General features: G+C 44.3%; 1 pseudogene; it reads left to right on the top strand.

The window, feature by feature from the left end:
* Positions 1-141,901: 141,901 nt before the first annotated feature.
* On the top strand, positions 141,902-142,019 carry LOC126195888 (5S ribosomal RNA; annotated as a pseudogene).
* Positions 142,020-144,179: the final 2,160 nt, after the last annotated feature.

Genomic DNA, 144,179 nt, shown 5'->3' with positions numbered 1-144,179 from the left:
CGAATGCTCTCTCTCCATTTGGCTGTCACCTGCGACCACTTTCCGTCTTCCGCTTTGTACCGCCGGAAATGCATATCCTCCTATTTCCATCTACTGTAATATAAATTTTTTCCTTATTTTGTTACATGAAGGTATGACATTTCTGTGTCTTTATATATTGTTATTGTTTTACTATTTGTATATATACACTCCTGGAAATGGAAAAAAGAACACATTGACACCGGTGTGTCAGACCCACCATACTTGCTCCAGACACTGCGAGAGGGCTGTACAAGCAATGATCACACGCACGGCACAGCGGACACACCAGGAACCGCGGTGATGGCCGTCGCATGGCGCTAGCTGCGCACCATTTGTGCACCGCCGCCGTCAGTGTCAGCCAGTTTGCCGTGGCATACGGAGCTCCATCGCAGTCTTTAACACTGGTAGCATGCCGCGACAGCGTGGACGTGAACCGTATGTGCAGTTGACGGACTTTGAGCGGGGGCGTATAGTGGGCATGCGGGAGGCCGGGTGGACGTACCGCCGAATTGCTCAACACGTGGGGCGTGAGGTCTCCACAGTACATCGATGTTGTCGCCAGTGGTCGGCGGAAGGTGCACGTGCCCGTCGACCTGGGACCCGACCGCAGCGACGCGCGGATGCACGCCAAGACCGTAGGATCCTACGCAGTGCCGTAGGGGACCGCACCGCCACTTCCCAGCAAATTAGGGACACTGTTGCTCCTGGGGTATCGGCGAGGACCATTCGCAACCGTCTCCATGAAGCTGGGCTACGGTCCCGCACACCGTTAGGCCGTCTTCCGCTCACGCCCCAACTTCGTGCAGCCCGCCTCCAGTGGTGTCGCGACAGGCGTGAATGGAGGGACGAATGGAGACGTGTCGTCTTCAGCGATGAGAGTCGCTTCTGCCTTGGTGCCAATGATGGTCGATGCGTGTTTGGCGTCGTGCAGGTGAGCGCCACAATCAGGACTGCATACGACCGAGGCACACAGGGCCAACACCCGGCATCATGGTGTGGGGAGCGATCTCCTACACTGGCCGTACACCACTGGTGATCGTCGAGGGGACACTGAATACTGCACGGTACATCCAAACCGTCATCGAACCCATCGTTCTACCATTCCTAGACCGGCAAGGGAACTTGCTGTTCCAACAGGACAATGCACGTCCGCATGTATCCCGTGCCACCCAACGTGCTCTAGAAGGTGTAAGTCAACTACCCTAGCCAGCAAGATCTCCGGATCTGTCCCCCATTGAGCATGTGTGGGACTGGATGAAGCGTCGTCTCACGCGGTCTGCACGTCAGCACGAACGCTGGTCCAACTGAGGCGCCAGGTGGAAATGGCATGGCAAGCCGTTCCACAGGACTACATCCAGCATCTCTACGATCGTCTCCATGGGAGAATAGCAGCCTGTATTGCTGCGAAAGGTGGATATACACTGTACTAGTGCCAACATAGTGCATGCTCTGTTGCCTGTGTCTATGTGCCTGTGGTTCTGTCAGTGTGATCATGTGATGTATCTGACCCCAGGAATGTGTCAATAAAGTTTCCCCTTCCTGGGACAATGAATTCACGGTGTTCTTATTTCAATTTCCAGGAGTGTATATTTATGCATCTATGTCGATGTATAATTGGTTTGTTTTGGTAAATACTATTTGTATTTTTACGCTGGGTGTTGCCTAGGGAAAACTATGCTATCGAACGAATACATCGATAGGTCGTGTGGAGAACCAAAGTGTTTAGGATCTTTGGTAGTGTGAACTCGGCCACGTGGAGCGCGGGTAGAGCAGAGTCTGGCTGGAGTAGTGCGGTTGAGCAGGTGTGTTGTGTGACGCTCCCGCGAGTTGCCGCGCTTTCGGGATTTGGCAGCATGTAAATGCGCTCGACTTGATGTGTTAGTTTCTGACATGGTGTCGCGGACGGAAGGCGTTAGCTGGCACACATCAAGAGCCCGTTTCGGCTGGAGACCGTGTCGAGAAGAAGGCGCGCCAACATCCAGCTTCTGCAACAACGACGGCCGACAATGAGTGACTGTCGCCACCTACTCGATCGACGACTTCAAGCCTTCATTCAACCAACAAGGAAGACTGGAAGCACGTAAAGTTTTAGAAATGTGTGGCAGACCTCAGCTTTTAAAACCGTTCAGATCACAATATTACAGCAACGTAGAATGAACCTTTGTTGCTCATTGTCCCAATTGCATTACCAAGCAGGGTCCCTTCCTTTTCCGGAAAGAACCCGAGTGTCGTTGAAATTCATACGCCAGCATTAAAGTAATATCATTCCATTTCACTGCCTTAAGTTCAAAGTACAGTTAAAGTATTCATAGCTGGCTAAAATATTTAGATTACACAAGCACAAATTAAGAGTGCGAGTTTCGTTACTATATTTTAGCTTACCTGTGACTGCAGCTCAGCTTGGTACGTACTAAATTTTACTATTGTTTGTTGTCCAGAATCATTTATTTCTAAATTGTGTAGATTCAAGTAGCTTTTGAATGATTGTTGAGGTAGCCCAAGACTAACCATATTTTACTGAATTTCGATGTGCTTCAGAAACAAAGCTCACTATTAATTTGTCACTAAATTAACTTTCAATTTTCAGGTTTTATTAATTCTTTTGCTATATTAAGTCAGAGTATAGCGAAATTTATTACTTCTGACAAACATTCAGTTTTCACACTACACGTGTCAACCTTCAGTTGCCACGCTTCTAGTGCTAATTATATGTGCAATAACCTTTCTTCTTCAGTTACTATGGTAATTGCCCATAGGACTGGCGACCATAATTTTCCCCAAATCTCTAATATCTAATTACCGCTAGTTAATATGTTAACGTAACGGCCGCACATTTACTTTCTTTACTAACTTTACCCTTTTTCAAAATTAATTTCCACCAGTTTCATTTGCATTTTTCCTTTCATTTAAATGAAACCCTTTCCTCCCTCTTTACCGACAGATAAACGTCGGTGACGATTGCTTTTCCCAAATTCCCATTAGGTACACACGGTTTAATTTTTCACTGTCATTAACGTCGATAAGTGAGGGGTAGGTTACAACTTGATGCCAGGTCACACCTATCCACAGATATTCGCAGTCCCTTTTTCCACCGTGTCCGTGGGCGCCGTGTAGGTCTTTTTCCAAACATCTTTAGGCTCTTTCATAATTTTGGGGAGTCTCGGCCCACGCATCCTCTTAATATGCCCATATCATCTTAATCTCTTTTTTTCTATTTCTTCTCTCATACTTTCTTGTTTAAGGTCCTTTCTAATATCTACATTCCTTCCTCTGTGCATTCTTGTTTTTCCCTTAACTGCTTTGAGAAGGCCGGTCGAAGTGGCCTAGCGGTTCTAGGCGCTTCAGTCTGGAACCGCGCGTCCGCCGCGTCGCAGGTTCGAATCCTGCCTCGGGCATGGATGTGTGTGATGTCCTTAGGTAAGGTTTAGGTTGTTCTAAGTTCTAGGGGACTGCCGCGCGGGATTAGCCGAGCGGTCTGAAGCGCTACAATCATGGACAATGCGGCTTGTCTCGGCGGAGGTTCGAGTCCTCCCTCGGGCATGGGTGTGTGTGTTTGTCCTTAGCATAATTTAGGTTAAGTTGTGTGTAAGCTTAGGGACTGATGACCTTAGCAGTTAAGCCCCGTAAGATTTCACACAAATTTGAACATCATTTTTATTTTCTAGGGTACTGATGACCTCAGAAGTTAAGTCCCATAGTGCTCAGAGCCATTTGAACCATTTGCTCTGAGAAATTTCATGTCCCCTACTTGCAGTCCGCTCCAGTCCCTTTCCGTCATTGTCCATGTTTCTCATTCATAGGTAACAATAGGGAAGTAATAACTCTTATACATAAAGAGTTTTGCTTTTTCTGAATCTTCCTTATTCCAAATTAGGTGTTTTATAGTTTGGTAGAAATTGCCTCCCTTCCGTAACCTCCTACTAACATCGTTGGTTATTCTTCCATCACTAGATACTCCACTCCCTAAATTAGTGAAACTGTCTACCACTTTGTGGGGTTCACCATTCAAAGTAATAGTTCCGTTGATCCCTTTGTATCTTCCAGATTCCATTACTTCACTCATATCTTTATTTATTTTTAATCCATACCTTTTCATTATATCCTTCCACGCATCAAGTTGTAACTCTACATCTACCTCTTACCATATCATCTGTAAAAATCATCTTTTTGTCTTTTTCTTTTACTATATCTCGAACTGCCCTATTCATTCCCTCCATCACAACATAACAAAGTGCAGGCGATAGAATACTTCCTTGTTTAAGTCCTTGTCTTATATCGAAGTATTCAGAGTTCCTCAATGTGTTCTAATCCTAGAATTGTGTGTTCTGTTCATTGTCTGTATTACATTAATGTATCCATCCTTTATATCTATCTTGTTCATTTCTTCCCCGAATCTCTCCCTGTTAACTGTCATATTCCTTTTCTGTCTATGCAAACCATTATCACCCTTTTGTTATACTCCCAACTTTTTCAATCAGTTGATGGATAGAAAACATCAGGTGGATCGTGCTTCTTCCTTTCCTAAACCCATGCTGTTCTTCGCTCAGATTCTTCTCTATCTTCTCACTTATTCGATTTAGTATAATTCTATCAAAAATTTTGGCTGTATGACTCATAAGGGTTATTCCTCCGTAATTGGTACAAGGTCCTTTATTGCCTTTCTTTGAAGATGGGAACAATGCCTCCCTTTCTGCAATTGTCAGGTATTGTATTACTTCTCCACACACTCTATAGTACTCTAGACAGCCACTGCATTCCAACTGGACCGGCTGCTCTTATCATGTCCACTGATACTTCATCAGTTTCTGCGGCTTTCCCCCCATTCATTTTCTTCACAGCTATTTCCATTACTTCCCGATGCCCTAACACATGTAATATCTTCTTAACCCTTCTCTTGACAATGTTCGCCCACACCAACTTCTCGCAGAACCACCACGTTTCTGATTTATGAGGCCACGTTATTTACATTGTCCTCCAGCACATTTTAAATTCCCGCTTGGTGCATAACAACTACGCCGCCATTGCGTCTTTGTAGCGCTGTCTGGTGACACTCAGACAACTCAGACATGAGAACAGCAGGAGATGGAGAAGTTTCTAATCGGCGGCAGTTCAGTAGTATGCACCAGTAGCGGTAACAGCCACACAGAGTGTGAAAGATGGTTTAGAAATAGGGCAGGAAGAAAGCTGAAACTGTGTGATACATTACTTCCTGTATGTAAATCCGGTCGAAAAAAACGGCAACGTCAAAAAACAATTAATGTAGGGTAATGCAATTCCCGGAATACATTTGTCTGAATAACATGTTTAAGGGGGTAGGAAGTCAAACGGGCCGACTTGGAGCAGGAGAGGGACCACAGGACTTTTTAACTTCCACTGTGTATACTTTTACAAATAAATTCATAAAACTTTAACAGCATGACCAGGAAGGATTCAGGATTCATACTCATAGCAGTGGAAGCTCAAAAACGTAACAAAACACATTTTTTTCCTTGTGAAATTTCATCTTTTTTTCACTTACTACTGGCTGCATTTGTAGCTATAGGTACACTTTTCTTCCTAAGTAAGAGAGATTCTTCGATGACTTTTGCACAGCATACAAACCATAGTTACAGGTGTATGAAACTCTAGAAGTTATTTAATTTATAAGAAACTGAATGAACTGTTACATTTTAAACTTCATGTTACAAAATTCAAGTTTTATAGTTAATTATGTCAATTTTTTCCACAGTTTTATAATAGATTTGAAAAATTCTGGAGTTTCATACACCTGTAACTGTTTGTATGCTATGAAAAATTCATCGAACAATCTCTCTTACTAAGGAAGAAAAGTGTACCTATAGCAACAAACGCAGTCAGTGAAAAAAATGATGAAATTTCACATGTAAAACAAGGTATTTTGCTAAGTTTTTGAACTTCCACTGCGGTGAGTATGAGTCCTCAATCTTTCCTGGTCATGGTGACAAAGTCTTATGAATTTATTTGTAAAAGTATAAACAGTAGAAATTAAAATGTCCTGTGGTGACTCTCCTGCTCCAAGTCGGCCCGTTTGACGTCCTACCCGTCTTAAGTGATAAACATTGTAAGATCACACGTTAAAGTAAGGGCCACTGAAAATGTGGAATGCTGGTTCATTAAGAACTATCCGACAGAATGTTGAATTGCGGCATACTAGCGTACTTGTGTTTTGTTGTGTCGGTACAAGGGTGTCAGTTTGTGGGACGGTGTTCCATGCATGTTACACTTGGTCATCAATACAGGGATGGTTGTGCATGATGCTGAAGTTTTCTTCTGATGAAGTCCCGTATGTCCTCGATTGGAGAAAGATCTGGTGATGGAGCAGGCCAAGGCAACACATCGACGATCTGTAGAGCTTGTTGGGTTACAAGAGTGGTACGTGGGCGAGCGTTGTCCTGTTGGAAAACAACCCCTGGAATTGTATTTCCCCGCTGACCATGCGAACCTTCCCATGTAAAGCTGACCTCTGGTTGTGGATTGCAACGTTAATAACGGCGGCCTTTTAGTTTAGCAAGTGGAAGTTTATACATCATTACAAGGCCTTCTCGTTAGACCTTTCCGCAAAGCTGTTACTCTGTTTGTAGCTAGCACGATAGCTTTCCGTAAGTCATTGTATTGTACTCGTATTCCGCCCTTCGTCAGCAGTGACATACCCCAGGAATATAGTTTGAGGTGTTACTCTAAGGCAACAGCTTTTTATACAGTTGTCAATACATTATAAATAAATGTGTATAATTATTTAGTGGCCATTTGTAAAATTATCTTGTGATGGTTTGTTTTCGTCGTAATCTCACGTGTTAAAATATGTAAATCTTGCTTTGTTCGTTACGGTTTGTTTATTTACCTCAAGTAATTACAGGAAACATTTCATGTATTTCAAATGTTCCATTATCAGTTGACAAATTTTGCAGATCTGCGAAGAAAAGTTAGTTTTCTTTTCCATAACGACTGCTATTGAAGCAAGAGTCGAGTTACATCTTTCCTAGTGTTAACTTTGATATTTGTTCCTTACAAGACACATACTTTCTGCTTCATCTCCACGTCTATATATCACCATTATCTTCATTTCTGGTGGTCTTACAGTCCACGATTCACTTTCATAAGATGCTGTGTTGAAAACGGAAACTCAAGAAATTTATAGCTAGGGTTAAATTCGATTTTTCACATTAGTAGACTTCTTTTGGACAGTAATTATTCTTTTCCTCTGCTAGTTTACTCTTTACGGTCTCCTATATTAGTTCGTTACTGGTTACATTGCTTCTAGGCTAGCATAAATCCTTCGCTTCGTCTATTTCATTGTCTCCACTTTCATAAGCTTATTGCAAGTATTATTTCTGCTATTTTTCATTAGTTTCGTCTTTCTTCGAATTACTTTCAATCGCTATTCTGTGGCCATTGGACTGTTTATTCCATGCCGTACCCCCTGTAATTCTTCCTCACCTTAGCTGCTGATAGCAATGTCATCATTGAACTCCTTTCAGCATCTAATTTTTCTCCCACTCTACATCACATCCGGCACTGCTTTTTCATTATGTATATTGAACAGTGGGGCCGAAAGACTGAATCACTTACACACTTTACAATTCGAGCACTTCGCTAAAGAGCTTAAATTCTGATTCGTCCGCCTTAGGTCTAGTGAATCTTGCATATTACCCATCTTTCCATAAAGCATACTCTTACTTTCCGAAGACTTTCTAACACCTTGAACCACATTACGTTGTCGAAAACAGGTGCAGCAGTACTTCTTCTTGCAACAAATGTTATAAGACAAACAATCCTGTCGGAGGAACATCCACAACTGAGCATTATACCAGAAGTTCAAAATATCACTACAGTTGTGAGAGGGGCCTATAAGAGCCCGACACCCGTCGTGTCCTAAATAAAAGAACCTTACAACCATAGCAGTATTTTCGAACTCTAATATAATTTTATAAGACTGAGCACAGTCAAGTAATTGGAGTACTCGAACTAAATTTTCATTATAAAATTTACTTGTTTCGGTCTCAAATTAAAAAGGATGATCGGTTTCCTTTTCTCAAGCAATAATCTTCAGATCATTAAAATAACACATTGTAGTGAACTCACGTACTGGGTGTTAGTAACTCGGCATATGTTGTACTACAAGACACAAGTTATTCACTTTAACGATATTTTAATGATATGAAGGTAAGTGGACGAGTTATCAGATCCGGTCACCCTTTTGAAATGTGCCAACAAGACAAATGACTTTTATATTCATGTCGACTATCCTCGTGATATAGGACGTAGTTTTTGTTAAGACATGATGGGTGTCCATAGTTAAAAGTGCTGTAGAAAGAAAACCACTGCTCAGAATGAAGTCAAATTTTAACAGCATATTGTTGCTTGAGGGGGACATGCCACGAAAAAAGCGAAACTCTTACTAGTAGATATCGCTGGATGTGTTTTAAAGTAAATGGAATCAGTAACAAATGACAGATGATCGCAGTACAACGGCTGTAGTTTGAGTTGCACACTACCCTACCGGTACTTTTTAGTGTACATGACTGCACAAGTTCGGCAATCAACAGCCGTGGTTCAGTTAGGTAGGCCCATACACCAAGGCGGGGTCGTACCACATTGGATGGAGAAAAAAGGTTTTGTAACTGTCCTGAGGTCAGAAAACCACATAAAAATGAAAACTACACATCGGCATTTAATTATTCTGCGCAATGGGTGTCTTCTGTTCAGCTACATTCGTAACTGTAGCACTTAACAGCACAGCTTTTAGGTAACCATACAGCCAGAAGTCATACGGATTAAGATAAGATAATCTGAAATGTCAGGCTAAAGGGAAATAATGGATTCAGCATTCTAACATTTCTGAAATGCCTCTGCAGCAGTCGCTTCACTCGCTGTTCTATGTGCAGAGGATCGCCATCTTGCGTAAAAGTTATCTTACCTACACATAAACGCTGTTGAAGTTTTGAGTCGTAGGTGCAGCGTTTACCAGTGACGATACAGGTAAAACGACCCGCAGGACACATCTCTACGCCCCTACGACAAACGATGCCGTCACCCCAAACTACACAGTCACCTATGCAGAATCAAATGATATCGGTTAATGCGTATGCGGATTTTCCGATGCGCATCTTAAGCATTTCTCCCTATTGAGATGTCCTTGGAGATGGGAATTATCTTCGTATGTCCACACAATGTTCTATGGCCGTTCATTGCCCTCTTGCTTGTGATCAAGGTATTCCAACGCTTGTTTCGCTGGCAAGTCAGCAAGCAGCAACTCCTGAACACGGTTCATTTTGAGTCAGACGCAATGCAGGATAGTTCACAGGATTTTATGCTCCGTTCTCGCAGGCTTGTCCAACGTTCGGGCAGTCTCTCGCCCCCCATGTTTGCACGCCACCATTCCATCCCTCCTACAGTACCTCGGCCACATCATTGACGGAAGGCGGATTAATTGCTTTTCTTCTTCTGCCACTTTGCACTTTAAAAGAACTGCTCTTTCGAATTTTCTACTCTATTCTTCAGATTCTTACCAGATATCCGACCAATGCACTTTCCTTGACCTTGAGCGTTAGGAACTTCTGCAGGGCTACTGGAGAGAAGAGAACCACTTGTATGAATATCAAGAGCTCAGATGGCAACCCAGTTCTCAGCAAAGAAGGGAAGGCAGATAGGTGGAAGGAGTATATAGAGGGTTTATACAAGGGCGATGTACTTGAGGACAGTATTATGGAAATGGAAGAGGATGTAGATGAAGATGAAATGGGAGAAAAGATACTGCGTGAAGAGTTTGACAGAGCACTGAAAGACCTGAGTCGAAACAAGGCCCCGGGAGCAGACAACATTCCATTAGAACTACTGATGGTCTTGGGAGAGCCAGTCATGACAAAACTCTACCATCTGGTGAGCAAGATGTATGAGACAGGCGAAATACCCACAGACTTCAAGAAGAATATAATAATTACAATCCTAAAGAAAGCAGGTGTTGACAGATGTGAAAATTACCGAACTATCAGTTTAATAAGTCACAGCTGCAAAATACTAACGCGAATTCTTTACAGACGAATGGAAAAACTGGTAGAAGCGGACCTCGGGGAAGTTCAGTTTGGATTCCGTAGAAATGTTGGAACACGTGAGGCAATACTAAGCTTACGACTTATCTTAGAAGAAAGATTAAGAAAAGGCAAACCTATGTTTCTAGCATTTGTAGACTTAGAGAAAGCTTTTCACAACGTTAACTGGAATACCCTCTTTCAAATTCTGAAGGTGGCACGGGTAAAATACAAGGAGCGAAAGGCTATTTACAAATTGTACAGAAACCAGATGGCAGTTATAAGAGTCGAGGGGCATGAAAGTGTAGCAGTGGTTGGGAAAGGAGTGAGACAGGGTTGTAGCCTCTCTCCGATGTTATTCAATCTGTATATTGAGCAAGCAGTAAAGGACACAAAAGAAAAATTCGGAGTAGGTATTAAAATTCATGGAGAAGAAGTAAAAATTTTGAGGTTCGCCGATGACTTTGTAATCCTGTCAGAGACAGCAAAGGACTTGGAAGAGCAGTTGAACGGAATGGACAGTGTCTTGAAAGGAGGATATAAGATGAACATCAACAAAAGCAAAACGAGGATAATGGAATGTAGTCAAATTAAATCGGGTGATGCTGAGGGGATTAGATTAGGAAATGAGACACTTAAAGTAGAAAAGAAGTTTTGCTATTTAGGGAGTAAAATAACTGATGATGGTCGAAGTAGAGAGGATATAAAATGTAGACTGGCAATGGCAAGGAAATCGTTTCTGAAGAAGAGAAATTTGTTAACATTGAGTATAGATTTAAGTGTCAGGAAGTCGTTTCTGAAAGTATTTGTATGGAGTGTAGCCATGTATGGAAGTGAAACAAGGACGATAAATAGTTTGGACAAGAAGAGAATAGAAGCTTTCGAAATGTGGTGCTACAGAAGAATGCTGAAGATAAGGTGGGTAGATCACGTAACTAATGAGGAGGTGTTGAATAGGATTGGGGAGAAGAGAAGTTTGTGACACAACTTGACTAGAAGAATCGATCGGTTGGTAGGACATGTTTTGAGGCATCAAGGGATCACAAATTTGGCATTGGAGGGCATCGTGGAGGGTAAAAATCGTAGAGGGAGACCAAGAGATCAATACACTGAGCAGATTCAGAAGGATGTAGGTTGCAGTAGGTACTGGGAGATGAAGAGGCTTGCACAGGATAGAGTGGCATGGAGAGCTGCATCAAACCAGTCTCAGGACTGAAGACCACAACAACAACAACTGGTGCAGTGTCGCCGTTCTGACAAAAGAGCCCTAACAACAGCGCGCGGTCTGTCATGGAGACAGTCGTTCTTAGCTTCTCGGACACAAACTGTGGCACAGCCGTGTGCCACACATCCGTTGGCATGCATATCGAGACGCTTACAGCGCCACACATGGTTCTAATTTTAGTTACATTTTTTTGTTCCATGACAGTTCCCCCTGCGTGAAAAATTTGCTGTTGAAATTTGACATCATTTTGAGCATCGTATCTCTTTCTACAGGAAACCTCAGTCGTCGCACACGACCGCACGCCAATCCCCTGGGGCGCTTGACGCTGCTCAAACTAGCAGGTTTCGGAAAACATGAAAATAAGTGTTTAGGTTAAACCATTCTTTTCGTTCATCAGCAATTCCGGTTGCTGTTTTCTGTGCACATAAATCTCCATTTCCTCGAGTAAGTTCGGCGACCTATACAACACATTAATATTACTCTCTATGTTCCCTACCGGATGTCTTTCTCTGCCTAAATGTGTACCGAAAGCGCTCTTGTTTTCGCTATACGTATGCTCTCTAAAACGAGTCTTGAAATTCCCTCCTGTCACACCGTCATAAAACCTGTCACAGTCTTGGCAGCTGATCCTATAGACGCCAGCTTTCAAATATTTGTTGCTGTTGTTGCCAACTTTGTGGCTTAGCCTACAACCAACTATACTTTTCGTTTGAAATCCAATTTTTTGTTTTCGTTTTTCTGTACAGTTGGTACAACGCTACGACAAATGTCTCAGACGGAGCGGCGACTATAGAAAAGTTGCTGGTAGGTGTGGTTAACTATTGCAAAGAAAATACTTTCGATTTTCACTGTGGTTTACATTTCGCGGCCGATCTGTCCTTACTTTCGGAATACACCTCGTACATTTCATTATGATAAGATTTTAACGGCATATTTGAGAAAAAGCCTGAAGTTCGAGACGAATTTAGTGAAAAAAAACAAGAAAAAATAGAAAATTCCGTACGGGTCAAGCTGTTAACAACCGCAAAGTAAGAAAAATTATTTTTTCCTTGGCCTGTGTCATTAGAACGTGCATCAGCAAAGCAGACACCTCAAGTTCACCTCCTTCCCCCCACCCACCCACCCGCAGTCCTCAGGCGCTACGCGCTCTGGTTCGCCGATATCATAACTTTGTTGCCACCAGAGGTGTACAAATTCAGCTTTTGAGCTACCAAAGTTCACCTGTTAGGTAAGCAAGATGCTGCATGTTATCAGACAAATGGCCAGGCTGCATTACTTCCATCAAAGCCAAGCGACGTCCGGCCCTAGCAGGTTAAAAGAATGTTGTTTGCCCGCCAGTCTTCCATCGTTGCTACGCTACAGAGAAGGACATTCTGTACGCTTTCACTGTAGGTTACAAGTAGGATGGAAACGCTTTTTTCACCTATCGCAAGACGAGGTCCTACACACAGATACACACACACACACACACACACACACACACACACACACACACACACACATATACACTCCTGGAAATGGAAAAACGAACACATTGACACCGGTGTGTCAGACCCACCATACTTGCTCCGGACACTGCGAGAGGGCTGTACAAGCAATGATCACACGCACGGCACAGCGGACACACCAGGAACCGCGGTGTTGGCCGTCGAATGGCGCTAGCTGCGCAGCATTTGTGCACCGCCGCCGTCAGTGTCAGCCAGTTTGCCGTGGCATACGGAGCTCCATCGCAGTCTTTAACACTGGTAGCATGCCGCGACAGCGTGGACGTGAACCGTATGTGCAGTTGACGGACTTTGAGCGAGGGCGTATAGTGTGCATGCGGGAGGCCGGGTGGACGTACCGCCGAATTGCTCAACACGTGGGGCGTGAGGTCTCCACAGTACATCGATGTTGTCGCCAGTGGTCGGCGGAAGGTGCACGTGCCCGTCGACCTGGGACCGGACCGCAGCGACGCACGGATGCACGCCAAGACCGTAGGATCCTACGCAGTGCCGTAGGGGACCGCACCGCCACTTCCCAGCAAATTAGGGACACTGTTGCTCCTGGGGTATCGGCGAGGACCATTCGCAACCGTCTCCATGAAGCTGGGCTACGGTCCCGCACACCGTTAGGCCGTCTTCCGCTCACGCCCCAACATCGTGCAGCCCGCCTCCAGTGGTGTCGCGACAGGCGTGAATGGAGGGACGAATGGAGACGTGTCGTCTTCAGCGATGAGAGTCGCTTGTGCCTTGGTGCCAATGATGGTCGTATGCGTGTTTGGCGCCGTGCAGGTGAGCGCCACAATCAGGACTGCATACGACCGAGGCACACAGGGCCAACACCCGGCATCATGGTGTGGGGAGCGATCTCCTACACTGGCCGTACACCACTGGTGATCGTCGAGGGGCACTGAATAGTGCACGGTACATCCAAACCGTCATCGAACCCATCGTTCTACCATTCCTAGACCGGCAAGGGAACTTGCTGTTCCAGCAGGACAATGCACGTCCGCATGTATCCCGTGCCACCCAACGTACTCTAGAAGGTGTAAGTCAACTACCCTGGCCAGAAAGATCTCAGGATCTGTCCCCCATTGAGCATGTTTGGGACTGGATGAAGCGTCGTCTCACGCGGTCTGCACGTCCAGCACGAACGCTGGTCCAACTGAGGCGCCAGGTGGAAATGGCGTGGCAAGCCGTTCCACAGGACTACATCCAGCATCTCTACGATCGTCTCCATGGGAGAATAGCAGCCTGCATTGCTGCGAAAGGTGGATATACACTGTACTAGTGCCGACATTGTGCATGCTCTGTTGCCTGTGTCTATGTGCCTGTGGTTCTGTCAGTGTGATCATGTGTTGTATCTGACCCCAGGAATGTGTCAATAAAGTTTCCCCTTCCTGGGACAATGAATTCACGGTGTTCTTATTTCAATTTCCAGGAGTGTATATATGGTGGTCCATTGATCGTGACCGGGCCAAATATCTCACGAAATAAGCGTCAAACGATAAAGCTACAAAGAACGAAACTTGTCTAGCTTGAACGGGGAAAGCAGATGGCGCTATCGTTGGCCCGCTAGATGTCGCTGCCATAGGTCAAACGGATATCAACTGCGTTTTTTTTAAATAGGAAGCTCCATTTTTTATTACATATTCGTGTAGGACGTAAAGAAATATGGATGTTTTAGTTGGACCACTTCTTTCGCTTTGTGATAGATGGCACTGTAATCGTCACAAACACATGGCTCACAATTTTAGACGAACAGTTGGTAACAGGTAGGTCTTTTAAATTGAAACACAGAACGTAGTTGCTGTTACCGCGTGATTACCTGTAAATACCACATTAATGCCATAAGTGCTCAAAATGATGTCCGTCAACCTAAATGCATTTGGCAAATGCGTGTAACGACATTCCTCTCAACAGCGAGTAGTTCACCTTCCGTAATGTTCGCACATGCATTGACAATGCGCTGACGCATGTTGTCAGGCGTTGTCGGTGGATCACGATAGCAAATATCCTCGCAGCGCCATCTAGCGGGCCAACGATAGCGCCATCTGGTTTCCCCCTTCAAGCTAGACGAGTTTCGTTCTTTGTAGTTTTTTCGTGTGATGCTTATTTCGTGGGATATTTGACCCAGTCACTATCAATGGACCTCCCTACATAAACGAAACGTACCGTTACTGCACAGCCGAGATGCAAGCGTGAATCCCATGTTGCTCATAATCGCGATGCAACTGACGTACTACTACGCAACAAACACAGTAGTTATTGCTTTTTATACTGTTCTTATTGAGTAGACTGGAAACAATACATATGTCCAGTGTTACAACTAGGTGCAGCTGCTGCAAGCTGTCGCTTGCTTTAATCATAAATATTTGTCCGAGTAATGTACATGATTTTATACCTAAAGTTAAGCATTAGCTTCTCAATAAACTTCAAATCGTGAGCTACACCCTTAACGTTTAAATATGAAATCAGTGGATTTACTCATGGCACTTTTGTTGCCTATGTTTGCTCTCACTTTCAGAATTCAAATTAATAGTCACATTAGCTAATATAAGAATATTGAACCTTGAATCGCTGGTGTGCCCATGGTATCACCAGAATAAAATAAAAACAGTGAATAGTTGAGGGAATATGAATGAAAACAGTAGCGTATTTAAGTTCACAAAAATAATGTGAAGTTTTTATTAATTCTTTTATAACTACAAAGAGCTGATAAATCTTCCAAAAAAATGACAAACAATAATCAGAAAATGGATTATGCTTTATTGGCAAAGCATTCATTGTGTTGGAAACTATACATAGTCTCCCCTGAATTAATCCCTTTCACAGAGCAATCTGACTTCCCTTACATAAATTCACTGTGTGGCCCAGTTCTTTTCAAATGGAATTAAGTACGTCCAAGTACACCACCAACACCTTCAGTGTTTAAATATGAAATCAGTGGATTTACTCATGGCACTTTTGTTGCCTATGTTTGCTCTCACTTTCAGAATTCAAATTAATAGTCACATTAGCTAATATAAGAATATTGAACCTTGAATCGCTGGTGTGCCCATAGTATCACCAGAATAAAATAAAAACAGTGAATAGTTGAGGGAATATGAATGAAAACAGTAGCGTATTTAAGTTCACAAAAATAATGTGAAGTTTTTATTAATTCTTGTACAACTACAAAGAGCTGATAAATCTTCCAAAAAAAATTACAAACAATAATCAGAAAATGGATTATGCTTTATTGGCAAAGCATTCATTGTGTTGGAAACTATACATAGTCTCCCCTGAATTAATCCCTTTCACAGAGCAATCTGACTTCCCTTGCATAAATTCACTGTGTGGCCCAGTTCTTTTCAAATGGAATTAACTACGTCCAAGTACACCACCAACAACGGTTCACTTGTAAAAGGGAGCTGTAAATACCATTCAACAACCCCACGCCGGTGCAGCAGTATTTTCCCCTCTCACTTTGATTCAGGCGGCACCAGAAAGCGGCACGCTGTGAGTAGTAACGGTACCCTGTGGCAGGCGTAATGTTCTGACACGAACACGGAAACCTGCCAACAGCGCGGACTGACGTTCTGATTAGTAGAACGTGAGAAATTTACCTATCAGAGCTCTGAAATCCCGCCGCATTTCAGTGTGAGGTGCACACGTTCGCTGGTCTGGCCAAAGCAATTTGACTCACAGGCACAACCGCTATGCTTGCGGGAACTGTCAAACGTCAGACGACCGACTCGGAATGAAAGTTCACCCTCGTGATACACAATTTGTCAGAGATGATATGCAGTTTCACTGCCGGTAGAATTGGGAAACACCACTGGCTCCTAGCTTACCAAAAGTTGCAGATCACAAGTTTTACCCACTAGGGAAAGACTGAAGTTCTCCCGCTGGGGACGATCAGAAGACTAAGAAGGCAGAAAATCCCAACCACTTTCCACCAAGCCTCGGTACAGGAGATGAATTAGAAAATATGATACCGCCTCTATACTGAAGAAACCAACTGAACTACATTCATTGAGTCTGCTATCTTGACTGTTCTGTTGGCCTGGTAGTCAATCCAGACACACAATCACCGCGGTTCTCACGCGGGGGGTGCAAGCCTCTGCTTTGCATATCCTGAGAGGAGCCAATCATAGCCTCAAATGCTCTCTTGTCTGAAAAAAGAGACTAGGGAGGCATCGTTCCCACGGTGATCATGGCCATGTTTCAACAAATTACGTATACCTAGATGGGACCACAGTCCGTTATTTACAGAGAGGTCAAATCTTTTTAGGCCGACTATTTCCAATTTCTGAAAGCAAGCTACTAAGCTTCCGACATACACTCCTGGAAATTGAAATAAGAACACCGTGAATTCATTGTCCCAGGAAGGGGAAACTTTATTGACACATTCCTGGGGTCAGATACATCACATGATCACACTGACAGAACCACAGGCACATAGACACAGGCAACAGAGCATGCACAATGTCGGCACTAGTACAGTGTATATCCACCTTTCGCAGCAATGCAGGCTGCTATTCTCCCATGGAGACGATCGTAGAGATGCTGGACGTAGTCCTGTGGAACGGCTTGCCATGCCATTTCCACCTGGCGCCTCAGTTGGACCAGCGTTCGTGCTGGACGTGCAGACCGCGTGAGACGACGCTTCATCCAGTACCAAACATGCTCAATGGGGAACAGATCCGGAGATCTTGCTGGTCAGGGTAGTTGACTTACACCTTCTAGAGCACGTTGGGTGGCACGGGATACATGCGGACGTGCATTGTCCTGTTGGAACAGCAAGTTCCCTTGCCGGTCTAGGAATGGTAGAACGATGGGTTCGATGACGGTTTGGATGTACCGTGCACTATTCAGTGTCCCCTCGACGATCACCAGTGGTGTACGGCCAGTGTAGGAGATCGCTCCCCACACCATGATGCCGGGTGTTGGCCCTGTGTGCCTCGGTCGTATGCAGTCCTGATTGTGGCGCTCACCTGCACGGCGCCAAACACGCATACGACCATCATTGGCACCAGGGTAGAAGCGACTCTCATCGCTGAAGACGACACGTCTCCATTCGTCCCTCCATTCACGCCTGTCGCGACACCACTGGAGGCGGGCTGCACGATGTTGGGGCGTGAGCGGAAGACGGCCTAACGGTGTGCGGGACCGTAGCCCAGCTTCATGGAGACGGTTGCGAATGGTCCTCGCCGATACCCCAGGAGCAACAGTGTCCCTAATTTGCTGGGAGGTGGCGGTGCGGTCCCCTACGGCACTGCGTAGGATCCTACGGTCTTGGCGTGCATCCGTGCGTCGCTGCGGTCCGGTCCCAGGTCGACGGGCACGTGCACCTTCCGCCGACCACTGGCGACAACATCGATGTACTGTGGAGACCTCACGCCCCACGTGTTGAGCAATTCGGCGGTACGTCCACCCGGCCTCCCGCATGCCCACTATACGCCCTCGCTCAAAGTCCGTCAACTGCACATACGGTTCACGTCCACGCTGTCGCGGCATGCTACCAGTGTTAAAGACTGCGATGGAGCTCCGTATGCCACGGCAAACTGGCTGACACTGACGGCGGCGGTGCACAAATGCTGCGCAGCTAGCGCCATTCGACGGCCAACACCGCGGTTCCTGGTGTGTCCGCTGTGCCGTGCGTGTGATCATTGCTTGTACAGCCCTCTCGCAGTGTCCGGAGCAAGTATGGTGGGTCTGACACACCGGTGTCAATGTGTTCTTTTTTCCATTTCCAGGAGTGTAGTTGTGCCCGTGAAATACACACTACTCGCCATTAAAATTGCTACACCAAGAAGAAATGCAGATGATAAACGACTATTCATTGGACAAATATATAATACTTGAACTGACATGTGATTACATTTTCAGGCAATTTTGGTGCACAGATCCTGAGAAATCAGTACCCTGAACAACCCCCTTGCCCGGAATAACGGCCTTGATACGCCTGGGCACTGAGTCAAACAGAGCTTGGATGGCGTGTACAGGTACAGTTGTCCATGCAGCTTGAAAACGATACCACAGTTCATCAAGAGTAGTGACTGGCGTATTGTGACGAGCCAGTTGCTCGGCCACCATCGACCAGACGTTTTCAGTTGGTGAGAGATCTGGAGAATGTGCTTGTCAGGGCAGCAGTCGAACATTTTCTGTATCCAGAAAGGCCCGTACAGGACCCTGCAACATGCGGTCGAGCATTATCCGGCTGAAATGTAGGTTTTCACAGGGATCGAATGAAGGGTAGAGCCACGGGTCGTAACACATCTGAAATGTAGCGTCCCCTGTTCAAAGTGCCGTCAGTGCGAACAAGAGGTGATCGAGACGTGTAACCAATGGCACCCATACCATCACGCCGGGTGATACGCCAGTATGGCGATGACGAATACACGCTTCCAATGTGCGTTCACCGCGATGTCGGCAAACACGGATGCGAGCATCATGATGCTGTAAACAGAACCTGGATTCATCAGAAAAAATGACGTATTGCCATTCGTGCACCCAGGTTCGTCGCTGAGTAACCATCGCAGGCGCTCCTGCCTGTGATGCAGCGTCAAGGGTAACCGCAGCAATGGTCTCCGAGCTGATAGTCCATGCTGCTGAAAACGTCATCTAACTGTTCGTGCAGATGGTTGTCGTCTTCCAAACGTCGCCAGCTGTTGACTCATCCATGCGGATAAGATGCCTGTCATCTCGACTGCTAGTGATACGATATTCTGCTAACAGTCATTGGATCTCGACCAACGCGAGCAGGAATGTCGCTATACGATAAACCGCAATCGCGATAGGCTACAATCCGACCTTTATCAAAGTCGGAAACGTGTGGTGCGCATTTCTCCTCCCTACACGAGGCATCACAACAACGTTTCACCAGGCAACGCCGGTCAACTGCTGTTTGTGTAGGAGAAATCGGTTGGAAACTTTCCTCATGTCAGGACGTTGTGGGTGTCGCCACAGGCGCCAACCTTGTGTGAATCTTCTGAAAAGCTAATCATTTACATATCACAGCATCCTCTTCCTTTCGGTTAAATTTCGCGTCTGTAGCACGTCATCTTCGTGGTGTAGCAATTTTAATGACTAGTAGTGTATGTTCTTTGCAGCTCGCTAATAGAACCTGCAGACTTCCTGGCGTCAAGGGAGTTACAGTCTTGGCTCGAACCGCTCTGTCTGTATCTCTCCAGCTTCTAGCATCGGAATACTCGGAGTCTTATGCCCTGCCTACAGTTTGTACAAAAGCTCAGATTACAGCTCTCTCTCTAAATGGTTCCCTCCACCCACTTTCCGCCAACTCGCCACATTGCGATGCACTCTCATCTGGCACAGGTAAAATGTTTTGTGGACCGGCGCCCTCCTGTTCTGACCCTAAGTGGAAAGAGGGGAGTGCCACGGTCTGGAGTCTCGGGGTGCAGGTGCGATCCACAGAGCCCACCGCTTCCCAGAATCACTCGCACAGTCAGGTCGCTGGACTCAGCATTTATGGCCCGCAATCCATCTTTCTCCCTGCTCTCCATCGCCTCCATTACAGCCCGTCGGGTACAAGTTCTCTGCGGGCTACACTTACAATTATTTGAACGTACTGCCCACAATTTCCTTATGTAAAATAGTTATAAACCCAACATACGTAGTTTAGTACTGGGGAACACCGAGATCACGACCCAAATCGTGAATATTAAACTGACTTTCAGTGTCGTTAAAGTGAGAGAGTATTTTGTAACCCATTGCCCCGCCCCTTTCTTAGATCCTTAGTCGCACATTAATCGCATTTTCCCTGACCAGTAATAGACGGTTTTTTACTAAGGATATGTCCATTCTAACACTGTAGTAAAGATAAGAAAAGCACGAATGCGCAGACCCTTTCCTTATTTTGCTTTGTGTGTGAAAAGCTGTGGTATATCGAGAGATTGTAACAATGGGAAATTGTACTGGAATGCAGGAGGATGTGCAGCGAATTGACGCATAGTGCAGGGAATGGCAATTCAATCTCAATGTAGACAAGTGTAATATGCTGCGAATATAAAGAAAGAAAGATCCCTTATCATTTAGCTACAATATAGCAGGTCAGCCACTGGAAGCAGTTAATTCCATAAATTATCTGGGAGTACGCATTAGGAGTGATTTATAATGGAATGATCATATAAAGTTGATCGTCGGTAAAGCAGATGCCCGACTGAGATTCATTGGAAGAATCCTAAGGAAATGCAATCCGAAAACAAAGGAAGTAGGTTACAGTACGCTTCTTTGCCCTCTGCTTGAATACTGCTCAGCAGTGTGGGATCCGTACCAGATAGGATTGATAGAAGAGATAGAGAAGATCCAACGGACAGCACCGCGCTTCGTTACAGGATCATTTAGTAATCGCGAAAGCGTTACGGAGATGAGTGATGAACTCTAGTGGAAGACTCTGCAGGAGAGACGCTCAGTAGCTCGGTACGGGCTTTTGGTTAAGTCTCGAGAACATACATTCACCGAGGAGTCAAGCAGTATATTGCTCCCTCCTACGTATATCTCGCGAAGAGACCATGTGGATAAAATCAGAGAGATTGGAGCCCACACAGAAGCATACCGACAATCCTTCTTTCCAAGAACAATACCAGACTGGAAAAGAAGGGAGAACCGATAGAGGTACTCAAGGGACCCTCCGCCACACACCGTCAGGTGGCTTGCGGAGTATGGATGTAGGTGTAGATGTAGAAAAGCCATGTAATTTACAGATATAATTGTTTTATACAATATAAAACTGAAGACGCATTTGTAAATAACCCAAAGCAGCGAGTACCACTTATCAAGCGCCACATAGCGGTTTAGTCCACTTGGCTACCTGTTTGTGCTTCGGTAGTAGTTTGCATTAGTCTCGTGATTGAGAATGTGGACGAGATAGGGTGATATCTAACGAACAATTCCATATGTTTGACACAACAGAATATATCTAACGAACAATTAGATTAATTAACTTCTCATTGTTGGGATTCACATATAATTTTTCTTAAAAGACATCATCGTCGCCTTTGACTATATGAAATATTTATTGTTACGGTTGCAATTTCGGCCTTAGGGTCAGCGTTGTTAAATTCGTTGGGAATTTTACATCCTGTGAAAGCGACGGAATGTCGAAGCCCTTAAAGTGACTTTGGAAATAATATAAAATATGGTCAAGACGTCAGAAGAGTTGATAAAGTGCATGGTGAGATGGCCTTGAGGTACACATTTTCATGACGGCCTCTATAGCCCCTTTCAGGATTACCGTATTTTGTTTGCAAGTTTACAGGTGCTTAGCGTGGTCAGCCCTTGCACGATATCTGCAGGCATGCTCTTGCTTCAGTTTCAAAGCCCTCTATTGCTGTAAAAGACGTAGCAGAGGCTAGCACGAGTATATATCATGGCGAAGAAAAGGACATTTATAGACATTAAACTTCATAAGAACTCGGAACCGGAAGGAGTGCACCACAGTAGAACACCGAAGGCGGACGGCAAAGGAATTTGCCGACACGAATCGAGCTACCTCAGCGGCGGGGAAAAGCACCGGCAACACAATTAACAAGTCTTTCGTTTCGTGCTCTGCGGTATGTTCGGCAAACGCTGCTGCCTTTGCAGACGTCACGCGACGTTGCCCAAGCAAGAGTTACCGTCTGCAATGCTCTCCGTAATGGCCGGGCCTGCGGGATAATAGTTGAGCCGAGCTCCGCCTAATAGCCGCTTCTTTAATCTCCCGGCGCGCTCTCCTGGGTCATACATTAATAGCGCTTCGGTTCCGCCGGAGCCGGTGCACGTACACGCTGGACGTAATGCATAAAGTTTAGAGTTTTCATAGGGCTTTTAAAAGCAACAATGGTCTACGGTGACTCGTCTCTGCGATCAAATGCAAAGTTTACGGCGAACGTCCTACTGATATCCTGACTAGACAGGCTTTTTCTACTGTTTATAAATTCTACTATCTATAAATCCGCTTTTTTATCTTTTGTTTTATTTTATCTGACATTGAGTTACGAGTAAAAAATTTATTCTTTCGACGTAGTTTGCTTTAAAAACACCTGCCGATGATATATTATCATGACTCAGGCTATCTGTAATATCAATAACCCAATTTGGTAGTAGTTATACCACAAAATGATTTTCTCAAGTTGCAGACTGCAGCTCTTTTAACTAAACAGATGCATTCTGATTTATGTCCGCATAGGAATGCAGTACTCCATAACGGAAACAATACTTTAGTATCTAGGTCTGCGCACTGTCTTCGCCGACGTCAGTGAAGCGGCCTAAGGACTTGTAAGATTCGACCTTAAATGTCAGCAGCCACTTACATAGAACTCTGGTTTGGCCAAAATACACTCCTGGAAATTGAAATAAGAACACCGTGAATTCATTGTCCCAGGAAGGGGAAACTTTATTGACACATTCCTGGGGTCAGATACATCACATGATCACACTGACAGAACCACAGTCACATAGACACAGGCGACAGAGCATGCACAATGTCGGCACTAGTACAGTGTATATCCACCTTTCGCAGCAATGCAGGCTGCTATTCTCCCATGGAGACGATCGTAGAGATGCTGGATGTAGTCCTGTGGAACGGCTTGCCATGCCATTTCCACCGGGCGCCTCAGTTGGACCAGCGTTCGTGCTGGACGTGCAGACCGCGTGAGACGATGCTTCATCCAGTCCCAAACATGCTCAATGGGGGACAGATCCGGAGATCTTGCTGGCCAGGGTAGTTGACTTACACCTTCTAGAGCACGTTGGGTGGCACGGGATACATGCGGACGTGCATTGTCCTGTTGGAACAGCAAGTTCCCTTGCCGGTCTAGGAATGGTAGAACGATGGGTTCGATGACGGTTTGGATGTACCGTGCACTATTCAGTGTCCCCTCGACGATCACTAGTGGTGTACGGCCAGTGTAGGAGATCGCTCCCCACACCATGATGCCGGGTGTTGGCCCTGTGTGCCTCGGTCGTATGCAGTCCTGATTGTGGCGCTCACCTGCACGGCGCCAAACACGCATACGACCATCATTGGCACCAAGGCAGAAGCGACTCTCATCGCTGAAGACGACACGTCTCCATTCGTCCCTCCATTCACGCCTGTCGCGACACCACTGGAGGCGGGCTGCACGATGTTGGGGCGTGAGCGGAAGACGGCCTAACGGTGTGCGGGACCGTAGCCCAGCTTCATGGAGACGGTTGCGAATGGTCCTCGCCGATACCCCAGGAGCAACAGTGTCCCTAATTTGCTGGGAAGTGGCGGTGCGGTCCCCTACGGCACTGCGTAGGATCCTACGGTCTTGGCGTGCATCCGTGCGTCGCTGCGGTCCGGTCCCAGGTCGACGGGCACGTGCACCTTCCGCCGACCACTGGCGACAACATCGATGTACTGTGGAGACCTCACGCCCCACGTGTTGAGCAATTCGGCGGTACGTCCACCCGGCCTCCCGCATGCCCACTATACGCCCTCGCTCAAAGTCCGTCAACTGCACATACGGTTCACGTCCACGCTGTGGCGGCATGCTACCAGTGTTAAAGACTGCGATGGAGCTCCGTATGCCACGGCAAACTGGCTGACACTGACGGCGGCGGTGCACAAATGCTGCGCAGCTAGCGCCATTCGACGGCCAACACCGCGGTTCCTGGTGTGTCCGCTGTGCCGCGCGTGTGATCATTGCTTGTACAGCCCACTCGCAGTGTCCGGAGCAAGTATGGTGGGTCTGACACACCGGTGTCAATATGTTCTTTTTTCGATTTCCAGGAGTGTAGTTGTATCACCACTAGAACACTGGAGACCCTGCACAGTGGAAGAGGTAAATCACTTCCTGATGTGTCTTTTCTCCTCTGGTATAATTACATAATCCCGAATTTAATCAGAATTAGTCTCTATATGTAGATAATGCATATAATGAATATCTGAAAAAGCGCTAGTGAAACGCTTCTTCATTAAGGAATGCCGAAAATATGCAGAGACTTAAATTATGTTTGCTTCAATTACTTTGCGTTTTGCACTGCAGATAATTCTCTCACCTGAAGAATGTTCAATCATGCAGTAAGATTATCAGATTTAAATACAACGAATCAGAAAGGTAATTTCGGGATGCTAACGAAATTAGGAGACATTTGAGAATACTGGTACAAACGGCCTATTGTTCTCCTTACGTAAAGAAACCTTTCTTCTGGCCTAGTTTCCTTTAAGTAAAAAAAAGTAATATGAAGTTTATGACCCTAATGTCAATATTTAGTTTTACTTACAGTAACGTAACATGATGGTCAAATGCTTTTACCTTAATCTCCATAACTGTCTGTTCAATTACCATAATTTATGATTTATGCCCAAAATAGCCACCATCTTTCCAAGCTATGTTTATGGAAGTCTGAATTCATTTACCACTTTTTATGTTACCAACTGACGCGTTTCCCCACTCATATAGTGTGGCCCCCGCCAAAAGTCCCTCCACACTACCACTCTTTGGAGTACCCAGCTTCGTGAGGTAGACTTAGCATTCGTGCTGTGCACGTTGGTCAGTCAGCAACATGGAGCCTCAGCAGTAGCAAGAGAACAGACACTGCCCCCTGGGAGAATAAAAAGAAGAAAACTGTCACATTCGGATATTTTAACCTATCCATCTATGCCTCTCACTGCTCATTCTCATTATAATTACATGTGCTTTTCTTTTATTATTACTGTTTCTCCTACGGTGCTGTGGTACCCGGTGATGCAGTCATCTTATCAGATGTATGAGAGTAAATCGAGTTTCCACCGCACTTATATGATTTATGAGCTTCAGTATCCACCACCTGATTCTTTGTCCCACATTCAGTCTCCATCAAAGGAGGATCAATGCAGCAGCGATTTGTCGCACCAGCAGCGGAACAGAAAAGAACTCTTCTTGCAGGACTGTAAGTCGCCACTGTCATCAGCATTGGGTGGTTACAGTAGAATACACCACCTATTATACTGACATTATTCTCAGTAGTGCTGGGCGCTGATGATTGCAAAGTTGAGCACCTGACAAAAGAAACATTATCATCATCATCATCATGAGTAGTGTAAAATGCAAATGTGAATGACAGCAAGTGTGAGAGTAAGTATGTGGTTGTGGGCATTCCCATTAGTGGAGAGTTCAGCATAGTGGAAGTGTTTGCAAGACCAAAATTCGGAGATGTGAAGGTTGTGCTATCATCCCATGAACTGTGGCAGATTCGTCATATTTTTTCAAAAGGTGATCAGTGTTACTGCTCTCTCGTAAAATACAAGTTGGGAACTATAAACAAACAGTTAAAATTTAGTATGGCAGGAATAGCATAGAGAGCACTCATTGCTAAGAACCAGTGTTCAGAAACTTGATGCGTGCTATTTCTGTCAACTAATGTGTTGCAAGTAACCATCTTGGGCAGTGGGAGTATGTATAAGGTAGGAATGTATTACATGTTGTCGCAAAGCTCACTCTTGAACGCTCTTCATAAGAAGTTTTCACTGTAAATTTTGGTATCTGCTGTGATTCTGTATGCAGTATGTATGAAGCTATACCGTCACCCAATGTCACTAAAGACATTCGTGCACACATGAACATATTCATATACCCTAGAATGTTATCTGGAATAAAAGAAAAGGAAATAAGTGCTTGTTTTTCTCTCTAAATCATTCTTTTCGTCATATCAAGTAGATAAAGATGCACAACTAAGTAAGATCCGCAGTCGTTGAGGCACAGCCAGTGGGATACTTGCACCTTACAAAAAAGGTGTTTCTACTACCAACTGGCTAAGCTATAATGGCTGTGCATATTTATGCGAAATGGAACTGCCAACGTGTGATATGGTATTATGCAAATAAGCATATCAACAGAGCTATACTTCATAACATTGATATTTTCAGTTTTATTGGCTAGATAGTTTAGTAAAATATACAGAGAAGCAACTATCTTTGCAATATACCTTAGTAATAATAATAACGACTACATACTTTTTACATTAATACTATATAATAATAATGACTATAAACTTGTTAACATTAGTACTAGCAGCATGACAAGGAATAACTTTTGGAAATTTGTGGTCAGGTCTTATGCAGCCAAACTGCTGAGGTAATCGGTCCCTAAGCTTACACACTACTCAATCTAACTTAAACTAACTTACGCTAAGGACAACACACACACTAATGCCCGAGGGAAGACTCGGATGTTTTTTCTTTATTTTATCAGAATGACTTGGTACTATCGTGACACTTCAGCAGATCATAGTGAAATCATCATGTAATATATTATAAAATTGATTGTGATAAGAGAATGGTAAATAAAAGGAGATAGGAAAAAAATTCCGAGAACGTAGCCGACAAACCACCACCAAGCTCACATGATACGTATCAACAAATACTTTACATAGTTTTTGAGTAATTTTTTTAATTTTTCTATTATTTTGTGGTTTTTTATATATTTTTTATAGTTTCAAGGTGGTAATTTAAGGAGATGGGCCTTGGATAAACTAAAGCAGAGGTTGTACAGAGTTTCAGGGAGAGCATAAGGGAACAATTGACAAGGAGGGGGGAAATAAATACGGTAGAAGAAGAATGGGTAGCTTTGAGGGATGAGGTAGTGAAGGCAGCAGAGGATCAATTAGGTAAGAAGACGAGGGCTAGTAGAAATGGTTGGGTAACAGAAGAAATATTGAATTTAATTGATGAAAGGAGAAAATATAAAAATGCAGTAAATGAAGCAGGCAAAAACGAATACAAACGTCTCAAAAATGAGATGAACAGGAAGTGCAAAATGGCTAAGCGGGGATGGCTAGAGGACAAATGTAAGCATGTAGAGGCTTATCTCACTAGGGGTAAGATAGATATGGCCTACAGGAAAATTAAAGAGACCTTTGAAGAAAAGAGAACCACTTGCATTAATATCAAGAGCTCAGATGGAAACCCAGTTCTAAGCAAAGAAGGAAAAGCAGAAAAGTAGGAGTACATAGAGGGTCTATACAAAGGGTAATGTACTTGAGGACAATATTATGGAAATGGAAGAGGATGTAGATGAAGATGAATTGGGAGACATGACACTGCGTGAAGAGTTTGACAGAGCACTGAAAGACCTGAGTCGAAACAAGGCTCGGGAGTAGACTACATTCCATGAGAACTGTTGACAGCCTTGGGAGAGCCAGTCCTGACAAAACTCTACCGTCTGGTGAGCAAGATGTATGAGATAGGCGAAATACCCTCAGACTTCAAGAAGAATATAATAATTCCAATCCCAAAGAAAGCAGGTGTTGACAGATGTGAAAATTACCGACCTATCAGTTTAATATGTCACGGCTGCAAAATACTAACGCGAATTCTTTACAGGCGAATGGAAAAACTTGTAGAAGCCGACCTCGGGAAAGATCATTTTGGATTCCGTAGAAATGTTGGAACACGTGAGGCAATACTAACCTTACGACTTATCTTAGAAGAAAGATTAAGAAAAGGCAAATCTACGTTTCTAGCATTTGTAGACTTAGAGAAAGCTTTTGAAAATGTTGACTGGAATAGTCTCTTTCAAATTCTGAAGGTGGCGGGGGTAAAATATAGGGAGCGAAAAGCTGTTTACTATTTGTACAGAAACCAGATGGCAGTTATAAGAGTCGAGGGACATGAAAGGGAAGCAGTGGTTGGGAAGGGAGTGCGACAGGGTTGTAGCCTCTCCCCCATGTTATTCAATCCCTATATTGAGCAAGCAGTGAAGGAATCAAAAGAGAAATTCGGAGTAGGTTTTAAAATCCATGGAGAAGAAATAAAAACTTTGAGGTTCGCCGATGACATTGTAATTCTGTCAGAGACAGCAAAGGACTTGGAGGAGCAGTTGAAAGGAATGGACAGTGTCTTGAAAGGAGGGTATAAGATGGTCGAAGTAGAGAGGATATAAAATGTAGACTGGCAATGGCAAGGAAAGCGTTTACATGTCAGGAAGTCATTTCTCAAAGTATTTGTATGGAGTATTTGTATGGAAGTGAAAGAAAGTGAAGAAGAAAATAGAAGCTTTCGAAATGTGGTGCTACAGAAGAATGGTGAAGATTAGATGGATAGATCATGTAACTAATGAGGAAGTACTGAATAGGATTGGGGAGAATGGAAGTTTGTGGCACAACTCGATTAGAAGAAGGGATCGGTGGGTAGGACATGATCTGAGGCATCAAGGGATCACCAATTTAATATCGGAGGGCAGCGCGGAGGGTAAAAATCGTAGAGGGAGACCAAGACATGAATACACTAAGCAGATTCAGAAGGATGTAGGTTGCAGTAGGTACTGGGAGATGAAGAAGCTTGCACAGGATAGAGTAGCATGGAGGGCTGCATCAAGCCAGTCTAAGGACTGAAGACCACAATAACAACAACTAATAGAATCTAAAAGTAGGAGGAAAAACAAACCAGATTGCATTCGAAATAAAAACTGAGAATAATCCCAATTTGATTGCAAGTATTGTACAGCCTCACGTGTATCTATAATTCCTCTACACAAAATTGAAGTGAAGTGTTGCTGAGTCAAAACCCACATCAAAACGAACAAGGAAACCAGGAGAGGACAAGCTGAAACAATCAGATGGAAACATAGATAACAAAGAAATTAGCACTTATGCTCAGAAAAATTGAATTAACGAAAACCGTGCCGACGGAAAACAAGATTCAACATGTTGGCGAAAAGGTCTCGATATCGAGGCATTCCCAAGCATGTACTGCATGAAGTTCATATGATCTGATCCTTCGCCTTCTACAACATAATGAAGTGTCCCAGCAACCACATAACAGTATGGGTTTTCGACCGTGGAAGGAAAGAAGAATCTGTGCGCAATATGATGTCCGCAGTGTATGCAGTCTCAGAAGATCGAGTAAGGAACGCGAAGACCAGTTTTGCCATATGACCTCCACAAGTAACGCGTTGTCGTATCGTATCAGGCGACGTACAACTACTACATAAATCTGTGTCACTAAGCCCAGTACGGAAAGGTCGATCGTTCGTTGGATTCGATTTATTTACTACCTGAAATCACGAGGACGCTACGTGCATCGGCAAAATCGGAAGACTGATTTTGAGCCAAACTGTTGTCAAGGTTGTTTGCGGCGATTCTCTTTCAACGAAGTTCGGGCAAAGGACTCCTTCCCATCGAGTCTTTAGGAATTTCATGGTGAGGACATGGCTCCATATTATGTCAGCCCCTAAATAGCTCACCGGAAGACAGAAGTCACGAAAGTGTTTTAACTTACAATTTATGGGACCAGCATCAATAGGAGGTTCAAGACTAGCAGGACGGACACAGAGAAATACAGGGTGTTTCAAAAATGACCGGTATATTTGAAACGGCAGTAAAAACTAAACGAGCAGCGATAGAAATACACCGTTTGTTGCAATATGCTTGGGACAACAGTACATTTTCAGGCGGACAAACTTTCGAAATTACAGTAGCTACAATTTTCAACAACAGATGGCGCTGAGAGTGATGTGAAAGATATAGACGACAACACAGTCTGTGGGTGCGCCATTCTGTACGTCGTCTTTCTGCTGTAAGCGTGTGCTGTTCACAACGTGCAAGTGTGCTGTGGACAACATGGTTTATTCCTTAGAACAGAGGATTTTTCTGGTGTTGGAATTCCACCGCCTAGAACACAGTGTTGTTGCAACAAGACGAAGTTTTCAACGGAGGTTTAATGTAACCAAAGGACCGAAAAGCGATACAATAAAGGATCTGTTTGAAAAATTTCAACAGACTGGGAACGTCACGGATGAACGTGCTGGAAAGGTAGCGCGACCGCCTACGGCAACCACAGAGGGCAACGCGCAGCTAGTGCAGCAGGTGATCCGCCAGCGGCCTCGGGTTTCCGTTCGCCGTGTTGCAGCTGCGGTCCAAATGACGCCAACGTCCACGTATCGTCTCATGCGCCAGAGTTTACACCTCTATCCATACAAAATTCAAACGCGGCAACCCCTCAGCGCCGCTACCATTGCTGCACGAGAGACATTCGCTAACGATATAGTGCACAGGATTGATGACGGCGATATGCATGTGGGCAGCATTTGGTTTACTGACGAAGCTTATTTTTACCTGGACGGCTTCGTCAATAAGCAGAGCTGGCGCATATGGGGAACCGAAAAGCCCCATGTTGCAGTCCCATCGTCCCTGCATCCTCAAAAAGTACTGGTCTGGGCTGCCATTTCTTCCAAAGGAATCATTGGCCCATTTTTCAGATCCTAAACGATTACTGCATCACGCTATCTGGACATTCTTCGTGAATTTGTGGCGGTACAAACTGCCTTAGACGACACTGCGAACACCTCGTGGTTTATGCAAGATGGTGCCCGGCCACATCGCACGGCCGACGTCTTTCATTTCCTGAATCAATATTTTGATGATCGTGTGATTGCTTTGGGCTATCCGAAACATACAGGAGGCGGCGTGGATTGGCCTCCCTATTCGCCAGACATGAACCCCTGTGACTTCTTTCTGTGGGGACACTTGAAAGACCAGGTGTACCGCCAGATTCCAGAAACAATTGAACAGCTGAAGCAGTACATCTCATTTGCATGTGAAGCCATTCCGCCAGACACGTTGTCAAAGGTTTCGGGTAATTTAATTCAGAGACTACGCCATATTATTGCTACGCATGGTGGATATGTGGAAAATATCGTACTATAGAGTTTCCCAGACCGCAGCGCCATCTGTTGTTGACAATTGTAACTACTGTAATTTCAAAAGTTTGTCTGCCTGAAAATGTACTGTTGTCCCAAGCATATTGCAACAAACGGTTGTATTTCTATCGCTGCTCGTTTAGTTTGTATTGCCGTTTCAAATATACCGGTCATTTTTGAAACACCCTGTAAATGAGACGTGAATGTTTGAGTTTCCTGAGTCATCCTCAAAACAGTACGACGCACATATAGCATCGGCGTCTCCCTTCGTATATCAGTCAGGTAAAACCCCCAAAGGAACGAGTCTTCGTGATCACCTCATACCGTAAGCGAAATATATGTCTTTTCCACAAGAAACGAACAGAAATTTGTTGTAGTTTCTTCGCCATAATCGAGGAAAGCGGATAGACTTGGGCCACGTAGTAAGCTTTGGATAAGACATGTGTATCCAGTGTTCGGACTTACTGGAGCAGAGTAAGAGAACACCTTTCACACTCTAGTATCGATTCCTGAAATTTTTCCGTAACAGACTTCCAGTTGGGCGCCGCCATTTTGAGTGGACAACGATCGATGATGATACCGAGAGACGTACGCCGATCCAACGCAGCAGCCCATGGAACAGCAGCGTCATCAAAACCTAGTAATGGAAGAATCTTGCATTTACGTTCATTAAGTTTTGCACCTGAAATCCGACAAAAATCATCCATTACAGACTTCAGTCGAGGTATCTCAGCGGGATTGCGAAGTAGAACCATCACGTCACCCGCGTATCCAAGAACAGCTTTAGTCCCACCGGAAAGCGTCCAACCTGTCAGCTAGGATGCTAGCGTCCGAAGCAGGGGCTCCATAATCTCAACACGAACAGTCATTGACATCGGACTTCCTAGATGCTCTCCCCTACGGATATTTACTGTGGGCGTCAGCTGGCCGTTAACAACCACCGAAGCCGAAATACCCGTAAACAGACTTGAGTACATTCGCCGTGTGTCAACAGTGAAACCAGCTGCCTCCAGAATTTGTAACGCTACCGCCCTTAAACGGACGTGCGTTAGCTCTATAAAGCCTGTACTGTAATAAGTTCACGGGCTTCACCTTATAAACAAGGATTTTAGTACATAAGTTGACCGCGTGTACCTAATGGAAGCAAGATCGGACTTGTACTCATTCAATAACTACAGTGATTCATCAAGCATATGTAAAGTATAATTGCTCGTTCGCATGGACAAGAAGTATACACAGTAGATGCTACCTATAATTAATGATTCGGTCGCCAGCCTACTTAGGCAATGAGTGAGCTTTTCCTTGTACAAGTGGGTGCATGTACAAGCATAGTAACACGTAGTAACGATGCCTTATATGGCAAAGTTTGGACCCGGAAAAATCCACTGAACTAAAGCTTTCTCTTTTCGTACTAATTTGGACGAGCTAAATTCACACAACACCACACAGAAATGATTATTACGAACTGCATTTCGTATGTTGATCAGACTGAAATCGGGCATAGATTTTCCTAGAGTGCACAGTTTTGAAAACAGACATACAATGTCACTATTGAAATTTGGAAAACAACACTAATACACTTAGGTTCAATAAAGGACTTAAATTTACTGGTCAAATATGTATCCGCACATTTCAAGGTTTGAAAGAATGAACAAGAGAAGGGGGGGGGGGGGCTGAAACTGTTATGGTCGTTATACTGAAACTGTTAAGTACTAAAAGGCAAATTAACATTCAAATTTATCAATCAATGGATAACTACTCTTGTGTCTTACTTCTGAATAATTTAACTGTCATTAGTTCTGTCTCAAGTTAATTAAATAGCATCGCTAACTCAATTCAAAAAACTCTCTTTCAGTTTAGTCATACTTTTGTCTTTTACCAACATTTGCAATAATTCACAGAACTTTTAAATTTCTTTATAGCAAAAGTTTGGCTGCTGATAATTCTCATTTACACTAATTATAAACTTTCAGTTCAGGATATTCGGGTTGCACAATACGAGGTAAGGATCCTGTCTAGGTCAGTGATCAGGATAAGTCATGGCTAAGGCAATTCTGGTAAAAGTCACGTTATTATTGAACGGTTAGAAACATTTTCGACACTGGTCCACACAAATACACTTCTAAAGATGAAATAAATGTTTGACCTGTGCAAGTCGGTGCGGCGGTTGGCGGGCAGCGAGGTAGCGGGCAGCACGGCACACATACAAGCGCGGCTAAGGCTCACGTTACATAGGCACTTTCCATCTTCTTAGCGTCGTAATCTTTCCAATTTTGTGCCTCAGAATATAGCCATGCCAAGTAGTCGTCGGAATCGGTTCATCCGAGGCTCAATGGAATCCACTTTTCCTGGGTAGCCGCCTCGGTACAGTACGTGTTCCTCTGACCGATTCACAACTCCGACTCTTACTGATGCTCGCCTCCGACTAACTACTGAGCCCGTTGTGCCAAACCGCGCCCAGTGTGCGTTTTCCCGCGCTCGCCTGCCTCCACCTTTTCCCGCTCCCCTACAGGTAGGGTATTCACCACAGGTTTTCTACTACACATATCCTAATGCATTACCTACGTATGGACCAAGTGTTTAAATTACAATTTCCACATTTTACAATAGTTTTAACATTAAGTACACTTTCTTTTGATTATCACATCATTTGAAATCTAACATAATTAATAATATTCATTTCAAAAGTTACCCACAGTTTCTTTAACATCACGAAAAGAGCAAGAAATTAAATCAACCATTTTTCACACTAATTTAGAGAAATTCATAAAGAAAAAAATTATTATATGTACAGTTGTCGTTACAAATTCGAAGCAGAAAGTCGTGATTAACACGATCAAATGCATCCAAGCTTATAAAACCAAGGGCACAAAGGACGGAGGTTACAGCGGCAACCGAAACAACGTCACGACACTCGACTATAGGGGTCAGAATGGTACGACCATTCGAGCCGACATCCCACTATTAGCTGCCCTCGCCACAGTCTTACAATCAAAGTTTAACAGAGTAAGTGTGCGAAAGCTATCAGGGGCAGCAGGTCTAGGGCGTTTCGGGATTAAATTAGTTGTTCCCTCTTTGAACAAGGTCGGCACTACTCTACCCATTAACACTTCAATCGAAAGGGAGGTAAAGGTCGCATCCAAGCGTTGCATTTTGATCAGTTGTGATTGTCGTATCCAAGATGCTGGCAAGTGGGTCGTAAAAGGTTTCAGAGGACTCATTGATGTCGTAGATGTCTACATAGTACTGGTGTAAGATATTCGCTACATCAGCTTGCGCCATTACGATACGTCCATCATTTGTCGTGAGAGAATGAAAAGTGGTTCAAATGGCTCTGAGCACTATGGGACTCAACTGCTGAGGTTATTAGTCCCCTAGAACTTAGAACTAGTTAAACCTAACTAACCTAAGGACATCACAAACATCCATGCCCGAGGCAGGATTCGAACCTGCGACCGTAGCGGTCTTGCGGTTCCAGACTGCAGCGCCTTTAACCGCACGGCCACTTCGGCCGGCGCGAGAATGAATACAAGCGCGTCTGCGACGGGTCTGATGCTGAAGCAAATGATATAAGGACGTCTGTTCTTTCTTTCGTCACCAATGATCGCGGCTTCGATCAGATTTTCAAACTTTCCGTTTGTATTCTCTTCAAGGTCAACAACTTTGCCTTTAGACGCCTAACATTCGCAATTCGCAAAGGGGCGTGATCCGAAGCAGTTTAAAGTTCACGCAGGATGGAATAGTAATATTCGTAAGTTCTCCGAAAGTCTCGCGCTTTGGCAGCACAGAAAAGTATCAAAATTTGCCTGAGCCTCGGTTTTGCTAGCTGTGTCCACCAGTCACCGGTGGAAGAGTATTTCCCAGTGGACCGTAGAGTACGCTCCCACACGACTCGCATCACATGATCGAGAGAGGGATCGGCTAGGTGAGCAACGTTTAACATCCACGGAAGGCGAAACAATTTGACTGGTTGCCGTTCAGGATTGAGAGTTGTGCTCACAGAACAGTGATCCTTAAAGGAAGCTGGGGCGGCTTCAACATTAAGAATACTATCGCTCAGGCAGCCTGATAAGAAAAACCAATCTAATCTGCTACTACGAGGGCAGTTCAATGAGTAATGCAACACATTTTTTTTCTGAAACAGGGGTTGTTTTATTCAGCATTGAAATACACCAGGTTATTCCCCAATCTTTTAGCTACACAACACTGTTTTTCAACGTAATCTCCATTCAATGCTACGGCCTTACGCCACCTTGAAATGAGGGCCTGTATGCCTGCACGGTACCATTCCACTGGTCGATGTCGGAGCCAACGTCGTACTGCATCAATAACTTCTTCATCATCCGCTTAGTGCGTCCCACGGATTGCGTCCTTCATTGGGCCAAACATATGGAAATCCGACGGTGCGAGATCGGGGCTGTAGGGTGCATGAGGAAGAACAGTCCACTAAAGTTTGTGAGCTCCTCTCGGGTGCGAAGACTTGTGTGAGGTCTTGCGTTGTCATGAAGAAGGAGAAGTTCGTTCTGATTTTTGTGCCTACGAACACGCTGAAGTCGTTTCTTCAATTTCTGAAGAGTAGCACAATACACTTCAGAGTTGATCGTTTGACCATGGGGAAGGACATCGAACAGAATAACCCCTTCAGCGTCCCAGAATGTAACCATGACTTTACCGGTTGAGGGTATGGCTTTAAACTTTTTCTTGGTAGGGGAGTGGGTGTGGCGCCACTCCATTGATTGCCGTTTTGTTTCAGGTTCGAAGTGATGAACCCATGTTTCATCGCCTGTAACAATCTTTGAGAAGAAAGTGTCACCCTCAGCCACAAGACGAGCAAGCAATTCCGCACAGATGGTTCTCCTTTGCTCTTTATGGTGTTCGGTTAGGCAACGAGGGACCCAGCGGGAACAAACCTTTGAATATCCCAACTGGTGAACAATTGTGACAGCACTACCAACAGAGATGTCAAGTTGAGCACTGAGTTGTTTGATGGTGATCCGTCGATCATCTCGAACGAGTGTGTTCGCACGCTCCGCCATTGCAGGAGTCACAGCTGTGCACGGCCGGCACGCACGCGGGAGATCAGACAGTCTTGCTTGACCTTGCGGCGATGATGACACACGCTTTGCCCAACGACTCACCGTGCTTTTGTCCACTGCCAGATCACCGTAGACATTCTGCAAGCGCCTATGAATATCTGAGATGCCTTGGTTTTCCGCCAAAAGAAACTCGATCACTGCCCGTTGTTTGCAACGCACATCCGTTACAGACGCCATTTTAACAGCTCCGTACAGCGCTGCCATCTGTCGGAAGTCAATGAAACTATACGAGACGAAGCGGGAATGTCTGAAAATATTCCACAAGAAATTTCCGGTTTTTTCAACCAAAATTGGCCGAGAAAAAAAATGTGTTGCATTACTTATTGAACTGCCCTCGTATAAGTCGCAGTAAAGTGTGTAAATTTAACTAACGTCGGGTATTTACATATCCAGACATCTTTTAGGCGTAAGGACCAATTCACGTAATTCAAGAGAGAAATTGAAATTGGGAGATTGATCAGCAGGACGCAATACACACTTAAAACCACCACCAACAGAATACGTGGAGGACACTTACGCAACGGATAAACAAAATCCTCCTTATAAAAACGCGAACGATCCACTGCGCAGACCAGTACCAAAAGGGGCATGTAAAAGAAGCAATGTAAGATTAAAAAGTTGACAACATATGCCCCTGCCAGAACCCAACATTTCCACCTCAGCAATGGGGATACCTTCACGAAATAATTAGGCGGCCCCCGTAGAATATTTGGGTGTACATTAAAGATCGTACGAAAACCAGGTAAGGAGAAATTACTAAATAAGTCCTCCTGTAAGAAAACTGTGTCCGCAGATTGAATCATAAAGGAACTGACGCAGCGAAGCCAATCGAAATTCTAATTCCACACTATTAATATTTAAGGAAAGGAACGTGTAGGCTTGCGTCATTGATCACAGCTATACAGGGATGTACGGAAGGTATTGAGCAGAATTAGGTAGACAGCTGAGCGTCAAGGTACAGCGCGGAGTCCACAGATTAGTCAGACGTTGGGGAACCAGAACCCCCGTTATCAGAACCTTTTATCTTAGATTGCTTACGTGCCACGCTGTTTCTGTCGTGTACGTGACATGGCGGCCACTGCAGACGGTGTGGAAGGGATTATAGGCACAGCCTCCTGCCCCCAGTACAAAGTTCAGGTACTGCAGGTCCAGTCACTAAGACGAAAGCACTCTATGGAACTATCAATATAACATGTGATACTTGGTCGCTAATTTTATTCTGCTGAGGAGTTGATGTAGGCGACAAATTCGGGAAACCGTCGGCGTCTGATGACGAAGGAGCAGGAGGACATTGCGTTATGTCAGAGTTTAACGGAGGGCACAAAGACGAAGAGGGGGTGGGGGGGGACTCCGCTCCCTCTCCACACACAGCCAGTTCAGGAAGAGCCACTTCGCTAGCTAGAGGGTTACTGGAGATAATTTCTGCGCAACTCACAGTACCAGGGATGGGAGGTATCGTGGTATCGAGAGGAGCAGGTGACACAATCGATGCGGAGGAGGATGGGGCAGAAGGTACAGCCATATCCTCACCCTCACCACCTTGACTGCGACGTCGCTTCTTTGTCACTGTTACGGGTTCTATCTTGGGGTCAATAGGATTCTGAACCTGTAGAGGAGGTAAAGTCGGAAAATCACTTACACGATTATCAGAACTGACTTTTTGTTCATTATGACCAGAAGCAGAAACAGGTCCGACGTCGGGAATGGAAGGAACAAGATCAGCAACAGTCAATTTGCGACGCTGAATTACTGACGGATTTAATACAAAAACCCGCCGCGGAAAATTAATACGAACTTGTCCACTTTCATTACATAAGAAGCAGGTTCCCTCTTGACCAGTACATAACGACACGAACTCGATAACCACACACTAGTATATGTTTATGGAATATTGCGTTTAACCCGCATTTCCAAAGAACGAATTCCACTGTAACACTGTACTCTGTGTTGAGTAGACCAACGTTCACGACGGACGTTTTTCACGTTTACATAACGAATCAATATGTCTTTTAAAAAGTTGTCATCAACCTCTGGTGGGAGGTTGAACACTCGAACATTGGTATAGTCAATTTCAGCATCTGCGAGTGACACCATGCTAACAGAATTATCGCGGTGCTTGAACGGGACTTGATAACCATAAATCTTTCAAAGTGAACGGGCTCCATAAACTTCACGTAAAACACGAACTCGTCTGCGTCAAAATAAGCGGTGTGCACCTGATCAGAGTTCACATGAAAGGTATCGACAAGCCAATCGTCGATTACTAGAGACCCTGGCTGCACGTGTCGCGTTGTTTTATCGCAAGTGAAGCTCACAGTACCTTTTCGTGGAATACACGTGGAAGCCATGGTAGACATAGCGGAGCGGCCGACGCCGCTGCAGGTAAACGAACACAAACAGACGGCAAGGTGGAGCGGAGGCGCTACAATTCACTCGGCTGACAGAACAACACTGACGAGGGAAACTTCAGATAGGCGACTCTGCGGCAAGTGAAATAAACAAGAACCTTCCCACTCGGCGCTCGAAGCGGAACAAGCGCTCGGCTACCCAGCACGGTTGCATGAGAAGGATCTACACTCCTGGAAATGGAAAAAAGAACACATTGACACCGGTGTGTCAGACCCACCATACTTGCTCCGGACACTGCGAGAGGGCTGTACAAGCAATGATCACAAGCACGGCACAGCGGACACACCACGAACCGCGGTGTTGGCCGTCGAATGGCGCTAGCTGCGCAGCATTTGTGCACCGCCGCCGTCAGTGTCAGCCAGTTTGCCGTGGCATACGGAGCTCCATCGCAGTCTTTAACACTGGTAGCATGCCGCGACAGCGTGGACGTGAACCGTATGTGCAGTTGACGGACTTTGAGCGAGGGTGTATAGTGGGCATGCGGGAGGCCGGGTGGACGTACCGCCGAATTGCTCAACACGTGGGGCGTGAGGTCTCCACAGTACATCGATGTTGTCGCCAGTGGTCGGCGGAAGGTGCACGTGCCCGTCGACCTGGGACCGGACCGCAGCGACGCACGGATGCACGCCAAGACCGTAGGATCCTACGCAGTGCCGTAGGGGACCGCACCGCCACTTCCCAGCAAATGAGGGACACTGTTGCTCCTGGGGTATCGGCGAGGACCATTCGCAACCGTCTCCATGAAGCTGGGCTACGGTCCCGCACACCGTTAAGCCGTCTTCCGCTCACGCCCCAACATCGTGCAGCCCGCCTCCAGTGGTGTCGCGACAGGCGTGAATGGAGGGACGAATGGAGACGTGTCGTCTTCAGCGATGAGAGTCGCTTCTGCCTTGGTGCCAATGATGGTCGTATGCGTGTTTGGCGCCGTGCAGGTGAGCGCCACAATCAGGACTGCATACGACCGAGTCACACAGGGCCAACACCCGGCATCATGGTGTGGGGAGCGATCTCCTACACTGGCCGTACACCACTGGTGATCGTCGAGGGGACACTGAATAGTGCACGGTACATCCAAACCGTCATCGAACCCATCGTTCTACCATTCCTAGACCGGCAAGGGAACTTGCTGTTCCAACAGGACAATGCACGTCCGCATGTATCCCGTGCCACCCAACGTGCTCTAGAAGGTGTAAGTCAACTACCCTGGCCAGCAAGATCTCCGGATCTGTCCCCCATTGACCATGTTTGGGACTGGATGAAGCGACGTCTCACGCGGTCTGCACGTCCAGCACGAACGCTGGTCCAACTGAGGCGCCAGGTGGAAATGGCATGGCAAGCCGTTCCACAGGACTACATCCAGCATCTCTACGATCGTCTCCATGGGAGAATAGCAGCCTGCATTGCTGCGAAAGGTGGAGATACACTGTACTAGTGCCGACATTGTGCATGCTCTGTTGCCTGTGTCTATGTGCCTGTGGTTCTGTCAGTGTGATCATGTGATGTATCTGACCCCAGGAATGTGTCAATAAAGTTTCCCCTTCCTGGGACAATGAATTCACGGTGTTCTTATTTCAATTTCCAGGAGTGTATATAGTGTATCATTACAAAAATGTTACTGTAGTGTTCTTTGGTCGGTGTTATGGGCCCTTTTCTTAATGTTACGATTCTTCTATATCTCTCTTTCTGTAGAGTAATTTTTACATCATTTAATACAGTTCATACAATAGTAGAGATACAGTTATCACATCTTAAGAATAATAGTTCTCTAGACCGGAGACGTATGAAAAAATATGTAACACGTACTGTGATGGCTAGTAACAGGTGAAAAAAGTATACAGGATGGTCCATTGATAGTGACCGGGCCAAATATCTCAAGAAATAAGCATCACACGAAAAAACTGCAAAGAACGAAACTCGTCTAGCTTGAAGGGGGAAACCAGCTGGCGCTATCGGTGGCACACTAAATGGCGCTGCCATAGGTCAAACGGATATCAACTGCGTTTTTTTAAAAATAGGAACACCCATTTTTATTACATTTTCGTGTAGTACGTAAAGAAATATGAATGTTTTAGTTGGACCTCACTGTTCGCTTTGTTATAGATGGCTCTGTAATAGTCACAAACGTATAAGTACGTGGTATCACGTAACATTCCGCCAGTGCGGACGGTATTTGCTTCGTGATACATTACCCGTGTTACAATGGACCGTGTACCAATTACGGAAAACGTCGATATCGTGTTGACGTGTGGCTATTGTGATCAAAATGCCCAACGGGCGTGTGCTATGTATGCTGCTCGGTATCCTGGACGACATCATCCAAGTGACCGGACCGTTCGCCGGATAGTTACGTTATTTAAGGAAACAGGAAGTGTTCAACCACATGAGAAACGTCAACAACGACCTGCAACAAATTATGATGACTAAGTAGGTGTTTTAGCTGCTGTCGCGGCTAATCCGCACATCAGTAGGAGAAAAAATGCGCGAGAATCAGGAATCTCAAAAACGTCAATGTTGAGAATGCTACATCAACATCGATTGCACCCTTACCATATTTCTATGCACCAGGAATTGCATGGCGACGACTTTCAACGTCGTGTACAGTTCTGCCACTGGGCACAAGAGAAATTACGGGACGATGACAGATTTTCTGCACGCGTTCTATTTGGCGACGAAGCGTCATTCAGCAACAGAGGTAACGTAAATCTGCATAATATGCGCTATTGGGGAACGGAAAATCCACGATGGCTGCGACATGTGGAACATGAGCGACCTTGGCAGGTTACACCTGCCAGGTGAGATCCGCTCGACCAAAGCGGCCGGCTTAGCTTCTGTGATTGCCCTATTTGGAGATGTACATTCCTCTTGAACTGCGCTGAGTACCAGACTAGTCTTTACTGCTGTATCTACAACCTTGGAGATCTTCAAGAGCATCCTGTCATTCCTTAGTACCTCCGTATCCCACTTCTTTGCGTATTGATTCTTCCTGACTAATCTCTTAAACTTCAGCCTACACCTCATCACTAGTACATTGTGATCTTAGTCTATATCTGCTCCTGGGCATACCACTGACCATGATGTACTCTAACTGAAACCATTTCCAAGTATACCTCTCCTCTTGTGGGTATTGAACAGAGTATTCGATATTACTAGCTGAAATTTATTGCAGAACTCAATTAGTCTTTCTCCTCTCCTATTCCTTCTCCCAAGCTCATAGTCTCCTGTAACCTTTTCTTCTACTCCTTCCCCTACAACTGCATTCCAGTCCGCCATGATTATTAGATTTTCATCTCCCTTTGCGTACAGTATTGTCCTTTAAGTATCATTATATACTTTCTCTATCTCTTCATATTCAGCTTGTGACGCCGGCATGTATAACTGAACTATCGTTGTCTGTCATCGTTTGCTCTCGACTGCCGGTTGCTGTGGCCGAGCGGTTCTAGGCGCTTCAGTCCGGCACCATATTGCTGCTACGGTTGCAGGTTCGAATTTTGTCTCGGTCGTAGATGTGTGATGTCCTTAGGTTAGTTGGGTTTACGTAGTTCTAAGTCTAGGGGACTGATAACCTCAGATGTAAAGTCCAATAGTGCTTAGAGCCATGTGAACCATTTGCTGGCGACCCATATAGAATAACCCTATCACTGAACTTTTCACAGTAACACACTCTCTGCCTCACTTTCCTATTAATAACGAATCCTTCTCCCGTTATATCATATTCTGCTGCTGTTGATATTACCTAAACTCATGTGGGCAGAAATGCTTGTCTTCTATCCATTTCGAAAGACTGACATCTACTACATCTATACTGAGCCTTTGAATTTTCCGTTTCTGATTTTCTAGCTTCCCTAACACATAAAAGTATCTCATATTCCATGTTCCGACTCGTAGAACGTTATCCTTTCGTTGATTGTTCAATCTTCTTATCATGTAACCTCTCTCTTAGCAGTCCCCTGCCGGAGATCCGAATAGGGGACTAATCCGGAATCTTTTTTCAATGGAGAGATCATCGCAACACTTTTGCAATTACAGGCCACATATCCTGTGGATACACGTTGTGTGTCTTTAAAGCAATGGTTTCTATTGCCTTCTGCACCCTCATGACGTTGATCATGCCTGATTCTTCCGCCTTTAGGGGCAGTTTCCCACCCCAAGGACAAGGGAGCACCCCGAGCCCCTGTCCGCTGCTCCGCCCTCTTTGACAAGGCCGTTGGCAGAATGAGGGTGACTTCGTATGCCGGAAGTATTCGGCAACCAATGCTCATTATAAATAAAAATTTAATCGGTAGCGGGATTCGAACAGGGAACAGAATAAGGCTTGATCAGGAATCGAATATTCTATCCCGAGACCACGGGTCCCACTCTTACACCAAGACAAACGCCTTTAGCTATGTACACAATGCATATTTCTACCCCCAGACCACGGGTCTCACACACAAACAGAAATGCCTTGAGCCATGTACACTATGCAGATTTCTTTTGCACACAATAGATACAATTTACACCTAGTGTGCACTCAACCATGCATACAGTGTAATTACAGGCACTGCCTACAGTGTGAGAATGAAATCTCTCGATCCTGTCCTCACAAATGAACCATTTTTGATCATGACATGACGGGCTGATTGTCATTTTTGATACCGTGTACACTACATTAAAGATCAGTCATGAGAGCCATTGAGGCTGCACTATCTACACACCTTGCTCGCCTTTGGGTAGCATTTTTCTGTATAATACGTTTTAAGACTTGGTCTCATGAGGTGGCTAGACTGGTCATAAACAAGTCGGTGCACTGATTACAAGATATGAACATTTTTATCGCTAACATGAAAAATAAACAGTCCACCATTATGATGTGAAGGCTGAAAACTGAAGCCACTTCTGCTAGAAACAAAGGTTCTCACAGTAGTCTATATATGTGTCTTGATCGTTACTAGGTCGTCCAAACGGTTGGTGAGTTGTCCGGTGATGCGGCCAGTATCTTCACTGGTGATGTGGCTAGAGTCCTGGTCTCCACTGCGTCGACGTCCAATCGAAGATTGCTACTGATTGTTGGGCTGCAAGCAAGGTAGCAGCTGGCTTCGAACCAGGACCGGGAGCGTGGCTAACTGTGACCGGGCTGTGCCTTATTTAATCGGATGGATGAATTTCCGTGCAGGTCACGTGACATGCGGACGAAAGGTAGTGCACTTAGTTACAGTGCTGCAGTCGGCTGTGCGCTGTTGGCAGACGATGATGGCGCCTCTCGCGGGGCCCACTGGAGTCTCCCCTGTACAGCGAGGAACGTTTTTGTTGCAGTTGTCCTGCGAGCACACGGCGGGAAATGTTGCTGTTGTGGTCTGGCGTCTACACAGCGCTGTTTGTACGACCACATTCCGTATGTCCCTGTCCTCGGCATGGGACGCCTAGGAATTAGGCAACCCGCCAGCCGCCGATGTACTTCACGGAGGTATGGAACCAGACGGGTGGCCGGATACTACAGTACGTGTGCTCACACATTTTCTATCTAAGACAACAAACGCCACGCTCTGTGACCCATCTACCTCACCTCTCGTTAGACTGATAACCCATTTGCTACTTGGCTTTTTACTATAAGAATTTGGCTGCATATCGAGATCTGTCGAATGAGTACAAGTGGCGCCCTACCACTTCGAATTAATCACAACACTGCACTCACACCTTGCACTTGCCTTCACACAAAACTGTTTCTGTCAAGTGATGATACAGCCCGTGGCCCCTCCTACTTGCCCAGTTATGGAGTTATATCTCTGCCCAGTAAAACCTCCTGGGAAATTATTTTGTGTCAATAACAGAATAAAAAAGGGTACATGCTCCAGAATTTAAACTTTTAACTAATTTGTTCCACTTCATATCAGTTTCGTGAATTTGTTTCATTTTGGCATTCAGTAGGGAGGGCTAGGAGGTACCCGTGGTCTAGGGGTAGCGTATTTGATTCATAATCGGTCCCGGGTTCGATCCCCGCCACTGCCTAAATTTTGATAAATAATCAGCATTGGCGGCCGATGACTTCCGGCATAAGAAGTCAGCCTCATTCTGCCAACGGCCTTGTCAAAGAGGGCGGAGGAGCGGATAGAGGTTCAGGGCACTCTCTTGTCCTAGGCGTGGGAAATTGCCCCTAAAGGCGGAAGAATCAGCAATGATCAACGACATGAGGATGCAGAAGGCAATGGAAACCACTGCATTAAAGACACGTAACGTGTATCCACAGGAAATGTGGCCTGTAAGTGAAGAAGTGTCATGATGATCTCTCCATTGGCAAAAGATTCCGGAATAGTCCCCCATTCGGATCTCCGGGAGGGGACTGCCAAGGGGGAGGTTACCATGAGAAAAAGATTGAATAATCAACGAAAGGATAACGTCCTACGAGTCGGGACGTGGAATGTCAGAAGCTTGAACGTGGTAGGGAAACTAGAAAATCTGAAAAGGGAAATGCAAAGGCTCAATCTAGATATAGTAGGGGTCAGTGAAGTGAAGTGGAAGGAAGACAAGGATTTCTGGTCAGATGAGTATCGGGTAATATCAACAGCAGCAGAAAATGGTATAACAGGTGTAGGGTTCGTTATGAATAGGAAGGTAGGGCAGAGGGTGTGTTACTGTGAACAGTTCAGTGACCGGGTTGTTCTCATCAGAATCGACAGCAGACCAACACCGACAACGATAGTTCAGGTATACGTGCCGACGTCGCAAGCTGAAGATGAGCAGATAGAGAAAGTGTATGATGATATTGAAAGGGTAATGCAGTATGTAAAGGGGGACGAAAATCTAATAGTCATGGGCGACTGGAATGCAGTTGTAGGGGAAGGAGTAGAAGAAAAGGTTACAGGAGAATATGGGCTTGGGATCAGGAATGAAATAGGAGAAAGACTAATTGAGTTCTGTAACAAGTTTCAGCTAGTAATAGCGAATACCGTGTTCAAGAATCACAAGAGGAGGAGGTATACTTGGAAAAGGCCGGGAGATACGGGAAGATTTCAATTAGATTACATCATAGTCAGACATTGATTCCGAAATCAGATACTGGATTGTAAGGCGTACCCAGGAGCAGATATAGACTCAGATCACAATATAGTAGTGATGAAGAGTAGGCTGAAGTTCAAGACATTAGTGAGGAAGAATCAATACGCAAAGAAATGGGATACGGAAGTACTAAGGAATGACGAGATACGTTTGAAGTTCTCTAACGCTATAGATACAGCAATAAGGAATAGCGCAGTAGGCAGTACAGTTGAAGAGGAATGGACATCTCTAAAAAGGGCCATCACAGAAGTTGGGAAGGAAAACATAGGTACAAAGAAGGTATGTGCGTAGAAATCATAGGTAACAGAAGAAATACTTCAGTTGATTGATGAAAGGAGGAAGTACAAACATGTTCCGAGTAAATTAGGAATACAGAAATACAAGTCGCTGAGGAATGAAATAAATAGGAAGTGCAGGGAAGCTAAGAGGAAATGGCTGCAGGAAAAATGTGAAGACATCGAAAAAGATATGACTGTCGGAAGGACAGACTCTGCATACAGGAAAGTCAAAACAACCTTTGGTGACATTAAAAGCAACGGTGGTAACATTAAGAGTGCAACGGGAATTCCACTCTTAATTGCAGAGGGGAGAGCAGATAGGTGGAAAGAATACATTGAAAGTCTCTATGAGGGTGAAGAATTGTCTGATGTGATAGAAGAAGAAACAGGAGTCGATTTACAAGAGATAGGGGATCCAGTATTAGAATCGGAATTTAAAAGAGTTTTGGAGCACTTACGGTCAAATACGGCAGAAGGAATAGATAACATTCCATCAGAATTTCTAAAATCATTGGGGGAAGTGGCAACAAATCGACTATTCACGTTGGTGTGTAGAATATATGAGTCTGGCGATATACCATCTGACTTTCGTAAAAGCATCATCCACACAATTCCGAAGGCGGCAAGAGCTGACAAGTGCGAGAATTATCGCACAATCAGCTTAACAGCTCATCCATCGAAGCTGCTTACAAGAATAATATACAGAAGAATGGAAAAGAGAATTGAGAATGCGCTAGGTGACGATCAGTTTCGCTTTAGGGAAAGTAAAGGGACGAGAGAGGCATTTCTGACGTAACGGCTAATAATGTAAGGAAGGCTAAAGAAAAATCAAGACACTTTCATAGGATTTGTCGACCTGGAAAAAGCGTTCGACAATATAAAATGGTGCAAGCTGTTCGAGATTCTGAAAAAAGTAGGGGTAAGCTATAGGGAGAGACGGGTCATATATAAAATGTACAACAACCAAGAGGGAATAATAAGAGTGGACGATCAAGAAAGAAGTGCTCGTATTAAGAAGGGTGTAACACAAGGCTGTAGCCTTTTGCCCCTACTCTTCAATCTGTGCATCGAGGAAGCAATGATGGAAATAAAAGAAAGGTTCAGGAGTGGAATTAAAATACAAGGTGAAAGGATATCAATGATACGATTCGCTGATGACATTGCTATCCTGAGTGAAAGTGAAGAAGAATTAAATGATCTGCTGAACGGAATGAACAGTCTAATAAGTACACAGCATGGTTTGAGAGTAAATCGGAGAAAGACGAAGGTAATGAGAAGTAGTAGAAATGAGACAGCGATAAACTTAACATCAGGATTGATGGTCACGAAGTTATGAAGTTAAGGAATTCTGCTACCTAGGCAGCAAATTAACCAATGACGGACGGAGCAAGGAGGACATCAAAAGCAGACTCGCTATGGCAAAAAAGGCATTTCTGGCCAAGAGAAGTCTACTAATATCAAATATCGGACTTAATTTGAGGAAGAAATTTCTGAGGATGTACGTCTGGTGTACAGCATTGTACGGTAGTGAAACATGGACTGTGGGAAAACCGGAACAGAAGAGAATCGAAGCATTTGAGATGTGGTGCTATAGAAGAATGATGAATATTTGGTGGAATGATAAGGTAAGGAATGAGGAGGTTCTACGCAGAATCGGAGAGGAAAGCAATATGTGGAAAACACTGATAAGGAGAAGGGACAGGATGATAGGACATCTGCTAAGACATGAGGGGATGTCTTCCATGGTACTAGAGGGAGCTGTAGAGGGCAAAAACTGTAGAGGAAGACAGAGATTGGAATACGCCAAGCAAATAACTGAGGACGTAGGTTGAAGTGCTACTCTGAGATGAAGATGTTAGCACAGGAAAGGAATTCGTGGCGGGCCGCATCAAACCAGTCAGTAGACTGATGACAAAAAAAAAAAAAAAAAAAAAAAAAAAAAATGGGGGGACTCTTATTTGTCATTCCCTGCGTCATTTTGAATTTAATGCAATACATAGTCAGTTAAGGAAGTGGACAAATCTAAGTACAATGAAACAGGAATATTTCCGTTGCTACTTCTTCCCTGGCTTTGTGGAAGTTCCACTTCACGGCAGTAGCACATGACGTAAGTTCTGCTGGTTATATACCAGCAGAAGTAAAGATATGAGACAGGGTCTTGAATCATGAAGGATAGGAAGAGCAATAGCAAAGGCTGAAATTTCGAGTCCCAGTCAGGCGGTCAGTTTTAATCTGCCAGGATATTGAAAACCAGAGAAGATGGTTGAAATGGCTCTGAGCACTATGGGACTTAACATCTGAGGTCATCAGTCCCCTAGAACTTAGAACTACTTAAACCTAACCAACCGAAGGACATCACACACATCCATTCCCGAGGCAGGATTCGAACCTGCGACCGTAGCGGTCGCGCGGTGGCAGACTGAAGCGCCTAGAACTGCCCGGCCACACCGGCCGGCACCAGAGAAGAGTCCGTTCAAGATTTATAACTGTTCCCATTACACCTTCAGTGTTTTAGATGTTAGTTGTTGATAAACCCAACATTGGCATAATTAGCGCAAGACAGCCATGTAGAGTGGCCCACACGCCATATTCATGGGGGTCCTGTGTTGTGATGGGTGAAAACTGTGGATAGGTTGTATTAAGAGTGAAGGTGGGAAATAGGAAGAATAGGCAGAACAACAGAATGAAACGGAGAACTTTAAAACTGGAATGGAGGCGGAGATGTATGTAAGGAATAACGAACATGTTCGGACGATTGTGATCAGAAACAGTTCCATGAGGTACACCCCTTTCTAATAGGGAAGCACTTTTTTCTTTTTACCAGCTGCTAAATGGAGCACTCACATTGATAAGTGAGCGAATGCAACTGCAACGTAAGAAGAATATTTTACGCATATTGTTTTGTTTCTATCAGATTTTCAGTGATCATCAACGAAAAAATTAAAAAGGAGTTACTCTATTGTTACAAGCTTTCCGATTTCAGACTATGTGTTAGCCTTGACGAGGATTACAGAAACAAATTTGTGATAATCGCAGGTGGTTGTTTGGGCGTTGCATAGGTTGAAGTTTGACTTGTATGCAAATTATCCCAGCAGCACCACAGAATCTCTGAGTGTGAAGAAATGTTGTGAGACACAATTAAGGGTGTGGATATCATCCTCATACGCACGAACCATGCATTACTTCTTAGACCGAGCTTACTAAAATACACTCCTGGAAATGGAAAAAAGAACACATTGACACCGGTGTGTCAGACCCACCATACTTGCTCCGGACACTGCGAGAGGGCTGTACAAGCAATGACCACACGCACATCACAGTGGACACACCAGGACCCGCGGTGTTGGCCGTCGAATGGCGCTAGCTGCGCAGCATTTGTGCACCGCCGCCGTCAGTGTCAGCCAGTTTGCCGTGGCATACGGAGCTCTACCGCAGTCTTTAACACTGGTAGCATGCCGCGACAGCGTGGACATGAACCGTATGTGCAGCTGACGGACTTTGAGCGAGGGCGTATAGTGGGCATGCGGGAGGCCGGGTGGACGTACCGCCGAATTGCTCAACACGTGGGGCGTGAGGTCTCTACAGTACATCGATGTTGTCGCCAGTGGTCGGCGGAAGGTGCACGTGCCCGTCGACCTGGGACCGGACCGCAGCGACGCACGGATGCACGCCAAGACCGTAGGATCCTACGCAGTGCCGTAGGGGACCGCACCGCTACTTCCCAGCAAATTAGGGACACTGTTGCTCCTGGGGTATCGGCGAGGACCATTCGCAACCGTCTCCATGAAGCTGGGCTATGGTCCCGCACACCGTTAGGCCGTCTTCCGCTCACGCCCCAGCATCGTGCAGCCCGCCTCCAGTGGTGTCGCGACAGGCGTGAATGGAGGGACGAATGGAGACGTGTCGTCTTCAGCGATGAGAGTCGCTTCTGCCTTGGTGCCAATGATGGTCGTATGCGTGTTTGGCGCCGTGCAGGTGAGCGCCACAATCAGGACTGCATACGACCGAGGCACACAGGGCCAACACCCGGCATCATGGTGTGGGGAGCGATCTCCTACACTGGCCGTACACCACTGGTGATCGTCGAGGGGACACTGAATAGTGCACGGTACATCCAAACCGTCATCGAACCCATCGTTCTACCATTCCTAGACCGGCAAGGGAACTTGCTGTTCCAACAGGACAATGCACGTCCGCATGTGTCCCGTGCCACCCAACGTGCTCTAGAAGGTGTAAGTCAACTACCCTGGCCAGCAAGATCTCCGGATCTGTCCCCCATTGAGCATGTTTGGGACTGGATGAAGCGTCGTCTCACGCGGTCTGCACGTCCAGCACGAACGCTGGTCCAACTGAGGCGCCAGGTGGAAATGGCATGGCAAGCCGTTCCACAGGACTACATCCAGCATCTCTACGATCTTCTCCATGGGAGAATAGCAGCCTGCATTGCTGCGAAAGGTGGATATACACTGTACTAGTGCCGACATTGTGCATGCTCTGTTGCCTGTGTCTATGTGCCTGTGGTTCTGTCAGTGTGATCATGTGATGTATCTGACCCCAGGAATGTGTCAATAAAGTTTCCCCTTCCTGGGACAATGAATTCACGGTGTTCTTATTTCAATTTCCAGGAGTGCATATTCCCTGTGTTTTTAGGTATTTGACTCGTTCTGTCTAATGTAATCTCTGTGTTTGATCTGACCTAACGTTTCGTCGAGAGTGCCGGCTATTAAGAGCAGCCTGGCAGTGGTGGAGGAGATGGGGGCGGCTTAATGTTGTCACCTCTGTCACCCTAAGCTTGCATGACTCCTTGTTGGTGTTCTCTGTCTCTGTCGTCTAGAAACAAAACTCATCTCCGCCCTGTGTGTTGGTTGGTCATTTCCACTGGTAACTCTAGGAAGGACCTTATTAGGTGCTGGGGCCTGAAGGAACAAAGCTTTTTGTGTGGTTTAATCCTCTACCAACAGAAGTGTGTATTCTTATAGGATGGCTATCCAATGAGTTCCACCCAATATTACCCAAATAACAGACTCTGTACACAATTTATTAAATTGCCAATACTAAACAGTTTTAAATAACAACAAATTCATATAACTTACAAAACTTAACAAATGGTTAAAGATTGAGCTTTAAAATCAACAACGGCGGCTTGCCACCATAAAATCAAGAACCTTTCACAATAGTGCTTTTAGAGTTTATTCAACAGACAAAATCCAATAATAAGTTAAGTTGGCATTACAATTTAAAAAGATTTATACAAAAAACTTTGAGAAACGTAATGGTGCTTGGCACTATAAAATGAAAGAAACGCAACGCATAAACAATAAATATATTAACAAAATAATAATTTGATACAACCAAAGGGCGAGGGCAACGCCCATCGCAATCACAGACCAGCGAGCTCTCAACACCTCGGAGCCTTCCCACTAGAAAAGGTTCCCGAAATAAACCTCTGAGAACTCCCCGACAAGCCTCCCACAACTTCCCATCACTTACTCAACTAGGTTATGTTCTGTAACACACGACAGATAATATCAACACAAGATAAAATTCAAAAATACAGTATAACATCCAAAGAGCACATGATAACCACAGCGCCGTTAACTCGGGCGCTCTTAATAAGTGCCGGAAGCCAACACACTCAAATTTCAAACAATTGCCGGCCGTAGTGGCACAGCGGTTCTAGGCGCTAGAGTCTGGAACCGCGCGACCGCTACGGTCGCAGGTTCGAATCCTGCCTCTGGCATGGATGTTTGTGATGTCCTTAGGTTTGTTAGGTTTAAGTAGTTCTAAGTTATAGGGGACTGATGACCTCAGATGTTAAGTCCCGTAGTGCTCACAGTCATTTGAATCAAAGAATTCTCGCTTCCTAAAACGAAAAAATAAAAGCCAAGCGCACATGAATAGTCAAACCACACTCTTAGAAGTGCCTTAACGACACAAAACGCGACCATTCCACCAAGTTAATAAAGACATAGAAAAAAAAAATACAGAACATACCGATAAAAGCTGTTACTCAAAAAAATTGACTAGATCGTGTTGTTCAGGTCCCTGAAGACCACATATACCAAGAAGCAGTAATTCACTGTGTATATACTGCCCTTCTTAGGCAGACTTTACCTAACGCGTCGACTGCCAAATGTACCATAAATTGAAACCTTCCCGTCTTCTCTATGCCTCTTGTGTTATTGATAACCTCCCCTTTTACAACAAACTATGTAACCTTTTATTAGGATTTCTATCTCTTGCTCAATAATACACTCCTGGAAATGGAAAAAAGAACACATTGACACCGGTGTGTCAGACCCACCATACTTGCTCCGGACACTGCGAGAGGGCTGTACAAGCAATGATCACATGCACGGCACAGCAGACACACCAGGAACCGCGGTGTTGGCCGTCGAATGGCGCTAGCTGCGCAGCATTTGTGCACCGCCGCCGTCAGTGTCAGCCAGTTTGCCGTGGCATACGGAGCTCCATCGCAGTCTTTAACACTGGTAGCATGCCGCGACAGCGTGGACGTGAACCGTATGTGCAGTTGACGGACTTTGAGCGAGGGCGTATAGTGGGCATGCGGGAGGCCGGGTGGACGTACCGCCGAATTGCTCAACACGTGGGGCGTGAGGTCTCCACAGTACATCGATGTTGTCGCCAGTGGTCGGCGGAAGGTGCACGTGCCCGTCGACCTGGGACCGGACCGCAGCGACGCACGGATGCACGCCAAGACCGTAGGATCCTACGCAGTGCCGTAGGGGACCGCACCGCCACTTCCCAGCAAATTAGGGACACTGTTGCTCCTGGGGTATCGGCGAGGACCATTCGCAACCGTCCCCATGAAGCTGGGCTACGGTCCCGCACACCGTTAGGCCGTCTTCTGCTCACGCCCCAACATCGTGCAGCCCGCCTCCAGTGGTGTCGCGACAGGCGTGAATGGAGGGACGAATGGAGACGTGTCGTCTTCAGCGATGAGAGTCGCTTCTGCCTTAGTGCCAATGATGGTCGTATGCGTGTTTGGCGCCGTGCAGGTGAGCGCCACAATCAGGACTGCATACGACCGAGGCACACAGGGCCAACACCCGGCATCATGGTGTGGGGAGCGATCTCCTACACTGGCCGTACACCACTGGTGATCGTCGAGGGGACACTGAATAGTGCACGGTACATCCAAACCGTCATCGAACCCATCGTTCTACCATTCCTAGACCGGCAAGGGAACTTGCTGTTCCAACAGGACAATGCACGTCCGCATGCATCCCGTGCCACCCAACGTGCTCTAGAAGGTGTAAGTCAACTACCCTGGCCAGCAAGATCTCCGGATCTGTCCCCCATTGAGCATGTTTGGGACTGGATGAAGCGTCGTCTCACGCGGTCTGCACGTCCAGCACGAACGCTGGTCCAACTGAGGCGCCAGGTGGAAATGGCATGGCAAGCCGTTCCACAGGACTACATCCAGCATCTCTACGATCGTCTCCATGGGAGAATAGCAGCCTGCATTGCTGCGAAAGGTGGATATACACTGTACTAGTGCCGACATTGTGCATGCTCTGTTGCCTGTGTCTATGTGCCTGTGGTTCTGTCAGTGTGATCATGTGATGTATCTGACCCCAGGAATGTGTCAATAAAGTTTCCCCTTCCTGGGACAATGAATTCACGGTGTTCTTATTTCAATTTCCAGGAGTGTAACAAATGAAATTTTCCCTTTGAAATTTATTCTCTATGTCTATCTTCGCATACAAATTTAATTGCTGCTTATTAAAAGTGATCTTCTGATAATTTCGACGAAACATAGAATGTGTCGTCGTCGTGGCCCTCAGTCGTTATCTGCAATAACCCAAAACTGTTCCTTACCTTTTTTACTGTTACTGGATCGCCATCTGACTGCTACATCGAACTGCGACATGAATATACGTACTGTCGTTTACTATACTCTATTAACTGCTGGTGGGCTGTCATAATACGTGGCTGTATTTATTACCAAAGCTGACGTTATTCTTTAACTAATTTGACTGAAATTGCGTAATTCATAGTTAAACTTTTTCTTGACAACAATAAATTTTGAAAAGTCTTACGTTGATGGTTTTTGGGATGGATTATAATCAGTAATGCAACATTGCTGGCAAAAATTAATTATATTCTAAAAACGCTTCAAATATTTACTGTTGGTGATGAAATGATTTTACAAACGTTCAAATGGGACTTACTTTTTACAATAATCTTACAACTAGCATTGCGCAAACATACCTTCAGTAGTCTTGAGTTTCGCAAAGAAAATAATTCAATAATATTAGTTCCTCTTATGATAATAGTTACTTGATGTCTCTTTACATCCGTTCATAATCTCTTGCAAATCATAGCTGGTGGCTGGCAGGCACACTGCTCCTCTCAACCTCTCGCTTCAGACCTGCTACCAACTCGCTTCACATCTCGCTTACTACTGACTTCCTACGAACGCTAAAGTGCCGTTTCTCCTGCCAACAATGCTTTCTGCTGCAGACAATCCCTGCTACCATTACAAAATGTATCAATGCGCGGTCTTCCCCGCTCTTTTCTTATAATGTGTCCGTATGCGGTTTCTCCCGCCCTTTTTAATATTATATCAACAATACTTTGGTGCAGACATTCCCTGCTACCACAGTTATTTCCAACGGGACAAATATTAATTATTCCTACTTAATCATATTATTAAAATATAATCATCTTTCATAAATTGTGGTTTGATAATAGACAATAGAAATATACACGTCTTTCAACATGAACGCAACTCCGGGCAGGACTCCAGTTGAGCAAATAAATTAGTTCCAACAAATATCGTAACGAGCCACACACACAGCAAAAAGTTCCAACAACACCGTCCCACATCAGAAAAGTTCAGAAACCGCTGCTGGAGCTTGCAGGGGAAAATCTGAAGAGCCAACCGAGCCCACATCCTAACGTGGCAGACGACTCCGAAATTCAGCAACTAGTTGTCTCCGGGGCAGAGTATCACAGGACCCCACCGGACCTCCACATCAGACAGGCAGAAAGAACAAGTACACCGACTCCAATTAATCACCACCACATGGCCAGCACAGCGGCGAGTCGCCTCCGCCCCAGACCACTCTGTCATATTGCGAGGCCCAATAACCTTAGCGCTAGTCACCAGCAGGTCAGGCAGAGCGAACTTCACGTTCCGTGCAATACCCGGAAAAACACCTACCCTCTCGCTTTCCGCCGGCCACTGCAAACTCACGCCAGCGACGACATAGCAAATCGCCACCGGAGCGCCACCCGCACCAGGACAGCGAACTATAATCGATTACAGTGCGCGCTCTGAACAAGATCACAGGTTAGCGGCGCGCGCCATATCACCAGAATGAGACATAATTTGATGTTCCGGGCTTGAGAACAGGTATGGCGGAAACGGTGCGGGTACATTGCACTACATTGTGTTCGAGTTTCATCGAATAACTGAGCGGCGGAGGCCATTAAGTTTATGGCTGTTGGGAGGCGTGCGCGTCAAGACGTGATAGATCAACTGCGCCTCGTCCATAGACAACCAGCCGGCCGGCGGGACACGGCCATTAATCGCGGCCGGAGTGCCGGCCGTGGCAGGTGACGGTGGCGCCTTACGGCGGGGAAAGCCGGCGGCCGCAGGGCCACTCATCAATCACACACGGATTCCCTGACACGGCGACACGCACCGGCGACAAGAACCGACGCCGGTCGAGTGTGGCGGGCACAACGACGCCGCACGCCCGCGCCTCGTGTCCTGAATTAATCTGCCTTGCTCTCCCAGCATTTTCGAAGGCTCAACACGAAACTTGAATTTTGGAACCAGAAGGTAGCTTCTGGAGTACGTCAGTGGCGTGCGTCGGAGCCACTGCTGCTGCTCATGATTCCTGTGTGCTCTGCTGGATATTTTCCAAGTTTTTCGCAAATAAAGGCTGTCCCAGGAGTAAAGGTCAGTATTCACGAACAGCGGGGGTGATCATTCGAAACAAAAAGAACTGTAAACTTTTCCTCGAAAGTACATATCCTTAGAGCTATGATCAATTTTTTTTTTTTTTTTTTAGTCGAATGGCTGGTGCACCCCGTCAGGCACACCGTTCGCTGGGTGCCGGTTTTTCAAGTTGACGCCACTTGGGCGACCTGAAGTCAGTGAGGATGATAGGATGATGATGAGGACAGCACAACACCCAGTCCCTGGGCGGAGAAAATTTCCCTACCCAGCCGGGAATCGAAACCGCGCCCAGAGGTTTGACAATCCGTCACACTGACTATTCAGCTACCGGAGGCGGACAGCTCCTCATTAGTAGAAGAGACGTGCTTCACAGTAGCGAAGATGAACAAGTGCCCATACCTCTCAACGTACGCACTTTAGAACCCATGTTTATTGATTTTTTTTGCTTTGAACTATCGTTCCTGTCACATACTGAATGTTCACAGTTCCTCCTGGATACTGTGCATAATTCAGTCAATTAATTCATACAAATGTGTAGTCAGATTCTCTTATCTTAATTCACTCTTTTGTGAATGGTGTCTTTCCAGGTAGAAAATGAATAATAATTTCTATTAACATTAAATGACATGGAAATACATCTACATCTACATCCACACTCCGCTAGCCATCTGACGGTGTGTGGCGGAGGGTACTTTGAGTACCTCTATCGGTTCTCCCTTCTATTCCAGTTTCGTATTGTTCGCGGAAAGAAGCGGCGGTATGCCTCTGTGTGGGCTCTAATCTCTCATGGTGTCTTCGCGAGATATACGTAGGAGGGAGCAATATATTGCTTGACTCCACGGTGAAGGTATGTTATCGAAACTTCAACAAACGCCCGTACCGAGCTACTGAGCGTCTCTCCTGCAGAGTCTTCCACTGGAGTTTATCTATCATCTCCGTAACGCTTTCGCGAATACTACATGATCCTGTAACGAAGCGCGCTGCTCTCCGTTGGATGTTCTCTATCTCTTCTTTCAACCCTATCTGGTACGGATCCCACACTGGTGAGCAGTATTGAAGCAGTGGGTGAACAAGTGTACTGTAACCCACTTCCTTTGTTTTCGTACTGCATTTCCTTAGGATTCTTCCAATGAATCTCAGTCTGGCATCGGCTTTACCGACGATCAACGTTATGTGATCATTCTATTTGAAATCACTCCTAATGCCTACTCCCAGATAATTTATGGAATTAGCTGCTTCCAGTTGCTGACTTGCTATATTGTAGCTAAATGATAAAGGCTCTTTCTTTCTGTGTATTCACAGCACATTACACTTGTCTACATTGAGATTCAATTCCCATTCCCTGCACCATGCGTCAATTCGTTGCTGATCCTCCTGCGTTTCAGTACAATTTCCCATAGTTACAACCTCTCGATTTACAACAGCATCATCCGAAAAATGCCTCAGTGAACTTCCGATGTTATCCACAGGGTCTTTTATGTATATTGTGAATTCAGTTCAGTCAGACTAAAGAAGAGTAATTACAGCTTGTAGCTAAATAGTAAATTACTGTGACTAACAGTTCCCACAGTACACGGAATTTGAATAGCGAAATAACAATTACAATTTAGCAACCTACAACAGGATGAGAAATTGAAGAACCAGAGTGCTTAACATAAGAGCCGGGCTCCAAATAATAACTCACAGATAGAAGCTCCATTTTGAAATGGCTGCTCCGTGCGTGTTTTTAAAATATCAGTGATCAATGTAGCCCTCCATTGTATTAAACAGGGCAGAATACTTGGATAGAAACATGTGAAACGTGGAATTCTTAGTACAAGCGACCCACACATAATGAATCATAATGTGTAAAGATATAGCTGTTTGTGATAAGTAAATTTACTTCTTTCTTCTGTCAGTTCTTTAGCTTTCCTAGACGAAGCATTGATATATTTGATGGTGTAGAGTAGCTGTGTTTTGTGATAATGATAAAACGTAGCTGCCATTTATTTCTTGTTCTTTAATGGGTAAATACGATTCCTTATTATAGCTTAAATATGGGGAGGCTATAAATTCTTTAGTTTATTTTATCTGCATTTGTAATGTTAACTGTGAAGAACTACTATGTAAATCGTAGACATGAAAGCACAGAGAGCAAAATCGAAAGCACAGTCGAGCCGTGATGTAAAGTGAGGGAGAATCAGTGAGTGCGCTCACGACAATATGGCCAGACGCACGTAATTGACCTGAGATACAAAACTTACCAGACAGTTAATCGTGGAACTTAACGACTGACTAATGGGGTTACAGTCGCGGTACGTAATAAAAGTTGAAATAATCACTACCAGCTGTGTCTCAACTGGAACTAACAATGCATTTGGGAGTAGACATTATAAGTAATGCCACCACGAGGGTGTACCTGCTTTTATATGTAACCTCATCAAGAGAGCTTTTTTTTTTGTCATCAGTCTACTGACTGGTTTGATGCGGCCCGCCACGAATTCCTTTCCTGTGCTAACCTCTTCATCTCAGAGTAGCACTTGCAACCTACGTCCTCAATTATTTGCTTGACGTATTCAAATCTCTGTCTTCCTCAACAATTTTGGGCCTCTACAGCTCCCTCTAGTACCATGGAAGTCATTCCCTCATGTCTTAGCAGATGTCATATCATCCTGTCCCTTCTCCTTATCTGTGTTTTCCACATATTCCTTTCCTCTCCGATTCTGCGTAGAACCTCCTCATTCCTTACCTTATCAGTCCACCTAATTTTCAACATTCGTCTATAGCACCACATCTCAAATGCTTCGATTCTCTCCTGTTCTGGTTTTCCCACAGTCCATGTTTCACTACCACACAATGCTGTACTCCAGACGTCCATCCTCAGAAATTTCTTCCTCAAATTGAGGCCGGTATTTGATATTAGTAGACTTCTTTTGGCCAGAAATGCCTTTTTTGCCATAGCGGGTCTGCTTTTGATGTCCTCCTTGCTTCGTCCGTCATTGGTTATTTTACTGCCTAGGTAGCAGAATTTCTTAACTTCATTGACTTCGTGACCATCAATCCTGATGTTAAGTTTCTCCCTGTTCTCACTTCTACTACTTCTCATTACCTTCGTCTTTCTCCGATTTACTCTCAAACCATACTATGCACTCATTAGACTGTTCATTCCGTTCAGCAGATCATTTAATTCTTCACTTTCACTCAGGATGCAATGTCATCAGCGAATCGTATCATTGATATCGTTTCACCTTGTATTTTAATTCCACTCCTGAACCTTTCTTTTATTTCCATCATTGCTTCCTCGATGTACAGGTTGAAGAGTAGGGGCGAAAGGCTACAGCCTTGTGTTACACCCTTCTTAATACGAGCACTTCGTTCTTGATCGTCCACTCTTATTATTCCCTCTTGGTTGTTGTACATATTGTATATGACCCGCCTCTCCCTATAGCTTACCCCTACTTTTTTCCGAATCTCGAACAGCTTGCACCATTTTATATTGTCGAACGCTTTTTCCAGTTCGACAAATCCTATGAAAGTGTCTTGATTTTTCTTAAGCCTTGCTTCCATTATTAGCCGTTACGTCAGAATTGCCTCTCTCGTCCCTTTACTTTTCCTAAAGCGAAACTGATCGTCACCTAGCGCATTCTCAATTTTCTTTTCCTTTCTTCTGTACATTATTCTTGTAAGCAGCTTCGATGCATGAGCTGTTAAGCTGATTGTGCGATAATTCTCGCACTTGTCAGCTCTTGCCGTCTTCGGAATTGTGTGGATGATGCTTTTCCGAGAGTCAGATGGTATGTCGCCAGACACTAACTGCCTAACAAATGCGGACGAGAGACAGAGTAGCAAGCTGGGGACGAGAGTCGGACCCAGGCTGACCCACTGGCGAGCTCATAGTTCCCCTCGTGAACAGGCAACCTTTCCCCTTTCCCACCAGAGGGAGACACCAAAGCTGCGACTGCCACAGCGGCGCCACCGCCAGAAACGGAGAGCGACTGCTTCACACTACGCGCTGCGGCGCGCTCTTGAAAACAGCAATGTTTACCGCGGCTGAAGCATTGTATTATCGCATCTCTGATATATTTCTGAGGCTGATCTTTTTTAACCATATCGCACACTTTTTCGTAACAAATAAATATTTTACCAAAATCTACTCTGCCAGTAACGAAAGATACGTTACAATTGATCAGTGTACCGTGCTCAAAGATTTGGAGGTGACTACGGTCATGCAACATTATGAGGCTCCACACCATAATATCTGGACCACCAAACCGTCATGTTCGACAATTTTTCTGGGTACATTACATGTGCCCATCTCTCGCCATATAATGGTAGGTCCAGAATCACTGTTCAGACTGACCCTGTTCTCGCGCTAGAAGAGCACCTGATCACACTCCTCGCTGGTACAATCCCTAGTCGCTTGGAACTATCGCAGACGGTCTCACAGATGTGCGAGTGTCAACAAAACACAACGCACCGGTTTTTGGGGAGCCCCTGCAGTCGCTGTGGCGCTGTGGGGCAACAGATTTTGTGCCTCTGCGCTCTTGTTAATTGTGGATGCAGTTCCACCCACTGTATGACGTGAGTCTCTTCCTACCTGTTGTAGAATGTAGCGGCCATCTGCTGCATTAGTTACCGTCGCGGACACCTTCCTTTCCATCGGTCGGCAGTACCTGTGGGTCTGAAAGCTACCCACAATCGTGAAACAATATTGTGAGCAATACCAGACTCCTGAGCTACATTTCATTCTCCTTCCAGTTTCCTAATGGTTCTTCGCCGTGAGGAGTCACTAAATGTTGCTTTCCGGCCATTTGTAATGAAGAACACCTCCACAGTGCAAATTGCGCGCTGATTGACATACACTGCCTTTTCACGTTCATTTAAGTGCCTCGTTTTGGGACCGAAGGGGAGGGGGGACAGCCCCATTTGGCGCTATAGTCACGCCCACCTCACCTCATGCGATGTTCAATTTCCTGCGTACAAATGTTCAAATGTGTGTGAAATCTTATGGGACTTAACTGCTAAGGTCATCAGTCCCTAAGCTTACACACTACTTAACCTAAATTATCCTAAGGACAAACACACACATCCATGCCCGAGGGAGGACTCGAAGCTCCGCCGGGGCCAGCCGCGCAGTCCATGACTATAACGCCCACAGACCGCTCGGCTAATCCCGCGCGGCTTCCTGCGTACGACAGGGAGACTTCTGGCACGATGATCGCGCACTGTCATTAATTTCCATCGAGTAGCTAATGTATGACGTTACATTTTCTAGCCCGTTGTTAAGATTTTCAGCATAGTGTATAGTCCCAGGAGGTATAAAGAAATATGAAATTTAATCCTTCCGATTAAACATCCACCTAAGTGGGCGCAAATGTCACCATTTTCTCTTTGTGCATTACCATCGAATGTTATACGTGCATGATGCAGCGCTGATACATTATGCTGCTAATGTAAAAAGGTAATCAATCTCTGTGGTCCAAGATGGGAAGGTCGAGCAGGAATGTACCATGTCCTTCAAGATTACTTGGTTTTTCTGGTTGGAAGTCTGCAGCACGATTGAAGAGGTAAAAAAGCTAAATGAACATGCTTGTTAAGTTTTACAAGATTATCGGAGTGTTATTTACTACAGAGACCAGCGTTGTGTTGCCCTCGAATGTCAGTCTGACACAGCATCAACTTTAACAATTATGAGTGTATAATAGCTTTTGACATGTAGTGTGCTTTAGTAGAACTATATTTCTGTTTTGATAGGACAGTGGGGAAATTTCAATCCACTTAGACGAGGATTTAATTAGAAAGTTACTCACCTAATTCGTATTAATTTCTCAGCGAGTTCATTCAGTATCTACACAAGGAAAAGGAATGTTGTTGTTGTGGTCTTCAGTCCTGAGACTGGTTTGATGCAGCTCTCCATGCTAATCTATCCTGTGCAAGCATCTTCACCTCCCAGTACCTACTGCAACCCACATCCTTCTGAATCTGCTTAGTGTATTCATCTCTTGGTCTCCCTCTACGATTTTTACCCTCCACGCTGCCCTCCAATGCTAAATTTGTGATCCCTTGATGCCTCAGGACATGTCCTACAAACCGAGCCCTTCTTCAAGTTATACCACAAACTTCTATTCTCCCCAATCCTATTCAATGCCTCCTCATTAGTTACGTGATCTACCCACCTAATCTTCAACATTCTTCTGTAGAACCACATTTCGAAAGCTTCTATTCTCTTCTTTTCCTAACTATTTATTGTCCATGTTTCACTTCCATACATGGCTACACACCATACAAATACTTTCAGAAACGACTTCCTGAAGTCGGCCGCGGTGGTCTAGCGGTTCTGGCGCTGCAGTCCGGAACCGCGGGACTGCTACGGTCGCAGGTTCGAACCCTGCCTCGGGCATGGGTGTGTGTGATGTCCTTAGGTTAGTTAGGTTTAAGTAGTTCTAAGTTCTAGGGGACTTATGACCTACGAGTCCCATAGTGCTCAGAGCCATTTGAACCATTTGACTTCCTGAAACTTAAATCTATACCCGATGTTAACAAATTTCTCTTCTTCAGAAACGCTTTCCTCGCCATTGCCAATCTACATTTTATACCCTCTCTACTTCGACCATCATCAGTTATATGGCTCCCCAAATGGAAAAACTCCCTTACTATTTTCAGCGTCTCATTTCGTAATCTAATTCCCTCAGCATCACCCGACTTAATTCGACTACATTCCATTATCATCGTTTCACTTTTGTTCATGTTCATTTTATATCCTCCTTTCAAGACACTGCTCATTCCGTTCAACTCCTCATCCAAGTCCTTTGCTGTCTCTGACAGAATTTGAATGTCATCGGCGAACCTCCAAGTTTTTATTTCTTCTCCCTGGATTTTAATACCTACTCCAAATTTTTCTTTTGTTTCATTTACTGCTTGCTCGATATACAGATTGAATAACATCGAGGAGAGGGTAGAACACTGTATCACTCCCTTCCCAACCACTGCTTCCCTTTCATGCCCCTCGACTCTTATAACTGCCATCTGGTTTCTGTACAACTAGTAAATAGCCTTTCGCTCCCTGTATTTTACCCCTGCCACCTTTAGAATTTGAAAGAGAGTATTCCAGCCAACATTGTCAAAAGCTTTCTCTAAGTCTACAAATGCTACAAACGTAGGTTTGCCTTTCCTTGATCTTTCATCTAAGATAAGTCGTAAGGTCAGTATTGCCTCACGTGTTCCAACATTTCTACGGAATCCAAACTGATCCTTCCCGAGGACGGCTTCTACAAGTTTTTCCATTCGTCTGTAAATAATTCGCGTTAGTATTTTGCAGCTATGGCTTAATAAGATGATAGTTCGGTGATTTTCACATTTGTCAACACCTGCTTTCTTTGGGATTGGAATTATTATATTGTTCTTGAAGTCTGAGGGTATTTCGCCCCTCTCGTACATCTTGCTCATCAGATGGTAGAGTTTTGTAATGACTGGTTCTCCCAAGGCCGTCAGTAGTTCTAATGGAATGTTGTCTACTCACGGTGCCTTGTTTCGACTCAGGACTTTCAGTGCTCTGTCAAACTCTTCACGCAGTATCGCATCTCCCATTTCATCTTCATATAGATCCTCTTCCATTTCCATAATATTGTCCTCAAGTACATCGCCCTTGTATAGACCCTCTATATACTCCTTCCACCTTTCTAGTTTCCCTTCCTTGCTTAGAACTGGGTTTCAATCTGAGCTCTTGATATTCATACAAGTGGCTCTCTTTTCTCCAAAGGTCTCTTTAATATTCCTGTAGGCTGTATCTATCTTACCCCTCGTGAGATAAACCTCTACATCCTTGCATTTACCCTCTAGCCATGCTTGCTTAGCCATTTTGCGCTAACTGTCGATCTCATTTTTGAGACGTTTGTATTCCATTTTGCCTGCTTCATTTACTGCATTTTTATATTTTCTCCTTTCATCAATTAAATTCAATATTTCTTCTGTTACCCAAGGATTTCCACTAGCCCTCGCCCTTTTACCTACTTGATCCTCTGCTGCCTTCACAACTTCATCCCTCAGATCTACCCATTCGTCTTCTACTGTATTTCTTTCCCCCATTCCTGTCAATTGTTCCCTTATGCTCTCCCTGAAACTCTCTACAACCTTTGGTTTAGTCAGTTTATCCAGGTCCCATCTCCTTAAATTCCCACCTTTTTCCAATTTTTTCAGATTTAATCTACAGTTCATAACCAAGACACTGTGGTCAGAGTCCACCCCTGCCCCTGGAAATGTCCTACAATTTAAAACCTGGTTCCTAAATCTCTGTCTTACCATTATGTAATCTATCTGATACCTTTTAGTATCTCCAGGATACTTCCATGTATACAACCTTCTTTTATGATTCTTGAACCAAGTGTTAGCTATGATTAAGTTATGCTCTGTGCAAAATTCTACTAGACGGCTTTCTCTTTCATTTCTTAGCCCCAATCCATATTCGTCTACTACGTTTCCTTCTCTTCATTTTCCTACTGTTGAATTCCACTCACCCATGACTATTAAATTTTCGTCTCCCTTCACTACCTGAGTAATTTCTTTATTTATTATTAAAACTACTCCTGCATATCCCTATTTGACTTTGTATTTATAACCCTGTATTCGCCTGACCAAAAGTCTTGTTCCTCCTGCCACGGAACTTCACAAATCCCACTATATCTAACTTTAACCTATCCATTTCCCTTTTTAAATTTTCTAACCTACCTGCCCGATTAAGGGATCGGACATTCCACGCACCGATCCGTAGAATGCCTGTTTTCATTCTCCTGATGAGGTCCTCTTGAATAGTCCCCGCCCGGAAACCCGAATGGGGGACTATTTTACCTCCGGAATATTTGACCCAAGAGGACGTCATCATCATTTAACCATACAGTAAAGCTGCATGCCCTCGGGAAAAATTACGGCTGTAGTTTCCCCTTGCTTTCAGCCGTTCGCAGTACCACAACAGCAAGGACGTTTTGGTTAGGGTTACATGGCCAGATCAGTCAATCATCCAGACTGTTGCCCCTGCAACTACTGAAAATGCGGCTGCACCTCTTCAGGAACCACACGTTTGTCTGGCCTGTCAACAGATACCCCTCCGTTGTGGTTGCACCTACGGTACGGCTATCTGTATCGTTGAGGCACGCAAGCCTCCCCACCAGCGGCAAAGTCCATGGTTCATGGGTGGAGGAGGTAGAGGAAAACAAAAATAAATATCTAACAACAACAAAATATTTCTTGTAATGTGGAATTTTGGAAAACTATACATTTATGACTAAACTGGAACATTTTAGAAGTATCAAATGTGACCCTATTTACCTGGCCTGACAAGCTTTACCAATAGTAAGTAATGGTGAAAAAGGAAACATTCAGACACTAGTTTTCTCCCACATAGCGTTACAGAACAAGGGACTCTGTGGTGGTTCGCAGGAGGCGCAGAATGCGCAGCTGTCCAAATACATTTGCGGGCGAGATAAACGGGGCGCGGCCAGCGGACTTGCAGGAGCATTAAAACTGGCAGCTCGGTCTGACTGGTAGGGGATTCCCCCAGCGCTGGGCTGCACCGTGGAGCCTGGAGCTGCGCGGCGCGGCGCAGCCGGCATCGCCAATTCATGGCCGCCTCCCCAAATCGAATTCTGCCCGCCGGCCACGCCGTGGACTCCACGCCGGCGCGAATTTATTGAAGTGCGCTACACTACGCACTGGTGTCTAAGTAATTCGAAACTCACAACCAGGAGCCATCGCGTTGCGTGAACTCTGGCTCGAGGATCTCTTAGGTTAAACTGTCTTCAGAATATGATATTCATTGACAGCTACACCCCCACTCAGCTAGCCGTCTTACGACGTGTGGAACAGACCAATTGCGGTACCAATTTCTTCTGCGCAATTCCCTATTCCAATCACGAATAGTGCATAGGTACGGAAACTATCGGTAAATCTCTGCAGGAGCTACAACATCCATGATTTTCGAGATCAGTTCGGAAGGCGTGGATGGGAAGAACAAACTCGTTGCCTGACTTTTCTTGCAAGATATGCTCTTGGAATTCCAGCAGTAAATCATTCTTTGAGCCAAAATGCCTCTTTGTAACATTTGCACTGCATTTCTTTGAGCATTTTGGCAGTGCTCTTGCGCCAAGAAGATGATCTCATGAGGAAATACACTGCTCTTCGTTGTATCCTGTATTAATCCGATCTGTCAAAAATGACAGATGAATGACTAACACATAAAACTCGGTCTTAGTTTTTACGAATCACTTCTTTTGTGGTTATTTAATGTTTCCTTAAGAGTCACCCACTGAGCTCCAGCCTAGCACCTGCTCTTCGTTATTTTATGTGCCATTTCAATTTAAGCCACTCTGAATGATTACTCGTACGTATTTTACGGTAGTTACTGTTGCTAGTTATTTACTGCCAATAGTCTACTCCAACAGTAGTGGATCTCTTCACTGATTCATGCGTATAGTGTTACGTTTATTTACGGTGAGGGTCAACTCCCCGTTACCCCATAACCTCAGATGTTGCGCAGAATAGTAAAGCGTACGAAATTAGGAAGTTTTAATAAGACTCAGTAACATTAATACACATGAAATCAAATCATGCCAGAGACAGAGGCAGAGGAAGTAAGCGAGCTGGTATGTTGCAAGAGACTATTGACTCATTACGATACCATCTGCCAAGTGAGAACATGTATTCAGCAGGAAAAAAGAGACTGAGAGAGTAAACCAAAGGAAGCAAGACAAACATATCCCTTGGCGCGTAAGACTTGGTGCAAGGAAGTCTATCTCTTACACAAGAGCACGTGACAAGGAACTGACAGCAGTTAACAGCCTGTTAAATCTCCATTGGGAACGCCGTTTCTCGTAGCACGAGCTGGCTTGTGGCGCAATTTGTACAAATGCAAGGAATAGCTGCCTTTATATTACTACGGTGAATATGTATGAGTAAAATCACATTTTAATCTTAGATTAATTAAACTATGATAAAATAAACTTACATGATATGTGCTAAAAAATTAACTTCTCCAAGCGTTAAACAGCATAGCTGCATCACAACGCAGTCAAACACTTATTCAGTTACTAATTATCTCGTAGACTAGTGAGTTATTGTGGGATTAAGCTGCTGGCTCATAATCTGGGTCACGTTCTTGCATGCAACGCAAATTTTTTCTCCTCTAGCTCGCTGTTTATTTAATTTACTGCTACTCACTTGGGCACACGGCATCATGTGTTTGCTGAAGCAATAATAAAGACTAGGTATATGCTCACAAACGTCAAAAACCAACAATGAAATGGTAAAAACAATTTTATTTGTGGTTGGTGCACTTTTTACACAGGCGTGCCCAGTCGGGTGTTAAAATGGTATAGCAGAATTAGGAGCGAACATGCTGTCATTCCAAACTGAGCCTCATGTCATAGCACCATGCTTTCTCCCTGTGTATATTCCAGAGTGCTGGCTCTCGTCATAAGTTGATCATTGGGATCGATCGCATTCACAGTAATAGTACTTGATTCCGTGATTACAATACCGTAGTTAATCTATATATGATATGACCAAAACAGTCTGTGAACTAGTTGAGGATACACTCAAGATGATGGTCTTGATGAACTACTTGCTGCTCGCCACCTACCATCTAGTGAATTAGAAAATGACTGTCTTTTGACAACACCACATCACATGGTTATTACCTGCAACGAACTTAAACATGGGAAACAGCAACAGCAACACTTGGGGTCCACACAGCTGTTTAACATCCAGTGCCTCCAGGTGCTGAAGCCTCCCATGACAGTAGGGAGGAAACCAACCAACCGCACTACCACTGACACCAGGTACACAGCTGATAGCTCATCAGGCCTCATCACAGGATTCAGGGTCTTACCGACGACATCCCAGTAGCTAGCATGAATACCAGAACGTAACCACTCTGTGCTGATCGACTGCCGTGCCACCACACCGGCAACCACAGCGGCACCCAGATCGGTTTCGTATCGTCTGGGCATGCAGATGCTGAGCTCAGGTGACTTGATAGATGCCAGCTAGAAGCCAACTTGCTGCTGCATGAAGCCTCAACTGAGGTTGGTGTGGATAAAACACGATATTCAAAAATTTTCTGTAAATGAGTGAAGCCTAATAATGTTTTACCATCATCGAAGATGCTTCTTATATTCAATCCTGACTTTACACAGAGGAGTCCCTAATACGCCCACTAAACCCACTGGGCAAAAAAGGTAATTAGGATCGTGGAAAGGCCCAAACAAGGTTGGGGTCACTTTCACCTTCTAATTGTAATTTAAAACACATTTAAAACCAAAGCGGCACATAGTCTATCCTTTACCAAATGCGACTCTTTCACGACTAAAGGCTTCCAAACAAGAAATCTTAAAAATCAACAAGATAAAAATGCAGTTATGATAGCAAATAAAATACTTAAAATATATTTTTATTACAGCTAGGCTGAACGCCTCAAGGCAAAAGCGGTTAGACAAACATAAACAAGATTCAATACAAAACGGCCGAAGGCCCACAACAAACTTTTGAATATTTTAAAATAAATTAGCATAACCTTTCAAAGGCAGAAGAGCGCAATGTTTTGCTTAAAGGGTAATTTCAAGAATAAGGTTCCAAGCTGCTATGATAAAATATAAACAGACAATTAAACACCGGTGAGAAAAACAGCAAAGGCAACAGCACTCAGAAGCCTCCAGGGGGTCAGTCTGCCCTCGTCCACTTAGGCGAGACAGGTGGTGAGCCCAACTAGACTTAATCCGTCCGAAACCAAACAGGGGACAGCCACGGACTGACCAACACATCGACTTGCTTCCTATCAGTCAGTACATGAGAACTCAAAGAGAAATGTTTACAAACGTGATAATCCACAATGGAGTATGTATTATCTGTCAAAATTACACACTATGTTGGACAGCGACAACAGGTGAGGAAAGGACGCTGCCTGAAATTACGTTAATGGCCGGGGCAGGTAACAGGAACACTAATGGTCACTAGGTAAAAAATTCCGCTGGTACACTTGAATCTGAAACACGGTAATATAGTTAACTTTACCCAAAATAACACTGCCTGAATTTACGTCAGTGCCCAGGGCAGGCAACCAGAACACTAAAGGCCACAACGCAGAAAATTCCACTGGTTCACTCGAATTGTAGTCAACCAAAATAGTTAATTGCCACTCATGGCAGCTAAATTTCAGCAGTAGAAACGTTCCGTGTTGCTCACAGGAAAACCTCCCCAACAGTAAATCACCGAAACGAACCGCCACAACATGAATGGACGTGGCTTGGGTAGATGAAACTACTACTCAACTTTGACGTCCTGGGTCGGTGAGCCACGAAGCTCGTAGCGATCTTACAGCTTCACACTCTCTCCGACACTGCGCAGGACCGCCAGCGGACCCAACAAACTTCACCGCGCGGAGATAACTTCCCTGGTCCACAACAACCGACCGACTCCTCTCAGAATGCCGACAACATTTAAAACAGTCGTCAGTGGAAGTACGCCAACTACAAACACAACCTGACAACACTTGGACGAAAACACGCACGAAGACAAATCGGGAGTCGATGCACGCAGACACACAGCCGACTCATGAACGATCGCCGAGGCAAAACGCGTCGTCCAGTAGGACGACCGACCGACGATCCACCAAAACCGCGGCCCGGCTCAAGTGATGCGTGGCGACATTGGTCGGGCAAGCCATGTCGACGCAGACCTCACTGCTGCTCCACACGACTGCACAGTGCCGCATTGCAACTCCCCGCCTGGCAGGTCCGGACTGCGCTCGAGACGCGTTCCAACTGATTGGCAGACCCGAACTCCCGACCCGAACTCCCCTACGACAGACAACGACCTGGAAGTAATAGCAGTCCAGCAAAGATACTACGAGAGGGGATTTGTCGATACGCGCTGCTAACGCCGCTCACAGTCAAGAAAAGCAGCAACTCAGTACCAGTAGTAATTTAAATTAACGGAGTTAGGTGGAAGTACCTTATAAATAGGGTGAACATACATGATGGCGGGAACACTAGCCACACACAGCTCAGTTATCACTCTGCCTTTCTTTTTAACGCAGTTTTCTACACACTTCTAAGGTTGTAACCGTACTATCGACAACAGGATAGTTCATGAAACTCATTATGGAGCTACCAACAGTATCCACGAGAACATATACTACTGGCCATTAAAGTTGCTACACCAAGAAGAAATGCAGATGATAACCGGGTATTCATTGGACAAATATATTATACTACAGCTGACATGTGATTACATTTTCACGCAATTTGGGTGCATAGATCCCGAGAAATCAGTACCCACAACAACTGCCTCTGGCCGTAATAACGGCCTTCATACACCAGGACATTGAGTCAAACAGAGCTTCGATGTCGTGTACAGGTACAGCTGGCCATGCAGCTTCAATACGATACCACAGTTCATCAAGAGTAGTGACTGGCGTATTGTGACGAGCCAGTTGCTCGGCCACCATTGACCAGACGTTTTCAATTGGTGACAGATATGGAGAATTCGCTGGCCAGTGCAGCAGTCGAACATTTTCTGTACACAGAAAGGCCCGTACAGGACTTTCAACTTGCGGTCGTGCATTATCCTGCTGAAATGTAGGGTTTCGCAGGGATCGAATGAAGGGTAGAACCACGGGTCGTAACACATCCGAAATGTAACGTCCACTGTTCAAAGTGCCGTCAATGCGAAGTTGAGGTGACCGAGACGTGAAACCAATGGCACCCCATACCATCACGCCGGGTGATACGCCAGTATGGCGGTGACGAATACACTCTTCCAATGTCGCCAGACACGTATGCGACCATCATGATGCTGTACACAGAACGTGGATTCATCCGAAAAAATTACGTTTTGCCATTCGTGCACCAAGATTCGTCGTTGAGTACACCATCGCAGGCGCTCCTGTCTGTGATGCAGCGTCAAGTGTAACCGCAGCCGTGGTCTCCGAGCTGATAGTCCATGCTGCTGCAAACGTACCCGAACCGTTCGTGCAGATGGTTGTTGTCTTGCAGACGTCCCCATCTGTTGACTCTGGGATCGAGACGTGGCTGCACGAACCGTTACAGCCATGCGGTTAAGATGCCTGCCATCTCGACTACTAGTGATACGAGGCCGTTGGGATCCAGCACGGCGTTCCGTATTACCCTCCTGAACCCACCGCTTCCATATTCTGCTAACAGTCATTGGATCTCGATCAACACGAGCAGCAATGTCGCGATACGACAAACCGCAATCGCGATAGGCTGCAAGCCGGCCTTTATCAAAGTCGGAGACGTGATGGTACGCTTTTCTCCTCCCTACAGTAGGTATCACAACAACGTTTCACCAGGCAACGCCGGTCAACTGCTGTTTGTGTGTGAGAAATCGGTTGGAAACTTTCCTCATGTCAGCACGTTGTAGATGTCGCCACCGGCGCCAACCTTGTGTGAATGTTCCGAAAAGCTAAACATTTGCATCTCACAGCAACTCGTTCCTGTCGGTTAAATTTCGCGTCTGTAGCGCGTCATCTTCGTGGTGTAGCAATTTTAATGGACAGTAGTGTGTATGTATAAATAGTAGCATCCACACATCGAAGTGAGATAAAAAACACTGGACACCTCCTAATATCATGTCGGACCTTCTTTTTCCGTGCGTAGTGCAGCAGCTTGACCTGGTCAGGACTCCACGTATCTCTGGAAGTAGCCTGTGGAAACAGAGTCACACTGCCTCTATAGGCGTCTGTAATTGCGACAGTGTTGCCAGTGCTGGAGGGTACATAAGAATTAATCTCTAGGTTATGCCCCAAATCGTGTATGGGGCTGTTGTCAGGCTATCTGAGAGACCAAATAATTCGCTGTAGTTGTCAGAAAGTTCTTCGTAACAATAGCGAACAATTGCGGCCTGGTGACGTAGAGCATTACGATCCATAAGAATTCCATCGTTGTTTGGGAACATTGACCCCATGAGTGGCTGTAAATACAGGGTGATTCAAAAAGAATACCACAACTTTAGGAATTTAAAACTCTGCAACGACAAAAGGCAGAGCTAAGCACTATCTGTCGGCGAATTAAGGGAGCTATAAAGTTTCATTTAGTTGTACATTTGTTCGCTTGAGACGCTGTTGACTAGGCGTCAGCGTCAGTTGATGCTAAGATGGCGACCGCTCAACAGAAAGCTTTTTGTGTTATTGAGTACGGCAGAAGTGAATCGACGACAGTTGTTCAGCGTGCATTTCGAACGAAGTATGGTGTTAAACCTCCTGATAGGTGGTGTATTAAACGTTGGTATAAACAGTTTACAGAGAATGGGTGTTTGTGCAAAGGGAAAAGTTCTGGACGGCCGAGAACGAGTGATGAAAATGTAGCACGCATCCAGCAAGCATTTCTTCGCAGCCCAGGAAAATCGACTCGCAGAGCTAGCAGAGAGCTGCAAATTCCACATTCAACTGTATGGAGAGTGCTACGAAAAAGGTTAGTTATGAAACCTTATCCCGAGGCGATGGATCGGCCGCCAGGCAGCCCGTGACAGAGCACTTCATCACTGGCCTCCAAGAAGCCCTGATCTTACCCCCTGCGATTTTTTCTTATAGGGGTATGTTAAGGATATGGTGTTTCGGTCACCTCTCCCAGCCACCATTGATGATTTGAAACGAAAAATAACAGCAGCTATCCAAACTGTTACGCCTGATATGCTACAGAGAGTGTGGAACGAGTTGGAGTATCGGGTTGATATTGCTCGAGTGTCTGGAGGGGGCCATATTGAACATCTCTGAACTTGTTTTTGAGTGAAAAAAAAACCTTTTTAAGTACTCTTTGTAATGATGTATAACAGAGGGTTATATTATGTTTCTTTCATTAAATACACATTTTTAAAGTTGTGGTATTCTTTTTGAATCACCCTGTATTTTCCAGTAAACCGAACGTAACCGTTTCCGGTCAATGATCGATTCAGTTCAATGCAAACACAGCCTAAACCCTTAAGGAGCCATCACCAACTTGCACAGTGCATTCTTGACTGCTTGGGTCCACAGCTTCGTGGGATCTGCGCCCCACTGGAATCTTATCATCAGTTCTTACGAGCAGTAATCGTTACTCATCTCACCAGGCCACACCTATCCAGTCCTCTAAGGTACAACCGATATGTCACGAGCCCAGGAGAGACGCTGCAGGCGATGTCGTGCTGTTAGCACAGGCTCTCGCATCGGTCGTCTCCTGCTATTGGCCGTTAACGCCAAATTTCGCCACACTGTCCTATCGGATGGGATCGTCTTACGTTTTCTCTGTTATTTCACACTATACAGGGTGAGTCACCTAACATTACCGCAGGATATATTTCGTAACCTAAAGCTGACGCTTGAGTACCACTTCTCCGCTGTTCGATCGTGTGTATCGGAGAGCACCGAATTACGTAGTGATCCAAAGGGAACGGTGATGGACCTTAGGTACAGAAGAGACTGGAACAGCACATTACGTCCACATGCTAACATCTTTTTATTGGTCTTTTTCACTGACGCACATGTACAGTACCATGAGGGGTGAGGTACACGTACACACGTGGTTTCCGTTTTCAATTACGGAGTGGAATAGAGTGTGTCCCGACATGTCAGGCCAATAGATGTTCAATGTGGTGGCCATCATTTGCTGAACACAATTGCAATCTCTGGCGTATTGAATGTCGTACACGCCGCAGTACATCTGGTGTAATGTCGCCGCAGGTTGCCACAATACGTTGTTTCATATCCTCTGGGATTGTAGGCACATCACGGTACACATTCTCCTTTAACGTACCCCACAGAAAGACGTCCAGAGGTGTATGATCAGGAGAACGGGCTGGCCAATTTATGCGTCTTCCACGTCCTATGAAACGCCCGTCGAACATCCCGTCAAGGGTCAGCCTAGTGTTAATTGCGGAATGTGCAGGGGCACCATCATGCTGATACCACATACGTCGACGTTTTTCCAGTGGGACATTTTCGAGCAACGTTGGCCGATCATTCTGTAGAAACGCGATGTATGTTGCAGCTGTTTGGGCCCCTGCAATGAAGTGAGGACCAATGAGGTGGTCGCCAATGATTCCGCACCATGCATTTACAGTCCACGGTCACTGTCGCTCTACCTGTCTGAGCCAGCGAGGATTGTCCACAGACCAGTAATGCATGTTCCGTAGATTCACTGCCCCGTGGTTTGTGAAACAAGCTTCATCGGTAAACGGGTAGAACTGCAACGCATTCTCTGTTACTGGCCATTGACACTACATTGACTGAGTCCACCGGCTCTCGCAATGTCTCGTGTACTCATGTGTGGGTTCATGGCAACAGCAGCTAACACACCAACTGCACCCGCTTCTCCTGTGACGGGCCGGTTACGGACCCGTTTGCATGCTACGACCATACCTGTTGCATACAGTTGGCGGTAGATGTTTTGCAATGTGCGGCATGTTGGATGCTCTCTGTCCGGGTACCGTTCTACACTATCACAGACGTCTGGTGACATGGTGTACTTTAGTTGGTCTGCGTGCGGAGACGAATGCAGAATAACAATAGCAGCAAGCGCTACATGCGAACACTTTGACAGCTAGACCAAAACACAACAGTGCACTACAGACACACTCGTAAACACGTTCGTCATCGTAAACATGTACCTGCAGATGCTGCTCGCCGACCGTGGCCCGTGTTTGTTACAACACCCAACTCAACGTCGGTGCTTTAAAGCGTCAACTTTAGGTTACAATATCTCCGGATGTAATTAACATTTTACAATGCAACAAACGGCACTGATTACGTATTTGTTTATATGTTCAGATGTGCTAACAAAACTAACGTGGTTCCATTTAAAAAAACGTAGGTTTGTGTTAAAAAACATACTTCCGTGCATTTTTGTATGGTTTGTATTAAACAATTACACTAGCCCCTCTCCTCACGTTTGGTCTGTGGAATCGGTTTGTCACTATTTTCTGTGGTTTACGAAATATATCCAGCGGTAACGTTAGGTGACTCACCCTGTATATGTTGTCTGTTCGCACTGATAACACTGTACAAAAGCTGCTGCTGTCAGTCGTCAAGTAAAAGCCGCCGGCCACAGCGTTTTCCGTTCAAAAATGGTTCAAATGGCTCTGAGCACTATGGGACTCAACATCTGAGGTCATCAGTCCCCTAGAACTTAGAACTACATAAACCTAACCAACCTAAGGACATCACACACATCCATGCCCGAGGCAGGATTCGAACCAGCGACCGTAGTGGTCACGCGGTTCCAAACTGAAGCGCTTAGAACCGCACGGCCACACCGGCCGGCAGCTTTTTCCATGATGAGAGGTACGTCTGAAATCTGGTATTCTCGGGACATTCTTGACATTGTGGATCTCGGCATACTAAAAGTCCCTAACGATTTCCGAAACGGCATGTCCCATGCATCTAGCTCCATCTACCACTCTGTGTTAATAGTGTGCTAACTTGCGTCATGCGGCCATCATCACATTGGAAATCTTTTCACCTGAGTCACCTCAATACAAATGACAGCTCCGTAATGCTCTGCCCTTTTATATCTCGTGTAGGCGGCACTACCGCCATCTCTAAACATGCATATCGACATTCCATGACTTTTGTCACCTCAGTGTGTTACATTACCTTTTCATCGGTCGATTTTAATTTCTCAAGAACGACGTGTTGACTTCTGTCTTTCAAAGATGTCCTCTAGCTGAGGCGTAGCGAAGTATACCGATCCTGCCTTGGAGGCGGTCAAGTGGGAGATGTGTCTCACAAGGGAACCTCTCCATCGCACCCCCCCTCAGATTTAGTTATAAGTTGGCACAGTGGATAGGCCTTGAAAAACTGAACACAGATCAATCCAGAAAACAGGAAGAAGTTGTATGGAACTATGAGAAAAAATAAGCAAAATATACAAACTGAGTAGTCTGGGCTCAAGATAGCCAACATCAAGTACATTTCTAACTGTGGAGCGCCGTGGTCCCGTGGTTAGCGTGAGCAGCTACGGAACGAAAGGTCCGTGGTTCAGTCCTCCCTCGAGTGAAATGTTTTAATTTTTATTTTCAGATAATTATCAAAGTTCATGCACTCAAACATGATCAACTTCGCTCTCCAAAATTCCAGGACATGTTCAGATTTGCTTGGACACATGCAGGATTTGACGGTCTACACACGGAAAAATTTGAAAACGTTAAAAACATATGTTTTGACAGAGCACAGGGAAAACTGTGCGACTGTCAAACTGTTGTATTCATTTGTTTCAGTTTATGTGACAAACTCTTATGTTTTCATCACTTTTTTGGGAGTGGTTATCACATCCACAAGAAAACCGAAATCGGGCAAGGTAGAAGAATCCTTTTACCCATTCGCCAAGTGTACAAGTTAGATGGGTCGACAACATATTCCTGTCAGGTGACGCACATGCCGTCACCAGTGTCGTATAGAATATATCTGACGTGTTTTTCTGTGGAGGAATCCGTTGACCTATGACCTTGCGAGCAAATGTTTTTGGTGCCCATTGGAGAGGCACGTCCTTTCGTCTACTAATCGCACGGTTTTGCGGTGCGGTCGCAAAACACAGACAGTAAACTTATTACAGTGAACAGAGACGTCAGTGAACGAACGGACGGATCATACCTTTGCGAAAATAAAGATTGTAAACTTTTCACTCGTGGGAAGACTTGAACCAAGGACCTCTCATTCCGGAGCTGCTCATGCTTACCACGGGACCACGGCGCTCCTCGTCTCACATTTTCCTTAATGTTGCCTATCTTGCACATGGACTACTTACTTAGTATATTTTGCTTACTTTTTTCATAGTTCCATACAATTTCTTCCTGTTTTCTCGATTGATCTGTGTTCAGTTTTTCAAGGCCTATCCACTGTGCCAACTTATAACAAAATCTGAGGGGGGTGCGATGGGGAGGTTCCCTTGTCAGAGCTGGATAGTGACAGATGGTGACGCGAGACTGGACACGCATGTAGTTTATGTATCAGCCGATAGAGGACAGTATTGGATAGGGGACTGATTAAGTTTCGATTGTGCCCACTAGAGTGCACTAAAGTAATAGAATGTTTTTCATAAACTGTTCTAGTATTTTCATAAAGTGTTATTATGTCTTTTTGTGTATGTAAAGTGTTAAAAATGTGTTTCAGCAGTATGAATGATGCAAGAGTGTGGTTTAAGCTTAATACGAAGATAATTGTTTAACGAGTTATGTAGTAGGATTTAGTGTGGGAACATTTCGAAGAAGTATGGATATGGACAAAGGGGATTTTTGTAGAATAGATTTGTAAAGTAAGTTTATGGTAAAGGGAAAGTTAATTCAGGTATAAATAACAATAGTAAATAACTTTATGCATAAGCAAAACTTCAGCATATTTGGTAATTACGCCGGTAAAAGGTACAGTCGTTACGTTAACTATTTTGCGATTGGTTATCGAGGAAAAGCGCGGATTGACGCGGGAGAATGTTGTTTTGCTATTAGCTGTCGAGTAAACTGACCCATGGTAAATCAATGTTCTTCGCGCGGCTTTGTCTGCTGGTACAGCAATCTTAGAGTATTCTAGAGAAGGCCGGCCGGTGTGGCCGAGCGGTTCTAGGCGCTTTCGTCTGGAGCCACGCGACCGCTACTGTCGCAGTTTCCAATCCTGCCTCGAGCATGGATGTGTGTGATGTCCTTAGGTTAGTTAGGTTTAAGTAGTTCTAAGTTCTAAGGGACTGATGACCTCAGATATTGAGTCCCATAGTGCTCAGAGCCATTCGAACCATTTTTTTCTAGAGAAGAGTGGGAACCTAGCCGTGAAACAGTTCGGACGTGTGTAGTAGTAGTTCCGATGGTAACGATAAGTAGCCGGATCTAGCAGTGTTTTATACATCAAAAGTGTCGGAAAGTGACGACATAATTATTCCGATGGGTGTGCAGAAATTTCGGAATTTTTAAGTGAATTTTGAGACGAGAAAAGACATAAATTCCGCGTGGTGTATTGAGTAGGTCGGTGGCTAAAAAGTGTGACTGCATTTGGTACCGACAGACTTAATATTTGGCGAGCATTCTCAATCAAAAACAATCCGTATTTTTGTAGCTATTACGTTTTCGGGAAATGCAACACCATGAACTTGCTAACGTGAGTGAAAGGGATTGTGAGTGACTGTGTTGAGACTAGCATGGGCTTGGCATTGATACTTGTTAACATAAGTTTTAGAATATATTAATTAAGCACAAAATTTCCAATCTTTCATTTCCTGTGAAAACTTTGTCCCGAAACGTAGATAGTGACTTTAATTGCAACCTGTTTCACGTCGAAGTACAGTAGGTTTCGCTCGGCTTTCCTACTGATGATCTGCTGAGACAGTGTTTACAGGTAGGTGCAGGTTCGTCGTAAAGGGCCGGAAAGAACAGCGCCGCTCTATAGCCAATAACAAACGTTGTTCGATTCTAGGGAATCTCTTTTCTTTTCAGAAAACAACACTGAGGAACTCAGCTGCAGTCCGTTTTTGGCACCGTGTTGGCCAGCAGACATTCATTTGCATATAAGATGTCTTTTCATTAGAGTTTTGAAAACTTCGAAAAATAGTGATTTTATAACCATCAGCTTTAAACATACATCTGTAACCTATGCAGGCATGTTTGATCCATCTGATGTACTGATTTTCTTCCAGCGACGATTTTTATAAAAACCGAAACTGGTAAAGAATGAAGTTGCATGTGTACAGCTGATGACAATGAAAATTATTTTCTAATTTCTTTAGCTTTCATTTAGCTGAGTTTGGAAGATACAGAATTTCGAGTTTTGAGAGAGTAAAGGATGCTTCTCTTACACTGTGAATACCGTCTGGGCATTGGTTGATAGAGTGCATGACGCATTCTTTGCTTGTGTAAGGAAGAACTGCAACTTTCACCTGCAGTAGAATAGGGAAGCCCTGGAATAGTCAAATTCGGTTAGTCATATGGTATCTCAACCTATTTTCTCTAGAATGCAAGTCAATACGCTTCGTGCCAACTCACTTTCTTAGTTTTGATACACATTTTGTATAGAAGAACTTTCATTTAACAATTAATTTCTCATACTCATTCGGTGCTTTTCTTTCATACCGGTAATTTCGACATTCGGTTGTCGGACGTCATTCTGAATCATGTGCAATGTTTACAAACAAAAATTCCATTCGTTTCATTGAATTATCAGTATACTGGATTCCAATGACCAGGTCAGACAAATTAAGTATCACATTGGTAAATCGCCTCGCTATTCTAAACATTGACTTTCGGGTAATACGAATTTCTTAGCCTTCTGAACCCCCATCCACTCTCTCTCTCTCTTCTCCATCCATACTCCATATCATTTTTAGTGTCTTTCGTACTATCCTACCACCATCTACCTCACATTCTATGTTTCTCTAGCTATCATTATTTTATTTCAATTCTGCGTTAGTGTCACTGAATTTCTGTGTTTATGAACCACGATCAGCGAGCATCCTGTTTTGTATCTAAAACCTATAATGATCAATGTCTAGTATTTAGAAAATGGGAATCGCGAATGGCAAAAATGAACGAAAACAATGTCAGTAACTGCAATGAAAATTCAGCATTGGGAATTTAGATGATTTTAAAGTTACAGAGGACAGGGAATAGGTTTCATTTCAGTGCTGACCCTTTCTTATCAAGATATCTCGTTACTATCCTGAAATAGTTTGGGAATGCTATGGTAAACAAAAATCTAAGTGAGATCGTGTGAGTGAATGTTTAACGTAATGTGTAACAACTTTTCACAACTTCTCATATACAGCTATCTAGATTGTACGATTGGGACCGTTAGTGAGTAACGATGACTGATGGATGCTTGAATTAGAAGAGAAGAAACAATATGCGGGCAGCAATGTATGTTTGATCAACGTTCAACAGAAATTTCGCTATCAGACTATACGTGTGCTGAAGTACTCGAGCTATGTTCGCTGATTAATCAATCTCCTAGCAACGAAAATATTAGTACGAAATAATACACAGACGAATGTACTAAAATTAAAGTGAAGACAAACAATAATATGTAGTATATGAACGACGTTATTTGCATTACTGAAATGCTAGTCAGTACAAAGTAATCAGATAAATCTGAATCGTGACAGCATCTTAACGCATTCACCAGTGTTATTTCTACGAAAAGGTATAGCATTTTATGAAGTGTATAGTTTTACATTCAAAGTTAATGCTTCCTGCATGATTTCTCTGAAAGCAGCTCATGTTTTCTGCACTAATTTTTTTCTGTGTGAGTCGTAATTGGGCGCCACACCTTACTCTGATGTGATTTCACTTTGGACATTTGCCAAGTAATATCCCATGTTAAGTTGACGTGAGCTGTAATGCGTACGATTTTCAAGTAACCGTGATGAACCAGCGAAAGAAAAGGTGTGCTGCGAGGCTAAGTATATTTGCTAAGGCGTACGCACGGCTATTCTACTAGCTAATTTGCTGACATTGTGTACGTCATGTCGGCACTCATATCCGTCGAACCTGCCAAAGCATTGCATCGCGGGTGGCCTATGCCATAAACCGCAGGGGCTTCATCGGAGAACACCACTGCAATTCAGGGCGCAGGCCTCTCCTGCAGGTGGAAGTGGTATGGCTACAAGCGGTCGCCGTCAGTACACACGTCTACTCGCTTCCACAGTGTCACCTATATAATGGCGACTTAACAGTATTTAGGCCGGCGCACGTCTACAGCAAGTCAGCTCCTTAAGGACGAACTCATTGGGCTATTGCGCCGACTGCTGCCAGGGTGCATCAATCAGAAGCTGTCCTAGAGTGATCCCGTGACCTTTCGTCTTGTGTCAACCAATCTAGCTCTAATCTTCTTCTTCGCTGCGACGAGGGGCAGCTCGTTGTCTTCGAGCTACGTCGAGACATGGCATCCAGGTCTGGGTATTTCTGGCGAACACTACATTTTGTGAAACTTGACGCTCCATTCATCCTGAACCAGTATATTTGCTCCACAAATTGGGATCTAGGTTTCCGTAAATTACAGTCCACCGGACTTAGGCGTCTTTTCATTTCAAAGACAGGGATTTCTATTTGTGTTGTGTGAATACGCTCCGCAAGATGGTGGTGGTGGTGGTGATTAGTGTTTAACGTCCCGTCGACAACGAGGTCATTAGAGACGGAGCGCAAGCTCGGGTTAGGGAAGGATTGGGAAAGAAATCTGCCGTGCCCTCCAAAGGAACCATCCCGGCATTTGCCTGAAACGATTTAGGGAAATCACGGAAAGCCGAAATCAGGATGGCTGGAGACGGGATTGAACCATCGTCCTCCCGAATGCGAGTCCAGTATGCTAACCACTGCGCCAACTCGCTCGGTGCTCCGCAAGAAGGAGGACTGAAGTATTTGTTCATTTTAGTATAAATATATGCCACTGCTTGTCTAGACCTTAGTATCTCTACGTCACAAACGGCTTGCGTCACTTCAGCATCACCGAGGCGTTGATGCTCTTGGCCCATACTTTACACATATTTTGTCCTCCCTATTTCGATAGTTATTTTTGTCCCAATGCTAACGTCACGAGATTGACCCCGAATATGATGAAGGTGAGGAATTTCCAGCGCCTGTTTCGACTCCTCTTTATTCTCAATTTTATAACAGTTTTGACCAGGTAACACTAAAATGAAAATTTACAAAAAATCGCTATTTTGCCGTCGCATTTTCTATTCATTCTGCGCCTTTGCAACGCAGATAAAAAACCTCATTCAGAACAGTTACATACATTTACAATAATCTAGACTGAACAGATGCAACAGCCATAACTGTAACAACACAGATGCGTTTCAGCAACTGTAAAACGCGTAACTGAAGAATATAGGCTCCGTAAGTTTAATAGGTTTCAAATAAGAACTCTGTGATAAAATATTGGGCGTGAGAGTGTCACAGCAACTTTAGAAAAACTACGGTGGGAAATTCGTAAGCCTGCACGCTATCGTGGTTGTTGTTGCCAAACATAGATATCGTCTGTCAGGTCGCGTCATATTTCTCTGCAAATATCTTATTCATAGTCGCCGCTTCGTCCCCTCTGTTGGGATCTTCTTCAACATCTGCTTTCATCCTTCCCTAGCGGAACACTCGGTGGACATCTGTGACATCAGATAATTTTAAGGATAATCGCAGGAAAGAGGCCGAAAGAGGCTGTAAAGAAGAAATTCTAAGAGTAATACTACGCGTCGCAACAATTTAGCAGGTTTCTGAATTATAATTTTTCCACATTTGGATATTTTAATGTTTAATTTGAAAGGCTCTGCCGTATTATGACCATGGTCTAAAGTAGTTCCAGGAATAAAAATCAAACCTTTTTACCAATTTTGTTTGGTTGTTATGCCTTTTAGGCAATCAAAAAAATGGCTCTGAGCACTATGGGACTCAACTGCTGAGGTCATTAGTCCCCTAGAACTTAGAACTAGTTAAACTTAACTAACCTAAGGACATCACAAACATCCATGCCCGAGGCAGGATTCGAACCTGCGACCGTAGCGGTCTCGCGGTTCCAGACTGCAGCGCCTTTAACCGCACGGCCACTTCGGCCAGCCTTTAGGCAATCAAACGTATGATCAGAAATTTCCGAAAACATATTTAACCAGAACGCTTCTTCCTACACAAATGTCCTTCATGAGGAGGACGTTATAAATAGAGAAGTGCAGGCGATCACCTTTCCGTTGTGACATCTGCCAAGGCGAGTACACTGTAGTAGTGGACTATATATCCTCAGCAACTGGGTATTACGCTGTAAATTCTACAACGTCCTGAAAGGTGGTACACTGAAATTTTATTCTTTGCTCTTTTGGACTGTGGGGTAGAGGAGAAGAGAATAGGTAATCGACACCACTGTCTTAGCGGGAATTACTGTTACATGTCCGTTACTGTTCGTTGTTTTGGAGCGCCCTAGATGGTGTGGAAGTAGATGGTGAGAACATGTACCAGACATATCAGGCGGTGATGTGAGCCTCCACCAGTGACCTAAGATATGTAAATTACGTCGTGCGTTTACATGATATGTATGTGACACTCGGTTGTATGAAATCTGAGCAGTAAGAGAGGCGGGTGGAGTGGAAAAAATTTTGTAAACTTGTGGTAAGGTGTTATGGGAACAAATTGCTGAAGTTATCGGTCCCTAAGCTTACACACTACTTAGTCTAACTGAAACTAACTTTAAACTAAGGACAACATACACAGCCATGCCCGAGGAAGGACTCGAACCTGCGACGGAGGGAGCTGCGCGGACCGTGACAGGGCGCCTTAGACCGCGTGGCTACCCCGAACAGCGGGGGACGTGGAAACGTGACAGAATGATAAAGGGTAACTGCAGTGTTTGGATGGTTGTATTTCTCCACAAAGGCAGAGTTCATGAAGTTACACGATTTATTAGCCTATCAACACGAACTACACAAGGTTTCCACAAAAAGACCAAGAAACACCGTATAACAGTAGTGATTGTAAGAGGATCCTAAGCGACCTGGACCTGTCACGAATGTAATGCGTTTTCAGTGACAGTTGTGTTCAAACGAGAAATGAACTGATGTCGTCAGTTACAGAAGTAGACACATCAAAAAATTTTTACATCACTTCGGTTTCGAGAGTTCCGGAATCTGTACAGAAAATAGGAATAGAGATCAACATTATCTTCATTTCCACCCTTTTTGTTGCTCATGAAAACAACACAGTGCATGTTGTACACCACACAGCGAGACCTTCAGAGTTGATTGTCCAGATAGTTGTACAAACCTGCTCTAATACCCAGTACCACGTCCTCTGGCATTGATGCATGCCAGTATTATTCTTTGCATACTCTCCACAAGTTCATCAAGGCACTGTTGTTTCACGTTGTCCCACTCCTCAACAGTGATTCGGCGTAGATCCCCCACACTTGTTGGTGGGTCACGTCTTCCATAGACAGTTCTTTTCAATCTATCCCAAGCATGTTAGATGGTGTTCATGTCTGGAGAACATGCTGGCCACTCTAAGCGAGCGATGTCGTTATCCTGAAGGAAGTCATTCACAAGACGTGGACGATGTTGGCGCGAATTGTCTTCCATGAAGTTGACGGCCTCGCCAACATGCCACCAATATGGGTGCACTATCGGTCGGAGGATGGCTTTCACGTATCGCACAACCGTTATAGCGCCTTCCATGATCACGAGCGGCGAACGTCGGCCCACATAAAACCACCCCAAAACAGTAGGGAACCTCCACCTTGCTGCACTCGCTGGACTGTGTGTCCAAGACATTCAGCCTGACCGGGTTGCCTCCAAACACGACGATTGTCTGGTCGAAAGCATATGCGACACTCATCGGTGCAGATAACGTGATGCCAATTCCGTGCGATCCATTCGGCATGTTGTTGGGCCCATCTCTACAGCGTTGCATGGTGTCGTTGTTGCAAAAATGGACCTCGCCATGGACGTCGTGAGCGAAGTTGCGCATCATGCGGCCTATTGCGCTCATTTTCCGTCATAACACGACGTCTTGTGGCTGCACGAAAAGCATTATTCAACATGGTGGCGTTGCTGTTAGGGTTCCTCCTATCCATGATCCGTAGGTAACCCATGGGCGGCCTGAGCCGGGCATGTCATCGACAATACCTGTCCGTCTGTATCACCTCCATCTCCGAACAACATAGCTTTGGTTCACTCCGATGGCTCGACAGTTACCTTTTTGAGAGCCCTTCCTTGCATAAAGTGACAATGTGGACGCGATCGAACCGCGGTATTGACTGTCTAGGGGTGGTTGAACTGCAGAAAAAACGAGCCGTGTGCCTCCTTCCTGGTGAAATGACTGGAACTGATCGGCTGTCGGACCCGTCCTTCTAATAGGCGCTGCTAATGCGTGGTTGTTTACATCTTTGGGCGGGTTTAATGACATCTCTGAAAGGTCAAAGGGACTGTGGCGCACATAGTAACCATGCTTCGGTGATAGTGGGGATAAGTAAATTGGTTAATATTCAAGAAAATTGGCGACAAATAGGCGCTGTTAACAAACGTTTCGCCGAAAACGAGACCCATGTGCCAATAGAGGTAGTAAATACTGCACCAAAAATTAATAATGTAAAAAATAACATTTCAGGAACTGATTTCTCTAAGTAACATATTTAAGTGGTTAACAGTACAAGATCATAGGTTAATGTAAGCGCGAGATAAGGCATTGCAAATGGGAAATGGTGGTACATTAATAACCGGTGTGCGCTGCTGAATGTTGAATGGGAGAATGCAAACGTGCATGCATTGTGTTGTACAGGTGGTGGATGTCAGTTTGTGGGATGGAGTTTCATTCCTGTTGCACTTGGTCGGTCAATACAGGACGATTAATAGCGTTTATGGATGATTCTGGATTGTCGTCTGATGATGTCCCACATGTGCCAGATTGTAGACAATATGGAGTATTTTAAGGTAGCATGTCGACGCTCTGTGGTGCATGTTATGTTACACAGCGGCACGTGGTCGTGGAATATCCTGTTGGAAAACACCGGTGAAATGCTGCTCATGAACGGCAGCACAATAGAACTAATGACAATAATTACTTACAAACTTACATTAGGGAATGTGGCATAACCACAAGAGTGCCCCTGCTCTCATACAAAACGAACCAAAGACCATTTGGTTGCACGCTCTTAACTGGCCTCGTTCTAACCGAAACGCCGCCATCACTGTCACCGAGGCAGAACCGGCTTACATCAGAAAACAACACAAAACTCTATGATGCCGTACAATGAACTCTCGCTTGACACAAGAGAAGCCACAAATGGCAGTGGTTTGGGGTCGCGAAATGCAGGCTACAGGACGTCTGACTCGGAGCTGTCCTTGAAGTAACCGATTTGCAATAGTTCGTTGTGTTGCTGTAGTGCCAACTGCTGCTAAAACTGCTCAGCAGATTGAGTACGGTTTGCAAGAGCTATACGGTAGTGCCACTAGGCCATCTGGAGCCCGGTCGTCTTGGGACCAGACATTCTCATGACCACCGCTGCCAGCAGATTAGATTAGATTAGATTAGTTTTTCGTTCCATAGATCCGTGCTGAGGAGATCCTCGTGGATGTAGAACATGTCGATATTTTTTAAGCTGAAATAACAATACTAATAGTATGAATATATGCAATTCATCATTTGTTTCAATTAAAAAATTCGACAATGGAGTAGGAGGAGTTAGTCACTAGTAAGTCTTTCAGGCTCCTTTTAAACTGATCTCTATTTGTAACTAAATTTTTTATGTTTGCTGGCAAATTATTGAAGATGAGTGTTTTTCAACTAAAGTAAGTGCTTTTAAGTCCTTGTGCAGATCGTTTTTGTTCCTGGTATTGTACGTATGAACTGAGCTGTTTGTTGGAAAAAAAGATGTATTATTTAGGACAAATTTCATTAAGGAGTAAATATACTGAGAGGCAGTAGTTAGTATACCCAGTTCTTTGAAGAGGTTTCTACAGGATGTCCGTGAATTTACTCCACAAATAATATGTATTACACGCTTTTGGACTCTGAAAACTTTTGTTTGACTTGAAGAGTTACCCCAAAATATTATACCATGTGACATTCTGGAATGAAAGTAGGCAAAATATGCAAGCTTTTTCATTTTTATAACGCCTATATCTGCTAACACTCGAATTGCAAATACAGATTTGTTAAGGCGTTTCTGCAGTTCTGTGGTGTGCTCCTCCCAACTGTAATCCCAGGAATTTAAAACTGTCAGCCACTTCTATCTGCTCTTCTTCATACTTTATGCATATGCTGGGTGGAAACCTCTTACAGGTTCTGAATTGCATAGAGTGAGTCTTTTCGAAGTTTAATGTCAGTGAGTTGGCTTTAGACCATTTATTAATATCCATGAAAATAGCATTAGCAGATCTTTCTAGAGCTATACTCGACATACTATTTATTGCAATACTTGTGTCATCTGCAAACAAAACGAACTTGCTTCTGGCAGTGTAACTGATGAGAGATCATTAATGTATACAAGAAAAAGCAATGGCCCAAAGATAGATCCTTGTGGGACACCACATTCAATTTCTTCCCATTCTGATGAGGACTGATGACTTAATTCACTAGTCCCTTGCACTGACAGCCTTTGTTTCCTGTTAGCGAGGTATGACTTGAGCCAATTTGCAGCACTGCCCGTGACACCGTAGAATTCTAATTTATTTAAAAGGATGTTGTGGTTCACACAATAGAGTGCCTTTGAAAATCCACAGAAAATAGCTGCTGCTTGTAACTTGTTATTTAATGAATTAAGTACATTTTCACTGTAGGTGTAAATAGCCTTCTCGATATCAGAACCCTTCAGAAATCCAAACTGTGTTCTTGATACCTGTACATGTACTGTGACGTCACGCCTGCCAAGTCTTTCCGCACTATCGCAGAAAGATTATCTAGCTTCTCGTAGCATTGTTACACGACCTCTTAATCTGAAAGATAATGTCTATTCAAATTTCGTGTGAGTAGGATAAGAGAGGTATCACTAGCGACTGGCGCGAAATTTGAATAAGCACCATATTTTAGTTGTATTAACGCCCCTAGCAACTCCATTTTATGTCGCACAACTTTTTCTTAGTGTTTGTATTTCTTTCCGTCTTTGTAGTATTAACTTCCAAATTGTAGCTCAGAAACTTGTATGACGCATTATACAAATGACTTCTGCATGTCTCCACAGGCTTGGTGAATGGGGAAAGTAATTCCATCGTAGCAAAAATAGGCGCTAACCACCTTGTACAATGTTAACTCTTACCAGATTATTACTTAATAGTGTGAAACATTAATTTACATCTGGTACCTGTGAGTGAGAGGTATTAAAATCCATATTAATAGCACATTCGTAGTGAGGAAACTGCCAAAATCTACAAGACCCGTACTAAACATCTAGACGAATTTTTCCCAGTTCCAACAGCTCTGACGGATATATTTTTTTGTGGAAATAGCACCTTTTGTACATGTGATAAACTAGGCGAATACCGTAATGAGGTGAAGCAGTTAGTTCACTCTCTGTGACGGTGCAACACTTCCTTTCCCTTGTACCTCGTAATGCTCATAATAGGGACGTTATAGCTCTAGCTACAGTAAAGATACATTTAATGGAAATAAGGATGGTGGAAGTTGTACTGCTAGTCAGAAAATGAATCTGCAATTTTAGCTCAAGCACTGACGAAGAAAAGCTTACAAGCGAGTGCTAAATAGGATAAAAATTATCGGGCTTAGAGCAAGGCTACCGCTCATATAAAAGAGGCGTAGAACGTCTTTGCTTCTGACGGCAACGGCTTTTTAATCACAGAAGATAACCGGAAGCTTTTAATTACATTCTATGGGGCACTTGCACTTTGCACTTTGTATAATTATGTGTGTAAAGGTCAAGAAAACTTAATACAGCGACTCTGAAGCTTCAGGAAGAATTTCGGTATTAGCCATTGCTTGCCTAAGGACCCCCTATAGGAAGTGACTACTGAATGTGAGCGGAGCAGTTTCTGAGAGAACATTCTTAATTTCTGTGTTTGTCGTCATAATGTAACAAGACCAAAGCAAGGAAGCTATTAATACAGGTGTTTTTTTATTATTTGCAGTTTTTATTATTCATGCTCTTGCCTATTTCCTTTATTTGAAAATACGATGTCAGGTAAAATACAGTTGGAACGCAATGAACAGTTGCTGATCTTAGTCTCTGCCGGCGTATACAATGTACATACAACTTATGGGAACGCGGCCAGGTGACGTCATCGACTATTGGCGATAATTCCGACAGGAGCACACCTCGCCATTGTCAGGACAAATCTACAGCAAGTGAATTTAATATCTCAGTTTTCACTGAAACACCATACAGATAACACACATACACACACACACACACACACAACACTAGAATTGACAAGTGAGGGAACAGGGTTCCATGCAGAATTTAAACAAAAACCACCACCTTTGGTTATTTGCTAATCTAATTTCAACAGCTTCCTTCATAACACAACCCCAATAGCTAGAAGTGCATGGCAGAACACCCGCGTTGTTATATTCCGTATGATGACCGGCGGATTTGCTCGGCTGTTGTGTTTGTACCGCTTATGCTCCACAGTCCTGATAGTCTGGCCAGTATATGACACGCCACAACTGCAAGGAATACAGTAGACACACACTTCACGCAAACCGAGGTCATCCTTTTGCGGAACCTATTACGAACCCTCATCTCAGGCGATGGCCGAAAAACATCAAATTTCTGCAAAGTACAACCAATTCTGTTCGAAATGCTTCCTCCGTAAGGCGAAAAGCCGTAGACTTCGATGTCACATCGGTATTATCATTACCCAAGCCGTGCCAAATTGGTCGATAGCGCAACGCACGTCTAATCTGTCCTTCAATGAAACCGTTCTCACGACGGATAACTCAGAAATGGGCTAATTCAGCTGAAAACTCTGAGGATCCGAGATGACATGTCCCCTGTGGACCAAGATACGGAGTACACCATCACATCCGGATGGTGACAACCGTTAGCCTGCAGATACAAGTTATTGTGAGTAGGCCTGCTATAAAGAGCATGTCCCGAAGTACCATCCACCTTCCTCCAGACCAAAACATCAAGGAAGGCAAGACAGCCATCCTTATCCACCACTATCGTGAAACGAATATTCGGATGTATTGAAAAGACGTTGAATGTATTGACGTTGAAATTGTCATTGCAATGAGATCAAACAACAAAAGTATCGTCTACATATCTGAAAAAAAAATGTTTTCAAAGCCCACAACTCCATCGAAATCTTCCATAAACAAATTCTCAATAATAGGTAGCTACAGGCATCCCATCGCAACTCTGTCTACAGGTAGTTGTGGCCATTGAACAAAAAGTGAGCTGAAGCCAAAACATGTTGAAATATACTCCAGGAAATTGAAATAAGAACACCGTGAATTCATTGTCCCAGGAAGGGGAAACTTTATTGACACATTCCTGGGGTCAGATACATCACATGATCACACTGACAGAACCACAGGCACATAGACACAGGCAACAGAGCATGCACAATGTCGGCACTAGTACAGTGTATATCCACCTTTCGCAACAATGCAGGCTGCTATTCTCCCATGGAGACGATCGTAGAGATGCTGGATGTAGTCCTGTGGAACGGCTTGCCATACCATTTCCACCTGGCGCCTCAGTTGGACCAGCGTTCGTGCTGGACGTGCAGACCGCGTGAGACGACGCTTCATCCAGTCCCAAACATGCTCAATGGGGGACAGATCCGGAGATCTTGCTGGCCAGGGTAGTTGACTTACACCTTCTAGAGCACGTTGGGTGGCACGGGATACATGCGGACGTGCATTGTCCTGTTGGAACAGCAAGTTCCCTTGCCGGTCTAGGAATGGTAGAACGATGGGTTCGATGACGGTTTGGATGTACCGTGCACTATTCAGTGTCCCCTCGACGATCACCAGTGGTGTACGGCCAGTGTAGGAGATCGCTCCCCACACCATGATGCCGGGTGTTGGCCCTGTGTGCCTCGGTCGTATGCAGTCCTGATTGTGGCGCTCACCTGCACGGCGCCAAACACGCATACGACCATCATTGGCACCAAGGCAAAAGCGACTCTCATCGCTGAAGACGACACGTCTCCATTCGTCCCTCCATTCACGCCTGTCGCGACACCACTGGAGGCGGGCTGCACGATGTTGGGGCGTGAGCGGAAGACGGCCTAACGGTGTGCGGGACCGTAGCGCAGCTTCATGGAGACGGTTGCGAATGGTCCTTGCCGATACCCCAGGAGCAACAGTGTCCCTAATTTGCTGGGAAGTGGCGGTGCGGTCCCCTACGGCACTGCGTAGGATCCTACGGTCTTGGCGTGCATCCGTGCGTCGCTGCGGTCCGGTCCCAGGTCGACGGGCACGTGCACCTTCCGCCGACCACTGGCGACAACATCGATGTACTGTGGAGACCTCACGCCCCACGTGTTGAGCAATTCGGCGGTACGTCCACCCGGCCTCCCGCATGCCCACTATACGCCCTCGCTCAAAGTCCGTCAACTGCACATACGGTTCACGTCCACGCTGTCGCGGCATGCTACCAATGGTAAAGACTGCGATGGAGCTCCGTATGCCACGGCAAACTGGCTGACACTGACGGCGGCGGTGCACAAATGCTGCGCAGCTAGCGCCATTCGACGGCCAACACCGCGGTTCCTGGTGTGTCCGCTGTGCCGTGCGTGTGATCATTGCTTGTACAGCCCTCTCGCAGTGTCCGGAGCAAGTATGGTGGGTCTGACACACCGGTGTCAATGTGTTCTTTTTTTCCATTTCCAGGAGTGTAGGATCGTTAGTTCAGTGCCAAACCTAACCGCAGGCAATCGTAGCAAATCAGACAGAGGAACACGAGTGAAGAGACAGACCATGTCAGAACTTACTAGAATATCATTCCCTCTTTTTAACATAAGAAATCCCCCGAATCCTTAATGTAGCACCCACACCGACCTATTGTAGGGCTCAACAGGGTAGAAGGGTGTTTTGCTACACAGTTTGTCGGATCATCAATGTTGTTCATAATCGGACGAAGAGAAACCCCTTTCTTGTGGGCCTTATGAAGACCTTATAACCTGGGGAAACAGCACTATAAGCACTGATATTCTTGATGGTCGATTCTTCGGGAAGCTGTTAGTCTTCCTCTCGACGCATATTGTGGGGTCAGCACCGACCCTGCGATACACTGAAAGAGACAGTAAACGCTGTATCTTTTTAAAGTAATACAGCTAGTTCGAAACAACGGTAGTATTGCTCTAGTCCGCAGGTAAAGTAACAATATCCCTAAGGGTCCACGTTGGAGTCACCTCTTGCTGCATCAATAATCTCCCCATAAACCACATACTCCTTCAAGCAACTTGCTTCCATCGTTGAGCAGGACAGATGGATGTTGGAAGGTACGAGATCCAAGCTGTAGGGAGGATGAGGAAGAACAGACTAATGAAGTTTTTTGATTTCCTCTTGGGTGCAGAGACATAGTGAAGAACTTGCGTTGTCATGGAGAGCAAGTTGTTTTGCATTTTTAGCAACGACAAACTCACTGAAATAGTTTCTTCAATTTCCCGATGGTAGCACAATACGCTTGTGAGTTGATTGTTGTATCATGAAGGTGTGTAGCAAATAGAACCCCTTCAGAGTCTGTAACGTCCTTCTGATCTTCGATCTTGGCTAACACTCAGCGGTAGAGCAATGAGATACTTCTTTTTTATGTATCGGTATCGACGTTACAAACAGAACATTGAAGAACTGAACTCGCGACTTGTGCGAGATATTTACTTCACCAAATGCCGTAGTTAAATCTTTTATAATCGATGGTTTATCAGTTGCTATTTAAATATTAATGATAAGTTCAAATTGGTTCCAGCGACACCAAATTCCCATTAGAGTGGTTGAAATCTCAAATCTATAATCAGTCGTAACAGTGTTATTAATTCATAACGTGAAGGAGTGTCTATATAAGCGTCGAGCGCTGCAGTCAAATAATACCGCATCACGTTATCTCTATGGATAATATTGTAAAACTTGAATGATAAATGCGTGAATTGACACGATATGCTGGTTTCTTACACAATATTAGTCACTTCCTAACAGAGCCGTGAGGAAGAAGCTTTCCCAGGTGTTGGTTGGAATTATAAATTATATACTTCGTAATTATCGCCAAGTTCCATAGTCCATTAGTTATTACGAATGAAATTGTCTATCTGTGTTCACTACCTAAATAGAACTTCAGGTTGTCTAATTAAAAGTCACTTCTGTGTAATATATGCAAGTCCTCTACCTGAATTCTAAATAACGTTATATTTGAAGTCAAAGTATCATTTCACTGCGTCGTAGTAGATCGCAATAATCAATTCTGAAGAAACAATGTAATAGCGCCTACATATACGAGCATTCAAAACTATGACCTGCTTCGGCTCACTCTCGTAACGTAGTAATAATGGATTGGATTATTCTTAGCCATTACTCACGATCTCAAGGAGTACTCACACGGAGTATTGTTTGGGAACGTTGGTTCTACTTTGCGAATTTTAATTATAATGATTTTGCGATTTACCATGATTTTTAATTTTGAGTTTGATTTTATTGGAATCCTATCTTTCTATCGTATGTCAATAAATTACTAAGTATTAGATTTTTGATTCGATTACTGGTTAATATCCAAATAATAGTGTTAACTGGAAATTTGTTTGCTTGTTCATTTTTCATGGAATTAGGAACTAGTTTTGGGGAAATCTTTGGGAAATTTGGAGCTAATGTTTGATTTTCATTTGTCGTCCCAGGAGACCGTCGCCACGGCTACCGGCTGAGGGTGCGGCATTGAACGTTTTCTTCGGAGGAGAAGTGGCATGGCGCCACTCCATACACTGCCGTTTTGTTTCTGGTCCGAAGTGATGAACCCATGTTTCACTGCCAGTGACAATGTTCGACAAAACATTGTCACGATGAGCCTCGTAAAACGAAAGCAGTTCTACACAAATGGTCGCTCGTTGCTCTTTATGGTCTTCTCTTAGGCGGCGAGAAACCCACGGGAATACACCTTTGATTACCAAAAGCCGCTGTGGCCGAGCGGTTCTAGGCTCTTCAGTCCGGAACCGCGCTGCTGCTACGGTCGCAGGTTCGAATCCTGCCTCGGGCGTGGATGTGTGTGATGTCCTTAGGTTAGTTAGGTTTAAGTAGTTCCAAGTTCTAGGGGACTGATGACCTCAGATGTTAGTCCCGTAGTGCTTAGAGCCAGTTGAATTACCAAAACTTGTGGACGAGTGTGGCACCACCACCAACAGAGACCTCCAGTTGTGCAGCGAGTTTTGATTCTCATTCGTAGATCACCTCGAAGAGAGTGTCCACACGTTTCAACACTGCAGGAGTCCCCGCTGTGTCCCGCCTGCCACCACGAGGGAGATCGGACACGCTTGTGTGACCTGCGTTGAAGACACACGCGTTGCCGAAAAAATCAACATGATTTTGTTCACTGCCAATTCTGCGTAGCCATTCTTCTTGGACCTATGACTACCTCTGTTGATATGGTTTTCTACCAAGCGAAGCTCAATGACAAGTGTCTGCTGCGAACGCACCTCCGCTGCAGACGCCATTTTGAAGGCCACTTATAGCGCCACAACCTGTCGTAACTTTATGAAAATATAGGGGCTGAGGCGGGAATATCGCACGACATCCCACTACAAATTCTACAGTTTTTTAACTGAATCTAATCCAAAAAAATAAATGTATTGTACCATTCATTAAACGCACCTTGTCGCTTTGAAGTTTTCCGTCGGATGCATGTAATTCTCTGTGTGCCAATAGCTCTACCAAATAGTAATCGTTAAAACAGTCTTGGTAGCAATTTTAGGTATTTATTTTTCAACAACGCCTTTCGCCTTAGTATGGCATCTTCAGGTTATCTTTCCAAGATGGACGCGAGAGACACCAAGATTTGCATAACGCGTTCGCGTTCACAAGAGATAGTAACAGAATAAAATGAGGGCTCAGGAATTCTGTCACTCGCTCCTGTGAACGCGAACACGCTATGCAAATCTTGGTGTCTCTCACGTCCGTCTTGAAAAGATAACCTGAATATGCCTATCTAAGGCGAAACGCGTCGTTGAAAAATAAAAAACTAAAATTGCAACCAAAATTGTTTTTGACCAGTACTGTGAAGCACTGGTTTGCTGTATGCAACATATGGATTGGAAGAATTTCTCTACCAAATACTATACTCGATTTTAAAATACAGGGTAATGAAAAAGTCAGTATAAATTTGAAAACTTAATAAACCACGAAATAATGTAGATAGAGAGGTAAAAATTGACACACATGCTTGGAATGACATGGGGTTTTATTAGAACTAAACAAAAGCAAAGTTCACAAAATGTCCGACAGATGGCGCGTGAAAGATTTCTTGCGCGCGTGGTTTGGTGGTGATCGTGTGCTCAGCCGCCACTTTCGTGATGGTTGGCCTCCCAGGTCCCCGGACCTCAGTCCGTGCGGTTATTGGCTTTGGGGTTACCTGAAGTCGCAAGTGTATCGTGATCGACCGACATCTCTAGGAATGCTGAAAGACAACATCCGACGCCAATACCTCACCATAATTCCAGACATGCTTTACTCTGCTGTTCACAACACTAGTCCTCGACTACAGCTATTGTTGAGGAATGATGGTGGACATATTGAGCATATCCTGTAAAGGACATCATCTTTGCTTTGTCTTACTTTGTTTTGCTAATTATTGCTATTCACATCAGATAAAGCGCCATCTGTCAGACATTTTTTGAACTTTTGTATTTTTTTGGTTATAATAAAACGCCGTATCATTCCAAGCATGTGTGTCAATTTGTACCTCTCTGTCTACATTATTCAGTGATTTATTCAGTTTTCAAATTTGTACTGACTTTTTGATCACCTAGTATATTGGTTCGACTTTAGCACACCGTACAAAGAATTAAGAAATCCGAAAGAGGATGATGGAAAGCTAAGTAGTTTGTGGAAAGCACATTTGAGACTTGAATGAAAACTGATGTGGATGTTGGTTTGATAGATGTTATGAATAAACAATATGTGGTATTCTATGTAAGGAGAAAATAGTTAATGTAAGTCTATGCCACATGCCATGATACTCAGATTGTTCTGCAGCACAATCGTAACGGATAAAATGTCGTATATTTCTGCAGGACAAGACTGCATCATCGTTATTAGCAACAGTGTATCGTTTGGTGCAGAAAACTTGAATTTCCTGCATCGACAGGCGCTGCTGAATGAGCAGTCGACAGGAGTGAAAGGAGAAGGCAAGCGTTAACGGAGAGCAGAGGAACCTGACGGAAGTGTGGTGTAGGGGAAGCAGAGGCGGAGCGCAACTTTATTCTCAATCCAGAAGACTGCCTGCGCGAAGGGGATGGCTAACAGTACCAGAACAATCTGCATAACGAGATTTCTCGGATTTAAAACAGGACGGCGTCATCTGCGCGGGACAACAAGGCTATGCTGGGTGCACTACGGCAGGGAAGGGGTAGACGTCAGGGGTTATACCGTAAAACAGGAGAGGACATCGGCAGTCTGGGAGAACGGTGGGCGCTCCCCTCCATCTGGCCTTCCCTGGAGTAAAAAGAACCCGCGGGGGCAGAAGGAAGGGGCGCACATAAAGAGACTCGAATATCGCATGCCGCGCCGGTCTGTCGTAAAGAGAGCGCTTTACTCCACTCTCTTAGCAGCAGACCGGTTGCATTGTGCTCAGTAATATCCGCATTCAGTGTAATACCGCTCTCGAACATCCAACGGTGCCTGGGGTTTTTAGTTTTGGAAACAAATTAGAAAAGGTACAAGAAGCTTCTCACTTAGAGTAGCTACTATGGTAAGATAACTGATCTTCGAAAGCAGCGGTTCCTCGCCTCTCGGGGATCACGGCTGTATTTAGAAACTAACTTAACCCTGCCGCGGGAGCGTGGTGGCATACAGTGCCGCCAATTTTGTTTTCGTTCAATAATTACTTCAGCGCGCCGAGCACACAACAGTGGTGCTAGATATGCTTCGACTGTTTAGTCACGCGCCAAACTGCATTACTGCGCCCTCACTACGAGGTGCATTCAAGTTCTAAGGCCTCCGATATTTTTTCTAATTAACTACTCACCCGAAATGGATGAAACTGGCGTTAATTTTCGACGTAATCGCCCTGCAGACGAACACATTTTTCACAACGCTGATGCCATGATTCCATGGCAGCGGCGAAGGCTTCTTTAGGAGTCTGTTTTGACCACTGGAAAATCGCTGAGGCAATAGCACCACGGCTGGTGAATGTGCGGCCACGGAGAGTGTCTTTCATTGTTGGAAAAAGCCAAAAGTCACTAGGGCCAGGTCAGGTGAGTAGGGAGCATGAGGAATCACTTCAAAGTTGTTATCACGAAGAAACTGTTGCGTAACGTTAGCTCGATGTGCGGGTGCGTTGTCTTGGTGAAACAGCACACGCGCAGCCCTTCCCGGACGTTTTTGTTGCAGTGCAGGAAGGAATTTGTTCTTCAAAACATTTTCGTAGGATGCACCTGTTACCGTAGTGACCTTTAGAACGCAATGGGTAGGGATTACGCCCTCACTGTCCCAGAATTTGGGCACCATCATTTTTTCAGCACTGGCGCTGACCCGAAATTTTTTTGGTGGTGGTGAATCTGTGTGCTTCCATTGAGCTGACTGGCGCTTTGTTTCTGGATTGAAAAAGCCGACGAAAAGAAAGTCCCATTCATGCTGTCATTATGCGTCAACATAGCTTGGCAACATGCCACACGGGCAGCCATGTGGTCGTCCGTCAGCATTCGTGGCACCCACCTGGATGACACTTTTCGCATTTTCAGGTCTTCATGCAGGATTGTGTGCACAGAACCCACAGAAATGCCAACTCTGGAGGAGATCTGTTCAACAGTCATTCGGCGATCCACCAACACAATTCTCTCCACTTTCTCGATCATGTCGTCAGACCGGCTTGTGCGAGCCCGAGGTTGTTTCGGTTTGTTGTCACACGATGTTCTGCCTTCATTAAACTGTTGCACCCACGAACGCACTTTCGACACATCCATAACTCCGTCACCACATGTCTCCTTCAACTGTCGATGAATTTCAATTGGTTTCACACCACGCAAATTCAGAAAACGAATGATTGCACGCTGTTCAAGTAAGGAAAACGTTGCCATTTTAAGTATTTAAAACAGTTCTCATTCTCGCCGCTGGCGGTAAAATTCCATCTGCCGTACGGTGCTGCCATCTCTGGGACGTATTGACAATGAACGCAGCCTCATTTTAAAACAATGCGCATGTTTCTATCTCTTTCCAGTCCAGAGAAAAAAAATCGGAGGCCTTAGAACTTGAATGCACCTCGTATATCCACCGTGACAGCTGTGACTCGCCTGTGAAGTGGACGACTGCAGCGAGACGGCACTGCGTACCGCACGCGCCAAGTAATGTAAGTACATGTAGCCGTTCCACTGTCGAATTTTTTTGTGGCAAGAAGCTTTGTTTTACAACTATGTGGGCGAATGATGATTTAGTAATTAACATTGCTTTGGTATTAGAATTATTTTATTGTCTCCCAGGTCCGCACAAAGGAAAGGACTAACACCAGAAGAAATTGAGCGTCTTCTTCTGCAATCATCTGACGAAGAAGATTATGCAGATTTATCTGAAAGCGATGAGGAACCAGAAATAATTGAAACTGCAGATCATTCCAGCGAATCTGAGCAGTCATGCGTTGACGGGAACGAAGAGAAAGGAATGCCACATGATGACAGCCATTTTTATATTGGTAAGGACCAAGAAACTTTGTGGATAATCAGTTAGCACTACCAGGAAACCAAAACGTAAGAATATAATCAAAGTCCTACCTGGCCCGAAACGCAATGGTAGAGAAGGTAAAACTGAAATTGAAAGTTTTCTCAAATTGTTTGATCCTGGGATAGTTGATTATGTCGTTGCAAACACAAACAAGTATATAAATAACAAGAGATCATCTGTGAATTACTCAAGGGCTAGAGATTGCAAAACTACTTCTGCTTCTGAAATAAGGGCTCTTTTAGGAGCACTGTTTCTCGTTGCTGTACAAAAAGGAGGCGCACAAGTGTATTAGAACTGTGGGCATCAAATGGAACAGGAATGATTATTCTAAGGGCAGCATTTAGCTGCAAGCGCTTTCTGTTCTTGCTAGGGTCACTCACGTTTGACGATACTTCTACAAGGAAAGAACGACTAGCAACTGATAAACTTGCTGCCATCCGCAGTCTCCACTCAGCATTTCTGAACAACTGTAGAAATAACTACAGTCCAGGGGAGTTCACAGCCATAGACGAAATGCTTGTCCCATTTCGTGGACGTTGTGGTTTTGTTCAGTACATACCCAATAAACCCGCTAAGTATGGATTGAAGTTGTATGCACTGGGCGATAGCAAGACTGCTTATACTTTAAATTCTGAATTACAGTGCAGCAGACAGAATCCTGGACAATATGTTGCATCTAACCAGCCAATGGATACTGTGAAGAGATTGGTTGAGCCAATCAAGGGAACTCACAGGAATGTAACTACAGACAACTACAACAGTAGTTACCCTGTAGCCCAGCATCTTTTCGAAAATGGACTATAGTCCATTGGAACATTGAAAAAGAACGAGGAGGAAATTCCTCCGGAATTTTTACCCAACGGATCGCGAGAAATTAGAAATTGTCTTTTCGGATTTCAAGATGACTTCTGTCTTGTTTCGTGCCAAACAAAAAGGAACAAGGCTGTGCTTTTCTTGTCGTCAATGCATGAAACTGCTGAAATGGACACCGCTACAGGCAAGTCTGTTGTAAATTTGGACTACAATGCAACAAAAGGTGGAGTCGATACTTTGAATTATATGTGTACATCCTACTCTACACAAAGGACCACAAGAATATGGCTCTTAGCATTGTTTTTTCGTTATCTGGATATTGCTGGGATAAATTCACAGGTCTTGTTTTCTGCAAACAATGCAGAGAAAAAATTCAGAAGGAGAACCTACCTAACAAACCTGGGATTGGCTCTGATGGACTGCCATTTGAAAGAAAGGGCTCAGCTCTCTACCACGAGATATTCAATGATTTCTGTCACCTCATCAATCAATTCCCGCCAATCACAATGAGACTGTAAGAAGGTGTGGGAGGAGCCATCTTTCTGGTGGTAAAAAAATAATAATACTACCGTCACTTGCAATAGCTTGCAAGCAAAGTTGCCACGATGTCGTCACATGTAATGATTGCAGAGCTTCTCCAGAGGAAGAAAGTGTGTGATTATTGATATGTATTTACTGACTGCCTTATTCTTTATTATTACTACAAAGTTCTTATTCATATTCCACGTTTTTGTAGAACTTGCTTTAACAATGGTAAACAATCGAATTATATCTGTGGTTATAATTTATTTAGAAATTGTTATTATAGTAGCGCCTAGTAAACATCCTGGAAACGTATGTCAGAAATTCTGTAACAGTTTTAATTTTCCCATGCACCTTGGATATATGTATACGAGGTGCGGCTAGAAAAAAACCGGACTGATGCAGGAAAAAACATTTATTTACAATTATTTACAATTTCATTTTATCTCCTTCAATGTACTCTCCTCCTCGGTCTCTACACCGCTCCATACGAATTTTCCACTGTTCATAGCAATGCTGCAGATCATTTTCGGTAAGTCCATACATTACTTCCGTCGCTTTTTCTTTTACTGCTTCAACAGTCTCAAATCTAGTTCCTTTCAAAGCTGCCTTGACTTTAGGGAAAAGAAAAAAGTCACAGGGGGCCAAATCAGGTGAGTAGGGTGGATGATCTAAGATGGGAATGTTGTGTTTTGCCAAAAACGTCTTCACTGACAACGCACTGTGAGCTGGGGCATTGTCTTGGTGAAGGATCCATGACTTTTTTCTCCACAAATCGTTCCGTTTTCTCCGTACTCGTTCACGTAGGGTAGCCAGGACGCTAATGTAGTAATGTTGATTCACTGTTTGTCCCTCTGGTACCCAATCAATGTGCACAATCCCTCTGATGTCAAAAAAAAAAAAACAATCATCATTGCCTTGAATTTCGATTTTGACATTCGTGCTTTTTTTTTGTCGTGGAGAACCAGGAGTTTTCCAATCGATTGGCGTTTAGTTTCGGGATCGTAGGCAAAAAACCACGATTCATCGCAAGTAATAACATTTTGTAAGAAGGTGGGATCACTTTCAATGTTTTCCAGGATGTCAGAACAAATCATTCTTCGGCGTTCCTTCTGTTCAATTGTGAGACACTTTGGAACCATTTTTGAACACACTTTGTTCATGTTGAAACTTTCATGAAGAATCTGCCTAACACTTTCCTTGTCAACTCCTGTTAACTCAGACACTGCTCTGATTGTTAAACGGCGATCTTGTCGAACAAGTTTACCGATTTTTTCAATGTTTGCATCAGTTTTTGCTGACAATGGTCTGCCAGTGCGAGTGTCATCACTGGTGTCTTCGCGGCCATCTTTAAATCGTTTAAACCACTCAAACACTTGTGTTCGCGATAAACAATCATCGCCGTACACTTGTTGTAACATTACAAACGTTTCACTTGCTGATTTTCCTAGTTTGAAACAAAATTTGATGTTAACACGCTGTTCTTTCTGTACACTCAACATTTTCCGACGCACAGACAAAACGTCAACTACTTAAAACAGACGCCACGGGCAGACTGAGTGCAGGAGGCAGATGAAACTCGATCAGTAGGCGGGGCGAGAGTCACGTGACAGGCCACGCGACTTTCAGCCTTATCGCATTCGTTTTATTGTTTCACCAGTACTAGTCCGGTTTTTTTCTAGCCACACCTCGTACAGATCATATTATAAGTTGGTATTAAGAGTGATGTTATAAACAATAAATAATTAATTCCAGCAAAAAATTTAAAAAACTGCTTTTTTATGTATTGGAATGTGGGCGGTACTGAGTGCCACATGCACCAGCTTGCGCAACAATCTTAAGCGTGCCTGCCGCAGGGTGAAGGTGCAATCTACGATATGTTTACCGTGCTCGTGTAATGGCACACTCGACCTCTATGCACGCGTTATTAGTACTCGATTTATCTTATAACTACAGCAGCTAAACGATGTATTCGGTACAAAGCGCACCTCTACTGCATCAAGTTTTGTAATTATCCTTTATCTGCAGCCAAAGGCTCTAAAACGTTTTGACTCTGAGTGACACTTGCAAGACAGGATATGCACTGATCAGCCAGTATCACCGACCTACCATCAATATAAACTCGTCAAAGCTATAGCAGGATCACCTGGTGAGTAATCACTGGTATTCACTGACAAGCACGGTGCACATAGCGACAGTGAGCACGCTCTCCGTGTGTAGAAAGGGGAAGGCGCGCGATCTCTCGAAGTTTGACCGAGGCCAGATTGTGATGTCCCAGAGGCTCGGCCCGAGTATATCGGAAACACCACGACTTGTTGAGGGTTCGAGAGGTGCTGCGATGACTGTCTTCAACACGTGGCGAAACCACGTTGAGACCACGTGAAGATGTCGTGGGCTTGGGTGACCACCCCTCATTACAGATGTCGTACCTCGTACGCTTGGCAGACTGGTAATACAAAGCGGCGAACTGTGATGGAACTAACATCAGACTTTAGTGCTGGGCAGAGTAGAAATCTGTCTGATCTCACGGTGCACTGAACACTCCTATCGATAGGCCTGTGGGGCGGCGGGTTAGAAGGGAAATGTGATTGCTGTTTAAATGTTTGCATGTTGAATCAGTTTCTGGCTATTAGAATGTTGTTAATGCTGTCTTTCGCCGTTCTCAACACTGGCTCTCTATTTACTTTTTAGGCACCCACAAAGTGATTTAACAAAACGTGAAGCCTGTAATTAGAGTTCCTAGTGCCCACTTCATCTGAGAATCCCATTATAGCTGCAGCTTATAGCTCTGAGGAATTAGGAGATTGTCCGGGATTTATAATCAAAAACGATTTTCCAAAATAGTTGAGTATCTTCTCAAAGTCACAAATAAAAAACACAAGTATCCCTACAACCTAACTAACAGAGCAGTTCAGAGTCTAATGCGCAGATACAACTATAAATGTCCGAATTAAATGTTAAAAAGAATGCTCGCCATAATTTGATGAGAGTATTTCATCAAACGCCACGCTAAATTATTGGTAGAATGTCTGTCCCGCGACGGCACGTGAAAATACGACAATACACACACTGAGGCTAGATAATGAAAATCACTTGAAATGATTTCATGGTTACGCGCATCTCGAGTAACTGAATACGGCATCCGAGGCTGTTAGTAGCAGTGATACCGACGCGACGTGGCTCCCGACACAGATGGCGTGTTATTCAGCGTCTGGAGAGAACTGGGGCCTTTCTTCCTCGCGCAGCGTTCTTATATATAAAGCCGCGGTGCGGACGGCTAAGGGAACGCCTGATCAAATCGGCTCTCCCGACTAGCCGCTGGGCTAGTAACGCACCACTTCAAGTTACATAATAAATTCTAGCTTCTCTTGCTGATGGCCGATGAAGCTCTTAATTTAACTGTGCCTTCAGCACACAGTTAAGTATTGATAATAAATTTTTGACGTGGCTAAGTTAAATATTTTGGGCGTGAGAATTAATTTAATTACCCTGCATGCAGCAGATGAGCTCTGAACTGTCCCTTTTGAGATCCGCTATCGCCATAATGTTATAGTTATTCAAAAGAAACTTTTCACATCTTCCTAGTCATAGCGGACCTCCAACTTATTTAAATCTAAACATCCTAGCCTTAATTACTAGTCTACTTAATCTATCTTGCTTCCTTCAATTTTGAGACGAAAACCAGGAAATCATGAATTTTCACTAAAATCTTAATTTGTGAAATCCAAAGTACTGTTTTTATTAAATCATTATGAAAGATGAATCTAAATATAAATTTTGAAGTCTCTAGCTCTTTTCTGTTGCGCCAATGATTTTTACAGAAAACGTCCAAATTTCGGAAATGGCTGAAGTTATCGAACTGATATTTAACACATATTAATTTAGTATTATTCCTGACATGATAGAAAAGTTTTAGGACATTTGCTTGATTTTTAAGGTATTGCGCAGCATTTATGACGTCAGAGCTAGTTACAGCAGACTGGCTGGCACACAATTGCAAACTGATGTGAATTTACTACAGCGTGAGTAGGCTGCTTCCCTACAGGCCCTCGCAGCCGACAACCTAAGCTTGTGTCAATGTTGACACCACGACATTGTGAACAATGACTGAAATGGGCACATGCCCATCGGCACTGGACGTTTGCTCAGTGGCAGAGTGTTGCAGCGTCTGATGAAACCCACACATCTTTTTTCATTATGTGTACGGGAGGGTGCGTATTCGTCCTGTTCCAGGGGAACAACTTCTCGACCCCTGTACTGCGGGCTGGTGACAACCTGGCAGCGGCTCTATTGTTCTTCGGGGAACTTTCATGTGGGCGTTCGTGGGTCTAGTGGAGCTGTGTCGTGCACTGGTTGCGGACCATGTACACTCCCTCATGACGATCAAGTTTCCAATGACGCTGTTGTTTTCCAACAAGGCAAGGAGTGTGATGTAGTGGTTCGAGGAACATAGAGGCGAGCTCCAACCGATGTGCTGGCCCCACAACTCGTCAGATCTTAAGACGATCGAATCTTCGATGTGACTGAACGTGGCGTCAGGGCTCGCCGCCCTGCTCTCTGTAATTTAGGGGAATTAGGTGATTTGTGTGTGCATATGTGCTGTCAGGTCCCTCCACTGACCTACTAAGGCCTCTTTGCCCTGATTGATCAGTGTATGTGGAAATATATGTTGCATGCGTCCATCTGCGCTATGTATACGACATGTATATTCTAAGGCCACAGACTTTTCAAAGTACAATGCAGCGTCATTTCGCCAGTGATGCCGAAACGCCAGATGGGGTAGTCCAAAGAAAGTGTAAAATATTCTTAAAGTATTAATTGAACCACACAAACTACTGGACAATCAAGTCTTAGCTTTGAGAAACTGCCGCTGCACGACACATGTCCTGGATGAGGAAAACAGGAAACAACACCACAATGCCGACAATCACAACGGAAACTCGACTTATTGAGGAACCATCTTATAAATTCAGCTACTTACAATTATAATCGAGGGTTACCTAACCGTAGGATAGTTATAAGCCATCCACCTGACTGAGAATAAAGCTTCAGAATTAATCCAATCGGGTATCAATGAATAGTAAAGAGCAACGATCTGGAACCTGCTGCAAACTAAAGTAAAATGACTCTAAACTCCGTGGGACTCACGTTCAATTTGAAGACTGCACGAAGCGAAATGTCTAAGCCTGCCTCATCTTGGCAACTGGCAGAATAAAAATAAATAAGACAAATGTGCAGCATATAGGAGGTTAAATATGAGCTGCTCAGCAGATGTTATCACCGGAGCGAAAGCTCCATTCATAAAGTACAGCACGTATGAGAGTGAGGAAGTGATTCTTCAGACATCAAACTGTCCTCTCCAGAATGCTTACCATTCCCAAGCTTCGCCTGGAGAGGAGACTGAATGGCGCTGCCAATCTGACAAACGAAAATGTACAAGTTTGTACGAAAAAACATGGGAAATCCAGAGGAACATTCGACTAAGGCCTTACAAAGAGCATTATTACGACTCAGGTTCTAACAGCCTCTCTCCAAAGTACAACTTCGACTGCACAACGTGGTGGGTGTGTCAGTCTGGATGGGACAATTTGGAACTTTCGGAGGTAGGTAATGGACTTGATCACACCTGGGAAACGCTGGGAGGTAGCCTCCTCTTTGATCATTAGGTAGAAAAACCAATTCCACGCTCAAGCAATCTCGCGGGAAAGCTGTGGCGTTCAGCGACAGCCATGCCCCGGTAGCTGAATGGTTAGCGTGACAGATTGTCAATCCTCTGGTCCAGGATTAGATTCCCGGCTGGGTTGGGGAAATTTCTCCCCCCAGGAACTGGGTGTTGTGCTACCGTCATCATTATCCTATCATACTCATCGACCGCAGGTGGCCGATGTGGCGTCAAATTGACGGACCGGCATCCGGCGAACGGTCTGTCCGACATGAGGGCCCTAGCCATACGATTAAATAAATAAAACAGCTGTAATTGTGCCAGACGGATTAGCGCCAGCATAAGCATTTAGCCAAACAGGACCATTTCGTCTACATGTGGATCTACATGGATCCTCTGCAAACCACACTTTAGTGCCCGGCAGAGGATTCTTCGAACCACCTGCACGATAATTCTCTATTATTCCAGTTTCGAAGAACGCATGAAAGAAACGAACAGCTACATCTTTCCGTGCGAGCTCTGATTCTCCTTATCTTGTGTGATGTTCGTTTCTCCCTGTGTAGGTCGACGTCAACAAAATATTTTCGAATTTGGAGGAGAAAGTTGGTGATTGAAATTTCGTGCGAAGATTCCGTACCAACCAAAAACGTCATTGTTTTAATGCTGTCCACCCCAAATCCTGCCTGTGTCATATCAGTGACACTCCCTCCCCTATTTCACGATAATACAAAACGTGCTACCCTTCTTTGAACTTTCTCGATGTAGTCCTTTAACCTTGGCTGGTAAGGATCGGACACCGCGCAGCAGTACTCCAAAAGAGGACGGACAAGCGTAGCGTAGGAAGCCTCTTTAGTGGATCTGTTACTTTTTCTGAGTGTCTTGTCAGTAAAGCGCGGTATTTGGTGTACCTTCCCCACAACGTTTTCTGTGTGTTCTTTCCAATTTCAGTTGTTCGTAATTGTAATTCCTAGGTGTTTAGTTGAACGTACGGCCTTTGGAATTGACTGGTATATCGTGTAACCGAAGTTTAACGGATTGCTTTTGGTACTGATGCGGATGACCACACATTTCTCATTATTTTGGGTCAGTTATCAATTTTTGCACCATACTGATATCTTTTCTAAATCATTTTGCAATTTTTGTGGTCTTCTGATGCCTATGTTAGATGCCAAACGACAGCATCATCTGAAATCAGCCTAAGACCGGTGCTCAGATTGTTTCCTGTATAGATAACGAGCAGCAGAGTGCATATAACACTATCTTGGGGAACGCCAGAAATCACTTCTGTTTACTTTCCGTCAGCTACTAACAGTGACCTTTCTGACAGGAAATGACGAATCCAGTCTCACAACCCAGACGATATTCCATAAGCATACGATTTCACTATGACATTCGTTTCACCACCTTTACTGGCATTGCCTTTTAAAGTGTTTCTTATATATTTTGGATTAATAATGACGTAGATAATTACATGTATCTTTTTGGTGAACTTTTCAGGTTTGTTTTTCTTGCCGTAGGCCATACTGTCCTCTGCCTTACAATGTATGAATTTTTACGTCATGACTGAAATGACTGTTTCTCTCATATACTGTGTATATAATCCAGTACATAGTTCACAGACTACAAGTCGCTATACCATCTAGCCACACGTCTGCCTATCAGCGAACTTCCACGTCTTGATTATTTTGGGATATGACCTCTTGCACGTGACATTTTAAGGCTTCCTGAATAGTGGGAATACCTTATGGTGTACTACATTGCCTTCACAGTTTGTATCATTAAAAAGATTTTGTTCAGTAGGTAAAATGAATTTTACATTGGTATTGTTTGTTCACGTAGTATTAAGTTCTCGTTTTTGCATATGGTACGCGATAATACAGGTAGGTAACGATTGGTTGACCTTCGGTAAAGGATATTACATTTCACTATTAAATGACAAATATAGATAAATATTTTACCTTCAGATTGTACTCATCAGTATACAACTGTGATTGTCTTGATTCACTTGAATCTAAGGCACTGACATCAGCTTAAGATCCTAGTTGTCTGTCAATATGTGGCATAGTAGTTATCTATGAATGACATGTAATTATGGTCTCCGATTAGTAGGTTAACGTTACTAGTATATGGCTTACATATTTTGTTCCCTAGTATATATTCATGTTGTTGTGGTCTTCAGTCCTGAGACTGGTTTGATGCAGCTCTCCATGCTACTCTATCCTGTGCAAGCTTCTTCATCTCCCAGTACCTAGTGCAACCTACATCCTTCTGAATCTGCTTAGTGTATTCATCTCTTGATCTCCCTCTACGATTTTTACCCTCCACGCTGCCCTCCAATTCTAAATTTGTGATCCCTTAATGCCTCAGAACATGTCCTACCAACGTGTCCCTTCTTCTTGTCAAGTTGTGCCACAAACATCTCTTCTCCCCAATCCTATTCAATACCTCCTCATTAGTTACGTGATCTACCCACCTTATCTGCAGCATTCTTCTGTAGCACCACACTTCGAAAGCTTCTAGTCTCTTCTTGTCCAAACTAGTTATCGTCCATGTTTCACTTCCATACATGGCTACACTCCATACAAATACTTTCAGAAACGGCTTCCTGACACTTAAATGTATACCCGATGTTAACAAATTTCTCTTCTTCAGAAACGATTTCCTTGCCATTGCCAGTCTACATTTTATATCCTCTCTACTTCGACCATCATCAGTTATTTTACTCCCTAAATAGCAAAACTCCTTTACTACTTTAAGTGTCTCATTTCGTAATCTAATTCCCTCAGTATCACCCGATTTAATTTGACTACATTCATACAGTGTGCAACTCTTATCTCTTTAATTCCATTATTGATGATTCACTTTGATGTCATAACTTGTGCAGTTTGGTCTTCGATAAATGATTACGGCATCTCACCTCAGTATATAATTGGTTTCTTAAATTTTAAACCACCCCTTTCGTTAGCTAGTTGGAACTGTCGTTATTGGCGTTGTTTATAAGCAGGGCAGTAAAGATGGCGTAGTGAACTACCGAAACTGGTGGCATAAACAAATTACATCCAACATGTGGGTGGCTGAAGGTGTTTATAATTTTAAATCTCATACTGAACAGCCGAAATCACTGAACCATCTAGTACAAAGGTGAACTTGTATAGTGGAATTGGTACGTACCAGATACGAAAACAGTTATAGCCTTCGTAATGAGTACTTGCATATGAATATGAATGAAATTGGCTCGAAACATCGATTAAACGGTAAATAAGGGCTTGTCGCCTGTAAAGGAAGAACATGTTAAAAATGGCTGAGGCTTGTATTATGACGGCCGTGCACGTAGTCTAGGTACACCGCGGCGATACGTTGTGCGTATATAAAAGCTCACCCTGTGCCTGACAGTGGCGCCAGTGCCGTGGACATACATACACACACAAGTACATACACACACACACGCACGTACGCGTGCTCACACACGTATAAATGTGTTTGCGTCAGCCGGCTAGCAGTGCATCATGCTGCCGCTCAGAGGGACATTGTGTTAACTGGCATGCGGTAATCCGCACACGCGCCATAATCCTGGGCTGCTCGCGCAGATAGACAGGGCCTGGGGAGTGGGGGGGGGGGGGGGGGGGGGGGCGGAAACGAAACAAAAACTAGAAAGCGCTGACGTACGGCAAGTGGAGGGCTGTTCGCCCGGTGAAATTCCACAGCGACATGGACTCTCGAGTGCTGTCAGCGGTGCGGCGCGTCAGCGGCCGGCCCCCCCTGCGCCTGAGTTTACCTTGCCGTCCGGCCGCGGCGCACGAGACCGGAGCGTGTTCCACCTAAAGCCGTCGGCACACGGACCGTGCTGTCGAACGTCAACGTCGAGGGTGCCGAGTTGAACGTGCTGCTGAACGCTCAGGAACGATGCGACTTGTGCACACGGTACGTGGGCCCCAACATGGTATACGCGATCGCAACGCACTCCAGCGGCAGTTGAGGGATGTTTCAAGTTCGTAAATCACTCTGTTTACTCAACGGGCAAGCGTAAAACTGCCATGTTAGCTCTATTACAACGTACATTTCCTCCATCGTCCACGAAAAGAAAAGTACCATGTCCAATCAATAAGGACAGAGTCTTATAAAAGTGCCATTAGAAATAGTGCGGTACAGATTTGGAATAATTCTCCGGATAACATAAACCTTATTTCGTCATTCCCAAATTTTAGTAAAACCCCAAGTTCAGTCTTACTTGACCACTGTTCCTGCCCAGTAGCTGAATTTTTGCAACGTGAGAATTACGAAACGTATCTTTAAACAAGTAGCGTAAGCTGTCCAGTAGATTAAGCCAATCGAACAAACTCACCCCTCAAAAAACAGGTGAACTTATATTTACATAACATCAAATATTATAGTATATACTTATATTGAATTAATAATAAAGTATCGGAACCTAATAAAAACGCGACTGTCAGGAAAGAAACATTCAGAAGTGTCAAGACACGAAACACCGCCCCAACGAACAACTCCACACAGGTCACCGACGCTACACGTGACGCAATTTTTTTTTAAAATCTTATTTTGTTCGTTTTCGTTCGTTGTATATGCTCTGGGCGGACATCGAAAGACACCCGTTTCAGTTCGTTGTTGAACCATTTACTCAGTTTTTTTATTGCAGAGGGCAACTATCCCTCTGACCGAACACGCTGAGCTACCGTGCCGGCGGTTAAGCTGAATCTACAACACATTATCTACATCTAGTCTCAGTATGGTTTTTACAAAGGCACAGACGGTATTTAGAAAGGATTGATTGCATGCAACCGGTGGTGGCGTGTTTGTCGCTGTTAGTAGTAGTTTATCCTGTAGTGTAGTAGAAGTGGATAGTTCCTGTGAAATATTATGGGTGGAGGTTACACTCAACAACCAAGCTAGGTTAATAATTGGCTCCTTTTACCGACCTCGCGACTCAGCAGCATTAGTTGCAGAACAACTGAGAGAAAATTTGGAATACATTGCACATAAATTTTCACAGCATATTATAGTCTTAGGTGGAGATTTCAATTTACCAGATATAGACTGGGACACTCAGATGTTTAGGACGGGTGGTAGGGATAGAGCATCGAGTGACATTGTACTGAGTGCACTATCCGAAAACTACCTCGAGCAATTAAACAGAGAACCGACTCGTGGAGATAACATCTTGGACCTACTGATAACAAACAGACCCGAACTTCTCGACTCTGTAAGTGCAGAACAGGGAATCAGTGATCATAAGGCCGTTGCAGCATCCCTGAATATGGAAGTTAATAGGAATATAAAAAAAAGGGAGGAAGGTTTATCTGTTTAGGAAGAGTAATAGAAGGCAGATTTCAGACTACCTAACAGATCAAAACGAAAATTTCTGTTCCGACACTGACAATGTTTAGTGTTTATGGAAAAAGTTTAAGGCAATTGTAAAATGCGTTTTAGACAGGTACGTGCCGAGTAACACTGTGAGGGACGGGAAAAACCCACCGTGGTTCAACAACAAAGTTAGGAAGCTACTGCGAAAGCAAAGAGAGCTTCACTCCAAGTTTAAACGCAGCCAAAACCTCTCAGACAAACAGAACCTAAACGATGTCAAAGTTAGCGTAAGGAGGGCTATGCGTGAAGCGTTCAGTGAATTCGAAAGTAAAATCCTATGTACCGACTTAACAGAAAATTCTAGGAAGTTCTGGTCTTACGTTAAATCAGTAAGTGGCTCGAAACAGCATATCCAGACACTCCGGGATGATGATGGCATTGAAACAGAGAATGACACGCGTAAAGCTGAAATACCAAACACCTTCTTCCAAAGCTGTTTCACAGAGGAAGATCGCACTGCAGTTCCCTCTCTAAATCCTCGCACAAACGAAAAAATGACTGCCATCCAAATAAGTGTCAAAGGAATAGAAAAGCAACTGGAATCACTCAACAGAGGAAAGTCCACTGGACCTGACGGGATACCTATTCGTTTCTATACACAATACGTGAAAGAACTAGCCCCCCTTCTGACAGCCGTGTACCGCAAGTCTCTAGAGGAACGGAAGGTTCCAAATGATTGGAAAAGAGCACAGGTAGTCCCAGTCTTCAAGAAGGGTCGTCCAGCAGATGCGCAAAACTATAGACCTATATCTCTGACGTCGATCTGTTGTAGAATTTTAGAACATGTTTTTTGCTCGAGTATCACGTCGTTTTTGGAAACCCAGAATTTACTCTTAAGGAATCAACATGGATTCCGGAAACAGCGATCGTGTCAGACCCAACTCGCTTTATTTGTTCATGAGACCCAAAAAATATTAGATACGGGCTCCCAGGTAGATGCTATTTTCCTTGACTTCCGGAAGGCGTTCGATACAGTTCCGCACTGTCGCCTGATAAACATAGTAAGAGCCTACAGCATATCAGACCAGCGGTGTGGCTGGATTGAAGAGTTTTTAGCAAACAGAACACCACATGTTGTTATCAATGGAGAGACGTCTACAGACGTTAAAGTAACCTCTGGCGTGCCACAGGGGACTGTTATGGGACCATTGCTTTTCACAATATATATAAATGACCTAGTAGATAGTGTCGGAAGTTCCAAGCGGCTTTTCGCGGATGATGCTGTAGTATACAGAGAAGTTGCAGCATTGGAAAATTGTAGCGAAATGCAGAAAGATCTGCAGCGGATAGGTACTTGGTGCAGGGAGTGGCAACTGACCCTTAACATAGACAAATGTAATGTATTGCGAATACATAGAAAGATGGATCCTTTATTGTATGATTATATGATGGAAAGACGTCTACAGACGTTAAAGTAACCTCTGGCGTGCCACAGGGGACTGTTATTGGACCATTGCTTTTCACAATATATATAAATGACCTAGTAGATAGTGTCGGAAGTTCCAAGCGGCTTTTCGCGGATGATGCTGTAGTATACAGAGAAGTTGCAGCATTGGAAAATTGTAGCGAAATGCAGAAAGATCTGCAGCGGATAGGTACTTGGTGCAGGGAGTGGCAACTGACCCTTAACATAGACAAATGTAATGTATTGCGAATACATAGAAAGATGGATCCTTTATTGTATGATTATATGATAGCGGAACAAACAATGGTAACAGTTACTTCTGTAAAATATCTGGGAGTATGCGTGCGGAACGATTTGAAGTGGAATGATCATATAAAATTAATTGTTGGTAAGGCGGGTACCAGGTTGAGATTTATTGGGGGAGTCCTTAGAAAATGTAGTCCATCAACAAAGGAGGTGGCTTACAAAACACTCGTTCGACCTATACTTGAGTATTGCTCAACAGTGTGGGATCCGTACCAGATCGGGTTTACGGAGGAGATAGAAAAGATCCAAAGAAGAGCGGCGCGTTTCGTCACAGGGTTATTTGGTAACCGTGATAGCGTTACGGAGATGTTTAGCAAACTCAAGTGGCAGACTCTGCAAGAGAGGCGCTCTGCATCGCGGTGTAGCTTGCTCGCCAGGTTTCGAGAGGGTGCGTTTCTGGATGAGGTATCGAATATATTGCTTCCCCCTACGTATACCTCCCGAGGAGATCACGAATGTAAAATTAGAGAGATTAGAGCGCGCACGGAGGCTTTCCGGCAGTCGTTCTTCCCGCGAACCATACGCGACTGGAACAGGAAAGGGAGGTAATGACAGTGGCACGTGAAGTGCCCTCCGCCACACACCGTTGGGTGGCTTGCGGAGTATAAATGTAGATGTAGATGTATGTTACCTCTTGCTGAAAACTTTAATCGTAGATATGTTACTAATTGCAATATAATTATAACCATTTCTACCAAGAACAATGCGTGTTGGGTGGACCTTCAGTGTGTCTCTGCCTTCAAATAGCCTACTCTCATAATACGCAGGTTGCAATAATTCTTCTGCCACGAATATGTTGTTTCTCATTAATGTATTGGAACGAATCGCAAACGAACAACGGGTTCTCCTGTGATTCTCAATTTGCTGGTACTCAGAAACGGCATATATACGAGGGGCGTTCAGAAAGTAAGCTCCGATCGGTCGCGAAATGGAAACGACTATGAAAATCCGATAAAGCTTTGCACAGATGTGTTGGGTAGTGTCTCTAGTATAACCCCAGTTAGCATCACAACGCATCTTCTCATTTTTGAGCTCGCAGTGAGTGCGTAAAGATGTCTAGAAAATAGTGTCTGCCGCCAAGTACGAGGGCCTGGTGAGAAATTTCGCCTGAAGCTATGCAGCTGACATTACATAACTGTCGTGCTGTTTCTTCTTCAAGACAATTCTCAGCCGCATTCTGCAGGGGCAATGAAGATGCTCCTGCATCATTTTCAAACGGAAATGTGAGATTACCCACAATACAGTCCGCAATTGTCTCCCCCTGAGTTTCATCTCTGGTCACATGAACCGCTGTCTTTGAAGACAACATTTTGACACAGACAACGAGGTGTAGGCCAGCGTGGAGAATTGGCGGAAAGCACTGGCGGCTGCCTTCTATGATGAGGCTACTGAAAAGTTGGTACAACGCTATGACAAAAGTCTACGTCAGAACGGCGACTACGTAGAGAAGTAGCTGAAAGGTGTAGCTAATTGTTACAAGTAAAACATTTCTGATGTTCACTGTGGTTTCAATTTGGCAATCAATCGGAGCTTACTTTCTGAACAGGCCTCGTACATACAGGCTTAAAACGAATTTTAACATGACGCCTGACAACTCTGTACTGAAGGGAGACGGCGTGCGTGTGGCGTAAGTGGCGTTGTGCCATCTCATTCGTCAACGCTCAGACGCACCCTCAGAATATCTGACATGCCAGATATTGCTCTGCCCGTTCGGAAAGACTCCCAAACGTTCTATTCCACGCTATGGCGTCAGAAACTCGGCAAGCTCAACGCCCAACGTTCGGATGCACGGTCCGTGTGCCGACGGCTTAAGCATACGATCGGCTTGTTCAGCACATAAGTGCTGCAATGCGAAGGTTCGCTCTGCCGGAGTATCGCATGACGAGGAAGGGGGGCGTGGCGCCAGCTGGCTGTCTGTCCAGACGCAAACATCGAAACTAGGAGTGACCGATACTTAATAAAGAACCATTGTAATCCAGTTTTATATTGTGAAGTGTCTCCACTTATACGGGGAGCCCGATTTTGGGGAAAATGACCTGAAACGGTTGTTATACAGTACTGGCCATTACAATTGCTACACGACGAGGATGACGTGCTACAGACGCGAAATTTAACCGACAGGAAAAATATGCTGTGACATCTAAATGATTAGCTTTTCAGAGCATGCACACAAGGTTGGCGCCGGTGGCGACATCTACAACGTGCTGACATGACTAAAGTTTCCAACCGATTTCTCATACACAAACAGCAGTTGATCGACGTCGCCTGGTAAAATGTTGTTGTGATGTCTCGTGTAAGGCGGAGAAATGCGTACCATCACGTTTCCGACTTTGATAAAGGTAGGGTTGTAGCCTATTGCGGTTGCGATTTATCGTATCGCGACACCGCTGCTCACGTTGGTCGAGATCCAATGACTGTTAGCAGAATATGGAATCGGTGGGTTCAGGATTGTAATACGGAACGCCGTGCTGGATCCCAACGGCCTCGTATCACTGTCAGTCGAGATGACAGGCATCTTATCCGCATCGCTGTAACGGATCGTGCAGCCACATCTCGATCCCAGAGTCAACTGATGGGGACGTTTGCAAGACAACAACCATCTGCACCAAGAGTTCAACGACGTTTGCAGCAACATGGACTATCAGATCGGAGACCGTGGCTGCGGTTACCCTTGACGTTGTATCACAGACAGGAGCGCCTGCGATGGTGTACTCAACGACGAACCTGGGTGCACGAATGGCAAAAACGTCATTTTTTCGGGTGAATCCAGGTTCTGTTTACAGCGTCATGATGGTCGCATCCGTGTTTGGCGACATCGCGGTGAATGCACTTTGGAAGCATGTATTCGTCACCGCCGTACTGGCGTATCACCCGGTGTGATGGCATGGGGTGCCATTGGTTACACGTCTCGGTCAACTCTTGCTCGTATTGACGGCACTTTGTACAGTGGTCGTTACATTTCAGATGTGTTACGACCCGTGGCTCTACCCTTCATTCGATCCCTGCGAAACCCTACATTTCAGTAGGATAATGCACCACCGCATGTTGCAAGTCCTATACGGGCCTTTCTGGATACAGAAAATGTTCGACTGCTGCCCTGGCTTGCACATTCTCCAGATCTCTCACCAATTGGAAACGTCTGGTCAATGGTGGCCCAGCAACTGGCTCGTCACAATACGCCAGTCACTACTCTTGATGAACTGTGGTATCGTGTTGAAGCTTCGTGGGCAGCTGTACCTGTACACACCATCCAAGCTCTGTTTGACTCAATACCCAGGCATATCAAGGCCGTTATTACGCCAGAGGTGGTTGTTCTGGTTACTGATCTCCAGGATCTGTGCACCCAAATTGCGTGAAAATGTTATCACTTGTCAGTTCTAGTATAATACATTTGTCCAATGACTACCCGTTTACCATTTGTATTTCTTCTTGGTGTAGCAATTTTAATGGCCAGTAGTGTATGTAGAAGAGGTTGTATTTTTCTCTCTTCTTTCTCTACTTGCTCTTCCCCATTTCTTCCTTGTGTCATCGTCTCAGACTCGTAGCGGAACATGAGAACAATATCTGGGGAAATCAGACTCAAAAAGGGCAAGGTTTGCTGGTCATGTAGTTAGGGTGAGTATGGACGGAATGACGAAGAGAGTGTGGGAAACAACAGGGAGGACAAGGGGAAAGACAGGAACCAAGTGGGCTGTTGAACTTCGGAAGGACTGTTTGGAACTGGGGATCAAGGTCGAAGGAAAGGAAAATTAGAGGAACAAATATACACCGACCAATATGGCGGAGATCACCGACAGAGAAGAATACAGTAAAAGATTAGTGTGTCACCAGTGGACCCGACGGGTGAATAGGACTCGGAAGATCTCGGAACAGGAGTGGGAGAGAAGAAGAGAAAGAATGAAGAGATTGTGGGAGAAGAAGAGGAAAACGCAGTCCACGAAGGGGCTACCCGTGCTCCTACAGTGGCTGCAACGCAAGAAGAAGAAGAAAAAGAAGAAAACAAGAGACGGTATCTTTGATACCACTGAACCAAAGATGTTGCGTGAGAGGCAGAATCGATTGTAAGTAGGAGCGCGCAGAGGGCAGTAACAGTTGCCGTTGCTCTCTGTCATAGGTAGGATGTAAGACACGCAGCTAATGGTTCGCTGTGAGAATTTAGTTATTGGTCTGTGGGCGCAGCATAATACAGATATTATGAAATGATGTGATGAATGATATCGTTTATGCTCGCACAGAGACATTAAATGTTAGGTCGCCGCGTCGTTAGAGGCGCCTTTTTACGGATTGCGCGGCCCCTCCCGCAGGAGGTTTGTGTCCCAAAAGAAAAAAAAAACCGTTCAAATCGCTCTAAGCACTATGGGACTTAATATCTAAGGTCGTCAGTCCCCTAGACTTAGAACTACTTAAACCTATCTAACCTAAGGACATCACACAAATTAAGTCCCATAGTGCTCAGAGTCATTTCAACATCACACAAATTCATGCCGGAGGCAGGATTCGAACTTGCGACCGTGGCAGCAGCACGGTTCCGGTCTGAAGCATCTACAACCACTCGGCCGTCCTTCGAGCCCTCCATCAGGCGTGGGCGTCTGTGTCGTTCTTAGCATAAGTTAGTTTAAGTAGTGTGTAAGTCTAGGGACCGATGACCTAAGCAATTTCGTCCCTTTAGGAATTCACACACGTTTTTGAACATTTTTTTTTATGTCGTGCTTGTTTCTATAAAAGTGCAAAGTGTGTATTGTTAATTTTTGTGGCAATAAGATTATCAGGAACTGAAGTGATACTGATCGTTAACAGATGTTGACCATTGTCCATGGCAGTTGTAGAAAAGTAATTAATTTATACTGTAACTCAAAGTTAAAGGAACTGGATCAAATTTGTAAAGTAGTGGATTTTTTTAAAATTTAGTTTTAAGTATGTTGCAACGCGATGTGCGGATTTGGCTGACACTTAAAATACTGACCCTTGAATATCGGAACCAAGAATTTTCCACCAGATTTAAAGTATACATTGATTAAGGATACCCGAATTGTAAAGGGAAGCGGGGACCCTGCAAGGGGGGGGGGGGGGAGGAGGGTAAACGAGGCCAGGCTACAGTTGGTAGGAAAGGTAGACGTCACAGCGAAGTTCATCATCCGGAGGGGGGGGGGGATATAGAGGGTGTGGAGGTGGAGAGAGGGGCATACAGCGATATAGGTGCGGTAATGGGTGGGGGGTGAAAGGGAAGGAGGACACCACGGGTGTGTGATCAAGCCTGCAGACAGTGTAAAGGATACAGAAGTGTTGGAGGCAGAGGTGGAGGTGGGGGAAGGGTATGAGATAATATAGGAGTGGTGTGGGGGACAGAAGGCAGGTATAGAAAGCAATGCAGTGCGAATATGTTCAAGCATTTGGATGGCTTTAAAAGGGGGAGCGGAATCCAGGCAATGCTAGCATAACAGAGGATAGGATGGACGAGGGATTTGTAGGTGTGGAGGATGGTGGATGTGTGGTGTCACCGCCAGACACTACACTTGCTAGGTAGTAGTTTAAATCGGCCGCGGTCCATTAGTACATGTCGGACCCGCGTGTCGCCACTGTCAGGATCGCAGACCGAGCGCCACCACAAGGCAGGTCTCGAGAGACGTACGAGCACTCGCCCCAGTTGTACGACGACATTGCTAGCGACTACACTGATCGAAGCCTTTCTCTCATTTGCCGAGAGACAGAATAGCCTTCAGCTAAGTTAATGGCTACGACCTAGCAAGGCGCCATTTGTACCATTGCATGTATCTCAAGATAGTCTCACTTGTATCATCAAGAATGCTGTATACCAAAGGACGATATAAAAGTTAAGTGTTCTAGTAGCTACGTTCTTTTCTTTATCACATTCATTACGAATCCTGTTCCAGACTTCGCGCCAGTCGGCGTGTGTGTACGTGTGCCCTTTCGGCTACCCGTCTCTGTGGACTGGCTGACTTGTCAGTCCACTACAGGATGGATGCAGCCCTCAGCTGGCCAGTGTGGTGGAGCGGTTCTAGGCACTTCAGTCTGGAACCGCGCGACCGCTACGGTAGCAGGTTCGGATCCTGCCTCAGGCATGGATGTGTGTGATGTCCTTAGTTTATTTAGGTTTATGTAGTTCTGATTTCTAGGCGACTGATGACCTCAGGTGTTTAGTCCCATAGTGCTCAGAGCCATTCTGATGCGATCCTCCTGTCCTGTCAGACACGAGTTACAGGAGACAGATGTGGGTGTGGGCTTTCTGCTGGATGGTCAGAAGATAAGGGCTCCACGTGAAGTGACGGTCAAGGGTGAATCAAGGTATCTCAGGGTGGGGGTGATCTAGCTAAACATTTGATTAGACAGAAATTATGGAGGCGGAAGGAGCGTGTGGTGTGGTCTATGATGACTGCCTGGGTCTTGGACGGGTTGGTATGGATCTCTCAGCCCGTGCACTGCTGGCTTTACTAAAATCCCATGAGCGCCGATACGCCGGTGTGGCGCGTGTGCCCTGCACAAAGCGCTGTTGCGGCAACAGCAAATCTCGCAGGTTGCAGGGGAGGCGCCTAGCGGCTGTCACCTACGTCCATGTCTTCTAGCGGGCCGTCCAAATTTTCGAACACAAAAAGGAAGCAGGCAAAAACGATGCTAGCGTGATGAATCGAATTCAGATAGGCGATTTTGGCTTTCACTGAAAACAATCAGTGTATACCATCAATCTGTAGCAGCATTAGTCGCAGGGTGTGGTCAAGTTTTGGGCTCATAGATTGCAGCTAGTGAAGTCAGCCTCTGTAGTGAGAACAGTTCAACGAGGAGTGCTGCTAACTTTAACAGGCTTCTACTACACTACACCGAATGATTGTTAGCAATTCTACGAATATGCCCAGTGGATTTGATAACTTGGAAAAATGGAGCCTTTTACTAGTTAAAGGAATTTAGTAAAATGGTAGTATTAAGGGTACTTAGAACTGAAGCCAGTTCGAAAACGGCAGTAAAAGGTCGCACATTAAAACTGTGACAAAAAGAATGAGACACTTCAGGCACAGGCAGGAGAACTTACGAACTGCTCCCTTACATTAGGGAGAGATTAAAAATGAGACTTCTTTACCCGTAGAACATTATCGGACTGGCCATGGCCGTTATGCCACGTATTTATACAAATTCAGAAGACAGATGATTGATGTCCGCGCCTGCTGCCGTGTGGCCACACCACAACACACTTGTGAGACTGCACGCTCTATACAGACACAGTGTTTAATGGATGTTGGATCTCAAAGCAGCACTTAGGGGCAAGTCGAGCTACCGCATCTTGGACAACACTGCAGCCGTTGCATCCAGGAAGGCCAAGGAAGACTTCACGAGGCCATCAACCATAAATAATCGTCCTGCCATCCAGACTAGACAACATATTCTGTAGACAGAGAGAGGATAACTTACAGCGACTACAGAATGAAATACTGTCCCAAGAATCTACATTGGGTTGGTGCAAGTGATTATGGGTGGGCGGACTTTAAGAAGTAACAGTGATGGGTGGAATTGCTTGCTATAGTAGAAACGCTGCTGATGAACTACCCGACGCGAAAGGAATCCAGTAGACAATGGCTGTTGATAAGGGTATGGGAATGAGGGTGGATCCAGTCGCGGAAACAATCATTTACATAATAAATAAGCAGAGAACAAATTCTATAGTGCTTGTAGTAGATTACAAGTTAGGTAGTTGGTTAAGCTTTAATTTTAGGTTTTTAATAATAGAACTATTTTTAGATTGTTTAATAAAAATTCAGAAATAACTAGTCAATAAGTAATTTATTACTATGCAAGGAAATATGATTTGTATAGCCTATTTTACCTTTGCACATTATGGATATATTTATGAAGAACAAAGAAATAAAGGATCCTTTATAGTGTGTGCTGACTATGAATGCCTGCTTATTCCTGTGGCACACTGCGATGGTCAGTCCACTGCCACCCATACAATCTACACAAAGCGGTATACCAGGTTAAAATTGAAATCTTAATTATATTGAATCATATGTCTGGAGAAATCCTATGAGGTGGTTGCTCTCTGAACTCGGACAGTTTGGAGGACAGGTTGATGAGGTTAATAGGACCAAACTAGCCATCATTAAAACGCATGAAAATGAATAATTCTACGAGAATGCCGCTGACTTGCGGGTTTCTGTTACACATTTTTTTTTTTTTTTGTATCATCAGTCTACAGACTGGCTTGATGGGCCCGTCGCGAATTCCTTTCCTGTGCTAACCTCTTCATCTCAGAGTAGCACTTGCAACCTACGTCCTCAATTATTTGCTTGACGTATTCCAATCTCTGTCTTCCTCTACAGTTTTTGCCCTCTACAGCTCCCTCTAGTACCATGGAAGTCATTCCCTCGTGTCTTAGCAGATGTCCTATCATCCTGTCCCTTCTCCTTATCAGTGTTTTCCACATATTCCTTTCCTCTCCGATTCTGCGTAGAACCTCCTCATTCCTTACCTTATCAGTCCACCTAATTTGCAACATTCGTCTATAGCACAACATCTCAAATGCTTCGATTCTCTTCTGTTCCGGATTTCCCACAGTCCATGTTTCACTACCATACAATGCTGTACTCCAGACGTACATCCTCAGAAATTTCTTCCTCAAATTAAGGCCGGTATTTGATATTAGTAGACTTCTCTTGGCCAGAAATGCCTTTTTTGCCATAGCAAGTCTGCTTTTGATGTCCTCCTTGCTTTGTCCGTCATTGATTATTTTACTGCCTAGGTAGCAGAATTGCTTAACTTCATTGACTTCGTGACCATCAATCCTGATGTTAAGTTTCTCGCTGTTCTCATTTCTACTACTTCTCATTACCTTCGTCTTTCTCTGATTTACTCTCAAACCATACTGTGTACTCATTACACTGTTCATTCCGTTCAGCAGATCATTTAATTCTTCTTCACTTCCACTCAGGATAGCAATGTCATCAGCGAATCGTATCATTGATATCGTTTCACCTTGAATTTTAAATCCACTCCTGAACCTTTCTTTTATGTCCATCATTGCTTCCTCAATGTACAGATTGAAGAGTAGGGGCAAAAGGCTACAGCCTTGTCTTACACCCTTCTTAATACGAGCACTTCGTTCTTGATCGTCCACTCTTATTATTCCCTATTGGTTTTTGTACATATTGTATATGACCCGTCTCTCCCTATAGCTTACCCCTACTTTTTTCAGAATCTCGAACAGCTTGCACCATTTTATATTGTCCAACGCTTTTTCCAGGTCGACAAATCCTATGAACGTGTCTTGATTGTTCTTTAGCCTTGCTTCCATTATTAGCCGTAACGTCAGAATTGCCTCTCTCGTCCCTTCACTTTTCCTAAAGCCAAACTGATCGTCACCTAACGCATTCTCAATTTTCTTTTCCATTGTTCTATATATTATTCTTGTAAGCAGCTTCGATGCATGGGCTGTTAAGCTGATTGTGCGATAATTCTCGCACTTGTCAGCTCTTGCCGTCTTCGGAATTGTGTGGATGATGCTTTTCCGAAAGTCAGATGGTATGTCGCCAGACTCATATATTCTACACACCAACGTGAATAGTCGTTTTGTTGCCACTTCCCCAATGATTTTAGAAATTCTGGTGGAATGTTGTCTATCCCTTCTGCCTTATTTGACCGTAAGTCCTCCAAAGCTCTTTTAAATTCCGATTCTAATACTGGATCCCCTATCTCTTCTAAATCGTCTCCTGTTTCTTCTTCTATCACATCAGACAAATCTTCACCTTCATAGAGGCTTTCAATGTATTCTTTCCACCCATCTGTTCTCTCCTCTGCATTTAACAGTGGAATTCCCGTTGCACTCTTAATGTTACCACCGTTGCTTTTAATGTCACCAAAGGTTGTTTTGACTTTCCTGTATGCTGAGTCTGTCCTTCCGACAATCATATCTTTTTCGATGTCTTCAAATTTTCCCTGCAGCCATTTCGTCTTAGCTTCCCTGTACTTCCTATTTATTTCATTCCTCAGCGACTTGTAATTCTGTATTCCTGATTTTCCCGTAACATGTTTGTACTTCCTACTTTCATCAATCAACTGAAGTATTTCTTCAATACTATATTGTGATCTGAGTCTATATCTGCTCCTAGGTACGCCTTACAATCCAGTATCTGATTTCGGAATCTCTGTCTGACCATGATGTAATCTAATTGAAATCTTCCCGTATCTCCCGGCCTTTTCCAAGTATACCTCCTCCTCTGGTTATTCTTGAACAGGGTATTCGCTATTACTAGCTGAAACTTGTGACAGAACTCAATTAGTCTGTCTCCTCTTTCATTCCTCGTCCCAAGCCCATATTCTGCTGTAACCTTTTCTTCTACTCTTTCCCCTACAACTGCATTCCAGTCGCCCATGACTATTAGATTTTCGTCCCCCTGTACATACTGCATTACCCTTTCAATATTCTCATACCCTTTCTCTATCTGTTCATCTTCAGCTTGCGACGTCGGCATGTATACCTGAACTATCGTTGTCGGTGTTGGTCTGCTGTCGATTCTGATTAGAACAACCCGGTCACTGAACTGTTCACAGTAACACACCCTCTGCCCTACCTTCCTATTCATAACGAATCCTACAGCTGTTATACCATTTTCTGCTGCTGTTGATATTACCCGACACTTATCTGACCAGAAATCCTTGTCTTCCTTCCACTTCACTTCACTGACCCCTACTATATCTAGATTGAGCCTTTGCATTTCCATTTTCAGATTTTCTAGTTTCCCTACCACGTTCAAGCTTCTGACATTCCACGCCCCGACTCGTAGTACGTTATCCTTTCGTTGATTATTCAATCTTTTTCTCATGGTAACCTCCTCCTTGGCAGTCCCCTCCCGGAGATCCGAATGGGGGACTATTGGTTCAAATGGCTCTGAGCACTATGGGACTCAACTGCTGTGGTTATAAGTCCCCTAGAACATAGAACTACTTAAACCTAACTAACCTAAGGACAGCACACAACACCCAGCCATCACGAGGCAGAGAAAATCCCTGACCCCGCCGGGAATCGAACCCGGGAAACCGGGCGTGGGAAGCGAGAACGCTACCGCACGACCACGAGATGCGGGCTGGGGGACTATTCCGGAATCTTTTGCCAATGGAGAGATCATCATGACACTTCTTCAATCACAGGCCACATGTCCTGTTGATACACGTTACGTGTCTTTAATGCAGTGGTTTCCATTGCCTTCTGCATCCTCATGTCGTTGATCATTGCTGATTCTTCCGCCTTTAGGGGCAATTTCCCACCCCTAGGACAAGAGAGTGCCCTGAACCTCTATCCGCTCCTCCGCCCTCTTTGGCAAGGCCGTTGGCAGAATGAGTCTGACTTCTTATGCCGGATGTCTTCGGCCGCCAATGCTGATTATTTTTCAAAATTTAGGCATTGGTGGGGATCGAACCCGGGACCGAAGACATTTTGATTATGAAACAAAGACGCTACCCCTTTTTTTTTTTTTTTTAAATCTCATTTTGTTCTCTTTTGTTCGTTGCATCTTCTCGGGGCGGACGTCGTAAGACATCCGTTTAAGTTCGTTGTTGATCGATTAAGTCAGTTTTTTTATTACAGAGGGCAGCTAACCCTCTGACCGAACACGCTGAGCTACCGTGCCGGCATTCCTAGACCACGTGAAAACTGTCTATGGAGCCGATAGTGATGTAACGGAAAAATTTCACGGTGTAACTCATTATGGCCGGCCGCTGTGACTGGTTGCGGTTTCGAAACCTACCTCGGGCATGGAAGTGTGCGATACCATTAGGTTAGTTATGTTAAAGTAGTTCTAAGTTCTAGGGGACTGATGACCTCAGATGTTAAGTCCCATAGTCCCTAGAGCCCTTTTTGATCCACACGTACCTGGTTGGAGACAGTTCTAAACATGGTGCCAGCTGGGAAGCCGCTTCACGTCTAGCAGAACCCCATAGTGCTTAGAGCCCCCCCCGCCCCCTTTGAACACATGATGCATGCAACACGATCCACCAAGTACCATGACTCTTAACCGTTTCCCTCTATATTTTCAGCGGATATGATGATCACTTCATCGTTGTGAACTTGGCTGATTTCGACTGTGGAATGACATGCTTAGTGTCCTGCCTGAGAGCATTGAAAAAAGCATTTCATTTTCGAAGTAAATTAGCAACAACATTACGGTGTTTCTCCTGGACTCACAATATTCTATGCATGCCGCGCTTCAGGAACTGTCAGGAACCATGAGCCAGGAGGACATGCATCTCACTGAAGCTGTGCATACCAACGAGAGAAACTGACAGCTTGTGATGAAGAAATGGATTTTCCCAAATGAATAGCCGGCCGTGGTGGCCGAGCGGTTCTAGGTGCTACAGTCTGGAACCTGACGACCATTACGGTCGAAGGTTCGAATCCTTCCTGGGGCATGGATGTGTGTGATGTCCTTAGGTTAGTTAGGTTTAAGTTTTCTAAGTTCTAGGGGACTGATGACCTCAGAAGTTAAGTCCCATAGTTCTCAGAGCCATTTGACCCCAAACGAATATTTGGATTCGACCGAAAATGTCAACGAAACTACACTGTCTGATGTAAACGTATTTTCCAACTACCTTACAGGCAGTACCGTAAAGATGTGGAGTACAGTCATGCAGTGGATGTTCAGCAGGAATTCAACCTTTCTGATGTGCAAACAGACCCATGCTTACTTGTACGCTTTTTCGAGAAATTCGTGGGATACAATATGGAAAAAGGCATGTGTCAGCTTCAAATTTTTGACTGATGCCGACATGTTGCTCTCTTGAAATGCGAGATTCATGGTAGAGTGTGCCAATGTGTCCGTAGGCACGCGAAGGTTCAAAAATGGGCCAAATGGCTCTGAGCACTATGCGACGTAACTTCTGAGGTCATCAGTCGCCTAGAACTTAGAACTAATTAAACCTAACTAACCTAAGGACGTCACACACATCCATGCCCGAGGCAGGATTCCAACCGGCGACCGTAGCGGTCGCTCGGCTACAGACTGTAGCGCCTAGAACCGCACGGCCACTCCGGCCGGCGGCACACCAAGGCAAATAACCTATAAATGGATGAAGATTTCAGTGCATCCAGTGATTCGAATTCATTGTGTACCTGGGTATAAACAGCTTATATGGTCACAGTATGCTACAGTTTCTGCTGATTGGAGGCTTTCGATGACTTTCCAATAGGGAAATTGTCGGGTTACGTAAATTCTTGCATGTGGCAGCGGATTCTGATAGTCTGCATGATGAGTACAGTGATTTCTTATTATGTCTGGAGCGCCTAGTTTTATGCACCGGATCTCTCCCCAAACTGATGACATTGCTGGAGGGTAAAAACGAAATACATAATGCAGTACAGGAAGCTCCAGCAATACATCAGGTTGAAATAAAATTGGATAGTCTCCCACACAGGTTGTAGGGGTGTATTGACGTTAATACCGAAAAGACGTCTCTCGGAAGTTGTGGTTTTGAAAGCAATTTTTTTAACTTATACATAACGCAATTTTAAGTAGAGTAATGAATAATCTTAAAAACCACCGCAAAATTGACTTATTTATTCGCTGGGAAGGTCGTTATGGCACAAACGTTACATTACTAGGCCAGAGCTTCAACGGGCGACGCTGCTCAATCAAGAATTCATCGTTCTGGAAATGACTAGGGTTTCAATAGATTTCACAAAATCTGTTTATGTCAATATATGAACGCTGGACCTATCTAAACTCCACGTGTACCACTTACATTATGAGTTAACGAAAACTCATTTCGCAGAACCAAATTTACTTTATGTGTGTAAAGGTGGGTTCACCTATTAGATGAAGAGTTGTGATCCATATGACGTAATAAGATGCTGCCTTGGCAGATTCTGCACTTCTGGATATGGGGTCGATAATCTTCATGGAATAAGGCCTACAAACAATAAGATTATCGGCCTAATGGAAGACGAGGTGAATGGGTCGCAGAGTGTGGAGTTTATGGGCTTTAGATCGAAAATATACCTTACAGTGACAGGTGCCACCAAAAGGTGAGAGAAGGTTTCGTATCTTGCAGCCTCAATGGCTCTCACTGTTGACGACTACAAGGAATACCTGTCCGGTGGTTTTAACGATGCTCCATCTCCTCCTCCGGATATGGTGCACAAGTAAGCATTCGACCATGGGATCGTGTGGTACACAATGTACCAGAACTGAAAGTTCGTCTGTCGCCTCATGATGACAAGCAACGTATTTCAGAATAGTACGGAAACATTTCCTTGCTCATACTATTCACCCTGGTGATGGAGAGAAAGAGAGTTCTCAGTTGTTGTTGTTGTTGTATGCTACAGAGCAAAACTGCGTTTGCTTGCGTTGAATAGTATTCCACATTTGTCGTATCTAATATAGGGCTGAGTGAATTTGTTGCATACTATGTGTGCAAGTGTATAAATTTAAAATGTTTGCTATTTGTACGTCTGAGTTTTTTTGCATATACACTATGTGATCAAAAGTATCCGGACATTCCCAAAAAGTGACCTACTGCCAGGTACTCCACATCAGAGACGTCAGTAGTCATTAGAGGTCGTGAGAGAGCTGAATAGGGCGCTCCGCGGAACTCACGGACATCGAACGTAGCCAGGTGATTGGGTGTCAATTGTGTCACACGCCTGTACGCGGGATTTCCACACTTCTAAATATTTCTAGGACCACTGTTTCCGATGTGATAGTGAAGTGGCAACGTCAAGAGACACGTCAGCACAAAACCGTACATACCGACTTCGTCTGTTGACTGACAGAGACCGCAGACTGTTGAAGAGGGTCGTCATGTGTGTTATGCAGACATCCATCCAGAATATCACACAGAAATTCCAAACAGCATCAGGATCCTCAGCAAATACCATGACACTTAGGCGGGAGGTGAGAAAACTTGGATTTCATGGTCGAGTGGCTGCTCATGAGCCATACATCATACCGCTAAATGCCAAACGACGCCTCGCTTGGTGTAAGGAGCGTAAAAATTCATCGATTTAACAGTGGAGGAACGTTGCGTGGAGTGACGAATCACGGTTCACAATGTGGCGATCCGATGGCAGGGTGTAGGTATGGCGAATGTCCGGTGAACGTCATCTGCCTGAGTGTGTAGCGCCAACAGTAAACTTCGGAGACGATGGTGTTATGGTGTGGTCGTGTTATTATGGAGGGGGCTTGCACCCCTAGTAGTTTTACGTGGCACTATCACAGCACAGGCCTACATTGAGGTTTTAAGTACTTTCTTGCTTTCCACTGTTGAAGAGCAATTCGGGGCTGGCGATTGCATCTTTCAACAAGATATAGCAATCGTTCATAATGCACGGCCTATGGCGGAGTGGTTACACGAAAATAACATCCCTGTAATGGACTGGCCTGCACAGAGTCCTGACCTGAATCCTATGGACTACCTCTGGAATGTTTTTGAACGCTGACTTCATGCCGACATCGATACCTCTCCTCAAAAAGGGTTCAAATGGCTCTGAGCACTATGGGACTCAACTGCTGAGGTCATTAGTCCCCTAGAACTTAGAACTAGTTAAACCTAACTAACCTAAGGACATCACAAACATCCATGCTCGAGGCAGGATTCGAACCTGCGATCGTAGCGGTCTTACGGTTCCAGACTGCAGCGCCTTTAACCGCACGGCCACTTCGGCCGGCTATACCTCTCCTCAGTGAAACACTCCGTGAAGAATGGACTGCCATTTCCTCAGGAAAACTTTCAGCACCTGATTGAACGTATGCATGCGATAGTGGAAGCTGTCACCTAGGCTAAGGGTGGCCCAACACCATACTGAATTCCTGCATTTCCGATGGAGAGCGCCACGAACTTGTAAATCATTGTCAGCCACGTGTCCGGATACTTTCGATCACATAGTGTATACTAGTATCGCAGGTACTGCAGACATTTAAAGTGCTTTTCATGTGCGATTTTCAAACGATGGATTGGCAGTCAGGGACCCGTACTGTTAGCCAATAAGCAGATTGGAAAATACTTAGTGTATATTTTGTGCAGACGTACAGTTTCTTTAAAAGGAACAATGCCTACTGACAATGACAGACTGAAAGTAGGGTAGATTTGAAAATCAGTGGTGTTTTTTGCAGGATTCTAGTGTAAGTCAATTACGAGGTATCATATTTTGAAAAGTTTCAACAGTGACACTTGTTTATGCTTTTTTATGCCTTTCAATCTGCGTAGTTGCTAGGTATGATATTGTTATGCTTGCTTACACTTTGCTCGTGTGTTCCTAGAGTGCATTCCTATTTGTAGTCAGATAATGTGTGATTGTCCAAGCATTAGGTCTTGAGTGGACGATTGGATTCACCAACGTGGAAGAAGCCGATGTGTTCATGGTGTATGGAGAGTGTAGGAAGAATACAGTTCGTTCTTGTACGGTGTATGCTACAAGTTATCCCTGTGGACGTCAACTATTTCGGCGATTAACCTTTTTATTAACCTTTTCAACCACTTACGTGGAAGTGAGAGTGTAACACCTAGACACGGTAACAAAGGGAAAGAAGAGACGACAGAAGAGGATGAAGAGCGAAATTCCCCATCGCACGCCGTCAGATTCAGTGGCAAGATGACTCAGTGCTCAGCCCGTTAAAAACTGAACCCTGATCAAGCATTAAGAAAGGAAGAATGTTTACTGAATTGTGAAAAAAAGAAAGAAAAAAAAAAGAAAGAAACCGTGAACGGTCGAAGCTCAAGATGCAAAACATCCCGTCAATATCAATAGCCATCGCGTTGTGATTATGTGGCCACAGTGTTGGAATGCGAAGGCGGAGATCCACACAACTCTTCCTCTTGCTCTATATTTTTTTCATAAAACTATGGACTGTCGTTGCGGTCATTGACGTGTCTGTTCGGTGTAATCAAATCTGTCTCTGTGTCGTGGTTTAGCGAGCGTTTGCAACAACGAGGTGTAAGGAACGCAGCCTCCAGTACTGCTTATCTCCTATTTGTTCTGTAAACATACCAGAGGTTACGACTCTTGCGTTCAGTTTTGAAGTTTTAATCCTTGCTTTCTGTTGTTGTAAAACAGTTCACAAACGTTTAATTGTATTTCTCATTTCTGTGAGATGTCTATGCGGTATCCCTCCTGCTCCCACTATTCATTACATTTACTTGAGATGGTAATATATTTTTACCGGATGGTTCATATTCTATAGCCAGCCGGAGTGGCCGAGTTGTTCTAGGCGCTACAGTCTGGGACTGCGCGACCGCTACGGTCACAGGTTCGAATCCTGCCTCGGACATGGATGTGTGTGATGCCCTTGGGTTAGTTAGGTGTAAGTAGTTCTATGTTCTAGGGGACTGAGGACCTCTGATGGTAAGTCCCATAGTGCTCAGAGCCATTTGAATCATATTCTGTAACCAATGTATAATGTGACAATTGCCTCGACTACAGAAGGAGAACAGACACGTCAATGACCGGATACAAAGTTCCTAATTTTGAGGAAAAAAAAAACTAGCACGAGATACATATGATCACCGATATCTGGGTTTTCAGTCCATCGCCGTGACCACACAGCCACGACGCCGCGATTCTTGCAGTTAGGTCAATGTGGCATATGTTAGCTTGGGCCTTTCACTGTTGCTATTCTGCTTCTTTTTCGCAGTTCAGTGTGCCTTTTTCCCGCCTTCATGCGTAATCTGTCTTCAGTTTTTGACGGCCTGTCCACTGGGTTATGTTATGACTAAATCTGAGGGGGTGTTCTACGGATAGTTTTGCTTGTAAGTATCATTACGATGTGTACAGTACGAGCCCGTTACCGTTAATCTATTCTGCATTGCAAGTTGTAGATGTTGAAGCTATATATATATATATATATATATATATATATATACTTCCATAAACAGAACAAGCTACATCCAGATAAAACTTTAATAGGGCTACTCAGACAAGGGGAAAGCGCAGATATTTTGTTTAATAAATTATGCTGATTAAGATTACGGTAAAAGCAATTGGTCTTAAATTGGACATATGTAAACTTAATTTAAGAATGCAGCTACCAAGTCTGTTTATATTACAGTTATAAATAAACAGTGATATGGCTGGCTAAAGTGCAGCTTGTTTGTACAATGACGATTTGTTTACATAAGGAAAACAATGGGCCTTTTGTCCCTGAATCGATAGAGCCCGAAAACTTCCACTGACGTAGGACATTTTTACAAAGAGTGCCTGAATAATAAAGACAGCCTCGTACCGGAAGATATCACATCCATCTCAGTAAAGCAGAGAGACAGAATATGACGCAACAGGGTCGGTTACTGACTCTAATAGGATTTACAGAAAATTTACCTGCCCAAAAAGATACATGGCTTTGCATTTCCAAACTGCAGCACATCTTGAAAGTTTTGTTCTGCCTTAAAGCGCCGGAAAGCCGGTCGGGAACCTTAGAGCAGATAGGGCTGTGAAGAAGACTTCAGCCAATTGCACGCTGCCCAACACCTTTCTAGGACGACTACCCGACGGCAGCGCCCTCTACGGGAAGATAACATAAGCGCTGCACCCTACTGGCGGCGGCCTGTTCTACGATTTCTAGAGCACAGCCTTCAAGAATTGCATCAAGACTACTCATTTCGCTCCTACTATTTTGCATTGTCTATAGTAAAGAGATTTCTTACTTTGTCTGACGCCCTTTCATTCTACATCTACATCTACGTTCATACTCCGCAAGACACCTGACGCTGTGTGGCGAAGGGTACCTTAAGTACCTCTATCGGTTCTCCCTTCCATTCCAGTCTCGTATTGTTCGTGGAAAGAAAGATTGTCGGTATACCCCTGTGTGGGCTCTAATCTCTCTGATTTTATCCTCATGGTCTCTTCGCGGGATATACGTAGAGGAGAGCAATATACTGCTTGATTCCTGGGTAATGGTTTGTTCTCGAAACTTCAACAAAATCCCGTACCGAGCTACTGAGCGTCTCGTTTGCAGAGTCTTCGACTGGAGTTTATCTAACATCCCCATAACGCTTTCGCGATTACTAAATGATCCAGTACCGAAGCGCGCTGCTCTCCGTTGGATATTCTCTCTCTTTTCTATCAACCCTATCTGGTACGCATCCCACACCGGTGAGCAGTATTCAAGCCGTGGGCGAACAAGTGTACTGTAACCTACTTCCTTTGTTTTCGGGCTGCATTTCCTTAGGATTCTTCCAATAAATCCGTCTGGCATCTGCTTTACCGACGATTAATTTTATATCGTCACTCCATTTCAAATCACTCCTAATGCCTACTCCCAGATAATTTATGGAATTAACTGCTTGTGAGACATTATACGATTTGCTTGAATAGTTTTCTAGTGATCCGAAAATAAGGTTTTCTAATATTAACAGAATCTTCCGTCGGTTCTTGGTAGAACAACATTATAATAAATGAAAAGCACCAGTGGCTTTTGTTCTACAATATTAGTTTTATTGTTAACCGGTTTTCGGCTTACAAGGCCATCTTCAGACATTTACTATTATCACCAAGTTAAATGTTAGCTGACATTACTGGAAGAGAAGTAACACATTGCTTAAGTTCCTTATGTATTCTGTATTTACATTGACAGCTGCCTCTTCTTTTAATTGGTTGTATATCACTCTCCATGTCTCATACCTCCTGATGCAGCCTTGTCTAGTACTAATTATATTTTATTTTATTAGTTTTGTTTATTAATAGAAACTATTATTTAGGCATGCTATTCCTATTTTGTGCTAAAGGTTTTCCTGTCTACTCCACTGTTATTTATGTACTGTTCAGTTTTTACTTTTTCGTTGCAAAGATGTTACTTACTGTGTGTTTCTACTTCAGTCTACATTCGTTGCTTCTCTTCCAGTGTTGTCTGCTAACATTTAACTTCTTTGGTGATAATACTCAGTAAATGTCTGAAGATAGCATTGTAAGCCGAAAACCGGTTAACAATAAAAGTAATATTGTAGAACAAAACCAAACTGGTGCTTTTCATTTATTATAAGGTTTTATAGCATCCCATATTTAACGAGTAGGCAAGATATGACAAGTTTTACATCGGTTTTCGAAATGGAATGAAAATCAATTCGGCGATGCTGTGACCCAATGAGGAATTTTAGCTCACGGAAGGAGACTGAATCGATTTCTAGGCTGATCTATTTCGTTTCTTACGGGAAGTGCGTTTACCCACTGCTGATGGCCTTGAATCGCATCGTATCTACAGCAGCCACTGATCATAAACACGCCAGATGAGAAATAGTCCTTCCCGCAACGCTTGTAATGCATTTAATATTTGTTCGTAGTCATTTGTTGACGTTATCTACCCTTCTTTCTTATGGTGGCGTAGGCGATATTGCCCTATGAGATAATTACATCGGTGCTCTACACTGTCAAATACTTGTGCCAATTAAATGAAGGCAGAGCAAGTAACGTGGAAAGAGCGAGTAAATGAAATGGTGACTCTAAATTCGGTTAACAGGGCCGCGCCGGCTTAAATTTGTTCACATTAGGAAGTCTGGAGACCTCAGCCGGTGTAAGACACTGGAGGGAGGAGCAACGAGAAGAGAAGAAAGAACGCTACACTTCGTCTCCTCGCACCCCGGCCCATTCCCATCGTTCTTCCATCCCCCGGGAGCCTGCAGGAGGTTCCTGGAGGACTCGAAGCTCTTTAAGGGGGTTGGAGAGGGGTGGCAGGGGGGGGGGGGTCGGGGGGGGGGGGGTAGGAAAGATCCAGGGCCGATATTCTCGCGAGCGCCGAGCGGCGCCGAATGCGCTACATCTGCGGCCCCCCCTTGTTCTGTTCGCAGCTCCTCTGGTCGTTTTGCAGTCCATGTAACCGGCAAAGTTCTGCACGCGCGCAGATGTTATTTCGAGATTACTTGTGCTCCCGCGAATCTCTTGTGGGCAGCAAATTTCGCAGTGCAATGTGAAATTACGCCCACGAATCGGCGAAGAAAGGATCGGAATGAGACCTACCTGGTCCCCCGTCGGCAGGCACCGAAATCGATGCGCTAGAATCCGTAATGTCTCCATCGTTCACTCATATTTAGTTTCAGGCACCCTTTCTAGTTGACGTCCCAGTATTGTGGTGACACTGTTTGAATCTCTAAAATAAAAAAAGTATTTTTAAAATTTTTCCCAGTACAAAAAAATTCTGTGTTTTCTTCCGATTTCGATACCTTACATGTACAGCTGTTAGCAAAACGGCTAGAATTCTTCTGTTATGAGACAAAATGTTTTTAATACAACGGAAAAACACAAAAGCAGCCAAGTTCAATTTTAAATACTTGATGACTAGTTTCGGGATGACACCCATTTCAAATCATCCAGATAGTCAAACTTTATTACGCACAGTGTAAATACCATGTCAAGATAATATATATCAAAAGTGCTACACGTATATGTTCGTTAGTTTCCAGTGGTTCTTATGTTGCGGGTGTACCATAATGACTATCTGGATGATTTAAATATGGGTACCGATCCTAAACTAATGTCTAAGTAAGAAAAAGTTAAATTTGCGACTTTTACTGCTCTTTCATTGTATTCATTACCACAAATTCCTGCCGTGCAATTGCTCCAGTATGCTGGAAGTTCGTAAAATGTATTTGCTGATTAAAACAACTAAGTGCAACCTTTGTCCTCACACACCACTGTAGAAATGGGCTACGTTGTTTTGTTACAAGCATTTTTTCAGATCGTTGAACTGCACTTAGCAGGACAGTAAAACATGGACTGCGAGTACCTACTCCATTCGCTGAAGAATATTTCTTTCATTTCTAGTTACTTACTTTCAATGTATTGTTAATTATTGTTTATATGTGTTAGATGAAATGTAACAAATTACATATAGGAAAAGCTTACTTTTGTTCACCAAATACAAACGTTTTCAGTTTTTAAAATGCCCTTCTTTTCTGCTCCGATTATTATTACGCTGATGTATCAGCAACCAATATTATAGAATCAGATATTTCTTCCATCAACTATTTTACAGCATCACTCGAGTGTTAATTATTGCCACATAAAAACAACAGGTCATTCCTATTTTGAACATAGTCCCGTGTTATCCATAGCAGCGTCTCTTGTATTCCTCCACCTACAAGATTTTCAGCTGCTAATAACAATTTCTTATGGGTCAACGAGCTGGTCCCATACTTTCAATTGGGAGCTACAAAGGTGAATTACGTGTTCCAAACTTACTCCAGTAATCCAGCCTTGGAAAAGTGACCTACAGCTTAACGTGTCGCTTCTGGCGCATCTTCACATCAGTGAGAGGTGAAGGCTAGGTAAAAAAGAGAGTAATATCCGAGGCCGCATCGGGATTCGATCCTGCGACCTTTCGATTTCCAGCCACGCACTTCACCATTAGACAGCCAACACCGAGAAGCAGACCGCTAATCCATTTTTAATACTAATACAACTAGCACTTCTTTCACAGATGTGCACAGAAAACATTGCTTTCTTCCATTACTACGGCAGGTATAATTAATGATGTAACTCCAAATTTCATTTAGTACGCTGATAAAACTATAACGTAATTTACTGAAACGATATAACAATAACGCCGACCGCAAATTCAAAAAGGTCTCACTTCTATTTTGTAAAATGACTCGAATATATCTAAAGGACCGATGTTTAATTATGTCAACAGAATCTTCCGTCGCTTCTTGGTAGAACAATACTGTAATATATAAAAAGCACCAGTTTGCTTTTGTTCTACAATATTACATTTATTTGTTAACCGTAGGGGACTGATGACCTCAGATGTTGAGTCCCACAGTGCTCAGAGGCATTTGAATCATTATGTTAACCGGTTTTCGTCTTACAAGGCCATCTTCAGACATGTACTGTGTATTGTTACCAAAGAAATTTCAATCTTTGCAAACAACACTGGAAGAGAAGTAACACGTCTAGACTGAAGCACAAATATACAGTAAGTAACATCTTTGAGAGTGAGATGGTAATGCAATGAAAAAGTGAAAAATTGAACAGAAAATAAATATAAATGAAGTAGACCAGGAAAACTTTAACACAAAATAGGAACAGCAGGCTTACATAACAGGTTCTGTTAATAAACAAAACTAATGAAATAAAATAAAATTAGTACTTGAGAAGGCTGCATCAGGAGGTATAAAACATGGAGAGTGATACACAAACTAATTAAAAGCACAGACAATTATCAATGCAACTACAGAATACATAAGAAACTTCAGCAATATCAATAAGATAAACAGAAATAAATAAGTGCAGCAAAATGGAGGTGTTTGAGGGAACATACAGAAAATGCAATCTTTGCGAGTGTTTTGGTACTGCATATTAACGTTAACATTATATTCAAAACAGTGACTATGTAACAGTTTGCATTAAATAAATGAACAAAGTAAAATATGAACAATATTTGATGAGACACCTACAAGAGGGTTAAACATGGACAGTAATACAAGTACCAGTTAAAAGAAAGCCTTAACTATTCAAACTACAGTCTGTATGGAATGCATAGACAACTTCAACAAATAAAAGAACTTAAAGAATACAGAAAAATGTGAATATGTACGACCAGACAGTGCGAGAAGTAATGACCAACAGAGATGATTACACTAAGTTTAGAAGACGGTAAGTATTGAGCTGTGTCTGGTCATTAAGGATTAGATCTGGACTGTGAGCAAGATGTTTGTTAATCGACAGAGCTTCCAGCAGGTTGCGTTTATGACGTTTGTTAGCTAAGTGAGGTACGTGGGGCACTGGCTGGTAGTTATGACCCTCACTCAGTACATGCTCAACAAATGCAGAGTCGGAATTCTGCAACCTCCAGCTGAGTTCATGTTCAGCTAGTCTAGTTGCTATGTCTCTTTGCTGAGCATGTACTGAGTGAGGGTCGTAACTACTAGTCAGTGCCCCACGTACTTAGCTAACAAAGGCCATAAACTCAACCTACTGGAAGCCCTGTAAATTAACAAAGATCTTGCTCACAGTCCAGATCTAATCCTTAATGAGCAGACACAGCTCAACCCCTAACCTCTTCTAAACTTTGTATAATCATCTCTGCTGCTCATTACTTCCCACACTGTCTGTTCCTACATATTCCCATTTTCCTGTATTAATTAAGTTCTTTTGTTTTATCGAAGTTGTCTATGTATTCCATATAGACTGTAGTTTCAATAGTTAAGGCTTTCTTTTAACTAGTACTTGTATTACTGTCCATGTTTAACATCTGTTGTAGTTGTCTCATCAAATATAGTTCATATTTTACGTTGTTACATTATTTAATGCTAACTGTACATAGCCACTGTTTTGAATTTAATGTTAACGTTAAAATGCAGTACCACGACACTCTCAAAGATTGCATTTACTCTATGTTCCCTCAAACACCTCCATTTTGCTGCATTTATTTATTTCTATTTACCTTACTGATATTGCTTAAGTTCATTATCTGTTCTGTAGTTACATTGATAGCTGTTTCTAGTTTTAATTGGTTTGTGTATCACTCTCCAAGTTTTACACCTCCTGATGCAGCCTTGTCAACTACTAACTTTTCTTTATTTTATTAGTTTTGTTTATTAACAGAACCTTTTATGTAGGCATGCTGTTAATAATTTGTGTTAAAGTTTTTCCGGTCTATTCCATTTTCATTTATTTACTGTTCAATTTTTTTACATTTTCATTGCATTACCGCCTCACCGTCAGAGATGTTACTTACTGTATGTTTCTGCTTCAGTCTAAACGTGTTACTTCTCTTCCAATGTTGTTTGCAAACATTGTGACTTCTTTGGTAACAATACTCAGTAAATGTCGGAAGATGGCCTTGTAAGCTGAAAACCGGTTAATATAATAAAAGTAATATTATAGATCAAAAGCAAACTGCTGCTTTTCATTTATTACGATGTGTAATTCTTTTACGATTTACGATTATATGCAGCCCTGAATGCACTGTAGACATAAAAAGAATCTACACGATGCGAAGGAATTATCTGAGTGGGACAGAAATCGGCAGATGTGATTACACATACAGGCAACGAAATTATAACTACTTCAGAAATGATTTATTGAAGGGAAAGGTCTTCAGTAATTGATCCAGTCAATAACGCGTTCGTCCACCTCTGATCCCTATTCCAGCAGCTATCCTGCTTGGCCCTGATAGAGTTGTTGTATGTCCTCCTCAGTGATAGCGAACAAAATTCTGTCCAACAGGAGCGTTAGATGGTCAAAATGTTGCCATGGTTGGAGGGACCTACCCATAATACTCCAAACGTTCTCAGCTGGGGACAGATCCGGAGACCTTTCTGGCCAAGGTAGGATTTGGAAAGCACGAAGACTATCGTCTACGTACTATTGTGCTGTAAGGGTGAGGCTGTGAGGAGAAATGAAACCCAAGAAAATCAATCCTGATTGTCAGGCCGTATTGGCAGGCGACAGTCAAGTTTCAAGTAGGTACCTCATCGCGATTTGCCTTTAATCGAATTGACAGGAGTGGGTCTTCAGCAATGAGTCCCGCTTCGAACTGAACGCTGATGACCAGCGACGATATTCTACGCCTCATTTTGTTTCTCTTGATGGCAAGCTATCTTGGGTGTACATTTCAGCACGATAATGCCCACCTCCACACAGCGAGAGCTTCTATTGCATGTCTTCGTATTTGCCAAACCCTATATTGGGGAACACGTTCAACCCACTCCCTCCAATCAGTTGTGGGTTTTGATGATGTAAAGCTCCAGTTGGACAGAAAGACGTTCAATAATACCGTCAAACACAGCCAAGCCGATATACTGCTTGTACAAGGGCCTAAGGTGAACGAACTCGTTATTGACGTCCACAATTTTTGAAGCTCTTCCTCTTGAAGAAGTCGACCATTTTTCTGAAATTATGATACTTTGTTTGTCTTCCGCACATGTAGTCCTCATATACCGATTTCCGTCCCATCTGGATAATTCTTTCGCGTCTTCTTCTTCTTATATATGTAAATATAAAAGGTGATCCATTGATAGTGACCGGGCTAAATATCTCACGAAATAAGTATCAAACGAAAAAACTAGAAAGAACGAATCTCGTCTAGCTTGAAGGGAGAAACCAGATGGCACTATTTTTGGCCGGCTAGATGGCGCTGCCATAGGTCAAACGGATATCAACTGCGTTTTTTTTTTTAATTTTTATTACATATTCGTTTAGTACGTAAGCAAATATGAATGTTTTAGTTGGACCACTTTTTTCGCTTTGTGATAGATGGCGCTGTAATAGTCACAAACGTATAAGTACGTGAACACACGTAACGCTAGTACGGACGGTATTTGCTTCGTGATACATTACCCGTGTTAAAATGGACCGTCTACCAATTGCGGAAATGGTCGATATCGTGTTGCTGTATGGGTATTGTGTTCAAAATGCCCAACGGGCGTGTGCTATGTATGCTAGTCGGTATCCTGGACGACATCATCCAAGTGTCCGGACCGTTCGCCGGATAAATACGTTATTTAATGAAACAGGAAGCGCTCAGTCACATGTGAAACGTCAATCACGACCTGCAACAATCATAATGCCCAAGTAGGTGTTTTAGCTGCTGTCGCGGCTAATCCGTACTTCAGTAGCAGACAAATTGCCCGAGAATCGTGAATCTCAAAAAACTTCGGTATTGAGAATGCTACATTAATCGTCCATTGCACCCGTACCATATTTCTATGCACCAAGAATTTCATGGCGACGACTCTGAACTTCTTGTACAGTTCTGCCACTGGGCACAAGAGAAACTACGGACGAAGACAGATTTTTTGCACGTGTTCTATTTAGCGACGAAGCGTCATTCACCAACAGCGGTAACGCAAACCAGCATAGTATGCACTACTGGCCAACGGAAAATCCACGATGTGTGCGACAAGTGGAACATCAGGGACCTTGGCTGGTTGATGTATGGTGCGACATTATGGGAGGAAGGATAATTGGCCTCAGTTTTATCGATGGAAATCTAAATGGGCCAATGTATGCTGATTTCCTACGTAATGTTCTACCGATGTTACTACAAGATGTTTCAGTGCATGACAGAATGGCGATGTACTTCCAACATGATTGATGTCCGGCACATAGCTGGCGTGCGATTGGAGCGGTATTCAGTAGCATATTTCATGACAGGTGGATTGGTCGTCGAAGCACCATACCATGGCCAGCACGTTCACCGGATCTGACGTCCCCGGATTTCTTTCTGTGCGGATAGTTGAAGGATATTTGCTACCGTGATCCACAGACAACGCCGGACAACATACGTCAGCGCATTGTCAATGCATGTGCGAACATTACGGAAGGCCAACTACTCGCCGCTGAAAGGAATGTCGTTACACGTATTGTGAAATGCATTGAGGTTGACGGACATCATTTTGAGCATTTATTGCATTAATGTGGTACTGACATATAATCACGCTGTAACAGCATGCGTTCTCAGAAAAGATAGGTTGAAAAAGGTGCATGTATCACACTGGAACAACAGAAATACAATATTCAAACGTACCTACGTTCTGTATATTAATTTGCAGAACCTACCTTTTACCAACTGTTCGTCTAAAATTGTGAGCCATATGTTTGTGACTATTACAGCGCCATCTGTCACAAAGCGAAAAAAGTGGTCCAACTAAAGCATTCATGTCCTTCACGTACTACATGAAAATGTAATAAAAATGGGGGTTCCTATTAAAAAAAAACGCTGTTGATATCCTTTTGACCTATGGCAGTGCCATCTAGCGGGCCAACCATAGCGCCATCTGGTTTCCTTCGTCAAGCTACACAAGTTTCCTTCTTTGTAGTTTTTTTTTTCGCTTGACGCTTATTTCGTGAGATATTTGGCTCGGTCACGATCAATGGACGACCCTCTACATTGTAAAGGGTGTTGGATGCTACTCTTACATGGAGATGGATAGAGGGGAAAAGGCTTAAGACATAGAAACTGAAAGTTCGTCAAGAGTACAAGAATTGCTAAAGTTACCAGTATTCAGCTCTGCACCTTATGGCAGTACGTGAGTACACATTTGGAAATGCGACTAAGGAGCAGTTGTAATTAGTACGAAAAATTAGAAATAAGAGCTGTTACTGCGTGAACTAAAAGTATACGACAGAAATGTAACAGCTGTTTCCGTAAGATAGACTATTTTCTTCACGAGATTGATCATCAGCTGTACTCTGATAAGTTCGAAGCGTAATAGAGTACCTTGTGGATGCAGTTCCGCGTAACTGTTTCATCTGTTTTCTTAACATGTCTATGCGGCCTGTTAGCGAAGCTCTCCCTCAAAATGGCTGGTGACCTTCTAATTAACAATCACGGATGCGGCTGCACATAGACTGGATTATACTGAAAAGTACAAAATTAACTTGTAGGCCCTACTGGTAATGATTCAATTCAATATTTCAATAGCAGTTTGATGCTCGCCATCTGCAAGGAAACAACACAGTTACATAAGCCTTGTGTTAATGTGCTGCGCATGGAACATTGTCCATTTGTGGGTTCATTCAGCGTTCATCAACAACGCCGGATGAGAACGCGCCGAGCCACAACACTTCAATATTCGTATTACGTCGCCTCTGCGTTACTAGATTAGTAAGTTCTCAGGTAGCAATGACTCTCCATTCCGGTAAATTACGTCGTTACATAAGCTTCTTTTCCGTTTCTCTCTGACTCTCTCGCTCTCCATTCATTAACGGATCGTGAAGTACCATTCAGTGCTTAATTAACGCCGAATGCGGATACGCCAGCGGTCCTCCAGCACGTAAGGGGACCTGCCTCTTTCTCTTCTACCTGCCTTCCTGCTCGGATGAATAGCGGTGGCTGCGTTTCGCTGTGTGGAGCTTCCGGAGCGAGGAGGAAAGCCCCAGACAGTAAATCCGATACCAGCGGAAGAACACGATATTTTAGTAACGAGGTGCGGCCGCCCGGCTGTTCAGCCTTCTGCGGCCATCTTAGCAGTGCTCTGCCTCTTAAAGGGCTCTGCTGATCGGTAGGGACTGTAATTTTGGCTACAACGCATGTTTATCCGTGAATTAGACTTCGCCTTACTACAACCAATGTTGTTGTAACATTTTTTCCTCCTTTATTATTACAACAGGAGTTCTAAATCTACCGTGCGCTACTGTAAGTGAGCGAAGTTCAAAATGGTTCAAATGGCTCTGAGCACTATGGGACTCAACATCTGTGGTCATAAGTCCCCTAGAACTTAGAACTACTTAAACCTAACTAACCTAAGGACATCACACACATCCATGCCCGAGGCAGGATTAGAACCTGCGACCGTAGCAGTCGCGCGGTTCCTGACTGAGCGCCTAGAACCGCTAGACCACCGCGGCCGGCAGTGAGCGAAGTCTACGGTAGTTTTCTTAGTAGCTTTGATCAGTTAAAGTCGTACTCGCGTTACCTGTACGTTAGGCGTGCTGCATACCAACTGAGTGTCACGTATTAACGACTGCCAACGGCCTTACCTCAGTGGTAACACAGGTTCCCGTGAGATCACAGAAGTTAAGCGCTGTCGGGCTGGGCTAGCACTTGGATGGGTGACCATCCGGTGTGCCGAGCGCTGTTGGCAAAGCTGCGTGCACTCAGCCCTTGTGAGGCAAACTGAGGAGCTACTTGATTGAGAAGTGGCGGCTCGGTCTCGCAAACTGACATACGGCCAGGAGAGCGGTGTGCTGGCCACATGCCACTTCATATCCGCCTCCGGTTACGCCTGTGGACTGAGGATGACACGGCGGCCGGTCGGCAACCTTGGCCCTTACAAGGCCTGTTCGGACGGAGTGGTAGTAGTCGTAATGACTGATTTCTTTGTCTTTGCAATCAGTATCTTACCAGATTCCACTAAAAACCGGAAGCGGTGAACTAGAAACTGAATGACAGTGTGTAAAGCGACAGGTAACCTATAGACAATTATTGTTGTCCTTAGTATTCCTCCCATCTACTACTTCAAAATAAGCATGTAAAGGAGGAAATGCATATACTCCTATTTCCATCTATTCTACTATAAATTGTTTTCCTTATTTTGTTACCTGAAGATATGACATTTCTGTGCCTTTATATCTTGTAATTGTTCTACTATTATATATATATATATATATATATATATATATATATATATATATATATATATAGATGCATTTATGTCGATGTATAATTGGTTTGTTTTGTAAATATTATTTGTATTTTTACGCTGAGTCTGGCCTAGGGAAAACTATGCTATCGAACGATTACATCGATAGGTCGTGTGGAGAACCAAAGTGTTTAGGATCTTTGTTAGTGTTAACTCTGCCGCGTGGACCGAGGGCAGAGGTAGTCTGGCTGGAGTAGGGTGGTGGAGCAGATGTTGTGTGACGCTCCCGCGAGTTGCCGCGCTTTCGCGGTTTGGCAGCATGTAATTGCGCTCGACTGGCTATGATAGTTTCTGGCACGGTGTCGCGGACGGGAAACATTAGCTGGCACACATCAAGAGCCTGTCCCACCTGATGACCGTGTCGAGAAGAAGGCGCGCCAACATCCAACTTCTGCAACAGCTACGGCCGACAATAAGGGATTGTCGCCACCTCCTCGATCGACGACTTCAAACCTTCAATCAACCAACAAGGAAGACTGAAAGCACGTAAAGTTTTAGAACTGTATGGCAGACCTCAGCTTCTCAACCTGTTCCATTAGCATCACTAAAATACAGCAACTTAGCATGAACCTTTGTTGCTTATTGTCCCAATTGCATTACCAAGCAGGGTCCCTTCCTTTTCTGGAATGAACCGGAGTGTTGTTGAATTTCATACGCCAGCATTAAAGTAATATATTCCATTTCACTGCTTTAATTTCAAAGTTCAGTTAAAGTATTCATAGCTGGCTACAATATTTAGATTACACAAGTACAAATTAAGAGTGCGCGTTTTGTTACCATATTTTAGCTTGCCTGTGACTGCAGCTCAGCTTGGTACGTACTAAATTTTACTATTGTTAATTGTTCAGAATCATGTCCCCATCTGTTGACTCAGGGATCGGGACGTAGCTGCACGATCCGTTACAGCCATGTTCAAATGTTTCAAATGGCTCTGAGCACTATGGGACTTAACATCTATGGTCATCAGTCCCCTAGAACCCAAAGTTAAATCTCTCATTTCTAAATTGTGTAGATTCATGTAGCTTTTGAAATGATTGTTGAGGTAGCCCAAGACTAACCTTATTTTATTGAATTTAGTAGTGCTTCAGAAACAAAGTTCACTATTAATTTGAGTCACTAAATTAACTTGCAATTTTTTGGTTTTATTAATTCTTTTGCTAAATTAAGTCAGAGTGTAGCGAAATTTATTACTTCTGACAAACATTCAGTTTTCACACAATTGCTAATTATATGTTCATTAATCTTTCATTTTCAATTATTATAGTAGTTGTCCATAGGACTGGTGACCCTAATTTTCCTCAAATCTCAAATATCTAATTAACGCCAATTAATTGTTAACTTAACGACCGCACATTTACTTTCTTTATTAATTTTACTGTTTTCTCAAAATTAATTTCCACCAATTTCATTTGCATTTTTCCTTTCATTTAGATGTAATCCTTTCCTCCCTCGTACCGACAAATTAACTACGGTGACGATTGCTTTTCCCAAATTTCCATTAGGTGCACGCCGTTTAATTTTTCGCTGTCATTAAGGTCGATAACTGAGGGGGAGGTTACAAGCAGTTGTTGCTGAGATAGTGGTCTTTATACCGAAGACTGG

The sequence above is a fragment of the Schistocerca nitens genome, chromosome 7 (genome assembly GCF_023898315.1).
Source record: "Schistocerca nitens isolate TAMUIC-IGC-003100 chromosome 7, iqSchNite1.1, whole genome shotgun sequence".
In the NCBI taxonomy this organism is placed as follows: Eukaryota; Metazoa; Arthropoda; class Insecta; order Orthoptera; family Acrididae; genus Schistocerca; species Schistocerca nitens.
The sequence above is the reverse complement of the archived record's forward strand: the minus strand, read 5'-3'. Positions and strand labels throughout refer to the sequence as shown.